Raw genomic sequence first — 140,715 nt, 5'->3', positions numbered from 1 at the left:
TGGCCATGACGGCTCGGAGTGCCTTTTACCAGCTTCAGCTGGTTCGCCAACTACGGCCTCTCCTGGACAGGGATAGCTTGGCCACAGTGGTACAGGCATTGGTAACCTCAAGATTGGATTACTGCAGAGTGCTCTATGTGGGGCTTGGGACCAGGAAACCTGAGAGAGCGCCTTCTCCCCTATCAACCTGCCTGGTCACTAAGGGCATACTCCTGGTGGCTCCACATAGACCCATCCTTCATTTGGAGTCCACCAAGGGAAGAGCCTTCAGTGTGGTGGCCCCCTCCTATGGAATTCCTTGCCTCTGGAAGTCAGCCAGGTGCCAACTTTGCATTCCTTTCGGCACCTCCTGAAAACTTCATTGTTCTAGGAAGCCTTTCCTTAATGACCAGCTATAGTTCATGGTTCACTTTTCATTTTGCTTCTTTTAAAAAATCTATTTTAAGGTGTTTTATTCTGTTTTTATTTTATCTTGTACACCGCTCCAAAATTTTGAATGTGGAGTGGTATGTTATAGTTCTCAGTTGTTGTTTTTAAAAACTAATAGCATTAACAAAAATACAGCATTTAGAACCCTTGTATAAAATAGTAAATGGTATTTGTTAAGCTGTAAATTATCATATCTGTACTGAAATGTTGGTACTATGGCGATTTATTTAAAGCAATAAATTAACAAGTCGATTGGCTCGTTAAAAAGGCAGGTGAATAATTGACTAAAACAAAGCAATAAGATCATATCAGGGCAAGGAACTTCCTACGACGTGCTGGGCTTGATGAATCCAAGGCTGGAGTTAAAATCGCAGGAAGAAACATTAACAATCTCAGATATGCAGATGACACCACTTTGATGGCTGAAAGCGAGGAGGAGCTGAGGAGCCTTATGACAAAGGTGAAAGAAGAAAGTGCAAAAGCTGGGTTGCAGTTAAACCTCAAAAAAACCAAGATTATGGCAACCAGCTTGATTGATAACTGGCAAATAGAGGGAGAAAACATGGAGGCAGTGACAGACTTTGTATTTCTGGGCGCAAAGATTACTGCAGACGCTGACTGCAGCCAGGAAATCAGAAGACGTTTACTTCTTGGGAGGAGAGCAATGACAAATCTTGATAAAATAGTTAAGAGCAGAGACACCACACTGACAACAAAGGTCCGCATAGTTAAAGCAATGGTATTCCCCGTAGTAACCTATGGCTGCGAGAGCTGGACCATAAGGAAAGCTGAGCGAAGGAAGATCGATGCTTTTGAACTGTGGTGTTGGAGGAAAATTCTGAGAGTGCCTTGGACTGCAAGAAGATCAAACCAGTCCATACTCCAGGAAATAAAGCCAGACTGCTCACTTGAGGGAATGGTATTAAAGGCAAAACTGAAGTACTTTGGCCACATAATGAGAAGACAGGATACCCTGGAGAAGATGCTGATGCTAGGGAAAGTGGAAGGCAAAAGGAAGAGGGGCCGACCAAGGGCAAGATGGATGGATGATATTCTGGAGGTGACAGACTTGACCTTGGGGGAGCTAGGGGTGGCGACGGCCGACAGAAAGCTCTGGCGTGGGCTGGTCCATGAAGTCACGAAGAGTCGGAAACGACTGAACGAATAAACAACAACAACATAGCTGGGCAGAGACAGTGTGCTGGACTAGATGGACCCAGAGTCAGCTCTTGCAGTGCAACTCCTATGTTCTTGAGAAGTATTTAATTGGTTGACATGCTTAGTTAAAAATATAATGCTTTCCCAAATGTGTGACCAATGGTGATGCAGAGGACAAAAAAAGAGAGAGATCCAAGTTCAAGTCCTCATTTGGACATGAGGGTTAATTGGATGGTGTTGGGCAAAGTAACTTCTCTTTCTCCCATTCATAGTCTTAACCTAGCATACTTCAAAGGGCCATTGCGAAGACAAAAAAGATCTGTGAGAGGCACCTACTGGAGACAGCAAAGGTGGGCTGTCCTGGTGTGTGGGAGCACTCCTTTCACTCTGCTACCTGATGCGGCCCCCTCACCTTGCTTCATGGGAGGGCTAGCCCTGCCCAAGGCAAAGGGAAGTGATGGGGGTGGGTGGGTAAGATGATGGGGAGGAGGAGATAGCTTGCTCGGGACATCTTGTTTTAGGCTCCCCAAAACCTGGCACTTAGCACTGACTAGCTGGTTTTGGTTGTAAACCCACCCACCTAAGGAAAGTTTCCTTTCCATACTCAGAGCTCCAACATATTTCAAACCAACCTGATAAAACTGCAGGAGGCCATTAAAGTCAGATTTTGTCCCCAAAGGCTCTTCCTACATTTTCAAGGCTTAAACATGCGATGAATGTGTCCCCTCTGAGATGACACTGATTGGCTACAGCTTCACTGAACTGTTTACCCAGGACTTATCATGGAGGCTCCACTGGCTGCTTTTATTTTATTTAATCATCAGTACCCTTTACATTTCTCTTACCAAAGTAAACAAGACCCATCTGGTCTTTATATGTTTTATGCAGGCAGCTGTGAGGCAGTCCGCAATGAATAAACACAGACCCACGGGTTCTCATTCTGTGATTTTCCTTTCCCTTATCAGTTCCTGGGTATACAAGGACTACTAATGTATTCATATCGTTATGCCTCGGGACTTCTGCTACATTCATCGTAGCAAAAGGACTCGCTTTAACTTACCCACCAGAGATGTATGTGTACTGGTGGGGATGCAGAGAACTGGTGCCCCAATTTTTAAAATTGTCACCTTTGACAATTGGCTCAACAGGTGCACATATTTACACAATCACTTGCATGGACGGGCAGCTATTATGCTGGGCTTTTGCATAAGGGTTGAAATGTGTCAATGCATCAATACCGTCTGCAAGTAATTGTCTCTAAGGTATGAACTCCGTTGTGGCACCCCGGTTGTGGAATGATCTCCCCAGAGAGGTCCGCCTGGCGCCTACACTGTACTCCTTTCGTCGCCAGCTGAAGACCTTTTTATTCACTCAGTATTTTAACACTTAATTTTAACTTAAATTTAAATTATACTGTTTTAACTCTGTATTTTAACCTTATATCAATTTTGCTGCGTGGTTTTATCCTGGTTGTGCTTTTTATATTGTATTTTGTATTTGTATTTTTAACTTGTTGGTTGTTTTATGATGGTTTTAATTTTTGTGAACCGCCCAGAGAGCTTCGGCTATTGGGCGGTATAAAAATGTAATAAATAAATAAATAAATAAAACTCTTGAATGCTTCCTTACCTACATTACATCTACCCAAAAACCTGTGATTTTTATCCTTGAGTAGAACAGCTGGTGCAGCTGGAGAAAATATTTTTTGCACTTCCTTTACCACTCACTCTCCAAGTGGTGAAAGGTTTTGTCCAGGATTTTACAATGTCTGTTCCTTATTAGATGAGATGTGTATGGTGCCATGTGAAATAAACTGCTGATTTATATACATATAGGTTAAATAGGTAGCAAGCACACACACACACACACACACACACACACACACATACACACACACACGAGAGCACGTCATTACACTGGGAAAAATCATGTTTGCTTACCATCGCTTCTCCTCCCGCACGTTTGTCCCTCATTACTTCCTCTTTTGAAAGAAGAAGTAAACAATGTGCACGTGGCCCATTCAGTGGGTTGTTTTGATCGCGCTGCTTCTCCTGCACAAAGCAGGAGATAGCGGCAACTTCTGTCTTTAAAAATAAGTTGGACTTACTGGGGTGTTTTTTTGTCATGCAAAGAAGGCTAGAAGGGATGGGAGGCACGTGGGAGGCAGACGATGTCATGAGAGGGATCCGCAATAATCTGTGAATGCCCAGTAATAAGATGGAGCTCATAGACAGGCAGTGTAGTGACTCCCCCAGAGCGATAGCAGCACTCCACAAGACTGTCCAGGCAGTCTTTCCCTTTAGCCCAAGGTTGGGGAACCTCTTTTAACCCAAGAAACAAATTCAAATTTGAATCTCTTGGTGGGATGGAGCCAAAGGCAGAAGGGATGGGACCAGGAACACCAAAAATACCAGCATATTTTAGTTTAAAGCTCTTACTGCCAGTAACTAAGCCTTAGAACAGCATTTCAACCTTTTTAAAAAAAAGAAAAGAAAAGAAAAGAAGAGGAGGGGGAACTAAGCAAAAGCCAGGAAACTACCAAGCAATTGATGGTCGGTAGAAAGTGGTAGGACCAGGGGAAGGGGGCATGGTCATCTGAGAAAAACTGGAGGGCCTGATTGAGATCACAAGAGGGCCAGATTTGGCCTGTGGGCCTGAGGTTCCCCATCCTTGCTCTAGTCAAATTTCAGCCTCTAGCCTTCAGGTAGGGGTGGCTTCTGTACCTTCTAAAGCAGATTAACTATGTTACAGTGAGTTGACAATCCTAGTCATATGTTGTGATTCTAAAAACAAAACAAAACAACAACTCAAGAAATATACCAGTGAATAGTGACAGGCACCCAGATGTGGTTGTCTATATTCAGTGATGTAAAAAATAATAATCCATTTTTGGAGATTAATAGAAATTCAACTGGGATTGTCAGCATTCACTCAAGAACGTCCACAATGTAGCAAGTACTGACAACCACTTGATCATCAACTGGAAGGCTACATAAGAACTAGAAAGATGGAGACTTTCTCTGCATTTGCCACTATAGAAGAGTGGGGCTGGAGCAACGTAAAAGAGCAGCTCCTACCATGGCACCCTGGAACCGAACTCAAGAAGACTTGTCACACTTTAACACTGCAACACAGAAACTGTTGTTGTTATGAGGAGAGGTTGCCAGGGGAATCTGGGCAAGATGAATTAATCTTCTGATTGCTCCAAGGCATGTCAACATGTGCAAGAGTAAAATTTGGTTCTAGTTCAAGATTTAGTATTTGTTTTAAAACAACCAACTTATGTAGCTCTTATGGCTGTGGGGATATGCCTGCAAATACATGGGCTCCAGTTGGATCCCAGAGCAGGGCACAAGTATTCAGAAGGTGGCATTTCAGTGTCCTACATTAACTTGCCCTGCTTCATTGCAGTAGAATAAATTATAGTATCCTAGAATTGGAAGGGATCTTGAGGGTCATCTAGTCCAACCCACTGCTCAATGCACGGTTGTGATGTTCAGCTGCTTTATATGTTTTAAATGTAAATATATTAACAGCTTTTAACAATGCAAAGTTTTTTTTTTTAACGGACCCCAGAACTTTTTTAATGGATACCGTTGTTGTTATACTGTTTATGTTTTTGATGGTTTTAAATTTTGTATGCTTTTTAATGTTCACTGTTTTTAGGGAAGCTCTCTGGGTGGTTTACAAAAGTTAAAAACAGTGAACATTAAAAAGCATACAAAATTTAAAACCGCGAAAAACTGTTAATACACACACACACACACACACACAAAGTTATTGTTTATATACATAAGGTATTTACAATTAGTAGAGGGGGGTTGAATGCCTGTGTGTTGATTGGATGGTTGAGGGGGAGTGCAGATTGGCTGAGTAAGAGTGGGAGGAGCTAGAGAAAAGTATCTAAATATAGTTAAGTGAGTGAGAGAAGTGTAAGAGTCTGTAGATAAGTCTGTGTAGCATGAGCAGACGAATTGGTAGAAGTGTCAGAGCGAGATGAGTCTGTGGGGTATGAGAACTTGAGTGTTACAAGAGAAGTAGATGATTTTAGTATTCTGCAGTAGAACCTTATATGAAAGAAGTGACTGAAACCAATTCGCTTTGAACCTTGTAACCATACGCATTTGAACTGAGGAAACCATTAAGCTTATACACGCATTTACTTGAGTTAATAAATTTCAATTCTAGTCACAAACAACTGGTGTGGTCTGTGAAGGGGTCTGAGGAGAAAACAACAAATCATGGCAGCAGAATGGGAAACTGAGGGCTAGGTTGCTGGGCTTGTGCAGCTGTGGGGCCTGAAGAAGAGGCGAGACAGGAGCAGCAGCAATAGGCCTAAACCCACAAACACATCATTAGCACAGGGGGGATTAAAGTGGTCCTGGGTGCTAGTGGCGTAGAGAGTCCTGTCGAGTGCTTGGTGTCTCAGGTGGAAGTTGAGACGACACGAGGGGGCAGGGCGTCACAACGATCTACAGGGCAGGATGCAATTAAATTGCCTCTACTTAAATGAGACTGCCACTTTCTGAGTCAAACAGCTCTTACTGTTATGGAGTTAATCCTAATGTTTAGCAGAAATCTGCTTCCATGGCTTAGCATGTAGAGTGAACCATGACTTAGTATGTCATGTGAACTATTTCTAACCATGGTGGCTACATAACCACCATTTAAACACACTCACTAAACATTTGCTGCAAAAGGCTTAGCGGCCTAACCATGGCTTAATGTGTTGTCTGAACAGGCCCAATAAGTCTGCTCCATCTTCTGCGTGACAGCCCTTCAGTCTGTTATCTGAGTGTTAAATGTTATTTGACTGTTAAATGAAAGGATTTTATTTATTTATTGCATTTCTGTACCGCCCAATAGCCGGAGCTCTCTGGGCGGTTCACAAAAATTAAAAACATTCAAAGTATAAAACATCAGTATAAAACCATAATATAAAATGCCCTAAACGGTTTGGGGCCAGGTTATTTGAAGGAACACCTCCTCCCATATGTACCTGCCCGGACCTTAAGATCATCTACAGGGGCCCTTCTCCGTGAGCCCCTGCCAAAGGAAGTGAGGCAGGTGGCTACTAGGAGGAGGGCTTTCTCCGCTGTGGCACCCCGATTGTGGAACGAGCTCCCCAGAGAGGTCCGCCTACACTGTACTGCTTTCGTCGCCAGCTGAAGACCTTTTTATTCACTCAGTATTTTAACACTTAATTTTAACTTAAATTTAAATTTTACAGTTCTAACTCTGTATTTTAATCTTATATCAATTTTGCTGTGTGGTTTTATCCACACTTTTTATACTGTATTTTGTAATTGTGTTTTTAACCTGTTGGTTGTTTTATTATGGTTTTAATTTTTGTGAACCGCCCAGAGAGCTTCAGCAATTGGGCGGTATAAAAATGTAATAAATAAAAAAATAAAATAAAATAAAATAAATAAAATACAATATAAAAGCTCAACCAGATAAAAACAGCAGCAATGCAAAATTACAAATTTAAAACACCAGTTAAAATTTATTTATAGACTGTTAAAACGCTGGGAGAATAAAAAGGTCTTCACCTGGCATCTAAAGGCATATAATGTAGGTGCCAAGTGAACCTCCTTAGGGAGCTCATTCCACAGCCGGAGTGCCACAGCAGAGAAGGCCCTCCTCCTGGTAGCCACCTGCCTTACTTCCTTTGGCAGGGGCTTGTGGAGAAGGACCCCTGAGGATGACCTTAGGGTCTGGGCAGGTACATATGGGAGGAGGCGTTCCTACAAATAACCTGGCCCCAAACCGTTTAGGGGTTTAAATGTTAGTACCAGCACTTTGAATCGTGCCCGGACCTGGACTGGCAGCCAATGAAGCTGGAAAAGGACTGGCGTGATGGATGTTGCTTGATTGCTACTGACTAATCATGCAAGATAAATTTATGCGATCTGAACAAATTATGTAATCACAGAATCTGGCTTTTCCTGGCACAGTATACAAACTACAAATACCCCAAAGAGACCCACGGCTAGGATTGTCAACAGTCAACTAGTTATTTAGCCAATAGATTTCCACAATCATTGAGATATTTCACCAGCTATATACATGGGATTCCCTGGCAGTTTCCCATCCACTGCTGATCGCGTCCACTTCTATTTAGCTTCAGAAGCCCAGCAAGCAACTTCAGACCATTCTCTGGCCTCCAGACAAATTTTATGTACCACCACTCACCTAGCCAAGCTTATGAACATAAAGACACCACGTGTACATAATAGTAGATTAGTACCTGTAGGAAAACCCAGAGAAGTTGTCAATGCTAATGGAGATGTGACCACAAGTGGTTAAACACACACACACATACAAGCATTTTAGCTCACCTTCTTGGTAGGTAAGCTGGAAAATGGAGTAGTTGTGAACAAGGAACCAACAGCACAAAGAGAGATTTTTCTTCCCAGGATTGCGAGATAAGTACTTTAAATAGGGATTACCTGAGACACTTCGCAAGCTGCCCTGAGACTGCCCTTATTACATTAAGCCTCCCCCTCCAATTCATCCTCCTTTCCACAACTTTTGACAATACCGATTATGCCAAACAAATTTTTACTCCTGCTCATAACAACCTTCTCTCCTGCCCAGGGTAGGAGTTCCAAAAAAAGGGGGGGGGCAAAAGTATTGGACCTAGTGACATAAATAATTATAACAGACACTTGTCAGGTGCTAAGACAAAGCCTCCTACTGGGATTCACTGTCTGTTCCCAAACCTACCATTCAGATAAGAAGGAGATGCTTACATATTAAGGATGTAGAACCCACAAGCCAAAATAAATGCCCACTAAACTTATTTTGGACTGCGATTCCTTCAAGTCTGACTTGAGAATGAGACATAAACATGGGACTCCCCTCACTCATCTTCTTGGAGCAATTTGATTAAAGCACACTTAGAAGTTGCATTTACTAAAACTACTAAGCATCTGATCATATGTGTAGTTGAGCCTAACATGCTATTGCCAGGAAAATTGGGAAGGCTCTTCATCCAGCTAAACCTTAAACCCAGTAACTTGGAACAAAAGGAATGCCTCTAACACAGTGGAGCAAAATGATCATTGCATTCAAGTCCTATGAGCCTCTAGTTGAGGACTTTTAACAACAAAGGGTTGGGAACATTTACTAAATGTATTATGAGTTACAGTAAATAATTAATATTGTACATGTTCAATACATAAGTGCAGATCGGTCTGTGATGCAGCAGCAGGAGCACCTGCCAACACAGCTGAAAGGTTTGCTTCCTTTCTCATTCAGAAAATGTGGGTCACATCTGCAATATGGGTCTCTCGGTCATTAGGACAAATTTGCAAGAAACACTTTGTAATGAAGCAAATGATTATTTGTTTTTAAAAGGAAGGATGAGGAGTAAGGGCAAGCTAAAGTTATACCTTGTTCAGGGATTGACCAGGCACCTCCTACCCAGAAGAGCTTGCCCAAATATAGCCAGGGTCCCATATAGCTGCTGTCCCCTATTACAGCCATACCCCACCCATTCTCCTGCTCATTTGCTACCCTACAAAGTTACCCTACACAACTGATTGTTAAAGGCTTACCTGAAGAATGACACACTGTCTGCAGTCTTAACCAGCCTGGTTTGGGATGAATTAATATTGGTGAAAAATCAGCACATTTCTGGATGGGTTTCTGCCATCAAGACTGACCAGAAACCTAGTTTTTTCCAACCTCCCAGCCTCTGTCTTTTCCCTTCCAAGAGGAAAGCTGACAGATCCTTGCCTCCCTGTGCGATTGCTTGCTTGCTTGCTCACACATACACACTCCCTCTCTGCTGCAGACTCTCTCTAGTATTGGCTTCCTCAGTGCTGTATCTCTGCTTCCTCAGTGCCAGAAGTAAGGGAACTGAGCAGCTCCAAGCCTGGCCTAATTAAAGGGCCAGGCTGTCTGCATGTCTAACAGCAATGTAGAGAGAGGGCGGCCAGTTCTCAGAAAGTACTGTCTTGTTTCCTCTCAGAATAATAAAGCCTGCCTGCCAGAGACAATTCAGGAACAGGAAGAAAGTGTCAGAAAGACATCTATACTGGAGATAAGACACTGAGTGTAGTCTGTACAAATAAAACAAAAAACAGAGACAACTCCACATTTGGGACCAAAAGACTCCATATCTTGTATCAAAGAAAAGCAAATCCAGTGTCCGGAATAATTATGCATAGTTTATTATATATAATTTATTCTTGTTGCAAATGTAAGGGTTTTAACAGGGTATTTTGCAAAAATCAGAATAGCAAAGGTCAGAGAAGGAGGCGTAGTGACAGCTACAGGGCACTGGGGACCGGCACCAGTGTCAGAGCCTTCAACAGACACTTTCAGTAGTTTGTCCATAAACACGAGGGCTAGAAACTCTATTAAAAGAAGTTTTGCAAAATTCTATTTCCTGTCTGAACAAGTGAACATATTCTCTACTGAGCAACTGTGGCACGCACACAAATTTGGGATACACCCTGGGGAGCTGCTGCCAGTCAGAATAGACGGACGGATAACTTGAACATGGGCCTGACCCATGACTTACCTCCTTCCCTCGGTTGCTTCTGTCTTCCTGGTTTCAGTACCAGAAATGAGCCAGGGACAAAGAAAAATGCCTGGAGCAGCCAAGGTAAGGCTAGAGAGTGAGTAAGAGTTTAGCACCTTCCTCTCGCACACTTCTCTTACTGTTCAAATAGAGACCACCCATGGAAAGAAACCTGTGACTTTTACTGTCCTGTGTAGGTTGGGCTTTCACTGTCTTCAATCAAGTGTGAAGAAATCAAGTGATGTACATGCACATGTGGACCACAGCGTAGCTGTACGGAAATGTATGTCTTGAGACAGATGTAACAGAAATCCTTCAATACAGCACACCTGAATGTCCACATGGAAACAACTCAATTTTTGATATATTCTCTATCTTACTACAAATCCGTTGCCCATGTGATGCAGAAGCCCTATCCTTATTTTCGTCTGCCAGTCATTGGAAGGTGCAGTGAACATCAGTTACTAAGGCTGAAATCATATGCACAGTTACTTTGGAGTAAACACTGAACTGAATGGGATTTTCTTTCAAGAAACATGTAGGGTGGGACCACACCTCCCCTTTTATTACACCAGTCCAGACATTTCACAGTTCATCCTTTCAGCCCAAAATATCAAATTTCAACAATTTCTTCAAAGAGTTAAAATATTAATTCAACTTCTTAATCATTTTTAAAGAAATTCGTTTTTTGCCCTCTCCAGTCCTAAATTAAGAGATTTTCCTACCTCGAAATATACTCCTCCTCAGCTCTACATATGAACTTAACCAAAAGTATTCCAACTTAACCTAATTTTTATTTCTTCCAGCTTCCACCAGCCTCTCCAAAGGGAAGCAAAAACTTGCAGGCTGGTCAGCAAGATCCTTTGAGTATCATTTTAACTGTAGCCCTTTCCCCTCTGAGCATGCTTTAAAATCCTTATCTCGCCCAATTGACTGTTTTGAGATCTTTCTGTTTGCCTCTCCTGTATCCTTGCTTGCCTTTCTTTTTTGCTCCTCACTTGCTCCTCCAGTTCAGTGTCTGTCAAAAGAAGGATCTGTCCTGATTCTGAAATGATTTTTGCAACATGATCCTAGGCATGTTTATTCAGAAGTAATTCCTACTGAGTCAATGGGATTTATTCCATAGTAACTGGGTTTAGGACTGTAGCCTTAATTTAACGTAGGCTGTGTTTGGACAACACAATAGTCAATGGTGAGTTAATAGTCAACACCACAATTGATTATCGAGGGGGTACTCCCCACACAACGTGATTATAATCAACCATGGTGTGGATTAAGGCCAATGTCAAGTTGAGTATTAGTCAATTGTGTGTTTGATGGACACATCCCATCTCTCCCTCCCCTCAGTCCTCCTGCTGGTATCCCATTAGCCATTGCGAATTCTGCCGGCTGGACTCGAGCACCAGCCACAGCTTTGGTCGCTCTTGCCAGGGGACTCTCTAGTCGCTGAAAATAACCAACTGTATGTGACAATATGGTCAACGGTGCCCAACACATGACACGATAACCAACGGTTATTCAAATAATCAACTCTGCACAGTGTTGGTTATTTCCGTTGGTTATTTCGGCTGAATAACCAACCGAGGTGTGAAAAAGGTCCCATCAGACTTTTGGGAGTCAGAAGACAGCATTGTCTTACCCCAGTTGTTGATTTGACTTTCTTCGGGCAACTGCCTTTGCCTGCCTACTCTAATTTGCATTGTAGTATCTGTATGCAAGTTCTTAATTAGGATCAGTAAGGCCTTATCCATCCCATTGGTCTATGGTAGATGACACAATAAGCAACCATTAACTATTTAACCCAGGTTCCCCATGCTATGGCAGATCCCCCTAAATGATGTTGCCTTGATCCACCCAATCCTCAGCCTTATACAATAGGTAACAGATATATAGTTTGGAGAAAACAACTAGAAGACTGATTACGTCCAGATGGAATTCTATAATGCCCCATACATCAGAATTGTAATGTTTGGAACCTGATTACATGTCCATACAGATTAATTCCCTTTGAACTTGACAACTGAATAATTTGTAGGTAATATGACTCTGAGCTCCATCAGATGAGCATATTGCACACTCTTTACTGGGCACTCACGGATTTTCACGGGTCCTCTCACAATGTTGTCTGCCTCCTGAGCTAATCCCATCCCTTCTAGCCTTCTTTGCGCAAAAAAAAAAAACAGCCCAGTAAGTCTGACTTATTTTAAAAGACAGAAGTTGCTGCTATCTCCTGCTGTGTGCAGGAGAAGCAGGGGGATCAAAATAGCCCACTAAATGGGCCATGTGCAAGCTGTTTACTTCCTCTTTCAAAAGCGAAAGTAATGAGGGACAAATGTGCGGGTGGAGAAGCGATGGTAAGCAAACACAATTTCCCCCTGTGTGATGATGCTCTTAGCTCCAAGTAGCTGAAACTATATTGGAAGACATCCCAAAAGTGAGGCCATTTCTCCTTCCTTCTTTGCTGGCCTTGAAAATGTTCTACATTCCTGCACCTCAATTTTTTTTTGGTGCCAGGTCTCTTCGTAGTACAAATAACTGAAATTGAGTGGGGTACTCAAAGTTGTTCTGATCCCACAGTTTTATTTCCCTAATCTGAGATATTCCAGGACAGAAATTTATCCGGAGCTTCTAAGACTTCAGGGTATATGTTCCATAACAGATGTGGCAGTGAATAATTTGTATTACGTATCTCACAGCAATCTCTTTGTCAGTTCTTTATAAGACAGAGTTCCCATGGTTTACCTGACTATACTTTACACATGTTGGAGTGGGGGGGGGGAGCTTCACCTTCCAAGCACAGCTCACACTCAAAAATAGCAGGATTTGTCATTGATTTACAACATTTCCTGCTTATGTAAACATGGCCTCCTTAAAAAGAAAGATTTCTATTTTTCCTCTTTTCCATTTTCTCCCAGGCTGCTGTTTTTGCATGATGTTTTTGCATGATGTTTTTGCATCACCTTTTGCCAATGTTAATTTCTGGATACAGAGTGCCTGGTTGTATGACACCTCCTCAAATGGACTGCCGATCTTGTCAGGCTGGTTTTGCCAGCAATTCAAAGTTAACTTTGACTGGTCCTAGACCAACTTCTTGTGCTCCAAGGCTAAATTTTCCTTTCCTTTGGAAGCCTGTTAATTCTGCTGCTGAGTAGAAAAGGAGTACTTCAACTCACATCACAAATTGGCAAAAAAGCCTACCTGTATAGTATTCAATTCATCAATGATTTCTCTTCAGTAGATAGTTGCTCTAAAGCAGCCTTCCTCAACCTGGGGCGCTCCAGATGTGTTGGACTGCAACTCCCAGAATGCCCCAGCCAGCTGGCTGGGGCATTCTGGGAGTTGCAGTCCAACACATCTGGAGCGCCCCAGGTTGAGGAAGGCTGCTCTAAAGGGACAGTAGCTGCTCCTTTTTTATCTAGCCCTGGAAAGTTTCTGTAACAACAGAAACTTTGCCTATCAAGGGCCTCCTGGGGGGGATCTACACTACTGCTTTTAAAGCGCTTTAAAGCAGTAGTGTACATCCTGCCCAAGTTACTTCCAGAGCCAAAGATAGTCCTTGCTTCATGGCAACTCTCCTTGGCTGGTGATGCTGCTGGTGATGATGCAATACCTCTCATTGGAGGCATTCAGGGGGAGGGGCATTTTGTTCAAAGCTAGAGCATGCTGCCTGGGTGTTCCTGCCTTTCCATCAAAATCAATCAAATGGCCTATCAAGCATTTGCAAATTTCTGTCTTACTCTGAGATTCCAAATCCTGACATATTTCGTAAGGCAGCGATGCTCCCTGCTCAAGGTGCTGAGGCATAGGACAAACAGAAAATGGATGCAATGGTTTGAAGTGGCATTTCATTCCAATGTCCATTTTAGTTAGGAAAACTCTGGCTCTAGAAAGAGTGCCTGCTACATGCTGATTAGCATGTTATTATGCTCTAGGATTTTGATAACCGCAGAATAGATAGCCCACACTCTCAACATCTGCTGGGACAACAGAACCCACCTCTGTCTGCTTCACAATTTGTAACAAACTGATCTTCCACTTGGTCTGTGTTAGTAGTCCTTTTGGTTTAGGATAACTACATAAAACCATTTGATGATTCATTAAAATGAGAGAAGGATTGCATTGCATTCATCTGCTCCTTCTTTGTGGAATTATAATTTTGTGAGAATAAGGGTATCATCAGATGAGCATTTTATTGCACATTGTTACTGCTCAGTCACGTTTTTTTCGCGTGTCCTTTTGACGCCATCTACCTCCCCTTCTGGTCTTTTTTTGGTGACAAAATAGACCCTGGTAAATCTGACTTATTTTTTTCAAAGTGAAATTTGCCGCCATTTCCTGCTGTGTGCAGGAAAAGCAGCACAATAAAAACACCCACTGAACGGGCCACGTGGCTGTGGCTGCTTTATCTTTCTTTCCCCGTTATTGTGAGACAGCAGCAGGAGGCCACAGCGACACTAGGGAAACACCATCTAATATACATTAGGTAAAACATTAGGTACAGGGATCAGAGAATACTTTTGTGATATAAGAACTTGTATAGGGGACGCAAGGCTGTGGGTGAGGAGACTGGGAAGATTATACCCTACCTCAGCCCCCGTCTTGACAGCAGTGGGTTGGGGCTGCGATGCCTCGGGCTCCCGCATTTGCGCTCCTTCCCAGCTTCTGCATGGGAAGGAGTGCCAATGCGGAGTTGCTGCTGCTGGCGGGCCAAACACTGGGGCGAGGGGAGGAACAGGCCAGGTGTCTCTCTGACCTTCCTCTGGCTGCCCCGATCCTCTCCCTCCTTTTTTTAATCTGTAGATGCAAACCTTTGCATCTACAGATTAAAAAATAAAATAAAAAACGGGATGGGGAAGAGGAGCAGGGCAGCCAGAGGGAGGTCAGAGGCAGAAGAGCCGGTATGGGCTCCGCACGTCCTTCTCTTCCTCCCCCTCCGGCTGCCCCATTCCTTTTCCTCCCCTGTAAGAGGAGGAGAACTCAAACACTTACATACTCTTTTGTGACATTTTCATTGGTTCCAGTAAAGACATTGCCCAACTATGATTTTTTCCCCTCATGGACCAAAATGGCTATCTTTGCTTTTTCATTTTGGAAAAATATGATACTTTCATCATTGCACTACCAAAATGTTTCCTCTTTCTTTTCTGGATGCATTGAGGAAAGTGGCCAATTGTTGTCAGGTAGGTTGGTGCTAGCATTGTGGTTGTCCTGATGACCCTCCCCTCACTCTTTTGGGTTTTGTTTGCTGCCTAGAGGCAATTACCCAGTTCACACGCAATAGGAAACCATGGTTTCCTGTTATGAAAATAAAGCTGCACGAGCATCCAGCTTGCACATTCTTCTCCCATTGTACACATGAGGAAAAGCACAAGGCTTTGGGTTTTATCATGTTCTGGTCCTGATTTATGTAACTTTGGGGGCTGTAATAATTTTATGAATACTTTCTATTTTATGCTTTTAATGTCTACACTGCCCAGAAAACTTCGGCTATTGAGTGGTTTAAAAATGAAATAAATAAATAACCAAACTTTGGAAACTGTGGTTAGGATTGGGAAAGACTCCTGTCCAAAATCCTGTAGAGCTTCTGTCACTCTTTATGTAGATCATACCAAATTCTATGCATCAATGGTTTGACTCAGTATAAGGCAGCTTCCTATGTTCCTATAATCCTTCCCATGGAGATAGACACTACAGGACTGTCAGCACTTTACAGCACTATTTGGGCATCCAGCTAATAGCAGTAGAGTAATACCTCAGGTGTGCTCAGGGTCCACCCAGGATATTTTGATGCTCGAGGCAAAGGATGAAATGGCCTCCCCCCACCCCAGAAATTACACTTACAGAAGCTGACTGGATAAGCAGTTATATCTTATTTCAACCCTGGAAATGAGATGGGATGCCCCAGCACACCTGAGGGTAGCAGTTAGCTTAGGGTTTGTAGCACAGGATGTGTGGCACAAGCAGCTTTTTCTGCCAATACCTTGTCGCTACTTATCACCACCACCACCACCTCCACCCTCCAGCATCTGCTGCCTGAGGTGACCAATTCAGTGCACAACGCCAGCACTAAAGAGTTGTAATTCAACTCTCCATGCAGCACTGGCTGATCAGGGGCCAATCACTATCTCTCAGCCTAACCTACCTGACAGCATTATTTTGAGGATTAAAAAAAAAGAACATGAAAAATCCCATGTGGTCAATCTTGGGGCTCCATCATACCAACGTTTTAGCACACTTTTGTCCTGCCTTGTTTACCATCCCGCCCCCTCCTGCGACTGACACATGACATCATTCCTGTCCTGCAGTCATCTTGCCTCTTCATCTCCATTTTCCGTGTTTTTCTGGAGCAGGGAAAGTACAGTATTTTTTCTCTATGCAGGATAAAACCGCCCTTCTATCTCCGTGTATTGCCGTCCTCGTGCTATGTCGCAGAGCATCCCTTCTTGCGTGTGCACTGAAGGGCAGTCTTGCAGATGAAAAAGGAGGGTGGGGTGGTTCTCCTCCAGTCAGTAGAACTGCTCAACCACTCAACTGGGAAGGGGGAGGGAGGGTGAGAGGGCGTACAAAGTATCATCTCACTTCTAAAGGCAGAAATGGTGTCCAGCTGATGAAATGCTAAATCGCTAAAATGCTAGACAACAAAACCGGGGTGGGGAAGGTGCCCACACCCATTACAATGTCCATCAACTACAAGAACCAATGAACTGGAGGGGGGAGTTGAAGGGATGAGGTGGGGCAGGCGCAATAATGGAAGAGCGAACAAGTGAAAGATTTTGCAGATACAATGGCGATACCAGAAAGGCATGTGAAAGGGACCAGCGCTTGATGCACTAATGAAACGGAGGTGGAAACTGCGGATCATACCTGGAAAAAAAGTAGGTGAGATGGGACACCTTGAAGAATTGGTTAAATCAGCTTTCTTTAACGAGGTGCCCCCAGATGTTTTGGACTGCAACTGCCATTATTTCTCATCAATAAGGGAGTTGCAGTCCATGGTCATGCTGGCTGAGAATGATGGGACTTGCAGTGCAACACATGTGGAGGGCACCAAGTTGGGGAAGGCTGGAATAAATGAACAAATAATACAAGGCCAACTGTCAATCCAGCAGAGGGCAAGCTAAATGTGATGCTTACAATTCTGGAACTGTCCCAATCACATAGAACAAGAGTAATGCTAACAGCAAAACGGGCACAGGTGAGGGGCACTAAACCTTTTCCACTTATTTCCTTGCAGTCTCTCTCCCCATGAACTTTCCTCTTGGTCTGGGTTCCAGGATCAGAACCTGGCCCGGAGAAAAATGCCTAGGACTATTAAGAGAGGTAAACCATGGATGGGAGGAGGGTTCTGCACCCCTTACTCAGATATTCCTTTTGCCACCCACACTGATCCCCACCCCTTCTTCCTACATTTTGGCACAGTTCTGTGTTTAAATACATGGAACTCCTGCCACACCATGCCTGGTTTGTCCCTATGCTGTAGCTTCAAGATGAACATGGCTTGCTGAACTCCTGCATTATCCACCTGTACACTGATGAATAAACAGATTTTTAAAAAAATCATAAATGTATTTTTAGCCTCTGGTGGGAGGTGGGCAGGAACTTACCACCTGCTGACCAGTTTCTTTGCACGATGTAGCCACACAATTCATCCTCCTGGCTCTGAGATGAGAAAAATTCTGCTGACTATGGCAAAAGGAGTAGCTTCTTATTTGGCTACATCCCTGAAGAATATGCATTTAGTCTGTGCATGCAGCCCAGCAGCACACACAGCAATCTCATTAGAGTAGCACACATTAGCAAGCCAATTCTTCTTGATATACTGCAGGACTCTCCTGCATCTGCTGTAAGAGGTGTGGCACACAGAGGAAGCTCTACGCAGATGTTCCTTCTTCCATGCTTTAAAGACGAAGTTAAGACCCTACAGAAAATATATTGCAGCATTTTGTTTCTTGGGACATGAAGTATTATATACAGACTATTTCTCCCTCCACTGGATACTAATGTCAATGCAAAGTATTATTGTAGTATGCCTGCTGCAAAACGTACATGAAATCTTCACTACTGTACTAATCAGTTGGTCACTGAATACTGTAATGAAGTATATTTTACCTGCAATTAGGATTGCCATGCAGCAACCGAGATATTTCTGTTAAATGTAGCACTGAGTAGAAAAACACGTCGGCCATGTTTTGTTATAGCAGGCAGTGGAGTGGGTAGATGGAAAAACTGGGGTGGGGGAGCATGTAGGAGGAACTACAGCTGTTTCATTTTAGGAGATGAGGAAACTCTGAGTTGTGACCCTGCAGCTGTACTCGGTATACATACATATTTCAATATAACATAATAGCAATATGAACACCTTTTGGAGAGCTTTACCTTTTTAAATATAAAAAAACATTGGCCCTTTCAACTCACAACTGATGGGATTTGCCAATCCCCCAAAGTTTAATTTTAAAACAAATTTGTATTCCACTAAAAACAACTGGGGACTTTTCAAACCATTGCTTTATTGTACAGTAAATATACAGTCATTATACAAGCTGGAATGAGACATGATGGCCATTGTGTAGCTCCTACCAAATGCAGCAGCTCCATATCCCCACCTCTTCTTAACCCTGATAAGCAGTTACATTTAGTAAGGAAAAATGATCCCTGCCCCCCATCCATTTAGCAAAGTGAGAACCAATAATGTGAGAAAACATGACAACATCATATACAAGGGGAATGAAGGAGATTCTGGGCTGCTGATTTCAGTGGCAGCCATAGCAATGAGTTCTTGCCCAGTGGCTGTGCACTCAAAATGTCGTTCCAGTTGGTTATTCCATCTGTTGCTGAGAAAGAACATTTTCCTAGCACTCAAACTCCAGTGAGTCAGTTTGAACAATCACTGCAGTCCACCATGACTTATTTAAGCCACAATTAAATTGCAGTGGCTTAAATTTGCAGTGTGTGCCAGAGACCATTTTGAATACTCAGTCTTCACAGTGGATTGCAATGTCTTCCGCGCCTAGGCGGCAGGGTTTGTTTGAGGGTTCAACCAGTGCTGGAGGTTGAATATTCAAAATGGCTGCTGGCATGTGTTGCAACCCACCATGGCTTAAGCCACAGTGGGCTGCAATCATCACATGAATCAGAGAGCTTCAGCTATTGGGCGGTATAAAAATGTAATAAATAAAAAAATAAAAATTTGGAATTTGTGATACCTCCATCCCACCCAGCCAGAGGATCCTTTGTTGTTTGCAGTTCCATTAGTACTGTGGTTGTGGAAGTGTCAGACATTCATCCATAACAATAAGCCAGAATTCCAGCTTATCGTTCAAAAGCATCATGATCATGAATACTGCCTGATTGTTGCAGGTTGGTTTCTCCTGTAAGTGTCTGCATCTAAATTATCCAGGAACTTACAAGGGAGGAAAAGATTAGTGTTATGTCTGAACCTGGATCCTAGGCTGCTGCTCTAGTTCTGTAAATCAGCTTCAAAGCCTGTCTTGATCTTAATGTATTATTGTGGTGGTTGTTGCTAACCAGACTAGTGAGTCTCTGTTTTTTTTTTTTTTTTTTGTATATTTGCAATGCTAATTGTATTTTAAATGTTTTTAACTACTTGGAGCACTTTAAAGAGAACGGTGATATAGATATTTTATTAATGTAATAAGGGAGAAGTCCTTATCTTTTTGGGAAAGCCCTAACAATGCCCAAACCTGAAAAACTTCCAGAAGTGATGGAAACACATTGCTATTCAAAGCAAGGGTTTTTGCATGGCTGGAAATAAGCAAGTGGTTCTTTCAATGACTCCCATTGTCCACTCAGAGTTTTATGGGATTTACTACCAAGTAAATGTGTGTAGGACTGCATTCAGGAAATGCTTTCAAAAGTTATGTGTATCAACTACTCTTTTCTGAGGCCATTCCTACATCCTACATGGCACAGTCAGAGCATTTCTACACGAGGCTTTCATTGCATGGAAGTTTGTGGGTCCTTTACATAACATCATCAACCTCCAGGGCATCTCCTGCATATTCTGACCTTTATCCTGCTTTTAAAAGATTAGTGGTAATGCAGCAAGGAGAGTTAATCCTTTGGAAACCGTAGTACTATAACATCTCAAACAGACAATTTTTAGTACACTCACCACAATTCCCAATCTTCTTTGTGGGAAGATATAACTATTGAACTGGCAAAAACCCAATTATGTGGTATACATATTCCATGTACGTTATAACTCATTCTGAATTGTTGAGGAAGATTGGCTAAATCTGGGATGGACAGAAGGTATATTGGGAGATTTGCAGTAGATTGGCAAGAGCTACTGACTCCCAGTAGTTTAACAATGAGAAATGAAATTGAAAGTTAGTAAATTATGGTTTTCTTTTTTCTCAAATTATGATTAAATTTGAGAGCTCTGGCTATTGGGCGGTATAGAAATGTAATAAATAAATAAATAAATAAATAAAACTTCCATGACTGACCTAATCACTAAGTGGTGAGTGCAATGGGAGTATTAATTGGTCATCACTCTGTTGTAATGGTTAGAATGCTGGACCAGGACAATGAGATCGGGACTCTAGTTCCCACTCTGCCGTAAAACTCACTGGGTGACTTTGAGCCAGTCAAGGACTCTCAGACTAATCTACTTCACTGGTTGTTGTGAGGATAACATAGATAGGAGGAGGATCATGTATGTCACCCTGGGCTCCTTGGAGGAAAGATAGGATATAAATGTAATATATAAAATGAATAAATACACACATAATCATTGACCATGTCTTTGTGCAGCTCTACTAGTCACTTCCAGAGTTTTGTATAGGAACCTGATCTATAGCAACCCAGATGTAGGTGTATAATTGTATATACAGTGATAGTTCATAGGGTGCAATAGGTAATTGATTCCACTGTGTTCTTCACTCTAATTTGCACCTGGCTCTGATTAGTGGACATTGGAATTCTAGCAAAAAAACAAGATAGATCCCACAAGCCTTAAAGTCTTTCCACCCCTGGGCTAAATGACCAAATAAAATTATTTTTACAAAAATGGGAGAAGAAATACATGGAGAAAAAGCAAGATCAGAAATATTCAGCAATGTTAAAATTTGATTCTGACATTACCATTTTCAGTCCTGGGCCCAGTGCTCTTCAACATTTTTATTAATGATTTGGATGAGGAGGTGCAGGGAACGCTGATCAAATTTGCAGATGACACAAAATTGGGTGGGATAGCTAATACCCTGGAAGACAGAAACAAACTTCAAAGTGATCTTGATAGGCTGGAGTGCTGGGCTGAAAACAACAGAATGAAATTTAATAGGGATAAATGCCAAGTTCTACATTTAGGGAATAGAAACCAAATGCACAGTTACAAGATGGGGGACACTTGGCTCAGCAATACTACAAACGAGAAAGATCTTGGAATTGTTGTAGATCACAAGCTGAATATGAGCCAACAGTGCGATATGGCTGCAAGAAAGGCAAATGCTATTTTGGGCTGCATTAATAGAAGTATAGCTTCCAAATCACGTGAGGTACTGGTTCCTCTCTATTCGGCCCTGGTTAGGCCTCATCTAGAGTATTGTGTCCAGTTCTGGGCTCCACAATTCAAGAAGGACGCAGACAAGCTGGAGCGTGTTCAGAAGAGGGCAACCAGGATGATCAGAGGTCTAGAAACAAAGCCCTATGAAGAGAGACTGAAAGAACTGGGCATGTTTAGCCTGGAGAAGAGAAGATTGAGGGGAGACATGATAGCACTCTTCAAATACTTAAAAGGTTGTCACACACAGGAGGGCCAGGATCTCTTCTCGATCCTCCCAGAGTGCAGGACACGGAATAACGGGCTCAAGTTAAAGGAAGCCAGATTCCGGCTGGACATCAGGAAAAAATTCCTGACTGTTAGAGCAGTGCGACGGTGGAATCAGCTACCTAGGGAGGTTGTGGGCTCTCCCACACTAGAGGCCTTCAAGAGGCAGCTGGACAACCATCTGTGAGGGATGCTTTAGGGTGGATTCCTGCATTGAGCAGGGGGTTGGACTCGATGGCCTTGTAGGCCCCTTCCAACTCTGCTACTCTATGATTCTATGAAAGAAAACCACTGGAAACATATACATAGAGGAAACCTATTATAATGGACACTGGCCTATGTTATCTCCTTCTGGAGATAAACAAATTAGAACAGGATGATCACTCCCAATCTAGGTCATATCAGCATTGTATTCCCCTTCCTCCAAATGGATTAAGTTGGATCTTCCCATCACAACGAGGCCAAAGTTGTAATGGTATGTACTTATCTGACAGAACAGGGACACAACCTCTTTTACACCAGGCCATGGATCAGCTCCATGGTCTTTTAATTAAGGAAAAGTAAAACATATGCAGATGGGCTTACACAGCTATTGTGAGGTTGCCCTAGCAACTGTGACCTTGCCTTTGGATATTAAGCAGTAGAAGGTGAAAACTGACAGGGATCTGTTAATCCTCAGCCTACCCAAAGGGAATAAGGTGTTCTGCAGGGATCACATGATTTCCTGGGATGAAAACTCCAGGGACATCGTTTTAAGTACAAAGTGACCCTGTTGTATCTGTGGGCTAGAAAACCATCTTTACTCAACTCAAACAATGGGATTAAAAACACACACACTTCAACATTGCCAGGCAGTTCTGCTCCCCTCAAGGAACACGGACAGTCTAAAGAAAACACACGATTTTTTTTTTAAAGCAAGGATATTCTTTATTCTGAATTCGTAAATTGAGTAGCATAAGTTTTGACAAAGAGTACCTTTCTTCACCTTTTCCATCTGCGTTGGCTAATGGAACAACTATTTCTAAATTGTGAAATGTGGGTTAATGTTGTTAGAATTTTCTCTTTCTGTGCATTCAAATACAACCATGTCCTATTGTCCTAATGTGTCAATGTTTGTACCACTGTGATCCTTCTAATATTTGTGGTCACTGAAGATTAACTTCAATGCAACTCCATCCACCTAATATATTGTATACCAGTAAGCTGGTATAATGGAATCTCAGTTGACAAATACACAGAAGGATGGACTTGCTGTAGAGAGTCCCTCCTTTTATTTTCTAATTCCACCTGAAAGCTTTAAATCCATTTCTATAAATCCTAATCCATCTTTGCAAAAAGACTCTTTGTCACAATGTTTATTCAAAACGTGGTTACAAAAACAACACTCACCAAATATACCCCAAAATCTGAAATTTTTCTTTTTAAAAAAGTCGCAAAAGCATTATCCTAAGATGTACCTTCCCCAAACTACAAAACAAAAACAAAACTCAATTTAGAAGCAATAGATGAACCTGTTCTAGTAATTCCTTGAACTGCATGTCTGCCACTACACAGGAGCACTGCCAATTTTGGTGAAGGTCATTGCGAATGGATATATGGAATTGAAGCTCAGTGGGAATGTACTCCTTTTTCAACTGAGTCCACATAATGACTGGGTTCAGACAACATGATAACCCACACTCAAGTGTTGAATATGGGTTGAGTGTGGGTTGCTGTTGCACTGAGGGCTGTTGTTGAAATTTGGGTTATTGCATTGTCTGAACCCAGCTGCGATTACAAACCATGGTTTGTTAACCACAAACAATTCACAGTTCACAACCCGACAATAAGTCATGGGTTTTCTTCACGGGTAGTCTGTGGTTAACAAACCACTGTTTGTTAGCATGGCTGAGTTTAGACAAAACGAGAACCCATGTTTCAACAACAATCTGTGATTAAACAATAAACCACACTCAGTCCTTCAGTGTGGGTTATTGTGTTGTCTGAACCCAGCCAATGAGTGGCAGCTCCAGACCTCTCAAGCAGTCTACTATGTGGACAAAATGCAAATTTTAAAAATAAAAAAGGACTCCAAGAAAAATACAGCACTTGTCCTTTTTAAAGTCTATTTTGCTCTTTACTTGCAACAGCTTTCTAATTCTATTAAAAGCAAGAAAAATTCTAAGATGTCCAAGACAACGTGCATTCAGTGTGCAATGCTCACCATATCACTTTTTTTAATTGCTTTTCCACATTAATTAAACATACAATAAAACATTACAATAAAAGATTACATCCAAACAACCACTACATACATGCTAAATAAATGTTGAATACATATATGTTGAATAGATGTTAACTATAAAATATCATACCATACATAATCATTTTTAACATAAAAGTGCATCCCCCACCTCGGGATCTATTCCTGATTCCAAAATCTTATCGTTTCTTCTGCTGGCGGTTTCCCACTTCCCCTAGTAAACACAAATATTAGGAACTGTTTCCAGATTCCTTCAAACTCATTTATTTTGGTTATACCTTTTCTCCACTTAATATTACAAGTCAGTTTATCATTAATAGCTATATATGCAGGTTGCTTACCTGTAACTGTAGTTCTTCGAGTGGTCATCTATGCATTCACACATATGGGCTTTGCGCCTGCGCAGAGACCAGACCGGAACCTACTATAGCTGAGTGGAACGTTTTTGGCGGGAACCCCTCCCCCCACGCTACCGCGCATGTCCATGGGGTTCCCGCCCTTACCTCAGTTTACAGGAGTCCGACGTTGTGCCCCCATAAACATGAGTGTAAATAAAGTAAAGTACATTCCACAATAAAACAGTGTCATTTATAAGTCTCACACCACCAAGTGGGGATGGTGGGTGGGTTGTGTGAATGCATAGATGACCACTCGAAGAACTACAGTTACAGGTAAGCAACCTGCATTTCTTCTTCGTGGTCTCTATGCATCACACATATGGGCGAGTAGCAAGCTGACATACCTTTGGAGGTGGGTTGGTGCATCATCTGAAGATCTCCGAAAGCACTGTCCTCCCAAATGAGCAGTCCTGCCTCGCACGGGTGTCCAAACTGTAGTGCTTGACAAACGTGGATGGAGTGGACCACGTTGCGGCTCTACAGACTTCAGTCAGTGGAACACCTCTGGTGAAAGCCACCGATGTTGAAACAGCTCTGGTGGAATGAGCTGTCACAGGTTTCACTAACTCTAATTTAGAGATAGAGTAGGCCAATTCAATCGTCTCCACTATCCAGCGTGACAACCGCTGGCAAGAGACAGGGAGTCCCTTAGAAGGCTCACCATAACAAATAAACAATTGCTTTGTTTTTCTAAATGTCTCTGTCCTGTCTTTGTAAAAAGCAAGAGCCCTTCTTACATCGAGAGTGTGCAAGGAAGACTCAAGAGGTGTAGTTGGATTAGGGAAGAAGGCAGGCAAAGTAATATGCTGAGACAGATGAAAAGTAGACACTACCTTAGGTAGGAAGGCTGGATCTGTGCGTAGCACAACCTTATCCTTATGAAAGATAGTGTACGGGACATCTATCCTAAGAGCTCTAAGCTCACTTGCCCGTCTTGCCGATGTAATGGCTACTAGAAAGACAGTCTTTAAAGTAAGTAGCCTAAGGTCTGTCGACGCCATAGGCTCGAAGGGTTTGCGTGTCAGTGCTTGCAGCACAACTGACAGGCTCCATGGAGGTACAATACTTTTCACAGTTGGTATTGTGTTCTTAAGCCCTCTCAAAAATTTCTTAGTTGTTGGGTGGGTAAAGGGTGTAAACCCATCTATGCCTTGGTGAAAAGATGTAATTGCAGCTAAGTGCACTCTGATGGATGTAAGCTTAAGTCCCTGCTGAAAAAGCATCAGTAAATAATTGAGGATAAAGGCTAAGTGGCAAGATTCTGGTGTTTGATCTTGTTCTGAAGCAAAGTTCCGAAATCTCTGCCACTTTGCTGCATAAGTTTTCCTAGTGGAAGGCTTTAGTGCTGCCAATATAATGTGATCCACAGTCAAAGTTCTAGTTCCAGAGGAGGAGTGGTTGTTATCCTCCATGCAGTCATCTTGAGGGTCGACAGATCTGCGTGTCGAACCCTGCCCTGGTGTCGAGACAGTAGCTTCGGTGTCGACGGGAGCCTGATGTAATCCCCTCTCGATAGCCGAAGGGCGTGAACGAACCACGTCTGACGAGGCCACCACGGAGTGATGAGGATGCAATTGGAGTTGTCCATTTGGATCTTGGCTATCACCCTTGTCAATAAAGGGAAGGGAGGAAACATGTACAGGAGATTTCCCCTCCAAGTCCTGGTGAAAGCGTCTCCTAAAGATTGCTCTCCTCTTCCTGCCCTGCTGCAATACTTGGCACAAATTGCGTTGTTTTCGGTAGCGAAGACATCGACAACAGGACGGCCCCAGTACCGAAAAAGGCTTTCCCGCACTTCGACATCGAGCTCCCACTCGTGGTCGACATGGAAGGACCTGCTGAGAGAGTCCGCAATGACGTTTTCCTTGCCGGCTACATGGATCGCAGTCAGGTAAGTCCTTCTCTTTATGCACCAGTTCCATATCCTGAGTGCAGAACGGTTCAGGGGGTGTGATCTTGTTCCACCCTGTCTGTTGATGTATGCCACTACAGTAGTATTGTCTGTCGCGATCAAGACATTCTTGCCCTCGATCATCTGTGCAAATGCTTTTACTGCATTTTCTACTGCCAGGAGTTCGAGATGGTTGATGTGATGCTCCCTCTGTGATCGAGGCCAACGACCCTGAGAGGTTAAAGAGCTGCAATGGGCTCCCCATCCTTCTAAGGATGCATCCGTCGTGATCGTTACCGAAGGCGCGTCTTGTTGGAATGGAACGCCTTCGAGAAGAGTCGACATCGAGAACCACCATCTCAGGGATGCCCTCACTTGCTTCGGTATCGAAAGGTAAGTTCGTCGAGCATTGTGTCTGAGGTCGAAAGTCCTCAAAAACCAGGCCTGCAAGATCCTCATTCTGAGTCTTGCAAATCTGATGACTGCCGTAGTAGCTGCCATCAATCCTAACAGTCTCTGAATTGTCCATGCCGAAACCTTTCGGCGGCTCTCGGTATCGATGGCTAACTGCTGCAAGGTGTTCGCCCTGGTTGACGGTAAGTATGCCCTCCCGTCTCGAGAGGATAGGGTTACCCCTATGAAGTCCAATCTCTGCTGTGGAGTCAAAATGGACTTTTCGTGGTTGACCCACAGCCCCAACGAGTCCAACAGGTTGAGGGTGGTTAATATGTCTAACTGGAGCGCCTCGCTGTTGTCCGCTACGAGGAGCCAATCGTCCAGGTATGGATAAACGTAAATGCCTTTCTGCCTTAGGTGGGCGCACACCACCGCCATGACCTTCGTAAAGACCCTCGGTGCCGTGGCCAACCCAAACGGGAGAACGGTGAATTGGTACTGGGATGTGCCGATCGAAAACCGAAGGTAAGCTTGATGCGACTTCCTGATGGATATGTGGAAATACGCATCCTTCAGATCCACCACTGCGAACCAAACTCCTTTCTGTAGAAGCTGTAAAATTGAAGTAACCGTTGTCATACGGAACTTCCTCGGGGTGATGAACTTGTTCAGTTGTCTTAAGTCCATGATCGGTCGAAGACCTCCATCTTTCTTCGGGACCGTGAAGTAACGGGAGAAAAACCCCTGGTTGAGTTCCTCTGCAGGTACAGAAGAGATGGCTCCCTTCGATAGTAAGGTCTGTACCTCGAGCAGCAGAGGAGGGGATGGAGTCGTTACTTTCACGCCGGAAAAAGGAGGAAGGGCATCGAACTCGATGGCATAGCCCGAGTTGATGATAGTGAGCACCCAGGAGTCTGTTGTTATTGACTCCCATAGATGGTAATGGGGTGCTAGGCGGTCCGCAAAAGGGGGTGGATCTGGGGCCGAAGAGTCAAACACGCTGCTTCTTAGAGAAGTCAGGTTGCCTCTTATCTTGTTGATATCGAGCTTGGTATGGTCTCTTCCTCTGCAACTGTTGTTGTTGCTGCCGAGGTTGAGGTTGGTACTGAGGCCGGTATTGCTGGTGTTGTTGCGTTGGCGGCCTCACCCATCTCTTTGGCCTATACTGCACAGGAGGAGCAGTGAACCCCATCTTCTTAGCCGTTGTTCTCGCTTTGTAGATGGAGTCCAGCGTTTCATCAGTGTTAGTATTAAAGAGTCCTTCGCCATCGAATGGCATACTCTCAATCCTCCACTTGGTTTCATGGGTCAAATTAGCCGATCTGAGCCACGCGTGTCTCCTCAGAGATATTGCGCCCATCATCGATTTCGAATGGCAATCCACTTGGTGTCGGGCCGTGGATAATTGCTGCCTGGCGATTGCAGAGGCCTCATTTTGAAACACTCTCGCCAGCTCCTTCTTGTCCTCCGGGAGGTGTTCACATAACGACCCCATCTTTTCCCACAGGAAAAGCTGGTACCTCGCCATCGTCGCTTCGTATGCTGACGCTCTAATACCTAGAGAAGAAGAGGAGTAAATCCTTCTACCAGTCTGGTCCAATTTCCTCCCTTCCCTATCCACCGGTGCCGAATGTGCCTTCTGCGATTGGCCTTGGGCTGACTCAACCACGATGGAGTTAGGCTTTGGATGCTGTACCAAAAATTTGACGCCTTCCTCCTGGATTCGATAAAGAGTCTCTAATCTTTTAGACGTAGCCTGAGTCACAGCAGGTGTCTTCCAAGACAGCTGAGCTGTTTGCTTCAATGCATGTGGAACGGGAATAGCAAGTCTTTGATTAGTGGTAGTCTGGAATACATCATAAATGGGGTCCACAACCGATTCGTCCGTTTGTTGGATATCTAATCCCAATGCCTGTGACATCCTAAGCATATGGTCAGAAAACCTGACCATATCGTCCGAAGGAGAGGAAGGGTCGTCATCGTGGACCTCATCCTCCGGCGAAGGCATCGTTGGAGTCGCAGACACCCTCGATTCCGAATCTGAAGGGTAGTCTTGTTCAGGAGAAGACAGCGTAACCACCTGCAATTGAAGTTGGTCTGTTGGTACCGTGGGAACTGCCCCGGTCGACGCCGAAGGTTGCATACATTGTCGAGGAGTAGACACCCTCGAAGCCTGATGGTCAGGTGGTGAAGATAGTGGTAACCGGCACACTCTTGTCATAGGTGGCGGGTGCGCATAGTAACCTTCCCGGGGACTCTGTCGATCCGGAAAGTAGCGCTGGGGACGATATCGGTCCCATTCATAGTCTTCATATCTTGGCTGAGGATCGGAGTATCTAGAAGCTCCGTCCCATTCACGACGAGGTGTAAGTCTTGGAGATGGTTGTAGTGGGATTAATCCCTGCAACGTTTGAGGCCTTGTAGGCTGTTGGAAAGAAGCCGCTGACGCGGAATCTCTTAGTTCGCCCTCCGAAAGGCTGAGTGGGCGTGTCGGTACCGTGGCCATCGGTACCGACTGAGATCTCGATGCCGAGGGAGGCCTCGACATCGACGCGGTCGGAGCAATGGGAGGCGTGGAATGACTCCTAACCGGCTCCGCCGCTCGAGGTGACGCTAAGGTGGATTTTTCAGCGTCCCTCTTTTTCTTCTTCTTCTTCTTCTTCTCCAGCTCCGAAGAAGGTTTAGGAGTTCTGGCTTTCTTTGAAATCTTCTTAGCCATAGAACTCGTCAAAGACCGGCCAGGCGTGAGGGGTATCTGTGCCCTATGAGCTCTGGCTTGCACCTCAGTGCCGCGGTCTGCTGGTTTGTCGATAACGGGCTTACGGATTGCCGTTTTTTCAGTAACGGACTTACCAACTGCCGTTTTTTCCATACTGGGAGCCTCAGTAGCCTTGAGAGCTTTTTCCCACAATATAGAGCGAAGTCTATCGGCTCTATGTTTCCTAGTTTGTTTTGTAAACGACATACAGTGGTGGCAGGCCTCCACAACGTGTCCTTCTCCCAAACAAACGAGACAAAGAGAGTGTCCGTCCGTCGGCGGAAGTTTCGCCCCACACCTTACACACTTCCTAAATGGGGCTTTCGTTGCCATACGGGCCTCAGGCGACCGAAGTCGCTGAGGGAAAAACTATCTACAATAATAATTTTTTTTTTTTTTTTTTATATAGATAAGAAAGAAGTAAGAAGAATTAGGAAAGATTGAAGAATGAACAGGTTTAAAGAAAAGATTAAGTAAGTTAACTAGAAAAACGCTAGAGGTTCGGTTAAGCTGGTCTATGCACAACGGCGGACGACGAAGAACTGAGGTAAGGGCGGGAACCCCATGGACATGCGCGGTAGCGTGGGGGGAGGGGTTCCCGCCAAAAACGTTCCACTCAGCTATAGTAGGTTCCGGTCTGGTCTCTGCGCAGGCGCAAAGCCCATATGTGTGATGCATAGAGACCACGAAGAAGAACCCATACTTCTTTGTACCATTCTCCAATAGAATATTCCCCTTGAATCTTCCAGTTCCTAGCTCCCATCAATCGTGCTGCAGTCAGCAAACTCGATATCAGCTCTTTAATTTCTTTTCCACATTTTAAATCTTCAAATAGTGACAGTAATGCAATCTTTGGTGTTTGTTCTATTTTCATTCCAACTATTTCTTCAATTTCAAAAAACACCATCTTCCATAATCTTTGCACATATTTGCATTCCCACCACATATGTAAATACGTTCCTTTCTCCCCACAACCTCTCCAACAATTTGCTGAGTGCTGCTCATTTATCTTATTCAATCTTATCGGGGTTAGGTACCACCTCCACATAATTTTAAAATAATTCTCTTTTATTCTTACTGACATACTTCTCAACACTCTTTGTTTCCATAGTCCCTCCCAGCTCTGTCGCCCTATTTGTACCTTCAAATCTGTTTCCCATACCATTTCCCCTGAGCTATCCCTTAACTCCTTTTCTAACAATATTTTATATATTTCGCTCATTAACCCTTTTAAGACTATACTACCTCCTTTACCTTTTTCCTTATTTACTATTAACTCTTCAAACTTCGTCATTTCTCTACAAACTCTATTATCTTTAATCCACTTTTTATTCCATTGTTCTAATTGCGCATACTCTAACCAAGATAATTTTTTCTCTTTTAACAAATTTTCCATATCTTCTCTTGTTTTTATGTCTCTTAGCCAATCCTTTAATTTCATTTTATTTTTCTCTTTTAATATTTTACATAATCTACCCTTCAGATCCTCTGGGAAATTTTTCAACATTATCACCGGTGATAAGGGAGAGTTGCTCGGAAGCAACTTCCCTTTAAATTTACTCTAAATTTCCCATTGAGTCCTCAGGAGTGGATTATCTATACTTCCAACCCACTTTCTCCCTCCTTCCTTAAAAAAGACATTTTCCAAACTCATCTCTACATTACTTGTAATTTTATCCTCCATCCAATGTAAATCTCCTACTCCTATTATTGCTTCTACAATATGTCTTAATCTATTTGCTACATAGTATAATTTTATATTTGGGAGACCCAATCCACCCTTTTTTTGGCTTAAATACCAATTATTCTTATTTACCCTCGCTTTCTTTTCTCCGTTACAAAATTTATTAATAATATTTTGCCAACTTTTTATCTCATTTTCAGAGATTTTTATTGGTAACATCCTAAACACAAAATTAATTTTAGCTAAAATCTTCATTTTTATTAGTGCTATTCTTCCAAACCAAGATAAATTTAATCTTTTATATTTTTCCAATTTTTCTAATACCTCTTTCTTTAACCTCATTAAATTCACCTTTTCTAAATTCTCTAAGATTTTTGTGAGTTTAATTCCCAAGTATTTAATTTCCTCAACTCTCATTTCTATTCCCTTATGCTCCCATTCCTTTTCTTCCTTCTTAGTATAATTAATCAACATCATCTCTGATTTAGACCAATTTATTCTTAACCCTGTAACTTCTTCAAATTCTCTCAATTGATATTCAATTCTATCCATTTTTCTTATTGGGTTCTTAATAGTCAATAAGGTATCGTCTGCAAACATATTCAACTTTATTTCCCTTACCTCTCCAATTCCTTCTATCTCTCCATCATCCCTTAATGCATTCGCCAATACTTCCATAACCATTACAAACAGGACCGGCGAGAGCGGACATCCTTGTCTTGTACCTCTGGCTAGTCGTATCTTTTCAGTGAGTCCGTCGTTTACCACCACTACAGCTGTATTTTGGGAATATAACTGTTCTATTATATTTTTAAATTTATTTCCAAATCCCATTTTATCTACAATAATCTTTAATGCCTGCCAGCTCACACAATCAAAAGCCTTAAAAATATCCAGTGCCAAAATACCTGCCTTGGTATTTGACTTTTTTATTGCATTTATTGCATTTAAAACTCTCCCCACTAAACTATGCATCTGCCTTCCTGCCACAAATCCACATTGATCCTCTCCTATATATTCTGATATAAATTTATTTAACCGTTTAGCCATAATCGATGAACATTTTTTGGCATCCTGATTTATTAATGAGATAGGTCTATATGAATCAGGGATAGTCAAATCTTTATCTGGTTTTGGAATTAATATTATCAATGAATGTTCCCATGATTCTGGTATCTTATCTAATAATATATCATTATAAAGTTTCACTAATTTCAGAACTAAAAACTCTTTAAAAACTTTATAGTATTCTGATCCTAGCCCATCTGCTCCCAGTGATTTACCCACTTTCAAATTATCAATTACATCCTCAACTTCTCTTTGAGTTATTACCTTCTCCATTTGCTCTTTATGTACTGTTTTTATTCCCTTCTTTATATACCTTCCAATATATTCCTCCACCTTCTCTTGTTGAATTTCTTTACCCTTATATTATTGGGATATGTTGGTTTTATATTTACAACCTTATTTAGTTATTGCCAGACTGGGCTTCTGGCCAATAACCATATAGCAGAGTTTTTGCAACGGTTTCCAGCAAAGTCAGCACAGACACAGATTAAGACTGAGACTTTCAGTAGGTTTAAACAAACCTTTACTGGCATATAAAAATATAATTTAGTTATGGCAATCACAAATACAAATACTTACATACCGTCAGTCAATACAGCTCTGATAGAGTGATCATTACTGAGTGATCATTTCTGATACATGTACATGGGAATACATTCCTTTTTATAGGCTAACTGTACAGTGATGCAACTGCTTGCATTCCCTTAATTGAAACAATCAAGTTACCAATTATTCAATCATGACATCAATGTCCAGGTGCAACGTTGACCTTTAAGTTTTCTGCTGAGTCTTCTGATTCCTCCAGCTCCTCAGCAATTAGTAAATCCATGGAAACATAACCAGGATCCATTCCAGGATCCAACATATATAATTCCTGATAAAATTTCTGAAAGATTTTTATTTTATCTTTCATTGTATAACAATAATTCCTCCTATTATCCTTCAATGCTTCTATCCCATTCCTCCCTTTTTCTTTTTGTGTGAGCCTGGCAAGCAATCTAGAATTCCTATTACTGTTTTCAAAGTATTCCCTTTTCATATATATTAAATTTTTTTGAACCTCCTCCAAATTTAAATTTTCTAATTGTTTCTTCTTAGCTTGTATTTCCACTAATTTATATTTATTTTTACCTTGCCAATATTCTTCCTCCAAACTTCTAATTTCTGTCTCTAGCTTCTCCTGCTCTGCATGTTGTTGTCTTTTTAAGCTACACATTTCTCTAATACAAATTCCTCTTACTACAGCCTTCATGGTGTCCCAAACGACTGACCCCGCTGTTCCTCCCTTTTCATTAATTTCCCATGACTCTGACAATTCCTTCTGAATTTTTTCTACCACTTTATTATATTTCAATATTTTTGCGTTCAGTTTCCATCTGTACGCCTCTTTGTAATTCTTCTTGACTGCAAATTCTAAACTTAACAAAGCGTGATCAGTTACCTTTATTACCCCCATTTCCATTTTACAAATCTTCATTGCCAAATCTTTTGAAACAAAGATATAATCTATCCTGGAGTATGTATGATGAACTGGGGAAAAATATGAAAACCCAGGCTTAACCCCGTTGAGTAAACGCCAAGAATCCAAATAATCATTTTCTTTTACTAATTTAGTCAATATAGTTATATTATTCCTCTTTTCAACATTAGTGGGGATCAACCTGTCCCATCTGTTATCCATAACCATATTAAAGTCCCCAGCTAAAATAGCATACCCCTCCTTAAAATCTTCTATTTCTTTAAATAATTTTATAAAAAACTCTCTATGTCTCTCATTTGGGGCATAAACATTAATTAACATATATGTCTTTCCTTCAATTTTACCTTTTATCATAAGATATCTACCACTATCATCCTTTTTTATATCTTCTAATATAAATCCACTCTTTTTTGAAATCAAAGTGGCCACTCCATTTTTTTGAAGTCCCCAATGACTTTTCATAATAAGCTAGCCACTTTAATTTTATCATATTCACATTATCAAAGCCTTGATGTGTTTCTTGGATCATCATAATATCAGATCCTTCTCTATTAAACATTTGTTCTATTCTCCTCCTTTTCATGACTGCCCCCAAACCTTTAACATTGAGTGTTGATACTTTTATCTTTTTATCCATATTCACCCTTTTGGAGTCTCTTTCGATCCCTTGTGCTCTGAAACTCAAATTTACATACAGACAAAAAACACAAACACCAAAATATAACCCTCATTCCCCTTACTCTACCCCCTACCATCCTCCCTTCCCCCCTCCCCTCCCCCCAACTCTTCCCCCCCCACATCCCTGTGAGTCTAATACTCCAGCCATCTACTTTAAGGGGAGGGGGGGGAGGCAGTGCTGCGCCAGGCCGGCAAGGTTTCTATGCTTAACATTTCTGACTACAATTATCTCATAATACAATTAACAATTCTGTTACATCCCAGCCTCATCCCCCCCACCTGTTCCAATCCCACTTGCTTCCCCAAACAGACCCAAGCTCTTCAACAACTCTTTACCCTGATCCAGAGAGGTTACTTTGTGCTCCCCCCCTCCATATGTAAATCTTAGAAAAACAGGATAACCCCACGAATATGTGATTTTTTTCTTCACTAATATTTCAGTTATTGGCTTAACACTACGCCTCCAATTCAATGTATGCTGAGAAAGATCATTGTAAATTTGCACTGATTTGCCTTTATACTGTATCTGGGCCATAGACCTCAATTTCTTCATGACTTGCTCTTTTTTATAATAATTACCAAATTTCACCAAAATGTCTCTAATAGCCCCTTTGTAATTTTGCCTGCCCACTCTGTGAACTCTATCAATTTCAAATCCATCAATTTGCAAATCAGGCATCAACTCTTTGAACCAATTCAGGATTATTTCTCTGAGATCCTCTCCTTGTATTTGCTTTAAATGTTTTATTCGAATTGATGAACGGCGAGATTGATCCTCCAAAGCTATCAGCCTTAATTCGTGTTCATTAAATCGCACATTTGTTGATTTTTCAAAAGCCTCTTGCTTCTTCTGGGTCAGGTCTGCTCCTGCCTCCAAATCCTTGATTGCGTTGGAATTCTGCATAATTTTATCCGCCAGGACACGCATCTGTTGTTTAAGACTGTCCGTTTGCTGGTCCATTTTTTAAAAAATGACTGCGTTATTTCCTGCAACAACAGCTTGGATTTCAGCTATGGAGGCTGGCTGAGTGCCAGTTTCTTTTCCCCCTTCAGCCATGTTTTCTTCTCTAACTGGATTTGTATCTAGAAGAGCTGGGTTTGTGTCTTCCTTTTCTCCTTCTAAAGCTGATTCTTCCAGGTGGGCAAGGTTATGATTACTTGGTCGTTTTTTCTGAACACTTAACTTTTGAAATTCTTTCTTAATCCTCTTTTTGATGTTAGACATAGGGTATAAATCTCATCCAGCCCCAGCTCCCTTCTAGCAAACTGTTTTTTTTTTCTTTCTCTCTGCTCCAATACTTAATCACTCTTTCTTCTTTGGGGGGGGGGGGGGAATTCCACCACACATCAAAACAGCATTCACCGGGGGAGACCGATACAAACACAAAGTCCCGAATCAACAGACGACTGTCTCCCCTCAAAACGCTGCTGACAGTCCACAACTGCAAAGCACCACCCCCCGACTCAATTAGCAACCGTCATTCAGTCAATTTGTGTCTGAGTTACTTTTACTCTAAATAGCAAGTTTTCACAGTTCTTCACTTTCCAGTACAAGTGAGATTCGCCATAAATCAAGTCCTAACAAATCAAATCTAACAAAAACAAACCATTAACTGCCTGCGTCTAGCAGTTAGTTTCGCTTTCCACTGAGACGGACGAAATAGCTAGGCATAGACAGAGACGTTCCTCCATTCGCTTTTAAAAAAATCTCACTTCAAACGTCCTTTAAACTTTAACCATATCAGCAACTTCAACACCTAATATTCATAGTCCTTTTCCATCGTGTTGCTTTGAGATTTATGCCCTTTTAAAAAGAGATAATTGATTTTCCCGGCACGGCCAGTTAGAGAATTACAAAAACCTTACCAGCACCATGGCCGTCAAGCTCCGCCCCCCCCCATATCACTTCTTTTGCCACTGTGGTCACCTCTGGTGGAACTTAAAGCTGCAAATGAGATGGACCAAGTCCACTCCAGTGCAGCAAAACAGTGCATAAGGGAACAGTATGGCATATTTATTTATTTATTACATTTCTATACTGCCCAATAGTTTCTGCAAACTTCTGAAGTGTGGCTTTGTATTAGCAAATAAAAAGAGCTAGTGGGAAAGCAGTTATCAGAATACTATACCTAAACATATAACCCAAATGCTGCTGTCCTCTGGCTCTTGGACAAGTGTGAGTACATGCCTAAACACACATACCAGACATTCAGTGATCAACTTCAAACATTTTTGTTGTGAAGTGGAAATATGAACGCACATTTACAAGCTGAATTAGACTGGGATGCCACAAGGCCTGCCATTTTAATGGTAACCAAGTTCTTGAAGAAGAGTTCCTTCAAGAGATTTTACTACATAGGTTCCACTTCATGTGCCAAGAGAAACCATAGTGGAGTGTTACTGAAAACTTCATAACATAGACACTCACTGTGGCTGCTAACTGCAGTAGTTCCTCTGTCCTCGTCTTGACTTTGTAGCAACACTCAATTTACAATGTATGGTTGCCAAATGTTGCTATTTCCTAAGAGATAAGTGTTCAATTCTGTTGTCATGCCATATTGTTGCATTTGTTTAACCATAAAGTGAACATTGGGGAACACAAACGCTACAGACCATGGATGTACAACCAGCAATAAGACAAAGGTTATTTATTTATTTATTTATTTATTTATTTTTTAAACACAAAAAACTGTCAAGGAGACAAAATAATGTGCTTTGTGAACACCAAGTTAGGTCAAAGTACAGAAATATGATTTCTGTTATCCTTCAATTATCCTCACATTGACTGGATAAGCATATTCCAGTCATGACAAAGAGGTTACATTTCTTGATGTCCTAAATGAATGTGCCCTAGAACAGTTGGTCATGGAATTGACCAGAGGGGAGGCAACCCTGGACTTAGTCCTAAGTGGTGTTGCCCAGGACTTAATACAAGTTATAAATTATGGGCTCATCTACAGGACTGGGGGAAGGGGGGGAGGATCTTTGGCTTTACTGCTTCTGGGCTCCTCCCCTTAGGAACATATGCCAGCTGTCATCCTGGAAGCAACAGGGACGTTCCGGAGCAGTTTTTTTTATTTTTAAGGAGAGCCATTGCGATCCTGCGCAACAGAAAGTAAAACAAACAAACAAACAAAAATGGGGAACTTAGCGCTGCCATCCAAGGGATGGTGATAATGCTCACACCCCTCTCATTTGAGGACCTGGGAGCCAATGCCACACCACCCGCATTCTGCGGGGTTGTCCCGGGATTGCGGGGGGAAACCGCGGTTGCAGTTATCTCGGGGAAAGTGAGTGGTCGTCCCCGGGATCCCCCGTGCATCATTTGGATGATGTAGAGACAATGCCAGGAAAAATGGATGGTGTAGACATGCCCATTGTTGAACCAATCGGTAACAGTGACCACATTGCTATCAGATTCAATATACACTTAAGTGGGAAACTGCCCAGGAAGTCCAACACAGTCACATTTTACTTCAAAAGAAGAAACTTCTCTAAAATGAGGGAACTGGTGAAAGGAGAGTTGAAAGGAAGAATCAAAAGGATTAAATCCTTGCAAAATGCATGGAGCTTATTCAAAAGCACAATAACAGAGCAGGTTAGGAAAGGTAGCACCAAGTCCAAGAGGTCATCAGCATGGTTAACAAGCAGTGTCAAGGAAGCTATTGCAGAAAAGAAGGCTTCCTTCAGAAAATGGAAGTCTTCTCCAAGTGAGGAAAATAAATGGGAGCACAAGCTAGCACAAAGGAGATGCAAGCAAACAATGAGATGCAAAAAAAAAAAATTTTTTTTTTGAAGAGCACATCACTAATAAAATCAAGTCCAACAATAAAGAATTCTTTAAATATATCAGAAGCAGGAAACCATCCAGGGAAGCAGTTGGACTGTTGGATGACAATAGAGTTAAGGGAATACTAAAGGAGGATAGGGAGACTGCAGAAAAACTGAATGAATTCTTTGCATTGGTGTTCACTGCAGAAAATACAGGACAGATGCCTGTTCTCAACCTTATTGACAAATTGAAAGCAAATAAATCACTAGGCCCGGATGGTATCCATCCTAGAAATTTCATATGAAATTGTGGACCTTCTCACAAAAATATGCAACATGTCCCTAAGCTCAGCCTCTTTACCTGAGGACTGGAAGAAGGCCAATGTAATACCAATTTTTTAAAAAGGGATCCTTAACAAAGTAAGCATATAGAAGGGCATGCCCTACTGAAGAATCAACACAACTTCCACAAAGGCAAGTCCTGTCTCACTAATCTTCTAGAATTTTTTGAGAGTGTCAACAAACATGTAGACAGAAGTGATCTGGTGGACACTGTTTACTTGGACTTCCAAAAGGCTTTTGATAAAGTCCCTCAACAAAGATTACTGAACAAACTTACCAGTCATGGAATAAGAGGAGAGGTCATCTTATGGATCAGTAACTAGTTAAAGAATAGAAAGCAGAGAGATAGGCAGAAGTAAATAGTGGGGTTCCACAGGGATCAGGCATTGGGACCAATTCTTTTCAACTTGTTCATAAATGATCTGGAATTAGGAGTGAGCAGGGAAGTGGCCTGGGGTTCATCTACACAGGCGCTTTGCCTCTGGATTGCTTTGGAGTGGTGGCAGGTGATCTACATGATGCAGCTGCCACTCTGAATCAATCCAGGGGTAAAGCCCCAAAGCTCTGCACTAAAGAAGTCGGGGACTTATCTGACTTTTTTAGATTTGAGCAAGGCTCCACGCCCCTGCGGAGCCTTGTTAAGGAAAAATACATAAAATTTAAAGAGGGGGTTGGAAATCCCACCAGGGAGGTAACATCCCATTCCTCCCCCCCTTGTCCGCCCCATTAGCTGTAAATACAATCCCAACCCCACCCAGTCAGCTCCATTTTTCCAGTAAAAAACCCACCAACCAGAGAAGAGGTGGCATGGATTCTCCCAGCCACCCCCGGACCGGCCTTGTGAGTGCTCGGATAGGTGGACCCGGTGGCGTCTGGAAACCCTCAACTGCGCTCCTTCCCATGTAGAGGCTGGGAAGGAATATCAATGTAGCTGTGTGGTGGCTCACCCCTCTGGGCACAGCATTATTGAAGTCATATAGATGAGGACCAAGTTTGCCGATGACACCACATTATTTAAGGTTGTTAAAATACAAAGGTTTGTGAAGGAATCTAAAGGGATCTCTCCAAGCTGGGAGAGTGGGCATCCAAATGGCAGATGTGGTTCAATGTAAGCAAGTATAAGGTGATGCATGCTGGGGCAAAAAAACCCAACTTCAAGTAGAACCTAATGGGATCTGAGCTGGCAGTGACCAAACAAGAAAGATCTTGGGGTTGTGGTAGATAGCTCAATGAAAGAAGGCAAACACCATGTTAGGCATTTTAAGAAAAGGAATTGAGAATAAAACTGCCAGTATATTATAGAGCTAAAATGATTAAGGGGCTGGAGCATCTTCCCCATGAGGGAAGGTTGCAACAGCTGGGATTGTTTAGCTTGGAAAAAAGAAGGCTAAGGGGAGACATGATAGAGGTGTACAAAATGATTCATGATGTGGAGAATGTGGATAGGGAGACATTTTCTCCCTCTCTCAAAATACTAGAACACGGGGTAAGCCCTGGAAGCTGATTGGTGGGAGATTCAGGACAAATAAAAGGAAGTACTTATTCACACAGTGAATACTTATTCATACATGATTAAAAAGAACATAGATGGAGAAAAGAGCAGAAAAACATGACGAAATAAATGCGGAAACAGAGATATGCTCTGGTGCTAGTGAAAATTCTTATTTTTAATAAACTCTTCTTCAGTATGCTCTACGCATTTCAGATGCAAATCCTTCCTCATGTGCTAAAGGAAGACACCAGCTGCTGAAATATAAAACAATAACTAAAAGATCCTCTGCTCTGTTCGTTCTTTCGGGCATGAAAGAAAACAGGACACAGAGCCATTAAAAATCAAATACAATGCTACCCCTCCCAACCCAAACCTCCCCCCCCAAACAAAACCAATAGCTCAACAACACTATAAATGGCAATCATAATAACCACACAGAAAAAGTAGGGGGTGAATTGCATTTTCAGTGGAAGATATTATGAGTGCCTAGAAACCAGGATGTGTCAGCTATAGAAGCACTATAAAGAGAACAAATAGCAGGATCATTCTATATCTGGAAAAAATGGTGCCAAAACCCCCAACCATATCTGGAAATGCATCCCTTATGAGCCTGCCAGAGCTTTGAGATCTTCTGGGGAAGCCCATCTTTCAATCCCACCATTTTCACAGGAAGGCCTGGTGTGAACATGGGAGAGGGCCTTCTCGGTGGCTGCTCCAGTGCTCTGGAACTCTCTTCCAGGGGAAGACAGACTGGCTCCCTTCTTGATGTGCTTCTAGATGTGCTTTCGGAAGCAGGCAAAAACTTCTTTGTTCCAGCAGGCCCTTGGCGAATAATCTGGGCCTCCATCTATGTTAAGGACTTGTAAAATTGTCGTGTATTTTAAATGTTTAATGTTTTAATATTGTAATATATTTAATTTTTATTTAAACTTCCGTATATTTCTTTTCATAGGTTTAAAATGCATATGTTTTAAATTTTGTAAGGCTGCCTTGAGGCCCAATATTGGGCAAAAAATGGGATGATACAACAACAACAACAACAACAACAACAACAACAACAACAACAATAATAATAATAATAATACAACATTACTAACATTTTTTGGTAATGTTGTTTCTGTTAATAGAATAATTGAGTCAACAGCACCCTCTCATGGTTAAGTATCAGTGATTACCTACTGGGGAAGCAGAAATCAGCTCTTATGGTGAATTGTAATACTTGCTTTACATGAGTCAGAACACTGATCGTAATCAGCTCATTTAAAGACCCCATACAACTTCTACTTTATGATAAATTACTTCCTCACATGAATAAACGCCATATATTGAAAGGTACTATGATTCAGATAAAATGCAAACAGGCAATAAACACTACTGTGTCATAATTTGATGAGATAAATTTAAGTTATTCACAATTTCCTCAATCAAGTGCCATGCAGAAATGGGAAAAACTGAATCCAGTCAGGCTAACAATACTGAAAGGAAACTTAGTTTTCATGCATTAATAAAAACTTAACGACACAAAAAATAATAATCCAAATGTCAACAAAAAACATGGGTTCTCCATCTTAAGGGAATCAGCAAAACTCTGCACAAAGCAAATAGATAACGGATGTCGTAGAAAACAAAGAACAGGGACAGCAAAAAGCAAACATTGATACCAGGGGGGAAATGGCACCTCTACAAAGAAAGGGCATTACGTTGGGTTAAAGGGTCAGTACCCACAGCAAAACTGAAGCAGCAGCTGCACAGGAGGTCACGATGACTGAAGAGAGATGAAGAAATGGCAGCGCCATGAACAAAAGGAGCAAAAGCCTACAGCACAAGGTATTCCCAGGCGGTCTCCCATCCAGGTACTAACCAGGCCTGCCCCTGCTTAGCTTCCAAGATCAGACGAGATTGGGCGCGTTCAGGGTAGTATGGCCGTAGACGCTGCAATGGCCTGCGGCACTGATTTTAAGCAGCGTTACAGCAACACTGCTCCCTCCACTTCAAAAACAGAAGTCCACCTTTCCCTCCCTGCCCCTGGCTTTGCATGCTTCCCTGTACGGGTCTCTACCTCCTGCTCCACTTCCTCCTTCTGCCTGCACCTTGGCTTCTCCACCTTTTAACCCATTCAGACATAGGCATGCAAAACATGGGCAGAGGCAGCTCCAGAATCCGCGATGCATCTGAAGCCTCCTGAGCGATGCATGTGAAAGAGGTGACAACTTGGAGGGAGTCCAAGCAGACCGGGGACGGGCCTAGGAGCTCCAGAGACAGCCAGCACCTGCAGTAAAACCGAAGCAGCAGCTGCACAGGAGGTCACGATGGCTGAAGAGAGATAAAAGAAGGGCACCACCAAAAGAAAAAGCAGCAAAAGCCTACAGCACCCGGTATTCCCAGGCGGTCTCCCATCCAAGTATTAACCAGGCCTCCCCCTGCTTAGCTTCCGAGATCAGACGAAATCGGGCGCATTCAGGGTAGTATGGCCGTAGACGCTACAGCAGCCTGCACCACTGCTTTTAAGCAGCGTCAAAGCAACACTGCCCCCTCCACTTCAAAAACTGAAGTCCACCGTTCTCTCCCTGCCCCTGGCTTCGCATGATTCCCTGCACGGGTCTCTACCTCCTGCTCCTCTTCCTCCTTCTGCCTGCACCTTGGCTTCTCCACCTTTTAACCCATTAAGACACAGACATGCAAAACATGGGCAGAGGCAGCCCAAGAATCCGCGACGCATCAGAAGAATCCTGAGCAGTGCATGTGAAAGAGGTGACAGCTTGGAGGGAGTCCAAGCAGACTGTCGCCGCTACGGGCAGCCTCACTCCACCACCGAGGAAGGGCCTAGGAGCTCCAGAGGCAGCCAGCACCTGCAGTAAAACCGAAGCAGCAGCTGCACAGGAGGTCACGATGGCCGAAGAGAGATGAAGGAATGGCAGCGCCATGAACAAAAGGAGCAAAAGCCTACAGCACCCGGTATTCCCAGGCGGTCTCCCATCCAGGTACTAACCAGGCCTGGCCCTGCTTAGCTTCCGAGATCAGACGAGATCGGGCGCGTTCAGGGTAGTATGGCCGTAGACGTTTCAATAGCCTGCGCCACTGCTTTTAAGCAGCGGCACAGCAACACTACCCCCTCCACTTCAAAAACTGAAGTCCACCTTTCTCTCCCTGCCCCTGGCTTCGCATGATTCCCTTCACAGGTCTCTACCTCCTGCTCCTCTTCCTCCTTCTGCCTGCACCTTGGCTTCTCCACCTTTTAACCCATTCAGACACAGGCATGCAAAACATGGCCAGAGGCAGCCCAAGAATCCGCGACGCATCTGAAGCCTCCTGAGCGGTCCATGTGAAAGAGGTGACAGCTTGGAGGGAGTCCAAGCAGACCGTCGCCGTTACGGGCAGCCTCACCCCACCACCGAGGACGGGCCTAGGAGCTCCAGAGGCAGCCAGCAACGGCAGCAAAACCGAAGCAGCAGCTGCACAGGAGGTCACGATGGCTGAAGAGAGATGAAGGAATGGCAGCGCCATGAACAAAAGGAGCAAAAGCCTACAGCACCCGGTATTCCCAGGCGGTCTTCTATCCAGGTACTAACCAGGCCTGCCGCTGCATAGCTTCCGAGATCAGGCCGTTCAGGGTAGTATGGCCGTAGACGCTGCAGCAGCCTTCGCCACTGCTTTTAAGCAGCGTCACAGCAACACTACCCCCTCCACTTCAAAAACTGAAGTCCACCTTTCTCTCCCTGCCCCTGGCTTCGCATGATTCCCTGAATGGGTCTCTACCTCCTGCTCCTCTTCCTCCTTCTGCCTTCACCTTGGCTTCTCCACCTTTTAACCCATTCAGACACAGGCATGCAAAACATGGGCAGAGGCAGGCCAAGAATCCGCGACGCATCAGAAGCCTCCTGAGCGGTGCATGTGAAAGAGGTGACAGCTTGGAGGGAGTCCAAGCAGACCGTCGCCGCTACGGGCAGCCTCACCCCACCACTGACGACGGGCCTAGGAGCTCCAGAGGCAGCCAGCAACGGCAGCAAAACCGAAGCAGCAGCTGCACAAGAGGTCACGATGGCTGAAGAGAGATGAAGGAATGGCAGCGCCATGAACAAAAAGAGCAAAATCCTACAGCACACGGTATTCCCAGGCGGTCTCCCATCCAGGTACTAACCAGGCCTGGCCCTGCTTAGCTTCCGAGATCAGACGAGATCGGGCACGTTCAGGGTAGTATGGCCGTAGACGCTGCAGCAGCCTTCGCCACTGCTTTTAAGCAGCGTCACAGCAACACTACCCCCTCCATTTCAAAAACTGAAGTCCACCTTTCTCTCCCTGCCCCTGGCTTCGCATGATTCCCTGAATGGGTCTCTACCTCCTGCTCCTCTTCCTCCTTCTGCCTGCACCTTGGCTTCTCCACCTTTTAACCCATTCAGACACAGGCATGCAAAACATGGGCAGAGGCAGCCCAAGAATCCGCGACGCATCAGAAGCCTCCTGAGCGGTGCATGTGAAAGAGGTGACAGCTTGGAGGGAGTCCAAGCAGACCGTCGCCGCTACGGGCAGCCTCACCCCACCACTGACGACGGGCCTAGGAGCTCCAGAGGCAGCCAGCAACGGCAGCAAAACCGAAGCAGCAGCTGCACAAGAGGTCACGATGGCTGAAGAGAGATGAAGGAATGGCAGCGCCATGAACAAAAAGAGCAAAATCCTACAGCACACGGTATTCCCAGGCGGTCTCCCATCCAGGTACTAACCAGGCCTGGCCCTGCTTAGCTTCCGAGATCAGACGAGATCGGGCACGTTCAGGGTAGTATGGCCGTAGACGCTGCAGCAGCCTTCGCCACTGCTTTTAAGCAGCGTCACAGCAACACTACCCCCTCCATTTCAAAAACTGAAGTCCACCTTTCTCTCCCTGCCCCTGGCTTCGCATGATTCCCTGAATGGGTCTCTACCTCCTGCTCCTCTTCCTCCTTCTGCCTGCACCTTGGCTTCTCCACCTTTTAACCCATTCAGACACAGGCATGCAAAACATGGGCAGAGGCAGCCCAAGAATCCGCGACGCATCAGAAGCCTCCTGAGCGGTGCATGTGAAAGAGGTGACAGCTTGGAGGGAGTCCAAGCAGACTGTCGCCGCTACGGGCAGCCTCACCCCACCACCGAGGACGGGCCTAGGAGCTCCAGAGACAGCCAGCACCTGCAGCAAAACCGAAGCAGCAGCTGCACAGGAGGTCACGATGGCTGAAGAGAGATGAAGGAATGGCAGCGCCATGAACAAAAGGAGCAAAAGCCTACAGCACCCGGTATTCCCAGGCGGTCTCCCATCCAGGTACTAACCAGGCCTGCCCCTGCTTAGCTTCCGAGATCAGACGAGATCGGGCGTGTTCAGGGTAGTATGGCCGTAGACGCTGCAGCAGCCTGCACCACTGCTTTTAAGCATTGTCAAAGCAACACTGCTCCCTCCACTTCAAAAACTGAAGTCCACCTTTCTCTCCCTGCCCCTGGCTTCGCATGATTCCCTTCACAGGTCTCTACCTCCTGCTCCTCTTCCTCCTTCTACCTGCACCTTGGCTTCTCCACCTTTTAACCCATTCAGACACAGGCATGCAAAACATGGGCAGAGACAGCCCAAGAATCCGCGACGCATCTGAAGCCTCCTGAGCGGTGCACGTGAAAGAGGTGACAGGTTGGAGGGAGTCCAAGCAGACCGTCGCCGTTACGGGCAGCCTCACCCCACCACCGAGGACGGGCCTAGGAGCTCCAGAGGCAGCCAGCAACGGCAGCAAAACCGAAGCAGCAGCTGCACAGGAGGTCACGATGGCTGAAGAGAGATGAAGGAATGGCAGCGCCATGAGCAAAAGCCTACAGCACCCGGTATTCCCAGGCGGTCTTCTATCCAGGTACTAACCAGGCCTGCCCCTGCATAGCTTCCGAGATCAGGCCGTTCAGGGTAGTATGGCCGTAGACGCTACAGCAGCCTGCACCACTGCTTTTAAGCAGCGTCACAGCAACACTTCTCCTTCCACTTCAAAAACTGAAGTCCACCTTTCTCTCCCTGCCCCTGGCTTCGCATGATTCCCTTCACAGGTCTCTACCTCCTGCTCCTCTTCCTCCTTCTGCCTGCACCTTGGCTTCTCCACCTTTTAACCCATTCAGACACAGGCATGCAAACCATGGGCAGAGGCAGCCCAAGAATCCGCGACGCATCAGAAGCCTCCTGAGCGGTGCATGTGAAAGAGGTGACAGCTTGGAGGGAGTCCAAGCAGACTGTCGCCGCTACGGGCAGCCTCACCCCACCACCGAGGACGGGCCTAGGAGCTCCAGAGGCAGCCAGCAACGGCAGCAAAACCGAAGCAGCAGCTGCACAGGAGGTCACGATGGCCGAAGAGAGATGAAGGAATGGCAGCGCCATGAACAAAAGGAGCAAAAGCCTACAGCACCCGGTATTCCCAGGCGGTCTCCCATCCAGGTACTAACCAGGCCTGGCCCTGCTTAGCTTCCGAGATCAGACGAGATCGGGCGCGTTCAGGGTAGTATGGCCGTAGACACTACAGCAGCCTGTGCCACTGCTTTTAAGCAGCATCACAGCAACACTACCCCCTCCACTTCAAAAACTGAAGTCCACCTTTCACTCCCTGCCCCTGGCTTCGCATGATTCCCTTCACAGGTCTCTACCTCCTGCTCCTCTTCCTCCTTCTACCTGCACCTTGGCTTCTCCACCTTTTAACCCATTCAGACACAGGCATGCAAAACATGGGCAGAGACAGCCCAAGAATCCGCGACGCATCTGAAGCCTCCTGAGCGGTGCACGTGAAAGAGGTGACAGGTTGGAGGGAGTCCAAGCAGACCGTCGCCGTTACGGGCAGCCTCACCCCACCACCGAGGACGGGCCTAGGAGCTCCAGAGGCAGCCAGCAACGGCAGCAAAACCGAAGCAGCAGCTGCACAGGAGGTCACGATGGCTGAAGAGAGATGAAGGAATGGCAGCGCCATGAACAAAAGGAGCAAAAGCCTACAGCACCCGGTATTCCCAGGCGGTCTTCTATCCAGGTACTAACCAGGCCTGCCCCTGCATAGCTTCCGAGATCAGGCCGTTCAGGGTAGTATGGCCGTAGACGCTACAGCAGCCTGCACCACTGCTTTTAAGCAGCGTCACAGCAACACTTCTCCCTCCACTTCAAAAACTGAAGTCCACCTTTCTCTCCCTGCCCCTGGCTTCGCATGATTCCCTTCACAGGTCTCTACCTCCTGCTCCTCTTCCTCCTTCTGCCTGCACCTTGGCTTCTCCACCTTTTAACCCATTCAGACACAGGCATGCAAAACATGGGCAGAGGCAGCCCAAGAATCCGCGACGCATCTGAAGCCTCCTGAGCGGTGCACGTGAAAGAGGTGACAGGTTGGAGGGAGTCCAAGCAGACCGTCGCCGTTACGGGCAGCCTCACCCCACCACCGAGGACGGGCCTAGGAGCTCCAGAGGCAGCCAGCAACGGCAGCAAAACCGAAGCAGCAGCTGCACAGGAGGTCACGATGGCCGAAGAGAGATGAAGGAATGGCAGCGCCATGAACAAAAGGAGCAAAAGCCTACAGCACCCGGTATTCCCAGGCGGTCTCCCATCCAGGTACTAACCAGGCCTGGCCCTGCTTAGCTTCCGAGATCAGACGAGATCGGGCGCGTTCAGGGTAGTATCGCCGTAGACACTACAGCAGCCTGTGCCACTGCTTTTAAGCAGCATCACAGCAACACTACCCCCTCCACTTCAAAAACTGAAGTCCACCTTTCACTCCCTGCCCCTGGCTTCGCATGATTCCCTTCACAGGTCTCTACCTCCTGCTCCTCTTCCTCCTTCTACCTGCACCTTGGCTTCTCCACCTTTTAACCCATTCAGACACAGGCATGCAAAACATGGGCAGAGACAGCCCAAGAATCCGCGACGCATCTGAAGCCTCCTGAGCGGTGCACGTGAAAGAGGTGACAGGTTGGAGGGAGTCCAAGCAGACCGTCGCCGTTACGGGCAGCCTCACCCCACCACCGAGGACGGGCCTAGGAGCTCCAGAGGCAGCCAGCAACGGCAGCAAAACCGAAGCAGCAGCTGCACAGGAGGTCACGATGGCTGAAGAGAGATGAAGGAATGGCAGCGCCATGAACAAAAGGAGCAAAAGCCTACAGCACCCGGTATTCCCAGGCGGTCTTCTATCCAGGTACTAACCAGGCCTGCCCCTGCATAGCTTCCGAGATCAGGCCGTTCAGGGTAGTATGGCCGTAGACGCTACAGCAGCCTGCACCACTGCTTTTAAGCAGCGTCACAGCAACACTTCTCCTTCCACTTCAAAAACTGAAGTCCACCTTTCTCTCCCTGCCCCTGGCTTCGCATGATTCCCTTCACAGGTCTCTACCTCCTGCTCCTCTTCCTCCTTCTGCCTGCACCTTGGCTTCTCCACCTTTTAACCCATTCAGACACAGGCATGCAAAACATGGGCAGAGGCAGCCCAAGAATCCGCGACGCATCTGAAGCCTCCTGAGCGGTGCATGTGAAAGAGGTGACAGCTTGGAGGGAGTCCAAGCAGACTGTCGCCGCTACGGGCAGCCTCACCCCACCACCGAGGACGGGCCTAGGAGCTCCAGAGACAGCCAGCACCTGCAGCAAAACCGAAGCAGCAGCTGCACAGGAGGTCACGATGGCTGAAGAGAGATGAAGGAATGGCAGCGCCATGAACAAAAGGAGCAAAAGCCTACAGCACCCGGTATTCCCAGGCGGTCTCCCATCCAGGTACTAACCAGGCCTGCCCCTGCTTAGCTTCCGAGATCAGACGAGATCGGGCGCATTCAGGGTAGTATGGCCGTAGACGCTGCAGCAGCCTGCACCACTGCTTTTAAGCATTGTCAAAGCAACACTGCTCCCTCCACTTCAAAAACTGAAGTCCACCTTTCACTCCCTGCCCCTGGCTTCGCATGATTCCCTTCACAGGTCTCTACCTCCTGCTCCTCTTCCTCCTTCTACCTGCACCTTGGCTTCTCCACCTTTTAACCCATTCAGACACAGGCATGCAAAACATGGGCAGAGACAGCCCAAGAATCCGCGACGCATCTGAAGCCTCCTGAGCGGTGCACGTGAAAGAGGTGACAGGTTGGAGGGAGTCCAAGCAGACCGTCGCCGTTACGGGCAGCCTCACCCCACCACCGAGGACGGGCCTAGGAGCTCCAGAGGCAGCCAGCAACGGCAGCAAAACCGAAGCAGCAGCTGCACAGGAGGTCACGATGGCTGAAGAGAGATGAAGGAATGGCAGCACCATGAACAAAAGGAGCAAAAGCCTACAGCACCCGGTATTCCCAGGCGGTCTTCTATCCAGGTACTAACCAGGCCTGCCCCTGCATAGCTTCCGAGATCAGGCCGTTCAGGGTAGTATGGCCGTAGACGCTACAGCAGCCTGCACCACTGCTTTTAAGCAGCGTCACAGCAACACTTCTCCCTCCACTTCAAAAACTGAAGTCCACCTTTCTCTCCCTGCCCCTGGCTTCGCATGATTCCCTTCACAGGTCTCTACCTCCTGCTCCTCTTCCTCCTTCTGCCTGCACCTTGTCTTCTCCACCTTTTAACCCATTCAGACACAGGCATGCAAAACATGGGCAGAGGCAGCCCAAGAATCCGCGACGCATCTGAAGCCTCCTGATGCACAGGAGGTCACGATGGCTGAAGAGAGATGAAGGAATGGCAGCGCCATGAACAAAAGGAGCAAAAGCCTACAGCACCCGGTATTCCCAGGCGGTCTTCTATCCAGGTACTAACCAGGCCGGGGGGCGGAGCTTGGCAGCCATGGCGGTGGCAGGTTTCTTCTGAGGCTCTGAGCGGCGTTGCCGGAAAAAGCAATTATCTATTTTTTAATGGGCATAAATCTTTGAGCAAACGACAGGAAATGATTATAAAAGCTATCGGAGCTGGAAAGTGTTGAGAAGAGCTGATGGGATGAGGTGAGCTTGACGGAATGTCTTTATAAACTGCAGAGGCAAAACCGAAAGTAAAGTAACATGATTGATGTCGCAGTTTGAAAAGAAAGAACTTATGCTTGTTAGACGTTGATCTGATTTACAGCGATCCTCACTTCTCATCCTTTATCTTAAGTTGGAAAGATTGAAATACTGGCTTTGAAGTTGTTTGCTGTAATCTTTGTAAAGTGGAAAGTGGAAGCTGTTTGCGGTGTGCCGAGAAGGGGGGGTGAAGGGGAAGAAACAGCATTCTGTGAGGGAGATGTGGGATTTTGAGAAACTGTGAATGATTGGATCTGATCCCCTCTAGTGAATGCTGTTGTGAACTGAATATATTTCCTCCCCCTCGGGAAGAAGTGGTGTGTTTGGCACATAGAAGAGAAGCCAGTAAAAGTTGCTAAGGAAGTGGGGGCTCTAAGATTTATGCCCTACTCAGAAGGGTCCTATGTCCAACATTAAAAAAAAGATTAAGAAGTGGGAAAAGTTGAATATACAAAAAAAGAAACCTTCAAATCATAATTTAACCCACCTCTCCCACCTGGAAGATACAGCCCTTGGAACAGACCAGGAAGACGAAGTTATAGACCCAGTTTCTTTGGATACAGTACCAAATAAAGAAAAGAATATGGCTGAAGGGGGAAAAGCAATGGACAGCAACTTTCCCTCCCTAGCAGAAATTAAGGCAGTTATTGTAGAGAATAATATCATCATTTTTAAAAAAATGGATCTGCAAATGAATGAATTTAGACAACAAATGCGTGTTCTTTCGGATAAGACCGCAGAAAACTCGGATAAGATCAAAGAGATAGAGGCAAAAGCGGAATTGGACCAGAAGAAGCAAGAGGCTTTTGAAAAATCAACAAATATTCAATTTAAGGAATGGGAATTACGTCTGATCGCCTTGGAAGACCAATCTCGTAGATCTTCAATTCGAATAAAGCAGCTGAAGCAGATACAAGGAGAAGATCTTAGAGAAATCATTCTGAACTGGTTCAAAGAGCTGATGCCTGACATACCAATAGATGGATCGGATCTGGACCGAGTCCACCGCGTGGGGGGGCAAAACTACAAAGGGACGAGAGATATTTTGGTGAAATTTGGTAACTATTATAAAAAAGAGCAAATCATGAAAAAATTGAGATCTTTGACCCAGTTACAATATAAAGGCAAAGCAGTGCAAATTTATAATGATCTTTCTCAACATACATTAAATTGGAGACGGAGTATTAAACCAATAACTGGAATGTTAATGCAGAACAAAATTCCATACGCATGGGGTTACCCGGTTTTCTTAAGATTTACATATGGGAGGAGGGAACACAGAGTAACCTCATTGGATCAAGGTAAAGAATTGCTGAAGAGGCTGGGTCTGGATGGGGAAGCAAATGGGGCTGGAGTGGGTGGGGGAGGGAATGAGGCTGGGACATCTGGAGAGTAAGAGAATTGTTAATTATGTTTGGAGATAATTGCAAATAGAAATGCTAATATAGAAACCTGCCGGCCAGGCGCAGCACTGCCTCCCCCCCCCCTTTAAAGTAGATGGCTGGAGTACTAGACTCACGGGGATATGGGGGGGGGATTAGAGTGGGGGGGTGGGGAGGGGGGGAAGGTAGGAGAGGAGGGATTGGGGTAGGAGGGTGGGGGTTTTATGTATGGAGTTTGTTTTTTTATGTAAGCAAGTTTGAACTGCTGAGCACAAGGGATCGGAAGAGATTTCAAAAGGGTGATTATGGATAAAAAGATAAAGGTATCAACACTCAATGTTAAAGGTTTGGGGGCAGTCGTGAAAAGGAAGAGAATAGAACAAATGCTTAATAAAGAGGGATCAGATATTATAATGATCCAAGAGACACACCAAGGCTCCGAGAATTCGAATATGATAAAATTAAAGTGGTTAGCCTATTATGAAAAGTCATTAGGGACATCGAAAAAAAATGGAGTGGCCACTTTGATTTCAAAAAAAAGTGGGTTTATATTAGAAGAAGTAAAAAAGGATGATAAGGGCAGATATCTTATGTTAAAAGGTAAAATTGAGGGAAAGGTCTATACTTTGATTAATGTTTATGCCCCAAATGAGAGGCATAGAGAGTTTTTTATAAAGTTGTTTAAAGAAATAGAAGAATTTAAGGAGGGGTATGCTATATTAGCGGGGGATTTTAATATGGTTATGGATAATAAACGGGACAGGTCAAATCCCACTAATGCTGAAAAGAGGAACAATATGACTATATTGAATAAATTAGTAAAAGAAAATGATTATTTAGATTCGTGGCGTTTACTTAACGGGAATAGGCCTGGATTTTCATACTTTTCCCCAGTTCATCATACATACTCCAGGATAGATTATATATTTGTTTCAAAAGATTTTGCAACGAGGATCTGTAAAATGGAAATGGGGGTAATAAAAGTAACTGATCATGCCTTGTTAAGTCTAGAATTTACAGTTAAGAAAGATTATAAAGAGGCATATAGATGGAAGCTGAATACAAAGATATTGAAATATAATAAAATAGTAGATAAAATTCGGAAGGAACTGTCGGAGTCATGGGAAATTAATGAAAAAGGAGGAACAGCTGGGTCAGTCATTTGGGACACCATGAAGGCTGTAGCAAGAGGAATCTGTATTAGAGAAACATGTAGTTTAAAAAGACAACAACGTGCAGAACAGGAAAAGTTAGAGATAGAAATTAAAAACTTGGAGGAAAGATATTGGCGAGTTAAAGATAAATATAAATTAGTGGAAATACAAGCTAAGAAGAAACAATTAGAAAATTTAAATATAGAAGAGATTCAAAAGAATTTAATGTATATGAAAAGGGAATATTTTGAAAACAGTGATAAGAACTCGAGGTTGCTTGCCAAGCTCACACAAAAAGAAAAAGGGAGGAATGGGATAGAAACGTTGAAAGATAGCCGAGGGAATTATTGTCATGCAATGAAAGCTAAAATAAAAATTTTTCAGGAATTCTATCAGGAATTGTATAAGGGTAAAGAAAGTCAACAAGAAAAGGTGGAGGAGTATATTGGAAGGTTTATAAAGAAGGGAATAAAATTAGAATATAAGGAGTTAATGGAGTCAGTAATAACTCAAAGAGAAGTTGAAGAGGTTATTGATAAGTTAAAAGTTGGTAAATCACCGGGAGCAGATGGTTTGGGTCCAGAATATTATAAGGTCTTCAAAGACTGTTTAGTTCCAAAATTAATGGAACTTTATAATAGGATATTATCAGGAGAGAAGATACCTGAATCATGGGAACATTCAGTGATAATTCTGATCCCAAAACCAGATAAAGATTTGACTAATCCCGATTCTTATAGACCTATTTCTTTAATAAATCAGGATGCTAAAATTTTTACATCTATTATGGCCAAACGGCTAAATAAATTTTTGGCAGAATATATAGGAGCAGATCAATGTGGGTTTGTGGTAGGAAGGCATATGCATAATTTAGTGGGTAGAGTTTTAAATGTAATAAATGTAATTAAAAAAGCAAATATTAAGGCAGGTATTATGGCATTAGATATTTTTAAAGCTTTTGATTGTGTGAGCTGGCAGGCACTAAAGAGTATTATAGATAAATTGGGATTTGGAAATAAATTTAAAAATGTAATAGAACAGCTATATTCCCAAAATACGGCGGTAGTGGTGGTAAATGACGGACTTACTGAAAAGATACGACTAGCCAGAGGAACAAGACAAGGATGTCCGCTCTCGCCGGTCCTGTTTGTAATGGTTATGGAAGTTTTGGCGAAGGCACTAAGGGAGGATGAAGAGTTAGAAGGAATTGGAGAGGTAAGGGAAATAAAGTTAAACATGTTTGCGGATGACACTTTATTGACCATTAAGAATCCATTAAGAAAGTTAGAAAGAATTAAATATCAGTTGAGGGAATTTGAGGAAATTACAGGGTTAAAAATAAATTGGTCTAAATCAGAGATGATGTTGTTTAACTATACCAAGAACGAAGAAAAGGATTGGGAATTTAAGGGAATGGAATTGAAAGTTAAGAATGAGATTAAATATTTGGGAATTAAAATTACAAAAAATTTAGAGAATCTTGAAAAGGAAAATTTAACGAGGTTAAAGAAAGAGGTATTAGAGAAATTGGAGAAATATAAAAGATTAAATTTATCTTGGTTCGGAAGAATAGCCTTAATAAAAATGAAGATATTAGCTAAAATTAATTTTGTATTTAGAATGTTACCTATAAAAATATCAGAAACCGAGATAAAAAGTTGGCAAAATATTATTAATAAATATTGTAATGGAGAAAAGAGAGCAAGAGTGAATAAAAATAATTGGTACCTAAGCCAAAAAAAGGGGGGAATGGGTCTCCCAAACATAAAATTATACTACGTAGCAAATAGATTAAGACATGTTGTAGAAGCAATTATGGGAGTAGGAGATTTATATTGGATGGAAGAAAAAACCATAAATAAGGTAGAGATGAATTTGGAGAATGTTTTTTTTAAAGACGGAGGAAGAAAGTGGGTTGGAAGTATAGATAATCCACTCCTGAGGACTCAATGGGAAATTTGGAGTAAATTTAAAGGGAAGCTGCTTCCGAGCAACTCTCCCTTAGCACCGATAATAATGTTAAAGAATTTCCCAGAGGATCTAAAGGGTAGATTATGTAAAATATTAAAAGAGAAAAATAAAATAAGATTAAAGGATTGGCTAAGAGATATTAAAACAAGAGAGGATATGGAAAATTTGTTAAAGGAGAAGAAGCTATCTTGGCTAGAATATGGTCAATTAGAGCAATGGAATAAAAAGTGGATTAAAGATAATAGAATGTGCAGAAAGATGACGAGGTTTGAAGAATTAGTAGCAAGTAAGGAGGAAGGGAAAGGAGGGAGTATAGTTTCAAAAGGATTAATGAGTGAAATATATAAAATATTGTTAGAGAAGGAGTTTAGAGAGAATACAGAGAAAATGGTTTGGGAATCAGATTTGAAGATACAAATAGGGCGACAGAGCTGGGAGGGACTATGGAAACAAAGAGTGTTGAGAAGTTTATCAGTAAGAATAAAGGAGAATTATTTTAAAATCCTATGGAGGTGGTACCTAACCCCGGTTAGATTGAATAAGATAAGTGATCAACATTCAGCAAATTGTTGGAGAGGTTGTGGGGAAAAAGGAACGTATTTACATATGTGGTGGCAATGCAAATATGTACAAAGATTATGGAAGATGGTGTTCTCAGAAATTGAAGAAATAGTGGGAATGAAAATAGAACAAACACCAAAAATAGCATTGCTGTCACTATTTGAAGATATAAAGTGTGGAAAAGGAACTATAGAGCTGATATCGAGTTTGTTGGTTGCAGCACGACTGATGGTAGCTAGGAACTGGAAGATCCAAGGGGAATATTCTATTGAGGAATGGTATAAAGAAGTATGGGACATAGCCATTAATGATAAACTGACATGTAATATTAAGTGGAGAAAAGGCGTAACTAAAATAAATGAGTTCGAAGGAATCTGGAAACAGTTCCTAGTGTTTGTGTTTACTAAGGGAAGTGGGAAACCACCAGCAGAAGAAACGATTAGATTTTGGACTCAAGAATGATCCCGAGGTGGGGGGTGCACTTTTATGTTAAGTACGAAGATGTTGTAGTATGATAAGGTATATGTAATAGTTTTTGATATTTGTACTCAACAATTATTCAATATGTATGCAGTAGATATTTGATGTTTTTTTTCTTATTGTGTTTTGTTTCAGTTATATTTTGGTAATGTTTATCTATGTTTATATAGTGTTGAAAATGAATAAAAATTATTAAAAAAAAAAAAAAGGTACTAACCAGGCCTGCCCCTGCATAGCTTCCGAGATCAGGCCGTTCAGGGTAGTATGGCCGTAGACGCTACAGCAGCCTGCACCACTGCTTTTAAGCATTGTCAAAGCAACACTGCTCCCTCCACTTCAAAAACTGAAGTCCACCTTTCTCTCCCTGCACCTGGCTTCGCATGATTCCCTTCACAGGTCTCTACCTCCTGCTCCTCTTCCTCCTTCTGCCTGCACCTTGGCTTCTCCACCTTTTAACCCATTCAGACACAGGCATGCAAAACATGGGCAGAGGCAGCCCAAGAATCCGCGACGCATCTGAAGCCTCCTGAGCGGTGCACGTGAAAGAGGTGACAGGTTGGAGGGAGTCCAAGCAGACCGTCGCCGTTACGGGCAGCCTCACCCCACCACCGAGGACGGGCCTAGGAGCTCCAGAGGCAGCCAGCAACGGCAGCAAAACCGAAGCAGCAGCTGCACAGGAGGTCACGATGGCCGAAGAGAGATGAAGGAATGGCAGCGCCATGAACAAAAGGAGCAAAAGCCTACAGCACCCGGTATTCCCAGGCGGTCTCCCATCCAGGTACTAACCAGGCCTGGCCCTGCTTAGCTTCCGAGATCAGACGAGATCGGGCGCGTTCAGGGTAGTATGGCCGTAGACACTACAGCAGCCTGTGCCACTGCTTTTAAGCAGCATCACAGCAACACTACCCCCTCCACTTCAAAAACTGAAGTCCACCTTTCACTCCCTGCCCCTGGCTTCGCATGATTCCCTTCACAGGTCTCTACCTCCTGCTCCTCTTCCTCCTTCTACCTGCACCTTGGCTTCTCCACCTTTTAACCCATTCAGACACAGGCATGCAAAACATGGGCAGAGGCAGCCCAAGAATCCGCGACGCATCTGAAGCCTCCTGAGCGGTGCACGTGAAAGAGGTGACAGGTTGGAGGGAGTCCAAGCAGACCGTCGCCGTTACGGGCAGCCTCACCCCACCACCGAGGACGGGCCTAGGAGCTCCAGAGGCAGCCAGCAACGGCAGCAAAACCGAAGCAGCAGCTGCACAGGAGGTCACGATGGCTGAAGAGAGATGAAGGAATGGCAGCGCCATGAACAAAAGGAGCAAAAGCCTACAGCACCCGGTATTCCCAGGCGGTCTTCTATCCAGGTACTAACCAGGCCTGCCCCTGCATAGCTTCCGAGATCAGGCCGTTCAGGGTAGTATGGCCGTAGACGCTACAGCAGCCTGCACCACTGCTTTTAAGCAGCGTCACAGCAACACTTCTCCTTCCACTTCAAAAACTGAAGTCCACCTTTCTCTCCCTGCCCCTGGCTTCGCATGATTCCCTTCACAGGTCTCTACCTCCTGCTCCTCTTCCTCCTTCTGCCTGCACCTTGGCTTCTCCACCTTTTAACCCATTCAGACACAGGCATGCAAAACATGGGCAGAGGCAGCCCAAGAATCCGCGACGCATCTGAAGCCTCCTGAGCGGTGCATGTGAAAGAGGTGACAGTTTGGAGGGAGTCCAAGCAGACCGTCGCCGCTACGGGCAGCCTCACCCCACCACCGAGGACGGGCCTAGGAGCTCCAGAGGCAGCCAGCAACGGCAGCAAAACCGAAGCAGCAGCTGCACAGGAGGTCACGATGGCCGAAGAGAGATGAAGGAATGGCAGCGCCATGAACAAAAGGAGCAAAAGCCTACAGCACCCGGTATTCCCAGGCGGTCTCCCATCCAGGTACTAACCAGGCCTGGCCCTGCTTAGCTTCCGAGATCAGACGAGATCGGGCGCGTTCAGGGTAGTATGGCCGTAGACACTACAGCAGCCTGTGCCACTGCTTTTAAGCAGCATCACAGCAACACTACCCCCTCCACTTCAAAAACTGAAGTCCACCTTTCACTCCCTGCCCCTGGCTTCGCATGATTCCCTTCACAGGTCTCTACCTCCTGCTCCTCTTCCTCCTTCTACCTGCACCTTGGCTTCTCCACCTTTTAACCCATTCAGACACAGGCATGCAAAACATGGGCAGAGACAGCCCAAGAATCCGCGACGCATCTGAAGCCTCCTGAGCGGTGCACGTGAAAGAGGTGACAGGTTGGAGGGAGTCCAAGCAGACCGTCGCCGTTACGGGCAGCCTCACCCCACCACCGAGGACGGGCCTAGGAGCTCCAGAGGCAGCCAGCAACGGCAGCAAAACCGAAGCAGCAGCTGCACAGGAGGTCACGATGGCTGAAGAGAGATGAAGGAATGGCAGCGCCATGAACAAAAGGAGCAAAAGCCTACAGCACCCGGTATTCCCAGGCGGTCTTCTATCCAGGTACTAACCAGGCCTGCCCCTGCATAGCTTCCGAGATCAGGCCGTTCAGGGTAGTATGGCCGTAGACGCTACAGCAGCCTGCACCACTGCTTTTAAGCAGCGTCACAGCAACACTTCTCCTTCCACTTCAAAAACTGAAGTCCACCTTTCTCTCCCTGCCCCTGGCTTCGCATGATTCCCTTCACAGGTCTCTACCTCCTGCTCCTCTTCCTCCTTCTGCCTGCACCTTGGCTTCTCCACCTTTTAACCCATTCAGACACAGGCATGCAAAACATGGGCAGAGGCAGCCCAAGAATCCGCGACGCATCTGAAGCCTCCTGAGCGGTGCATGTGAAAGAGGTGACAGCTTGGAGGGAGTCCAAGCAGACCGTCGCCGCTACGGGCAGCCTCACCCCACCAACGAGGACGGGCCTAGGAGCTCCAGAGGCAGCCAGCAACGGCAGCAAAACCGAAGCAGCAGCTGCACAGGAGGTCACGATGGCTGAAGAGAGATGAAGGAATGGCAGCGCCATGAACAAAAGGAGCAAAAGCCTACAGCACCCGGTATTCCCAGGCGGTCTTCTATCCAGGTACTAACCAGGCCTGCCCCTGCATAGCTTCCGAGATCAGGCCGTTCAGGGTAGTATGGCCGTAGACGCTACAGCAGCCTGCACCACTGCTTTTAAGCATTGTCAAAGCAACACTGCTCCCTCCACTTCAAAAACTGAAGTCCACCTTTCTCTCCCTGCACCTGGCTTCGCATGATTCCCTTCACAGGTCTCTACCTCCTGCTCCTCTTCCTCCTTCTGCCTGCACCTTGGCTTCTCCACCTTTTAATCCATTCAGACACAGGCATGCAAAACATGGGCAGAGGCAGCCCAAGAATCCGCGACGCATCTGAAGCCTCCTGAGCGGTGCACGTGAAAGAGGTGACAGGTTGGAGGGAGTCCAAGCAGACCGTCGCCGTTACGGGCAGCCTCACCCCACCACCGAGGACGGGCCTAGGAGCTCCAGAGGTAGCCAGCAACGGCAGCAAAACCGAAGCAGCAGCTGCACAGGAGGTCACGATGGCCGAAGAGAGATGAAGGAATGGCAGCGCCATGAACAAAAGGAGCAAAAGCCTACAGAACCCGGTATTCCCAGGCGGTCTCCCATCCAGGTACTAACCAGGCCTGGCCCTGCTTAGCTTCCGAGATCAGACGAGATCGGGCGCGTTCAGGGTAGTATGGCCGTAGACGCTACAGCAGCCTGCACCACTGCTTTTAAGCATTGTCAAAGCAACACTGCTCCCTCCACTTCAAAAACTGAAGTCCACCTTTCTCTCCCTGCACCTGGCTTCGCATGATTCCCTTCACAGGTCTCTACCTCCTGCTCCTCTTCCTCCTTCTGCCTGCACCTTGGCTTCTCCACCTTTTAACCCATTCAGACACAGGCATGCAAAACATGGGCAGAGGCAGCCCAAGAATCCGCGACGCATCTGAAGCCTCCTGAGCGGTGCACGTGAAAGAGGTGACAGGTTGGAGGGAGTCCAAGCAGACCGTCGCCGTTACGGGCAGCCTCACCCCACCACCGAGGACGGGCCTAGGAGCTCCAGAGGCAGCCAGCAACGGCAGCAAAACCGAAGCAGCAGCTGCACAGGAGGTCACGATGGCCGAAGAGAGATGAAGGAATGGCAGCGCCATGAACAAAAGGAGCAAAAGCCTACAGCACCCGGTATTCCCAGGCGGTCTCCCATCCAGGTACTAACCAGGCCTGGCCCTGCTTAGCTTCCGAGATCAGACGAGATCGGGCGCGTTCAGGGTAGTATGGCCGTAGACACTACAGCAGCCTGTGCCACTGCTTTTAAGCAGCATCACAGCAACACTACCCCCTCCACTTCAAAAACTGAAGTCCACCTTTCACTCCCTGCCCCTGGCTTCGCATGATTCCCTTCACAGGTCTCTACCTCCTGCTCCTCTTCCTCCTTCTACCTGCACCTTGGCTTCTCCACCTTTTAACCCATTCAGACACAGGCATGCAAAACATGGGCAGAGGCAGCCCAAGAATCCGCGACGCATCTGAAGCCTCCTGAGCGGTGCACGTGAAAGAGGTGACAGGTTGGAGGGAGTCCAAGCAGACCGTCGCCGTTACGGGCAGCCTCACCCCACCACCGAGGACGGGCCTAGGAGCTCCAGAGGCAGCCAGCAACGGCAGCAAAACCGAAGCAGCAGCTGCACAGGAGGTCACGATGGCTGAAGAGAGATGAAGGAATGGCAGCGCCATGAACAAAAGGAGCAAAAGCCTACAGCACCCGGTATTCCCAGGCGGTCTTCTATCCAGGTACTAACCAGGCCTGCCCCTGCATAGCTTCCGAGATCAGGCCGTTCAGGGTAGTATGGCCGTAGACGCTACAGCAGCCTGCACCACTGCTTTTAAGCAGCGTCACAGCAACACTTCTCCTTCCACTTCAAAAACTGAAGTCCACCTTTCTCTCCCTGCCCCTGGCTTCGCATGATTCCCTTCACAGGTCTCTACCTCCTGCTCCTCTTCCTCCTTCTGCCTGCACCTTGGCTTCTCCACCTTTTAACCCATTCAGACACAGGCATGCAAAACATGGGCAGAGGCAGCCCAAGAATCCGCGACGCATCTGAAGCCTCCTGAGCGGTGCATGTGAAAGAGGTGACAGTTTGGAGGGAGTCCAAGCAGACCGTCGCCGCTACGGGCAGCCTCACCCCACCACCGAGGACGGGCCTAGGAGCTCCAGAGGCAGCCAGCAACGGCAGCAAAACCGAAGCAGCAGCTGCACAGGAGGTCACGATGGCCGAAGAGAGATGAAGGAATGGCAGCGCCATGAACAAAAGGAGCAAAAGCCTACAGCACCCGGTATTCCCAGGCGGTCTCCCATCCAGGTACTAACCAGGCCTGGCCCTGCTTAGCTTCCGAGATCAGACGAGATCGGGCGCGTTCAGGGTAGTATGGCCGTAGACACTACAGCAGCCTGTGCCACTGCTTTTAAGCAGCATCACAGCAACACTACCCCCTCCACTTCAAAAACTGAAGTCCACCTTTCACTCCCTGCCCCTGGCTTCGCATGATTCCCTTCACAGGTCTCTACCTCCTGCTCCTCTTCCTCCTTCTACCTGCACCTTGGCTTCTCCACCTTTTAACCCATTCAGACACAGGCATGCAAAACATGGGCAGAGACAGCCCAAGAATCCGCGACGCATCTGAAGCCTCCTGAGCGGTGCACGTGAAAGAGGTGACAGGTTGGAGGGAGTCCAAGCAGACCGTCGCCGTTACGGGCAGCCTCACCCCACCACCGAGGACGGGCCTAGGAGCTCCAGAGGCAGCCAGCAACGGCAGCAAAACCGAAGCAGCAGCTGCACAGGAGGTCACGATGGCTGAAGAGAGATGAAGGAATGGCAGCGCCATGAACAAAAGGAGCAAAAGCCTACAGCACCCGGTATTCCCAGGCGGTCTTCTATCCAGGTACTAACCAGGCCTGCCCCTGCATAGCTTCCGAGATCAGGCCGTTCAGGGTAGTATGGCCGTAGACGCTACAGCAGCCTGCACCACTGCTTTTAAGCAGCGTCACAGCAACACTTCTCCTTCCACTTCAAAAACTGAAGTCCACCTTTCTCTCCCTGCCCCTGGCTTCGCATGATTCCCTTCACAGGTCTCTACCTCCTGCTCCTCTTCCTCCTTCTGCCTGCACCTTGGCTTCTCCACCTTTTAACCCATTCAGACACAGGCATGCAAAACATGGGCAGAGGCAGCCCAAGAATCCGCGACGCATCTGAAGCCTCCTGAGCGGTGCATGTGAAAGAGGTGACAGCTTGGAGGGAGTCCAAGCAGACCGTCGCCGCTACGGGCAGCCTCACCCCACCAACGAGGACGGGCCTAGGAGCTCCAGAGGCAGCCAGCAACGGCAGCAAAACCGAAGCAGCAGCTGCACAGGAGGTCACGATGGCTGAAGAGAGATGAAGGAATGGCAGCGCCATGAACAAAAGGAGCAAAAGCCTACAGCACCCGGTATTCCCAGGCGGTCTTCTATCCAGGTACTAACCAGGCCTGCCCCTGCATAGCTTCCGAGATCAGGCCGTTCAGGGTAGTATGGCCGTAGACGCTACAGCAGCCTGCACCACTGCTTTTAAGCATTGTCAAAGCAACACTGCTCCCTCCACTTCAAAAACTGAAGTCCACCTTTCTCTCCCTGCACCTGGCTTCGCATGATTCCCTTCACAGGTCTCTACCTCCTGCTCCTCTTCCTCCTTCTGCCTGCACCTTGGCTTCTCCACCTTTTAATCCATTCAGACACAGGCATGCAAAACATGGGCAGAGGCAGCCCAAGAATCCGCGACGCATCTGAAGCCTCCTGAGCGGTGCACGTGAAAGAGGTGACAGGTTGGAGGGAGTCCAAGCAGACCGTCGCCGTTACGGGCAGCCTCACCCCACCACCGAGGACGGGCCTAGGAGCTCCAGAGGCAGCCAGCAACGGCAGCAAAACCGAAGCAGCAGCTGCACAGGAGGTCACGATGGCCGAAGAGAGATGAAGGAATGGCAGCGCCATGAACAAAAGGAGCAAAAGCCTACAGAACCCGGTATTCCCAGGCGGTCTCCCATCCAGGTACTAACCAGGCCTGGCCCTGCTTAGCTTCCGAGATCAGACGAGATTGGGCGCGTTCAGGGTAGTATGGCCGTAGACACTACAGCAGCCTGTGCCACTGCTTTTAAGCAGCATCACAGCAACACTACCCCCTCCACTTCAAAAACTGAAGTCCACCTTTCACTCCCTGCCCCTGGCTTCGCATGATTCCCTTCACAGGTCTCTACCTCCTGCTCCTCTTCCTCCTTCTACCTGCACCTTGGCTTCTCCACCTTTTAACCCATTCAGACACAGGCATGCAAAACATGGGCAGAGACAGCCCAAGAATCCGCGACGCATCTGAAGCCTCCTGAGCGGTGCACGTGAAAGAGGTGACAGCTTGGAGGGAGTCCAAGCAGACCGTCGCCGCTACGGGCAGCCTCACCCCACCACCGAGGACGGGCCTAGGAGCTCCAGAGGCAGCCAGCAACGGCAGCAAAACCGAAGCAGCAGCTGCACAGGAGGTCACGATGGCTGAAGAGAGGTGAAGGAATGGCAGCGCCATGAACAAAAGGAGCAAAAGCCTACAGCACCCGGTATTCCCAGGCGGTCTTCTATCCAGGTACTAACCAGGCCTGCCCCTGCATAGCTTCCGAGATCAGGCCGTTCAGGGTAGTATGGCCGTAGACGCTACAGCAGCCTGCACCACTGCTTTTAAGCAGCGTCACAGCAACACTTCTCCTTCCACTTCAAAAACTGAAGTCCACCTTTCTCTCCCTGCCCCTGGCTTCGCATGATTCCCTTCACAGGTCTCTACCTCCTGCTCCTCTTCCTCCTTCTGCCTGCACCTTGGCTTCTCCACCTTTTAACCCATTCAGACACAGGCATGCAAAACATGGGCAGAGGCAGCCCAAGAATCCGCAACGCATCTGAAGCCTCCTGAGCGGTGCATGTGAAAGAGGTGACAGCTTGGAGGGAGTCCAAGCAGACCGTCGCCGCTACGGGCAGCCTCAACCCACCACCGAGGACGGGCCTAGGAGCTCCAGAGGCAGCCAGCAACGGCAGCAAAACCGAAGCAGCAGCTGCACAGGAGGTCACGATGGCTGAAGAGAGATGAAGGAATGGCAGCGCCATGAACAAAAGGAGCAAAAGCCTACAGAACCCGGTATTCCCAGGCGGTCTCCCATCCAGGTACTAACCAGGCCTGCCCCTGCTTAGCTTCCGAGATCAGACGAGATCGGGCGCGTTCAGGGTAGTATGGCCGTAGACACTGCAGCAGCCTGCACCACTGCTTTTAAGCATTGTCAAAGCAACACTGCTCCCTCCACTTCAAAAACTGAAGTCCACCTTTCTCTCCCTGCCCCTGGCTTTGCATGATTCCCTTCACAGGTCTCTACCTCCTGCTCCTCTTCCTCCTTCTGCCTGCACCTTGGCTTCTCCACCTTTTAACCCATTCAGACACAGGCATGCAAAACATGGGCAGAGGCAGCCCAAGAATCCGCGACGCATCAGAAGCCTCCTGAGCGGTGCATGTGAAAGAGGTGACAGCTTGGAGGGAGTCCAAGCAGACCGTCGCCGCTACGGGCAGCCTCACCCCACCACCGAGGACGGGCCTAGGAGCTCCAGAGACAGCCAGCACCTGCAGCAAAACCGAAGCAGCAGCTGCACAGGAGGTCACGATGGCTGAAGAGAGATGAAGGAATGGCAGCGCCATGAACAAAAGGAGCAAAAGCCTACAGCACCCGGTATTCCCAGGCGGTCTCCCATCCAGGTACTAACCAGGCCTGCCCCTGCTTAGCTTCCGAGATCAGACGAGATCGGGCGCGTTCAGGGTAGTATGGCCGTAGACGCTGCAGCAGCCTGCACCACTGCTTTTAAGCATTGTCAAAGCAACACTGCTCCCTCCACTTCAAAAACTGAAGTCCACCTTTCTCTCCCTGCACCTGGCTTCGCATGATTCCCTTCACAGGTCTCTACCTCCTGCTCCTCTTCCTCCTTCTGCCTGCACCTTGGCTTCTCCACCTTTTAACCCATTCAGACACAGGCATGCAAAACATGGGCAGAGGCAGCCCAAGAATCTGCGACGCATCTGAAGCCTCCTGAGCGGTGCACGTGAAAGAGGTGACAGGTTGGAGGGAGTCCAAGCAGACCGTCGCCGTTACGGGCAGCCTCACCCCACCACCGAGGACGGGCCTAGGAGCTCCAGAGGCAGCCAGCAACGGCAGCAAAACCGAAGCAGCAGCTGCACAGGAGGTCACGATGGCCGAAGAGAGATGAAGGAATGGCAGCGCCATGAACAAAAGGAGCAAAAGCCTACAGCACCCGGTATTCCCAGGCGGTCTCCCATCCAGGTACTAACCAGGCCTGGCCCTGCTTAGCTTCCGAGATCAGACGAGATCGGGCGCGTTCAGGGTAGTATGGCCGTAGACACTACAGCAGCCTGTGCCACTGCTTTTAAGCAGCATCACAGCAACACTACCCCCTCCACTTCAAAAACTGAAGTCCACCTTTCACTCCCTGCCCCTGGCTTCGCATGATTCCCTTCACAGGTCTCTACCTCCTGCTCCTCTTCCTCCTTCTACCTGCACCTTGGCTTCTCCACCTTTTAACCCATTCAGACACAGGCATGCAAAACATGGGCAGAGACAGCCCAAGAATCCGCGACGCATCTGAAGCCTCCTGAGCGGTGCACGTGAAAGAGGTGACAGCTTGGAGGGAGTCCAAGCAGACCGTCGCCGTTACGGGCAGCCTCACCCCACCACCGAGGACGGGCCTAGGAGCTCCAGAGGCAGCCAGCAACGGCAGCAAAACCGAAGCAGCAGCTGCACAGGAGGTCACGATGGCTGAAGAGAGATGAAGGAATGGCAGCGCTATGAACAAAAGGAGCAAAAGCCTACAGCACCCGGTATTCCCAGGCGGTCTTCTATCCAGGTACTAACCAGGCCTGCCCCTGCATAGCTTCCGAGATCAGGCCGTTCAGGGTAGTATGGCCGTAGACGCTACAGCAGCCTGCACCACTGCTTTTAAGCAGCGTCACAGCAACACTTCTCCTTCCACTTCAAAAACTGAAGTCCACCTTTCTCTCCCTGCCCCTGGCTTCGCATGATTCCCTTCACAGGTCTCTACCTCCTGCTCCTCTTCCTCCTTCTGCCTGCACCTTGGCTTCTCCACCTTTTAACCCATTCAGACACAGGCATGCAAAACATGGGCAGAGGCAGCCCAAGAATCCGCGACGCATCTGAAGCCTCCTGAGCGGTGCATGTGAAAGAGGTGACAGCTTGGAGGGAGTCCAAGCAGACCGTCGCCGTTACGGGCAGCCTCACCCCACCACCGAGGACGGGCCTAGGAGCTCCAGAGGCAGCCAGCAACGGCAGCAAAACCGAAGCAGCAGCTGCACAGGAGGTCACGATGGCTGAAGAGAGATGAAGGAATGGCAGCGCCATGAACAAAAGGAGCAAAAGCCTACAGCACCCGGTATTCCCAGGCGGTCTTCTATCCAGGTACTAACCAGGCCTGCCCCTGCTTAGCTTCCGAGATCAGACGAGATCGGGCGCGTTCAGGGTAGTATGGCCGTAGACACTACAGCAGCCTGTGCCACTGCTTTTAAGCAGCATCACAGCAACACTACCCCCTCCACTTCAAAAACTGAAGTCCACCTTTCACTCCCTGCCCCTGGCTTCGCATGATTCCCTTCACAGGTCTCTACCTCCTGCTCCTCTTCCTCCTTCTACCTGCACCTTGGCTTCTCCACCTTTTAACCCATTCAGACACAGGCATGCAAAACATGGGCAGAGGCAGCCCAAGAATCCGCGACGCATCAGAAGCCTCCTGAGCGGTGCATGTGAAAGAGGTGACAGCTTGGAGGGAGTCCAAGCAGACTGTCGCCGCTACGGGCAGCCTCACCCCACCACCGAGGACGGGCCTAGGAGCTCCAGAGACAGCCAGCACCTGCAGCAAAACCGAAGCAGCAGCTGCACAGGAGGTCACGATGGCTGAAGAGAGATGAAGGAATGGCAGCGCCATGAACAAAAGGAGCAAAAGCCTACAGCACCCGGTATTCCCAGGCGGTCTCCCATCCAGGTACTAACCAGGCCTGCCCCTGCTTAGCTTCCGAGATCAGACGAGATCGGGCGCGTTCAGGGTAGTATGGCCGTAGACGCTGCAGCAGCCTGCACCACTGCTTTTAAGCATTGTCAAAGCAACACTGCTCCCTCCACTTCAAAAACTGAAGTCCACCTTTCTCTCCCTGCACCTGGCTTCGCATGATTCCCTTCACAGGTCTCTACCTCCTGCTCCTCTTCCTCCTTCTGCCTGCACCTTGGCTTCTCCACCTTTTAACCCATTCAGACACAGGCATGCAAAACATGGGCAGAGGCAGCCCAAGAATCCGCGACGCATCTGAAGCCTCCTGAGCGGTGCACGTGAAAGAGGTGACAGGTTGGAGGGAGTCCAAGCAGACCGTCGCCGTTACGGGCAGCCTCACCCCACCACCGAGGACGGGCCTAGGAGCTCCAGAGGCAGCCAGCAACGGCAGCAAAACCGAAGCAGCAGCTGCACAGGAGGTCACGATGGCCGAAGAGAGATGAAGGAATGGCAGCGCCATGAACAAAAGGAGCAAAAGCCTACAGCACCCGGTATTCCCAGGCGGTCTCCCATCCAGGTACTAACCAGGCCTGCCCCTGCTTAACTTCCGAGATCAGACGAGATCGGGCGCGTTCAGGGTAGTATGGCCGTAGACGCTGCAGCAGCCTGCACCACTGCTTTTAAGCAGCATCACAGCAACACTACCCCCTCCACTTCAAAAACTGAAGTCCACCTTTCACTCCCTGCCCCTGGCTTCGCATGATTCCCTTCACAGGTCTCTACCTCCTGCTCCTCTTCCTCCTTCTGCCTGCACCTTGGCTTCTCCACCTTTTAACCCATTCAGACACAGGCATGCAAAACATGGGCAGAGGCAGCCCAAGAATCCGCGACGCATCAGAAGCCTCCTGAGCGGTGCATGTGAAAGAGGTGACAGCTTGGAGGGAGTCCAAGCAGACTGTCGCCGCTACGGGCAGCCTCACCCCACCACCGAGGACGGGCCTAGGAGCTCCAGAGACAGCCAGCACCTGCAGCAAAACCGAAGCAGCAGCTGCACAGGAGGTCACGATGGCTGAAGAGAGATGAAGGAATGGCAGCGCCATGAACAAAAGGAGCAAAAGCCTACAGCACCCGGTATTCCCAGGCGGTCTCCCATCCAGGTACTAACCAGGCCTGGCCCTGCTTAGCTTCCGAGATCAGACGAGATCGGGCGCGTTCAGGGTAGTATGGCCGTAGACACTACAGCAGCCTGTGCCACTGCTTTTAAGCAGGATCACAGCAACACTACCCCCTCCACTTCAAAAACTGAAGTCCACCTTTCACTCCCTGCCCCTGGCTTCGCATGATTCCCTTCACAGGTCTCTACCTCCTGCTCCTCTTCCTCCTTCTACCTGCACCTTGGCTTCTCCACCTTTTAACCCATTCAGACACAGGCATGCAAAACATGGGCAGAGACAGCCCAAGAATCCGCGACGCATCTGAAGCCTCCTGAGCGGTGCACGTGAAAGAGGTGACAGGTTGGAGGGAGTCCAAGCAGACCGTCGCCGTTACGGGCAGCCTCACCCCACCACCGAGGACGGGCCTAGGAGCTCCAGAGGCAGCCAGCAACGGCAGCAAAACCGAAGCAGCAGCTGCACAGGAGGTCACGATGGCTGAAGAGAGATGAAGGAATGGCAGCGCCATGAACAAAAGGAGCAAAAGCCTACAGCACCCGGTATTCCCAGGCGGTCTTCTATCCAGGTACTAACCAGGCCTGCCCCTGCATAGCTTCCGAGATCAGGCCGTTCAGGGTAGTATGGCCGTAGACGCTACAGCAGCCTGCACCACTGCTTTTAAGCAGCGTCACAGCAACACTTCTCCTTCCACTTCAAAAACTGAAGTCCACCTTTCTCTCCCTGCCCCTGGCTTCGCATGATTCCCTTCACAGGTCTCTACCTCCTGCTCCTCTTCCTCCTTCTGCCTGCACCTTGGCTTCTCCACCTTTTAACCCATTCAGACACAGGCATGCAAAACATGGGCAGAGGCAGCCCAAGAATCCGCGACGCATCTGAAGCCTCCTGAGCGGTGCATGTGAAAGAGGTGACAGCTTGGAGGGAGTCCAAGCAGACCGTCGCCGCTACGGGCAGCCTCACCCCACCACCGAGGACGGGCTTAGGAGCTCCAGAGGCAGCCAGCAACGGCAGCAAAACCGAAGCAGCAGCTGCACAGGAGGTCACGATGGCTGAAGAGAGATGAAGGAATGGCAGCGCCATGAACAAAAGGAGCAAAAGCCTACAGCACCCGGTATTCCCAGGCGGTCTCCCATCCAGGTACTAACCAGGCCTGCCCCTGCTTAGCTTCCGAGATCAGACGAGATCGGGCGCGTTCAGGGTAGTATGGCCGTAGACGTTACAGGAGCCTGCACCACTGCTTTTAAGCAGCGTCACAGCAACACTACCCCCTCCACTTCAAAAACTGAAGTCCACCTTTCTCTCCCTGCCCCTGGCTTCGCATGATTCCCTTCACAGGTCTCTACCTCCTGCTCCTCTTCCTCCTTCTGCCTGCACCTTGGCTTCTCCACCTTTTAACCCATTCAGACACAGGCATGCAAAACATGGGCAGAGGCAGTGGCTGCACTGAACCGCAGCCCAAGGACCTGGGACACATCTGAAACCTTCTGAACTGTGCCTGTGAATGAGGTGGGACTGTAGGAGGGGAGAGCAGGGGCAGCTGGCTCCCATTATTGGCACCCTCCCCCATCACTAGGTCGGAATGGCTGGACACATTCAGCAAGTGTGGTGGTGAAGCACTGATTCCAATCTCTAACTCCTTGTATGTATCAGACAGCCATGCACGCTAGATCATAATGAAACTTGTTGGACTTTTGTCTGTGTGCAGATTCGTATGTTATCACCCATTCTTTTGTAAGATGTAGGCTGATTTATATTCATTTTGATGAGTTTATACTGAAGATTTCTTTTTTTTTTTGTAGAATCTATAAAAAAGTTAGCACAAAAAGAATTGTCTAGTAAGCTCATCATAATGACAATAATTCCAGAATACTGTACTTTTAGGTCACAGAGGATAACTAAACTGTTTCTTGTATTTAGTTTATTTCAAGTCTTTTATATTTTAAATACTATTTACCAAATGTTTTTCCTCTATTCCCTACTCACCTATCAACATTTAAGGAATTAATAGTTCCTTTACATGCTACTTACAAGGAAATTTCATTAAATTCAGTGGAGCTTACTCCTTAAAGGAAAATGCTAGCACATATTCAGCACTAATATTTATAATATTATCAAGTTCTCCAAAAAGCACAATGTAACCTTGAATGTAACCTCTTGGCAGTCTGCTGCAAAATTCAGTCTGATTTTCTTACTGTACATTCAAGCTGCTTCATATTTTCCATTTTGCCACACTTATATAGAAGCAAAACCCCCAAAAGGGTTTCAATCACAGGTATGACCTTTCAATTCCAATAGGTTTGAGTAGGTACCAAGCTTCACAGGCAATTAAGCAAGTAAGTGCTAAAATATAGGTAAATGACACAATTTCACTTCGTACAACACAACAGCACTCCTGATGCCTCGTTATTGCATTGACTATAATTAGTTTTTTATCCGTGTTAAATTGTCAATCTGGTATTAATATAGATTTACCTTGAATCTCTTCTTAAGCAATAGGCAACTACAGAATTACTGGCTAATTTCCAACCACTTTCAGGTTCACATTTATTTCTAAGTTTCTTAAATCCTACTTAACAAGGCAAAGTGCATTACTTTGAGTGCTTTAATATTTGACTTTCATGAATGTGCTGTAGTTGGACTCTAAGACAGCTGCTGAAACAAATAGAAATAACATATAAACTTACCATCCTAAAGTCCTGTCCTGTCTTACAGTTTTTATGCATATTGGCCTTGTACAATCAGGTGTTTCACACTGAGGAGCAGCATTAATTCTTGAGTGGTGCAATTGATTCCTCTTGTTTATGATGGATTGCCTCCAAAGCACCATAGAGGGGTACTGGCCTTCAAAAGAATTGATAATAAATATGAACTTTGAAAATGGAATAGTTTCTCTGCCCATTTTTCTGAATGGAAACATGTGTCTCCCGATGTAATCAAATTGATTGCCTGACTGCGGTTTTGGTAAAAGAGAAAGATCCATAGGCTTGATTTCTACTCTGACATCTCAGTCTCTCCATAGCCCTTAAGTTGGAAATGAGGATTACATTTGGCAGTGTGGGAGAGGAAAGAGGGCTGAGATTTGCTCATGCTCAGATGCTTAAATAGTTGTGTACACCAGTTTGTTCATACTGCATTTTGTCTAGCGACACTGTTCAATATGTATTTTATTGTGCAACCTTTTCAGTATCCCCTTTCCCTTCCAAACAATTCTTCCTTGTCTTTAATCAACTTCTTCCTTGGTTACTATGACTGAACATGAAGTGTTGTGGTCAGGTAAGGTGGGGCACTAAGGTTAGTTTTGGAATACTGACTTTATGAAAGCAGTTATACTCCAGGCTTTACATTTCATGGCCTATTGGCCCAAGTGATTACAATACTTCCCCATTTACACAGCATTCACCTGTCCCTCATTTTAAATAGTTTTAAGCTAGTATCTGTAGCAAGCAGGAAAAAACATGTCTTAGATTATCAGACTTTTTAAGTAACAAGACATGTATTGGCATGGGGATATTTCAAAAAGTACTGAAGAGAGTAATTGTAATTGGAGAAGAGGAGACCAACATACCCAATTTAACAGAACATATATAGCTGCCTTATACCAAGACAAGCTGATCCATCTAGTCGGTACCGTGTGCTCCAAATGGCAAAGGCCTTCCATGGTCTCCAGTAAGGTTTTTCTTCCCAGTCTTGCAGTCTGAGTACCTTTTCCATCAGGAATACTAGGGTTCTTCCACAAGCAAAACACGTATTTCCCCAATAAACTACAGTCCTTCCATGTAGACAAAAAAGCTTGGTAATAATTCATTATAGTATTTTTATAATATTAGTTAGTGCATTTCTTAAGGCAGAAACCTATACATTAGACAGAACTGGGAAATGCTGGGAGTTGTAGGGTGTTTCTCTCTCTTAAACATACATAGGATTGTATCCTTAGTCACCTTTCTCTTAAAAAAGACCTAAGGCAACTTACAACAAAATTGTAGATATACAAAATACATACAGTTGTACCTATACAAAACTATATAAAACTACCAATCCTTTGAGACAACTTATGAAATCAAAATAAAACTATTAACAACAAAATTCAAATGAAGCTTTGGCTATTGGTATAAAAATGTAATACATAATAGTAATAAAAACCAATCACAACATAAAATCCAATTTAAAGGAAATAGCTGTGGAAATAAGAGCTATAAGGGTGGGAAAAGTGACTTCCAAAAGGCCAGGAGGCCTAAATCACTCACCTACCTGTTCTAGGGAGAATGTACCTTTCTCAAGTCTTGGCCATACCAGATTAACATTAACAATACTTCAAGGAACATAAATGTTCTGAGTAAGTCTGTGGCTGTGTTCAGAAGACACCTTAAACCATGGCTTTAACCACAGTGAAAAAGGCCTTATTCACTGTGGTTAAAGCCATGGTTTAAGTTGGCAGACTGACCTCTTGGAAAATCTGACGCCAAAAAATTAGGAAAGTAAGAGGACAACAAAGTGAAGATAAATTTGAGGGGGTATGGTGGAAATTTATAAATTATGTGAATTTGGTGGGAGAACACCCCTACTGGCATACTTAGAAATATGGAAAAAAAATAGGTGGATCATAGAATCATAGAATAGCAGAGTTGGAAGGGGCCTACAAGGCCATCGAGTCCAACCCCCTGCTCAATGCAGGAATCCACCCTAAAGCATCCCTGACAGATGGTTGTCCAGCTGCCTCTTGAAGGCCTCTAGTGTGGGAGCGCCCACAACCTCCCTAGGTAACTGATTCCACCATCGCACTGCTCTAACAGTTAGGAATTTTTTCCTGATGTCCAGCCGGAATCTGGCTTCCTTTAACTTGAGCCCGTTATTCCGTGTCCTGCACTCTGGGAGGATCGAGAAGAGATCCTGGCCCTCCTCTGTGTGACAACCTTTTAAGTATTTGAAGAGTGCTATCATGTCTCCCCTCCATCTTCTCTTCTCCAAGCTAAACATGCCCAGTTGTTTCAGTCTCTCTTCATAGGGCTTTGTTTCTAGACCTCTGATCATCCTGGTTGCCCTCTTCTGAACACGCTCCAGCTTGTCTGAGTCCTTCTTGAATTGTGGAGCCCAGAACTGGACACAATACTCTAGATGAGGCCTAACCAGGGCCGAATAGAGAGGAACCAGTACCTCACGTGATTTGGAAGCTCTACTTCTATTAATGCAGCCCAAAATAGCATTTGCCTTTCTTGCAGCCATATCGCACTGTTGGCTCATATTCAGCTTGTGATCTACAACAATTCCAAGATCTTTCTCGTTTGTAGTATTGCTGAGCCAAGTGTCCCCCATCTTGTAACTGTGCCTTTGGTTTCTATTCCCTAAATGTAGAACTTGGCATTTATCCCTATTAAATTTCATTCTGTTGTTTTCAGCCCAGCACTCCAGCCTATCAAGATCACTTTGAAGTTTGTTTCTGTCTTCCAGGGTATTAGCTATCCCACCCAATTTTGTGTCATCTGCAAATTTGATCAGCGTTCCCTGCACCTCCTCGTCCAAATCATTAATAAAAATGAAGAGTAAAGAGTAAATGTGGAAGGGTAAAGAGAGTTAGTCTCTAAGTTGAACTGTATTGAATGGAATTTAAATTAAATCAAATTAACTAATCAATGTTAAATATTTTATATCCAGGCTTGATTAATTAAGTAATTAAGTATATATATATTTGTATTTACTCCGAATGTACATATGCGACGCAAGTAGTTGACTCTTGTAACCAGAACTACACAATAATGTTAATTTTTAAGTCATGGTTTAAGGTGTCTTCTGAATGAGGAACACAGATTACCCTGGTTACCACAATCTTATAGACAAGTAGGCAGAGTTCGGACGACATGCTAAGCAACGTTTGTTTCCCATTCTGTTCCTATTACCACCACCACCCTCCAGTTGCTTAGCGTGTCATCCGAACTCAGCCGTATACTCACGAGGATATTCCTATTTCAATAGGCTCTTCTCTCAGGTAAGTTGGCAGCCCTAATCTCAAACAGTGCCATTTTATGAATGCTTACTTGGGTTGCATGATCACAATCCTTTATTTATTACATTTTTATACCGCCCAATAGCCGAAGCTCTCTGGGCGGTCCACAATACAAGTAGGTTGGCCGCCCCATATCCCCCTCTTTCTTCCTTTTTTTGCTGGACTTCTGTACTTAATTGAAGGCATTTTTTTAAACGTTCAAATCATGGAAACTGAAATGAGGCTGCAACCAACCGAGCCATGGAATGAATTGGAAGTCAGCTCCGTCAAAGAACTGCCCAGAGGGCTTTGGCTATGGGGCGGTATATATATATATACCCGTATTTCTTCGATTGTAAGACGCCATCGATTGTAAGACGCACACTAATTTCAGTACCACCAACAGAAAAAAACACACACCACCCCTAAGACAGTGTACAGCACCATGTACACTGATGGTGCTATATTAATAATAACAACAACAATAATAAGACACGCTCGCAATTCTAAGACGCACCCCATTTTTAGGGATGTTTATATGAGGAAAAACGTGTGTCTTAGAATCGAAGATAATGTAATAAATAAATAAATAAATAAATAAAAACCAAACACAGGGCGTATGTCGGAGAAAATACATTTAGGTTGATTGCTGATCAAGGCAGGTGAGGAGATACTTTCCCACCTGTTAGGATTTCTGACAGGGAAAAAAACAACCCAGAGTGTTCCACATTATTGCGCCCCACCGCAATTTTCTTTCCTTCTGTTTTTCCTCAACTGATGCCTGAAGAGGAGCCACACTTCGAAGCGTGTAAAAAGAAAGAAGGTCAAATCCAGTCAGGCTAAACCACGGGCCTGAGGTCGCTCGCTGGGCCTACTTGTGGCTTCTCGAACAATCCTCTCAGGCGACCGGCGGCGACTGCCGCCGTTTCCCGCCCAAAAACGCCTCAACGTTCTGACGCAGGAGGGAGGAGTGGGGAAAAAAAAAAAAAAAAAAAAAGACGAGCAGCTGCTGTGGCGGCTCTCCCCCTCTGCGCATGTGCAGCTTCTCCACACTTCCCCCCCTCCCCTGCGTTCGAGGAGGAGCCAATAGGGGGTGGGGTTCCTCTCCTGCGCTGGCTCTGCGCGCGCTGCTCGGGTCTTACCATTCTCGCTGTCGGGTTGGAGCGCGCTGGGCTTGCGCGTGGGAAGAGGTGAGTTTACGGCGCGCGCGTTGTGCCTTGCATAGGGGTAGGCGCGCCGCTCCCACCCACCCCTCTCCATCTTCGCGTTTGTGCTTCGTAGCCCCGGCTGCAAAACTGTCTCCTCGCAGAGGAGTAAAGACTTCAGTTGCACGCGCGCGGGAGTAGTGCTTTTCTGGGTTTTTTCCCTGCACTTCTGGGCAACTTTTTTGGGGTGCGGGGGTGGGGGAGAAGAGTGACCGAGACCTGCGAGCGGCCCCGAACAAAAGGCATTCCCGCCCCCCCCCCCCAGCTGTGCGCTTAGTCCTACGAACACGAGATGTGATGGCCACCAATTTGGATGGCTTTAAGAGGGGGTTGGATAAATTCCTGGAGGAGAAGGCTATCAATGGCCACTAGCCCGGATGGTTGTGTGCAACCTCTAGTATAAGAGGCAGTAAGTCTATAAACACCAGTTGCTGGGGAACATGGGTGGGAGGGTGCTGTTGCACTCATGTCTTGTGGGTTCCCCATGGAGCCTTGTTGGCTCAGACCAAGGCTTCATCTAGTCCAGAATTTATTTATTTATTTAAAATATTTATATCCCGCCCTATATCACTAAGATCTCAGGGCGGCGTACAGATAAAAACATACAGTGTAAAACAACAAATATACACAGTTAAAAACAAATTCTCTTTGTCCAGTTGCGTTAATGCTACACATCATTCTAAGGCACAGCTGCATTTTTTTTAAATATGGGGAAAGTTCTGGTCTCCCTATTCTCCCCCCCCCCCCCCCCCGGTGTTTTATTTTTAGAAGGGTATTGTCTAGCTGGAAAAGGTGCAGAAAAGAGCACTTGCAATACTAAGAATTTGGACAGTCTTCTGTATGAGGAGGCACTAACATGTTTGGGGGCTTTGGGGTTTGGAGAGAAAAAGATGTCAGCTGGTAACAACACAATAATGGTTTATAACATATAGACGTGGAGAGTGAGGGTTACTCTTGCTCAAAATTTTAGAACTGGGAGGGATCACCCAGGAACACTGAATGACCAAAATAAGTACTTATTCACACAACCCACTTAGCTTAGTTATTTATTGATACTCTCTCATTTGAAACAAATTCATTGCCACAACATGGAGTGATGCCCACGATCTTAGATGGCTTTACCTTGCCCTCCAAAGTTAGACCAGCTTTCTCCAATCTGGTTTTCTCCAGAAGTGTTGGACTGTAACTCCCAGAGCTAGCTGGGGAGGCTATGGGAGTTGTAGTCTGGAGGGCTCCAGGTTGGAGAAGGCTGAGTTAATCAGATTAATGGAGGATAAAGCTACTAACATCTGCTGGCTATGATGACTGAATGAACTCTACATGTTCAAGAATAGTCTGCCCCAGAATTCTTATTCCTATTTCTTCAATTCTAAGACACACTTTCCCCCCATATAAACATCTCTAAAAATGAGGTGCGTCTTAGAATCACAGGTGTGTCTTAGGGTGTTTTTTTCTGTTGGTGGTACTGAAATTAGTGTGCATCTTACAATCGATGGCGTCTTACAATCAAAGAAATGTAGTTGGGGAAGGCAACAGTGAGGGGAGGCCTTAATGCCCAGATTGGCCTAGTTTGTACTAACAACAACCCAGAGTATGGGTTGTTGAATTGTGGATTGTTACATCTGAACTCTACAATATGGTTTAATTATGGGAAGTTAAACCCAGGAAGAGAAGCCATGGTTTGTTGTTGGGTTGTGAACTTTGGGTTATTTATGGCTACCAACCCATAGTTAAACCACAGTGCGGGGTTCGCAACAACAACACTTGATTCAACAACAACCCATACTCAGTTCATACTCTTGTTTTGTGTGAACCAGGTCATTGTGTGGGCTTTCAAGAGGCATTTGGCTGACCACTGTTGGAAACAGCAGGGCTCTTACATCATTGCCTTCTAAACACCAAAGTCCTAGCCCACTTTTTCCTGCGTTACATTTATATAATATTTGTCATACTCCAAGCTATTTCATAGAATGTTTCCTTTAATCAAATCACTTCCACCTACCGAGCTAGAACAGTTCTGTATACAACTTAAAAGCTCCAAATGGTGATTTGCTGTGTACGGTAGTAGGGCCACTGAAAGAAGAACTTATAAAAGTGTTATGCCCTGGCATGCCTCCTCAGCAGCGTTATTACTCACCCTGACGATCCAGGCACTGAGCACAGTTTCGATTTCCATTTGCTGTTTTGTGTTCAGTCACAGCTAGAAAACGAAGGCTGTTCTCAGCCAAGATCTATTTAGTACCAAGTTTCTTCTTTGGCACAGTAAAAGTGTTCATGAATATCTGAGAAAGGCATCCTGTTTTGGGAGTGGGGAAGGCTGTCTTACACATAAATAGGCTTAGGCTGCAATACTTACATACCCAACTGTGAGAAGGCCCAGCTGAAAACAGTGGGGCTTACTTTTGAGTAAATCTGGATAGGATTGTGTTACATGGATTGCAGCCAGGGAGAGATTCCACAGTAGGAGAATGAATATTTGTGTCAAATTCACAAAAACAAATTGCTAATATAACTTTTAAATTGCAGTTATTTTATGAAAGCTGATGGGAGTCCTGGGGAGATAAGAGTGAAACATGAATGAATAAATAGATTGTGAGAGATGGCATAAAGGAGCATAGTCAAATCTTTTAAATTATCTCAATTTGGCTTTTAGTGAAACTCACTTTTGAAATTAATCTTCAGTTTAGCTAAGATAAGAATGAATTCCTTCTTCTCTTTTATCTCCCCGGCTTTTTCTGCCTTCCAAGAAAATGTTAAATTTATCAAGTTCAAGATGCCAGGGAACTTTATGTCAGGTATAAGTCTTCAGCAAGGCCGGAGAATGTAGGTAGATCTATTAGGAATGGTTTTGGAAAGGCTTAATGGTTACACACTTCAAAAACACTTAAAGTTGAATGATGGTCAGAAAGCTTTAGGCTCCATGCTTCAGGCAACAAAGGGAATTCTTGACAGGCTTCACAAACCATCCCAAAGGAGCTAGTCCAAATGCAGGCACACGGGGGTAACTCAGGGAACATGGTGAAAGCCTAAACAAGATCACAGGTAGGGTAAAATCTCAGACACAGGAGCCCCATGCTTTCCGCTTTAGCACTAGCAACTCTCTGCCACCTGAGTCTGGCAGAGAGGAAGATCAAAACCAGCCTGCTGAGCGCTGAGCTTGACCCAGTAAGCATGATCACAGGGAAGGGTAAAATCTCAGGCACAAGAACATTAACTCTGTTATGGGGAGGTCTCTGCCACCTGAGCCTGACAAGGAAGAAAACCTAGAGTCAATCCCAGCCTGCTGACCAAGGAAGGTAAAATCTCAGGCACAGGAGTCCTATGCTTCTGCTTTAGCACTGGCAACTCCCTGCCACCTGAGTCTGGCCACAAATACACAATCCACAGCAAATGCAAGTTCAAGTCTATGTAAAGCCTCAGAGTACTTTTCATGGCACAGTCCTTAGCAATCCAAAGTCCAAATAGGAGCGAGTCCATGTGCAGAGTGCTTTCAAATTCCCAAACAGAGATGGAGCTAAAGAGAGGGGTGGTTTCAGGCCTTGCATTGAAAGATGAAACCTAGCAAAAGCTTTTGCTCCAGCTTATAAAGGCTTGTTCAAAGCCACTTGACAGACAGGTTCTCTCGGCACTGTTCAGCCCACCAAGATGATGCTACTATCTGAGTAACTCCTTCAACAAGAGGGCCCCCACCTTTGTAAAACACTGTATCAGTTCCCAGAGAACCAGTAGTTTCAAGGCTGAGACAGGGAGTGAGCAAGCTACTCCCGTGGGAACCTGACGGAGACCAGCTTGCACAGACATTCCAAAACTATTCCTAATAAATCTACCTACAGTCACACTTCATAGATTTTTGGGGGGGTACATTTTGAAGGAGGGAATGTTGGTTTTTATTTTCTGTCTGTTAACAGGAAGCTTCCTGTTGACAAACAGAAGTACATGTGAGAATACTAGTGCAAATGGTGCTTGTCTTGCTACTGGCAATGGCAATTTGAAAATAATTCTTAGCTTTTTCATGTGCATATATAGTTTCAGATTTGACCACTGAAGAAGACCTCTGTTGGGTCGAAACGCATATGGTCTTTAAGTGTTTTGTTCTTTCAGTGTTTTCTAAATGGTCTTTGAGTACTTGTCTGTGCTTTTTTAATGATATACCGTATTTCTTCAATTCTAAGACACACTCCCCCCCCCATATAAACATCTTTAAAAACGGGGTGCATCTTAGAATCGCAGGCGTGTCTTAGGGTGTTTTTTTCTGTTGGTGGTACTGAAATTAGTGTGCGTCTTACAATCGATGGCATCTTACAATCGAAGAAATATGGTAATATACAGCTTTACAGTGGAAGTACACCTGAACTTTGGGAACTAGTGTAACTTATCAGTATATTAAAACGTTTTTACAATATCTCACTTACCTCTGCAGTACATGTGAGTACAGATAATGACATGATCCGCCCCTTTCCCTCACTTCACTGCTTTTATTTTCTTTCTACAGCTGAGGGGATGATGAGGACCGTTGTGTAACTTGAAACCTCTCCATATTGTTAATAAGGCTGCAGTTGCATTGGCACTTAATTGATGAGAGTAAGCGCCATTGGATTTGGTGGGACTTACTGCTGAGTAAACAGGTGTAGGATTGGGTTGTAAATCTCAATTTTCCTTCCTTTTTTTAAGATGGAAAATGTCTGCAGTGTGGTAAGCCAGGTATAACTAAAGCAAGATGAAGGGGAGTCCTCATTAACAAGCACCAAACAAATCGACAGACCCACAATTATGGCAAAAAGCAGATAAAAATCAAGATAATCTGTTTGATATGTATTAAAAATGTAGGTACATGTACGCCAAACAATCTTGTGGAGCAAATAGAAGCACAAGGGCTCAAGTAGTCATTGGACCATTGGTGTCTGAAAAGTACAAGCAGGTATGGTAACAATACACTTATTGCAAGAAACTTGCTGCATAGATTGTGGGTCTGTTGATTCATTTTATTTATACCTGGCTTACCGCACTGCATAAGAACATAAAAAGAGCCATGCTGGATCAGACCAAAGGTCCATCTAGCCCAACACTCTGTTCACACAGTGGCCAACCAGCTGTCGACCAGGAACCCACAAACAGGACATGGGTGCAACAGCACCCTCCTAACTACCTTCACCAGCAACTGGTGTATATGGTTCCTCTCTATTCAGCCCTGGTTAGGCCCCATCTTGAGTACTGCGTCCAGTTCTGGGCACCACACTTCAAGAAGGATGCAGACAAGCTGGAGTGTGTTCAGAGGAGGGCAACCAGGATGATCAGGGGTCTGGAAAAAATGTCCTGTGAAGAGAGTGAAAGAACTGGGCCTGTTTAGCCTGGAGAAGAGAAGATTGAGGGGAGACATGATAGCACTCTTCAAATACTTAAAAGGTTGTCACACAGAGGAGGGCCAGGATCTCTTCTCGATCATCCCATAGTGCAGGACACGGAATAATGGGCTCAAGTTACAGGAAGCCAGATTCTGGCTGGACATCAGGAAAAACTTTCTCAATGTTAGAGCAGTACAACAATGGAACCAGTTGCCTAGGGAGGTGGTGGGCTCTCCCACACTAGAGGCATTCAAGAGGCAGCTGGACAACCATCTGTCAGGGATGCTTTAGGGTGGATTCCTTCATTGAGCTGGGGGTTGGACTTGATGGCCATATAGGCCCCTTCCAACTCTACTATTCTATAATATGACTCTATGATAGGCTTACTGGTTTTAAAATTAACGGAGGATGTTTGAGATTTAAAGCCCAATCCAATGCCTGTTTACTCAGCAGTAAGTCCCACTGAATTTTGTTTGGCGTACAAGCCAGATATACCAAACAAAATTTGGGCCTGGGAGCTTCAATGTCCATCCCTTCCCCCTTCCTTTTGAATTTCTTGAATTTGGAGCCTGAGGAAAAGTTCCATGTAACTCAAGCTCACAGACTTCAGCTTGAACACTAGGTGAAGGCTCAACTGAGATGTGAGTTTGTGGATGTATATTGCAAGGATGGGGAACATGTAGCCCTTCATATATTGTTGGAGTGCAACTCCCCTCACAATTGGCTAGGCTGGCAAGGGCTGATAGGACTTGTAGTCCACCAGCATCTCAAAGGCGACATGTTCCTCATCCTGGACATGCATACCACTCACATACCAGCTGTATCCCAGTATATTGGCTGTTCTGGGTCAGGTTGCACTCTCCTAACGGATCAAATGGACAGTTTGGGGGTGCTTCTGGATTCAGGGGTGCTTCTGGATTCGGGGGTGCCTCTGGAACCTCCGGTGGCAGCTGTGGCTAGGAGTGCATTTTAACAACCCCTGCACTGCTTCCTAATCTGGCTACTGAGTGCAACTCAAAATGCTGTTTTTAACCTTTAAAGCCCTAAGTGGCCATTGTAAAGGACCAGAGTGACTCCATGTTCTTCTTTGCATTTTATGTTGTGTAGGTTAGTAATTGCTGGTCTGTGAGGGGCCTGGGAAGGGAGAGTGCTGGCGCAAAGACCTTGTTACCCCGAAGGAGAGGATGAGGCTGTGCTATCTCAAAGTATATTGCTCTGCTGTCTCCGGGCGTGTTATCTCCGGTCTCAAGATTATAAATCACTCAGGAGCAAAGGCAGGAGAGAATGCCTATGGCTGGATCGGTGTGAATCACGCCACCTCGACCCTCCTTCCCTGAAGGGAGTGGGGGGAGCGCACCAGAGTCAGGCCTGCGTATAGTATAAATCTGGGGAGGGCTTTTTGGCCATGGTCTTTTTGTTCTCCTCCTGACTCGAGAAGGAGGTGTCAGGCTTGGTGCGGTTTACGACTGAGGACCCTTAAAGCCAGTAAGTAGCATAGGCCAGTTAGTGTGTTTTTATTTTGTCAGTACTTGAGTTTACAACTGTTTAGTGTATTGTAGATCCTTGTAATTCACTTGTTATTGTACCCTCTCATACCTTTTCCCTTCTCTTTTAAACAAACTATCTACCTCTAGGAATTGTTATTCCCGGCTGGGTCAGTGCTGAATCCAGTGTGGTTTTGGCGGTTGGCACTGTTCATCTTTGTTAAGTCTAGACTCAAGGAATTGGGAGAACCAGTTTGGTCTCTACTCCTTGTGCCCAGGGGCAGGTCTGCCTGGGGATTCCCTCCATCCACAGGTGAGGTGCCAAGTGGAGGTCATGGCAGCAGACCAAGAGCAGTTCAGTTGAATTACATTGCCCTTTGCCCTCCTTTATGGGGTGGGAGCAGTGGGATCTGACACTACCCTACCTTCCAGCCCAGCACTTAAAGTCCTAGGAAGGTTATCTCCCGCAGATACCTAAGGTGAGATTGGCAGTCGCACATCAGAGGACCCTTTCTTTTATCACCCCTCACCTGTGAAATGACCTGCTGGATGAAATGTGCCTGCTGACTTCTTTGAGTGTCTTTAAGCAGGCTGACTTTCCCTTTTTAATATCTAATTGCTGACTATTATATATTGTTTTTATACTATATTGTTTATGTATTGTTTTATCTTTTAATTGTTTTCAACACTTTTATGTTGCCACTGGTGTTTAACTTGTTTTAACTTTGCCATCTAGGGCATTTTCTATATAGGATAATAATAATAATAATAATAATAATAATAATAATAATAATAATAATAATAATAGTAATAATAATAGTAGTAGTAGTAATAATAATAGGGAAACCAGTCGGGGAGGTTGGGGAGTGTGGATAGGTGCTACTACATTTGTATGGGGGGTTTGTTATTTTGGTTAGCTAGGCCATAGAGGGAGAAAACGTGGAGGCAGTGATAGACTTTGTATTTCTGGGCGCAAAGATTGCTGCAGACGCTGACTGCAGCCAGGAAATCAGAAGACGTTTACTTCTTGGGAGGAGAGCAATGACAAATCTTGATAAAATAGTTAAGAGCAGAGACACCACACTGACAACAAAGGTCCGCATAGTTAAAGCAATGGTATTCCCCATAGTAACCTATGGCTGCGAGAGTTGGACCATAAGGAAAGCTGAGCGAAGGAAGATAGATGCTTTTGAACTGTGGTGTTGGAGGAAAATTCTGAGAGTGCCTTGGACTGCAAGAAGATCAAACCAGTCCATACTCCAGGAAATAAAGCCAGACTGCTCACTTGAGGGAATGATACTAAAGGCAAAACTGAAGTACTTTGGCCACATAATGAGAAGACAGGACACCCTGGAGAAGAGGCTGATGCTAGGGAAAGTGGAAGGCAAAAGGAAGAGGGGCCGACCAAGGGCAAGATGGATGGATGATATTCTGGAGGTGACGGACTCGACTTTGGGGGAGCTAGGGGTGGCGACAGCCGACAGAAAGCTCTGGTATGGGCTGGTCCATGAAGTCACGAAGAGTCGGAAGCGACTGAACGAATAAACAACAAGGCCAGTCTGCAGACAGGGACAGAGGCCACACCGAAGCAAGAATGAGGACTGCTAGCCCAAATGGATAGGAAAGGCACACCTGGGGTGGCAGATCTAACTTCCATTGAATGGGAGGCTGAGGCTGATTCAGCTCAGAGTGTGTTAAAAGAGGAAGATGTCCTGAGACCAGGAAAAGAGGAAACTTTGTCACAAGTGATGGCACAGCAGCTAGAACTCCTGTGTGCCTTTAAACAGTAGCAATAGTCAAGAGGAAAGTTCTGGATTTAGTATGCTGGCTTAGTTAGAATAAAGCACACACATTCAATGATAATGGGCCTGTTTAGACAACACTTCAGGCTCTGTGGACAGCGAAACTGTGGTTTTCTGGGGTTAGCACTAACCACAAGCTGTACTGTTCCATGCAACACTTTAAGCCACACTTTAGAGCCGCTAACCCTGCCGCAGACGGTCCAACGGTGATTAGCGAGTGAGTAGGGTTTAGCAAAACTTAACCAAAGGCCTTAACCAGCAGGGTTTAAGGTGTCTCGTGAACAGGCCCAAATTTATTTACACTGGGGAAATAGAATAACTTACAGGAAAACAGAGCAATATTTGGAAATTATACTTATAAGGCAAATAAAACCAAGCTGACTAGATCTGAAACAGTCTTAGGCTTTCTGGGGGATGGAGGGGGTGGGGGAGAAAGTTCCCACAAACATTCATTCAGCCGAATTACTGTTGTGCTGTTGTGGCCTTGAAACCCCAGATGGTGTGAGATAGCATGCCTAGATGGTGTAAGGAATACGCTCAGGCTTACAAAATTCAACTTTACAGACTGCTAAGACACAGAAGGGGAATGGCTTTCTTGACATCCCCTTTAAAGCCATCTGTATTGGTAGCAAATTCCATAATCTCTGTCCTGAATTTCCTACTGTTTAGCTTCATGGGATGACCTCTGGTTCTAGGGTGATGAGAAAGGGAGAAAAATGTCACCCATACCCAGTCTACCCTATAGAATGCTTCCTCCCCCATGGGACTCACACACAAGCTCTGATGTCATTGTACATTTAGAGGCTAGATTGGTGACAATAAGGAGCAGGGCCTCTTCCGTAATGGAACTAATAAGAGGCCTGCCAGACCGACCTGACTCTTATTTTGTGACGACCCTTTTTGTTTTCTTTTGGGAATGAGAATTCGTTGGCAAATGACTTGTGTTTTTTCCTTCTGTTTTTGAATAGATGGGACTTCAATGTTTTGCTCTTCTGCCAGTGGCTTCTACTCTGTAATATCTGTAGCTTAAAGTGCTATTCGCCCTAGCAGATGGCCCAAGCCATGTTGGCAGGCTACAAAAGTTAAAATAAAGTTCTTTGTAACTGTAAGAGAGAGATCATTGTTGCTTCTCCACCTCTTTTTGCTTATGAAAACTGAAATTCTGAAGAAGTTGAATTCTGAACCTGGTGCCCAATCTTACTGAGGGATGGGGTTTGTGCTCATGTAGAACTGTATTGTGTACACACACACACACACACACACACACCTGTATTTGTCCAACCCCTTAGTTGGTGTGTCTGTCCTTTGCTTCTTGCAGTTTGTCATTGAGCTGGTTGAATTTTTTGATGAAAATCGTGTTACCTTTGTGCCATGTTCACCAAACCCAGCTTCTCAAATGGTTGGCACTCACGTAACACCCAGTTTGCATGAAGTGCCAGGGCTGACCGTGGTTTAAGCCCCGGTGAGCCATGACACATGCTCGGCCCGATTTTTATGTGCAACCCACAATTGGTGGTTATTGTGTCATGTGAACATGGCCATCAGGTTTTAACAATCCTTGCATAACCCCCAATGGCTGAGTTCAGACGATACAGCAACCCACCCACCCCACCACCATTGAGGGTTGCATATTCAAAATAGTTGCCGGCAAGCACTGCAGCTCATCAGGGGTTAAATAACCCATGATGGGCTGTTTTGTTAACCAGACCATTGAGTGGCTTCATTTTGTGCCTTTATGCATTCTTCTGGGTTATAATTCCTGCATTGGGTAAAAGACGGAGAGAGAAATGTTGGTGCAAATGTATTTTTTTTATTAATAAAGTATTAGAAGGAAGAGGTCCCCATGTAGATCCTAAAGATATTCTAATTTCCAGAAGGGTGCCAATGTTAATCAGCTGCAGCAAAACCAATAAAGAGTCTTGTGGCTCCTTAAAGATTAACAAATGCAATATGGCATAAGTTTTCATGGATTGCTCCATCGGAAGGGCACTACTTATGCCATGATGTTAGACTCTAAGGTGCTACAAGACTCTTTGCTTCTGTTCTAATTATCTTGAGTCAAACCTGAGCGTCCTTGGGGGGATTTAAACCCAAAGAAAGACATTACAACTAAGGAGAGAACAACTGATGAAATTGAATGGCTTTTGTTAAGGCAGCCTTCCTCAACCTAGAATCATAGAATAGCAGAGTTGGAAGGGACCTACAAGGCCATCGAGTCCAACCCCCTGCTCAGTGCAGGAATCCACCTTAAAGCATCCCTGACAGATGCTTGTCCAGCTGCCTCTTGAAGGCCTCTAGTGTGGGAGAGCCCACAATCTCCCTAGGTAACTGGTTCCATTGTCGTACTGCTCTAACAGTCAGGAAGTTTTTCCTGATGTCCAGTTGGAATCTGGCTTCCTGTAACTGGAGCCCGTCATTCCGTGTCCTGCACTCTGGGAGAATCGAGAAGAGATCCTGGCCCTCCTCTGTGTGACAACCTTTTAAGTATTTGAAGAGTTCTATCATGTCTCCCCTCAATCTTCTCTTCTCCAAGCTAAACATGCCCTGGTACCGTCCAGATATATTGGACCAGACGTGGGCAATTTGTGGCCCTCCAAATGTTTTGTCCTGCAGTTCCTATCACTCCTAGCCAGCATAGCCAATGGTGAGGGATCGTGGGAGTTGTAGGCTAAAACATCTGGAGGCCGGCAGGTTTCTCATCCATGGTTTAGCAATATGCTGTCAGGTGTTCATATTTTTTTAAAGGTGTGAGAGAAAAGGGCGAAAGGGAAGACTGTCATATGGAAATAGTTGCGTGGGAGAGAAGATCTTTCATTTTGTTTTTAAACTTTTTTAATTGAAACCATTTTTTATTTCTTTACAGGGGAAAAGAAAACTAGAAAAACACACACCACCATATTGAACTGGAGCATTACTGATAGGACATTTTGGCATAAGAGAAGAGTTTGCAAAGATTTGTCCATAACAATGTAAGTTGAACAGACTAGGATGGGATTAGTTGATGTGTCATTTCCCTCCCATCACACAATTGATTCCTCTCCCCACACCACCCTAGTACAGAAAAACTGCCCTTGCATCCCTCCAGGGGATGCTTAGAGGTCCCCTGGAACACTTAATTACTCAGTAAAGTAATCAATTTCCTCCCTTTTGTTACAAGTGTCTTGAGCCCCTGCCTGCTGGTTGGAGGCAAGCGGCAAAATGCTGCTTGTGCTGTGCTTGGGGTTTTGTGGGGGATGGTCAAGGCAGCCTGCCCCAAATGGGTATCCTTAGAGTGTTTTAGATTACAATCCCAGAATTCCTGACCCTTAGCTATTCTGGTTAGGGTTGATGGGAGTTGAAGTCCAAAAGGTTGGGGAAGGCTGGGTTAAGGTGCATAGTCCTCCTGGTGACTTCTCCTTCCCTGCTCTGGCCAGCTTATCTTGTGTTTTATGCAATCATAAGATGCACTTTGGGCTGAGTAGCTTAAATTTGAAAGGTGGTGGAGATACAAGAACGTTGGAAGCTGCCGTTTCCCAGGTCAGGCAATTTCTCCACCTGGCCCAGACTTGTCTATTCCACAGGTAGGCAACCCAATGTCCTCCAGATGATTTGGACCATAGCTCCTGACCATGCTGAGTAGGGTTGATGAGACTTGGAGTCCGAAACATTTGTTGGGCACCAGCTTGCCTAGTTCTGAGTGTCCGTGGCTTTCCAGGGTCTCAGGTAGGCCAGGAAAAACTCCTGTCTGAAAGCAGCTGACACTCAGCGTTGACAATACTAGACCAGAAAGACTCATGGTCTATTCAGTAGAACGCAGGTCTCTACTTAATGTTGCCCCATTCAGACCTTCTCCTTCACACAGACACTGATCTTACCTCTGACTTTACAACCCTACCAGTTGCAGAGAGGCCCATACCTCAAACTTGGAAGGATAAACACCCACTGTCTATCATACTGAAGACCTTCCCTCTCTTGCTGTATTTCAGCGTCTCCTACAGCTGTCAGTTTCATTAGGATGCTTATTTAGATATATGGACTGCTGATATTAACGTATATATTTGAAACAAGTGTTGGTCCATTTTTTAAATTAATCCTGTTGTGAATAGGTATTGTGAATGGAGCTTTATTGTGGGGTGGGGGGAGGTTATGTTCTTTTTGTTGTTCCCCTCTTCCTTTTTTGTTGACGATGCGGCACACTACTATCTTGCCATTCCTTCTGCTTGGTTGCAGGTACGCTGCTCCACCTGCTTGTCCTCATTTTAATGGGCCAGGCAGCGGGGATAACATAACAGCAGGTGTGTTACGGGGGACGCATGAAATTGCTACTCACCCCAGACAACTCGCAGTTGCACCACTGACTTAATAATTGCAAAAAATAAAAGAAAGAGAGCTCTGACTTCATAGAATCATAGAACATAGAATAGCAGAGTTGGAAGGGGCCTACAAGTCCATCGAGTCCAACCCCCTGTTCAATGCAGGAATCCACCCTAAAGCATCCCTGACAGATGGTTGTCCAGCTGCCTCTTGAAGGCCTCTAGTGTGGGAGAGCCCACAACCCCCCTAGGTAACTGGTTCCATTGTCGTACTGCTCTAACAGTCAGGAAGTTTTTCCTGATGTCCAGCTGGAATCTGGCTTCCTTTAACTTGAGCATGTTATTCCGTGTCCTGCACTCTGGGAGGATCGAGAAGAGATCCTGGCCCTCCTCTGTGTGGCAACCTTTTAAGTATCTGAAGAGTGCTCTCATGTCTCCCCTCAATCTTCTCTTCTCCAGGCTAAACATGCCCAGTTCTTTCAGTCTCTCTTCATAGGGCTTTGTTTCCAGACCCCTGATCATCCTGGTTGCCCTCCTCTGAACACGCTCCAGCTTCTCTGCATCCTTCTTTGGCATGTTTCATGGAATGTTTGAAAGGGGACCCACCCATGTGGACCCACCCATGCAGGCTCCTTTTCAAAGCTCCTGCTGCACACACACAGGTCATGGGGTAGGGTGAGTGGACACGATTCTGCTCACGTATTTACAGAATAAGCGTGCCTACTACTTGGCTGGCATAAGAAAACCAAAACAAGAGTGCGGAGCATAGAAGTAGACTCTGAAGCTAGCAGGCTGCGACCCATCTTGAGGGAGGGAAACTGCCTTGCAGGTGTGTCTTTTCAAGCTGTTTGTCTCTTCCTCCTATATCCACAGATCACAAATTCTTCAAATCTGAACCATGGGCAGGCCCAGGAAAACCCCTGACTATGTGTCATCGCCTCGACCTGCCGCTGCAGCGCCCAAAGCCGCCCCGGCAGCCCCTCAGTCTTCTGCCTCCTCCAAGACCCTTCCTGCAAAGAGTAGAACCGCGAGTGCTCCCACGCCTAAGAGTGAAGGTGGCAAGCCAGGACGGGCAGAAAAGCCTGCCTGCACCGCGAGTGCCCAGGGAACAAGTCAGAGTTACCCAGTGAGGTCCGCGGCGGCATATGGCGGTGAGCAAGGAGACACCAGGAGCAGCCGTGGAGCGAGATCCAAGACCGTCGCAGCAGCTGGAGGAGTCCAGTCTCATACCGAAGCCTTTGCAAGCGCCGGTGCTTCCAAAACCCCAGGCAAAGCCGCCACATCCCAAGGCAAAGCAAATCATCTTCCCTCCCCCTTTCCCACTACAAAAGTGGCTGAAATAGAGAAAGAGACGCGGGGTCAGCGAATGAACCCTGAATGGCACAAGTGGCGGGAAAATCGCATCACAGCCTCCATAGCTCCCAAGATCGCCAACAGCAAGTTCGTGAATGGCCGGAGCTCCGAGGTGCCTCAGTCGTACCTTAAAGCTGTTGTAGAATCTGGCTCCGGTGTACAGACCCCGGCCATGTCTTGGGGCGTCCGTAACGAGCAGAAAGCAGTGCAGGCCTACGAAGTGCTCAAGTCCAGCAAGGCTAGCAAGCCGGTGAAGGTTGATCATTGCGGCCTCTTCGTTGACAAAGGGAAGGCCTGGCTAGCCGCCAGCCCTGACGGGATTGTCAAAGAAGCAGATACGGGCAAGGAACTTGGGGTTTTGGAGGTCAAGTGTCCCTATAAACACCGAGACAAGACGGTGACGGAAGCTTGTAAAGACAAAGCCTTCTGCCTGGAGAAAGAGGGCAATTCCTTCTCGTTGAAAAAAACCCACCCCTATTACACGCAAGTGCAGTGCCAGATGGGAGTCACTGGCCTTGAAAAGGCAGACTTCGTGGTTCACACCAACAAAGAGACTGTGATTGCCCCGGTAGATTTTGATCCAGCTTTCTGGGAGAAAACGGTGCCTAAGCTGGAGAAGTTCTACACTGATGCCGTAGTCCCTTTTCTGGAGAAGAAGGAAAGTGCTGCAGTCTGGGCTAAAGAAGAATGAGGCTGCTGAGAGATCCTTAACTTTCTCCTTCACTGGAAGATGTGCCTTTAACCCGTTACCTATACTCACTCCTTTCTGGTTGCTCACCCAGCCCTTCTGTGCCTTAACAAAATTTTGCAAATAGTTAGGGAACAACCTAGTGTTGTCTGCCATGTTGCCTGCCCTCTCCACTTTCCTGGGCATTAGTGTTGCAGAATAGCAGAGATTCAACAGCTATGTTCATCCTCTGTCCATGATGGATAATAAGTATGCTATGCATTCTCTTGTTGCTTGCAGAGCAGATAAGGCTGCACACTACTGTCCTGCCATTTCTTCTGCTTGGTTGCAGGTATGCTGCCCCACCTGCCTGTCCTCACTTTAATGGGCCATGCAGCAAGGATAACATAACAGCAGGTGTGTCACAGGGCATACATGGAATTGCTACTCACCCCAGGCAACTGGCGGTTGCACCACTGACTTCACAATTCCAGCTTCGTTCCTATATAATTTCGACATGGGCGTTTAAGCTTTTTGAGAATCTGGTGGTGGTCCGACTTCTCTCTTGCAAGGCAGAGCACATTCTTTATGGTACATTTATAGTATTTCCTTGAAGCTGTGCAGAAGGCTTTGCTTTTCGAAGAAATGGCTCTTGTGATGATGATACTTACTGAGTTAGAAGAAGAAGAAGGAGAAGAAAAAGAAGGAGGATGGATGTATGGATAGTTGAGAGTCAAGCGGGCTTGAGCATAAATCGAGACCAAATTGGAATCTGCAATTCACCTCTATCTCATCAATATATCCCAGTGAATTATGTGGAGGTTCTCTCTTGAGAAAGTGTGCATAAAGACAGGTTACCAGTTACCTTTTGAGTTAAGTTTCTTGCTGATATCAAAGACGAAAAAATGCATAACCTTAAATAGTAAGATGCACTGTGTTCTCCAGTGAGTCAGATAGGAGGCGCCTTTCCCCCCGCTCTCATCTCACTTAAATGGGTTTTCTATGCTGCTATGTTAAGAGACTGCCTTTCACTGCAGGAGAACCAATATCTTTGCTTTTGAAGGCACCTGTATCTTAGGAAGTCAAAATATCTGTTTCATTTATGTTTAGAAAATTATCTTTGGATTATTGCAACTTTGTTTAGAACATAAACTTACCTAATAAGACATAGCAAGCTAGTCCAATTGTAGAGTGTGATTGCTTTCGTTTGCCCATGGCTTCTCTTATGTAAAATGAAGCATTATATCCAAATAAAAACATTAACTTCAGGTAATTTTGTCTTATGGTGTAGGCACAGCTGGAGTAGGGAGGACAAAGCTGGGATAAGGACTTGCTCATTGTAACTCTTGCTTTTGTGGCATTCCTGCCCTCTGTCAGTGAGAATTCCCTTTCTCTAAGGCCTTTCTCACTGCAAGCAGGAACCACCTTCTCTCAGGCACGTTGGGTTTCGCTGCCACCAGGACCTTTAAGGCTCAAGCCTAATCTTTTAGTCCATCCTCTCTCTGTGAGGACACACAGACTTTATATCCTTGTAACTCTTCCTTTATTACCTCCTTATGTAGCCAAGAACAGCAGGTGTACGATTTTATACACAAAGAAAGCTTTATTAATTACAGTTAATAAGTTGTTGTTGGATAATAAACCATTCTTCAATGGCTTTATCAATACAGGTTCTCTCATACATAATACTCCAAAATCACTCTCTCAATCACTACAGACTTCCCAGTTCTCAGTCCTAAAATCCTAACTCTGATCTAAACCCTCGTACATTAATTCTGTCTGTTCTAAACCTTGCAACAAATCCTTGTCACTAACTCTACGTCTGTTCTAAACTATCTCACATAATATCCTGTCTGCCTCACACAGGCACTTCTCACACTCTCAGCCAATCAGTTCACTCATGAAAATCCACCATTCTCTTCTTAGAGATACTTATCAAACCACAGATCAGTTGTAAACATAAATACAGTACATATGGATGTATAATGTCACACTTTCACCAGCAAAGAGCCAGTGTGGGTGAGAGCCAGTGTGGTGTAGTGGCTAAGGTGTTGGACTGGGAGTCGGGAGATCCGGGTTCTAGTCCCAACTCGGCCATGGAAAACCAATGGGTGACTTTGGGCCAGTCACAGACTCTCAGCCCAACCCACCTCACAGTGTGGTGGTTGTGAGGATGAAATGGAGAGGAGGATTATATACACTGCCTTGGGTTCCTTGGAGGAAAAAAGGTGGGATATAAATGTAATAAATAAATAAAGCCTCCTTCAGGTGCTCTTACCATGTTGAAAGAACGTGGGAAGAAGATCCCTTCACTCTGTATGCATGGAGGGGGAAAGCCTGGTCGGGAAAGCCTCCCATATCTATGAAGGCTTCCCATGCAATTTACAAATGTAACAGTGCTGGAGCATTCCTCTCCTTCCATGCCGGAAGAGGGCTTAAATCTTGCAGGTAACAAAATTTGAGAGTCCTAATGCTTCTCTGCAAATGTGGAGGGACAAGAGCAGATTCATTTCCTGTCTTCTGGAATCTCAGCCTGCTTTATCCCTAAGGCTTAAGTCTGATTACAATATATAATACCTATTCAAATGCCTCATCAGCAATCCAGAAAAAAGTAACAGTTACATACTAATTAAAGCTGAAGTCTAAATCATTTAATACCAGGTTTAGCTTAGGAGTGTTGACATGACACAATAGCAAGTGTGTTTATTCTATTGCTCACCTAACGCCAACATTTCACAAAATTACAGACCACTTAGCATGTGCATTTCCAGGCAAATAAATGGAAAGTGTTATTAAAGGTAAATTATCAAACATTATACAAGAACAAGTGGTGTTGAAGAATCAACATGGTTTTTGCGAAGGCAAGTCCTCCACCAATCTTATGGAGTGTCAGCAGACATATGAATGGTCCAGTACTGTGTATTTGGGCTTTCAACACAAAAAAAAGTCTGACAATGTGTGAGTATTGAGTCCTTCTGTCTTCAAGGAGCTTTAAATCTATCCCTATAACATTGGGAATGATTATGCACTGACCACATCTGCAGCATGAGGCTTCAAACTTATCCAACAACTATGGAAGGACGGACGTGCATTACCTGATCCAACCAAGAGTTCTCTTCGTTAGCTAAGGTAGTAATAACTCCGCTAAGTGGGTGCAACCATTTGTAGGGGCTCATAGGATGACTGAAGTTGCTAAAAAAAAATTGGAGTCAGGAGTAAGTAATAAGGTGGTGAAGTTTGCAAAAAAAACCTCACAAATTACAATCCTGTGCATGACTACTCAGAAGTGAGACCCATTTACTTCAGTGATCCTTACTCCCGTTCAGTATGCTAAACACTGTGAAGCTGGCTGTGAAGTACTCTAAACTAGACAACAAAAGAGGCAGGTAGACTCAATCAGTTGTATAATATTGCCATCTTTTTCCAAAGCTCACCTGATCCTGGAGCAATGGTCCTGTTTGTACACGACATAGATTATTCCTGGCATTATTTGTTACATGGTCACAATTCCACCACTAAACTTCCTCCTTTATTACGGAGAAAATTTCACTTTGTGAGAATATCGTGCTATGTAAGCAGGTCTTTATTTGCTTACAAGATCCATTCCTGTTCATAGCTTTACACAGTACCAAACTCATTGCTATTTTGGGGCTTCACCCTGATTTCATGAGTTTATCAAAAGGCCAGTTTTACCATTGCCCACTCATTACCACAAAAAAGTCTGAGAAATTGCATCTTTTCCACGCTGGTTATTAGATTCATTCTTAACAAGCCAGGGGTACGTAAGACTTTCCACTCCCCATGCCTGCTCTAGCAATGCTGGAAACTTCTGTTTACCCATTTTGAATCAATGCATAAAAGTATGTTAGGGGATAGAAAAATATATTAGAAAGTGACATTTTACTTTCAACTGTATTATTATTATTATTTATATAGCACCATCAACGTACATGGTGCTGTACAAAAGTATTTATTTATTGTTTGGGTAATAAATTCCAAACAAAAAGCTGGGGAGTAAGATTCAATGTATCAATATGAAAGAAAATGATTACAATTGGTATTAGTATGCAAGTGTTGGACAGTGTTTGTAGATATTTGAACGTTTGATCAGAATTGTAATCCTGTCAGATTGAACAGCAGATCAACCATTGTCCTAAAATGATCTAACCAACAAGGTGTTGTGAGTGGGGGGAAAAAAGTTGCTTCAGTGTACTGGAAAGGAAATTCTAGGGTAAAATTCTTTACCCTGCACTTGACTACACATACTGCTGTCAGGAAAGGTGGTATGAAGCTCAGACCACGTGTATTTAAGATCAAGAAAAGGCAACCTCCCCTTTTCACAAGCATTAACTGTACTTGAACAAGCAGAACAGTAACAACTGATTAAAAGTATTTTTTATTCTATACATATCACTCCAGACACTCAGCATAGGGCAAGGACTAGAATATACTACTTTACATCTGTAATAGAAAGTGACTATCTATAAAAGTGTAAACACTTTAAGGGGGCAGAGGGCTATTGATTGAATCATGGGGTCACCCCCTAAATTCTTTCTATAGCATGAGGACTGAGCAGTCTTAAATAGGGCAAGACCCATCTCAAGCCACTGCAGACCCCCTTGTACAATGAAAATAGGGTTGTAGGTACAAGCACGGCCAAAGATGTGGTGGTGTGTGTATCAGATGAGATAAAGGCACATGGGTCAAATGGAAGAGGCTCTGCAGACTAGGTATAGAGTGCAAATAGACCAGTCTTCTCTCCAAAAACAATCATCAGTTTGCTGGCATGATTTACCCCCCAAGAACAAAAAGAAGTATTTTGCATAGTGGGCAGATCACTTTCCTTTAGCATCCCCCAAATTCCACCCATGGCAACCTAGGTGAAATATCCTTAGCAATGAGAGAGCAGCTTGAAAATAAAAGCAGGACCCAATCTGCTTCTTCAGCGCAGCTCTAGTTCTCTCTTATTTCCGATTAGAGGCTGGGGATACCCCTGTGCCACTTGGCCAGCAGCCGGCTTCTGCAAGCACTTGCGGAGTCATTTCCCTCACCGTTTGCACCCCAACCAGGACATGAGCGGTGCAGGAAGGAGCAGCCTGGCTCAGCCAGAGCTTGCAGGACCAGACTCCTGCAGGGGCTGATCAAGTTCCTCTCTCGGTGCCTCTCTCTGCAGGAGGGTTTTTTAAAAATGAGATGGGTGGGGCTTCAGGGTGGGGTGCACCGCCTTGACATAATGCGGCTTCCTGGGTTGGTCCAAGGGTATAATCCAGCCCCTGGATCAAAAGTGGTTACCTTCCCCTGTAAGCCGTCACCATCACCTCTACCATCAGCAAGTTTGAGGCACAATCCTATGCATGTTTAGACAGAAGGGAAAACTGAGTTGTAGGACTTTTTTTTCCTGTCTAAACTTGTGTAGGATGTCCCCCTCTTCCCACAACTCCTGCATTCCCTTCAAAAAAGATACTAGTGCAACTGGAAGTCTTCGGTGGGTGAGTGTGGAATAAGTACAGCCAGACATTTTCTAGTAATCAGTATACAAAATATTTACATTAACTGAATATTGCCACCACTTCCCCAATTAGTGACTAGCCTGACTAAAGACTGGAATAGCACAGTCTCATTACAAGAACTGGGAGCCGTGACCACAGTACAGGGGTTTTGCCCCACGTTGCTCTTCACGCTAACGAAGAATGCCGCCTTGCTATTATAGCTGTAAGACAGATTGTGCACAGGAGGATAACTGCCCTGTTTAATATGTGCTTTACTGTACTGAAAGGGTTCCAGAAGTTTCCCAGCTAATTTCCTAAGGGGTAGTTCAGGTTTAGGGCAAAGGAAAAACAAAAATACCACTGGGGGCATAACTTTACGAATTTAAGGGAGCAGCTGTTGTAGCACAAAAGGAGTTTGGGCCAACTCCCACTAGGTTGCTGAGGAAAGGCACCGATCCCTATCCTGCACAAGGCAAAGAGACTTCTGGCTGACTTAGTGCATTGTGCCCTGGAATTCATCAAACCAGTCACTCGTGTCTGCCAGGCACCTTTGCATTTGCTGCTCTAGTGTAACCCTGAGATCTCAACAGCACAGTTTACAGGCCCTTTGGAGAAGACATGTCCCCCTCCATCCCGCAAACTCTTGAGTAAGACACACATTTCAGTCTTGGAAGCATAGTGGGTCCTCATGTATTTCCCAGGGAAGTTCTTGCATTTTGATTGTCTTGCCAACAGGGATCCAGTCCAAGTTTAAAGGGAACCCATCCATTCGCCAAGCCATAGTCAGTCACAGAAACGCTTGCGGGGGATGGTCCGGGCTCTGTTTGAGCGGCGAATCTCCTGCTTTGCATCACGGCATCGTTGGCAGATAAAGATGTCAGGCACATTGGATTTACGTATCTTGGCACAGGAGAGGTGGATCCAAGTGGCACATTCATTGCACTCTATCATAGGTCTCCCAGCAAATGGCTTTAAGCAGAAGCAAGTGATGAGATCCCAGGCATCATCATCTGCATGACAAGACACAGTGTTAAAAGCGCTGCCCAAATTGTTTTTACACAAGCATGTTACACGGGTTTCAGTACTAGCCCTTACAGATGAGAGATTCTGTATTACCTTAGTCTAGTCCCACACACCCGAAAGCAACCTGGCCAAAATGCATTTGATTCCCTTAATGGAAACTAGTACCATCATACACCATGATCTACTCACCATCTGATTTGGTGTCTGAAGCTGCAGAAAAGTCCTCACCTAAAGCTGCAAGAGGGAGAGAAAAACGTCCACATAAATAAGGGTGCCCTCATGTGTTGATATTCTGGACTCTGACTTTACTACTTACTCTGTGTCAACAGAGTGTCCTGAAATAACTGCTTGCTGCTCACCAGAACCATATATTATGCTAAACTATAAAATAATCTTAATATTCCCTTCCTGCCTCTATATACACTCAAAGCCCATTGATAGTGGAAAAATGGAAGATTAGCACGAAGATCACAATACTGACTGAACAGGGACAGACATAGCTCACTAACGAAGCACAAGCCAGGTTACTGGCATCTCTAGCAACAAGGATGTCAGGTAGCAAGTGATGGGGGGACGGGACACACGACCAGCTGGAAACCCGTGAGATCTGCTGTGCCAGACTAAACAGTACTGACCTAGATGGACCCATACTCTGAATCTGCAGAAGGCAGGTTTGAATGTCCATGTGACCTTTTTTTAAAGCTGTATTATTTGCACACTTACTACTGAGCCGGGAGTCCTCTCTATTGAGTTCTTCCTCACTGCTCTGCTCTAAGGTGTTCCAACAGGAAGGGCTGACTTTTTCATCGTTGCACATGTCCTGCTCCTCAGGCTTCTCAGCTGCTTGCACCCCATGGATCCAGTCTTTATCCTTTATGTATTGCTCAAGGAGAGATTTGGACTGGAGCTCTTCCCTTGGCAGACAGGATTCAAGCACCTTTGCTTTCCCATGAATCTCTTCTCCTGGTTCGATCCTTTCCTGCTTAATGTCCTTTGTGCTCATTGATATCACCCTTTTGTCCAGCTCTGGGTCTAAGATGAGTTTCTTTGCCGCCTGCTTCCTCCTCTTTATTTGCTGGGGGCGGCTTGTGCAGAAGCTGCTGGACATGTCGGAGTGGTTGAGGAGCAGGCCTCCAGCCCCCTTGCATGTAGCGTTCCTTCTCTCTCCATCATCTGACAGCACCTGGGAGTCACAGGACTGGGAGGAGGGCCAGCTGTCACTGTCTTGAGTGCTGCCTGTGCTGTTCTGGGGACTCATGTTGCCTCTATGGAGCCAAGGCTCATTCTACAAAGGGTAAAAGATAAAAAGCAAGAGATGTGAACCATTTCATAGTCTTCAGATTGGAAGAGAATGGAAGTCACCGGCACCGAGGACATAAAGTGAGAGTACCCCGATGGACTGCAAACTATCTTACCTCCTTTGGGTATGGGATGTAGCCAGCGTAGGCCAGCACAAAGGTACAGAATTGATTGAAGTCTTCTACAGTTCTTTGTCTTTTTTGTGGTGGCTACAAGAAGATACAATGATGTATGGATCAGAATCTTAGCTTCATCATATTTATACATTTCGCAAAACAAAACAGCCGTGCCTAATTTATTTGCATGGAAGCCTGGAATAGAAAGATTTTCTTTTAAGCCCCCATAGTTAATACCATATAATATATAAAATGGGACAACTTAAGAAACCAACCCCAAAGACGGCTGACCCCATGTAGGTCCACAAATCCAGGGCTCACACCCTCTTAACCAATATGTGCAATCTTATCAGCATATCTTTGGTCAGTGTTTGCCTAACAATAACTCAAAACACACAGAAGGAACATAAGAAGCCGCCTTATCTCAAGTTAGACCATTAGGCCAGTATTTGTATCTGACAGCAATTCTCTAGAGTTTCAGGCAGGACGTTTCTCTAGCCCTAACAGGAGTTGCCAGGGATTGAACCTGGGGCCTTCTGCATGCAAAACATGTGCTCCACCACTAAGACACACTCCTTGCCCCAAGGGCCATAGACTGCCTTAACACAACACAGGAAAAGGGCACTGAAACAAGGCTTTAATTATCAAGATTCCTGAGTTACCCTGAAGAGAATACAGAGCTGCTGAAATCTCTATTTCCCACAACCATAGAAAAAGGCTAATTTTGTCTTCAGAGTTTTTGATTGAAAGCCCAAAGGGAAGAAGAGCAGGTTTCACTACTACATTTCAGAACAGCAGGAAACAGATCTCCAGGGAAAAGAACTCTCCTGCTAATTGATGAGGATAATAATAACAGTAGTGTGGAAATGCCAAGGTATTTCCCGGTGGATACCCTAACAGAGCAAACAAAACAAAACGTCGCAGACAAAGGGAAGCTGCGAACGACAACACTGCCATCCTTCCCCATCACCTGGACTATGGCTTCCCTTTGCAATGGTCTGGCTTCCCTTTGCAATGGTCGTCGAGAGGGGTCTGTTGCCTCTCCATGCCCTCCCAGGATTATGGAAAGCAGAGCTGGCAAACAGTAATTTCCCCCCAAACAGCTTCAGGAGAGGGAAACAAGTACTTAAATAAACACCTCTCCTGAAATGCTTCCCAGCCTCAGCAACAAATAAAGGATACTTATCCTTTTCTTCCTCTCTCCATACTGACAAGCAACTATAGACCAACATTACTAGTGTAAAGAAAAAAAGGGAAAAAGGACAGAAGCTACTCCTAGAGATTAAATTTGGGGAGGGGGGTCATCAGACCTAGCCTTCGTCAGGAGCTAAATCCCCAAAGTGAGTTTATGATAGATCCAGAGATTTGAAGAAAAAATTAAAAACTGAACCGGGAAAAGGCTGCAACTAACTGGGCTGCTTTTTCCTTTGAGCAGCCCACCTTCACCCTTCCAGGACGGGGCAGGAGAAGCAGCATGAAACCCTCAGAGGATCCCCATTCGTGAATCCCACATCAGCTTAGTCCCCACCACCCCAACTTACTTCCGAACACCGACCCAGACTCCAAGTTGCGGACAATCCCTATTTCACCACATATAGCGGCACTGAATGAGTGACACAAGAGCCACCATCAGGGTAGGGAGGATAAGGGAGGGGGAAATAACTAATTCTGGTCATATTTTGCAGCCCAAAAACCTCAGGAAAATCGGGGGGGGGGTGTTGAGCGACGGAGCAACGTGCTTAGGAAAGGGATGCATTAAAGGGTTGCCCAAATCGGGAGACACCAAGCAGGCTCATCCTTTCTTTCTTCCCCGCCACACTTCCCCCCCCACCCCGAAAAAAGAGCTTATGGCTGTCTGACCTTTACAGCGCCTGCATCTCTCTCCAAGAAGCCCCTTCAGTCCCCCGGAGACCAGCAAAAGAGGGCGAAAGGGTCGCGCTTCAAACGCTCACACACCTGATCGCTCCCAAGATGGCGCCTGCGCTGCCGCGGCCGTCCCGGGAGAAGACCGCGGGGGGGGGGAGGGGGCGAGAGAGACCCAGCCCCTCCCCCCTCCCCCGCGCGGACCGGGGGGAGCTGCGCAAAGCCTTCGCCGGCGGGAATCTCCCCCTTGCAAACCCCCCCCCGCCCCACTCAGCCACAAGGGCTCCTGCAAAGAGACGGACACCCGTCCCAGAAAACGCGGGATGGCGCTGCTGGTCCCTCCCCTCCCCTCCCCCGACCTCCAGAGCCCGGGAGGGGGGCGGGGCGGAGCCGCCGTCGCGCCAAAGGCACCGAGAGCCCCCGCCGAGCACACGGAGGGGCAACTCGCCCCCCCCTCCGCCCACACACGACTCGGGGCTTCTCCGCCCTCGCCGGTATTTCCCCCTCAGGAATCCAGTCGCCACACAGTAGGCAAAGCACTCAACCCGAGCGGCCCCCGCCACCCCCCACCCCCACAACAAGATCTTTCTATGCCTCTCGACCCATCGATCCCCAACCGCCCCCCACGGTCAGGGAGTTCTTACAACCCCCCCCCCCCCGCCTCACGTTCAACCTGGTTTTGTGTGTGTGTGTGTGTGTGTGTGTGTGTCCCGTCCTGGAGAAGAGCCCGCCAACGCGCCCCCGCTAGAAGTAAGCGGGACCAAGAGGCGGGACACACGACTCCCCCCCAAGAGACACGGAACCCCCCCCACACACACATACAGTCGCCCCCCCCCCTCCACGGTGCTCTTTGCTCCATCCCAGCCTAGTCACTGACAGCCCCCCCCTCCCACCCCACCCGGCTCGTGGAACGGGGAAGGGAAGCGAGGCACAGGCGTCGAAGGAGCTGAGGGGAGAAAGAAGCGCGCTGGACTCACCTCGTCAAAGCCGGGGGAGCCCGGACTGGGCACGGGGCTCGCACCTGGGGGGGGGGGAGAAAGGAGACACGCCATTAGCCCTCGTCCAAGTGGGATCCCCGTCCTCCCCCGCCCCACACCACCCCGGGCACAAACCCCCGCCCGCCCTCTTCTTCTGCCAAGCGTGAGCCCTCACCCCACCCCCGACCAGGCCACCATCTCCCCACCACCACCACCCGGCTGCTACCCCTCCGCCCCCTTCATGGCTTCCCTCCCAGGCCGTTTACAGCCATACTAAGGCGCTCCCTCCCCCCTCTCTCCCTCCCTCCCTCCCCTTTCATACATGTCGCCCTTCGCCTTCCCTGCGCACCGCCCGCCATCCCCTGCTCTAACCAGCAGGCGATACTCCCCCCAAACTCCCCCCCACCCAGCCCCAACCACGCACAACACACCTGCGTACTCCTCGGGGCCGCTCATCCCCGTCTCCATGAGGGCGCTTGGCCCCTCCCTGCCCGGCCGGAAAGCCTACCCGCGCTTGGTGCCCCCCAACCCAGGGGCGCGAGCGGAGCGAGGAGGGGGGCGGTCGGCGGCGCGGCAAGGGCGGCAGGCGGAGCAGTCACTGGGCCGGCGGCGGCGGCGGCTGCCTCTTCTCCGGCTTCTCCACCACCCGCACCAGGCAAGGTGGGCACCGGCCGGCGATCGGGTGTGCCCGGCAGCGATACGGGCGGGGCCGACCTGGGCCGCTGCCTTCTTCTCTCTCTCTCTCTCTCTCTCTCGGGAGGGCAAAGGGAGGCTCCCGCTCGGCGATGGTGGCGACGAAGATGGTAGCCGCTGCGCCCCTTTGCAGCTCCCCCCGCGTAACCGGCGCCGGCTCTTGAGCGGCAACTCCTCCTCCTCCTCCTCCTCCTCCTTCCCTCCCTCCTCCTCCTGGCCGGCCCCGCCCCGCCTCGCCTTCCCGCCCCCTTCCAGGCAGGGCGGGCCGGAGGCGGAACCACCTGAGCCAGGGGAAGGGGCGGCAGGCAAGAAGAAAGGGGTGGCGGGGAGGCGGAGGGAGCTTCGGAACAGAAGAATAACGCCCGAACTCCCCCCCCTCCCCGCCACTTGGGCTCGCCCGTCAGCTGAGAGGCGCGGGGGTAACTGTTGTTCTGTCCCGCGTATTCTCCGCCCGCTGCTTCCTCCCCACGCGGAAGATTCCCGCCGCCAAGGTTGGGAAGGCGGGGAGGAGGAGGGGGTGGTGGTGGTGGTTTCCTTAAGCGAGATAAATTCCTGGAGGCGAAGGCGATCCATGGCTACTAGCCCTGATGGTTATGTGCTGCCTCCAGTATCCGAGGCTGTAAGCCTGTGTGCACCAGTTGCTGGGGAACATGGGTAGGAGGGTGCTGCTGCGCCGTGTCCTGCATTGTTGGTCGGCCACTGTGTGGACAGAGTGCTGGACTAGGTGGACCCACGGCCTGATCCAGCAGGGCTCCTCTTATGTGAAGGATCTGCGCTTTTGGCCACCGTTGCAACGACGGGCGGGGGTTTCCCAGACTCGGCGTGGTACTTTCGGCAGATGCTGGATCTCTCCCATAGCCGCGGGATGACGGCTTTGCTGGCCAGGGGTGCACCTGGAACGCTCGCCAAGGAGGGAACCGGCTCCGATCTGGGTTGGTAACACCGAGCTGTGCAAAAATGCATGCCGTCCTTCTGGTGACACCCTTCTCTCTCCCCCCGCCCCCCCCCCGGTATTAAAGCCCCGTAGTGCAGAATCACATCTCTTATCCACTGCACTCTCGTTTTATGTATTTTATTGTTGTAAGCCGCCTTGTGAGGGACTCTGCCCAGAAAGGCGGCCAAGAAACGTTTTAATAAAAACGAAGTCTAGCAAGTCCTAGAGGCATAGCTCTTCCTTGCAGGGAAGCTGGTCCAATACTTTGGTCATTTTGCGTGCTCGTGTGTATACCTTGTTCAGCTCTATGCTCACTTTTTTGAGATCAGCAAAAACAAAACATGGTAGGCAGTTGTCCACAATGTGGCTTAGGTGCATTAGGATACTGCAGGGAGTTTCAGTTTCAACACTTTCCCTAAAAATCTCTAGTATGAGTTTCGCCTTCTGTACAGTACGATTCTATACATTGTCTGCCCAGAAGTCCCGTTGGGTTTAGTGGAACTTGCTCCTACAGAAGTGTGTGTAGGATTTCAGCTTTAGACATAACCATACATTGTTGCTTTTCACCTTTATCCCATGACTCTTCCATTTCTTTCCTGGTTAGCTGCTGCCAGTTCTGTCTCACTCATTGTATATGCAAAGTTAGGAGCTTGGGGGCCTACATGCGTTACTTTATTTACACTGAATTTCACTTGCCATTTTCCTGATTTCTTCCCCAACCTGGCAAAATCCTTTTAAAGTTCTTCCCAGTCTACTTGGTTTTCACTGTCAGGAGCTTGGGTGTGGGGAGAGGATAAAGCTGCAATCCTATAACCACCTATGTGGAAGCTATTGAATATGTGTAAGTGATAGAAACAACATTTTCTATGGGATTGAATTGTGAAAGGAAAACAATTTGCAGTAGCATCTTTGTGTCTGAGGCCAGGAGCCATAAATCAGAGGTAACTGTTTGTCTGTCACCCTTTTACTACCGTGCACAGAGACCCTGTTCAGATATGACAGTGTCTAGCAGCAATTCATGGTTTAATAACTCACACTATGGGGACATACATGAGCCACTTCCACTTTCCCGGAACAACCTATATAGGATCTGTAAGTTGTTTCTGTGACATTTGAACCTGGGCATTTGGATTGTCCATGGGTTAAACAACCCTAAGTTAACCCATGGCTTGTTCTTGGGTCAACTTAAGGTGTTTTAATCCATGAACAACCCCAAGTACCCAGGTTCAGATTTAATGAACCAATGAATGACTCATTTATAGGTTGTTCCAGGAAACCAGGAGCAGCTTGTGCACAATGCCCACCCCCATAATTGCGATTAACTCAAGAATTGCAGCTGTTAATATCTCCGAGCATTTTGATTTTTGGGTTCAATCGCTTTCTCACAGTAAGAATGACATAGAAATTTAAATGACAGCTCCCTCTTTAAATCATGGAAAGCAATAAATTAGTTTGCACCCTTGTACAGAGATTGTGGGGTATAATCTTGCACTTGCTACTCCTAAAGAGGGTTCTCTTTGGCTGTTCTACCATTACTGCGCAGTGCATACATGAAAATATCAAACTCAGCCTTGAATTCTAGTCACAGTATGGGGTTTTCCTGCCTCCCCATTCCCTCTGCAACCTTCTAAAATATGCTGCTAAAGGATTGGGGGATCTTTGGGTATGGTGTGGGATAGGATTGTGGGGGTTGGCCAAAATTCTCCCCTTCTTGTATCAGCAGAATACAGGGTCTGAGCCGGTGTTGTTCTGATCAAATGGAAAGGGTGGTATCACAAGAGTGGCCATTTCTACGGATTGAGGCAAAGCCAAATTGTTCCATGTTTTAGGATTCAGCGAAAACTAGGCTGACAACCACATTACCAGAGGACCTTCTCTTCTGCCTCTCCCAGATTGTGGAATGGCTTGCCGGGAGAGATTCACCAACTTAACAGTCTTTCTGAATTTAATAAAGCTATAAAGAATGATCTCTTTATAGAGCAGCGGCCCAGGCCTACCCAGTCAAATTTTAAGATGTCTGGCTATTATTTTAATAATGTATTAGTTTTATATGTTTTTTATCAGTTTTATTTATTTTTATAGTATTTTTGTATTTGATGTTGTTCCCTGCCTCGATCCAGAGGGAGAGGCGGGTAAGAAATTAATAAATAAATAAATTATTATTATTAATCAGTTCATTCATGTATGTATATACCCATTCAAAACATTATGTTCAGACTCATTCCCTGAAACCACAATATATATGCACCTCCCTACATGCAAACATACATCTAAACATCCAACTAAAATGTGGATTTTTACTACAGTATCTTTTCAAGCTTTCCTCATTCTCTGAGAGCAAGACATCAACTTTTTGCTGTTCGGCCCCGACTCCTCAGAAGAAATGTTCTGCTCACAACAGATTCCACTACGTGGCGTGAAATTAGCTCACCTCAGCAGTGCACTTTGTGAGCAGAGGGTGCGATCAGCGCCCTGGGCCATTTTCTTTTTTATCGTCTGCAGAAATAAAGTTACATTTGCTGAAAAAAGAGGAAAATGAACTCCGAAGCCAGAGAGATTCCATTTTATTTACACAGCAACCTCAATGCTGATGAACAGGGAGTTGAAAGTTTACCTTGCAACATCAAACCATGTTTATTACCAAGACATGGTGCGTTAGCTGGGACAGAACTTAGTCCTGCATGGAATTTAGATCTTTAGAAGCTCAGAGATGTGTGGACCATTCTTTGACACAAGCCCCAAGCACAGAAGAGCCAAGATCGCCACCTTCTGAGAGACGGTGGGGCTGGCTGCTCCATTTCTACCATCGCCAGAGGACCCCGGGCTCATACAATGCCTACCCTTTCAAGATTGCAGCCAAGAGTGAAGGGGGGACCCTTTCTATCACGCAAAAGCATCACCTTCTGAGCAGGAAAGAAAGGGAAACTTAAGGCTAAGCCATGAAGAGAGAAGTGCATTCCAAAGAGGATCTGGCTTGTATGGTTGATAGTTCACAGGGGGCAGGGTGGAAGGGTGGCAGGAGAGAAGGAAAATTCCTCACCCTGGCCATTTCAAAGGCGAGTTCTGCCCCGTTTCCTGGAAAAGCTCCTCAATGTACAACATCGAGCAGCATTTACACCCAGAAACCTTCCTTTGCTCATTGAACACGACAGCAGGAGGTTCAATTCCACAAACAAGACAGGTGGAAAGAGAGAAGGGACTGCTTGCAGCAGATTCCCTCCCTCCCCCACTCAAGCAGCACTGGACACTCCCCGCCTCTCTCTTAGCTGTCCTTTGGTCCCTGCCCAGCAGAGACTTGGCACAGATCCCGCAGCAGAACGAGCAACTCTGTTCCTCCTTTCCTCCTCCTCCTCTCTGCTGCAATCCCCAGCAGGTGCCGGCTTACAGGGGAGGAAGGGTTAACCCGACAGGAGATCGCACAGCTAATGTTCACACGATGTAGGTGAAATCCCTGCTGCACCATCAGGCAGAATGAGGGCTGCTGCGCGGCCTACTCCGCTCCCAACCAGCTCACGCACGCAGTCTGGGGAACCCACTTTATAGGAAACCCTCCTTCCGGAACTGCTCCTGCAGGATGTCTCTGTATTCGTCGAAGCCTCCCTCGATGCGCTGCACGGTGCCGTTGCCGCACACCCACAGCTCGTGGCACACCAGGCGGATGAAACGCTCGTCGTGGGAAACCAGGATCAAACCGCCCTAGAAGAAAACGGATGAAGAGTGCCTCAAACCAGTGTGGGGGGGTAATCTCTGGTTCACCAACCATACCAGCCCCCTCCTCCGCCCCAGCGTTCCTACAGTCTCGGCACTCCTGTCCATGTGGCAGCACCCGTCTTTCTTACCGCAGGACCTGCTTTGCATTATGTAACCTGATCTTCAATGTAAAGTCCTGGGAAACGTTACATTGGCCATAGCTGAATGCAAAACTGACTGGCTGGGGGATTCTGGGAGTTGTAGTCAAACATCTCAAAGGTGATAGATCGGGGAAGGCTTATAAAGAGGGTCTGTGATTAAGCAGTTGGTTACTAGAGACAGGACCACTCCTTTTGTGGTTTTCAGGTTGTGGGATTCCCTCCCCAGAGGGGTCTGGCCAGCCCCCTCTCCTCCCTTTTAAAAGACCAGTTAAGGCTATCCTACTCAGAAGAGGGTATCCGTCTTAAATTTCTGCTTATGTGTGGCATCTTTTGTTTGCCCCCTCCTCTTCTGACGGGCGTTCAACGTTTATGTATGCTTATAAGAATTAATGGCTAAATTTGCTTGTTTTCCTGTTCCCACCCCCAGCCCTTTATCTTTCTGTATCGTTTCTATTATATTGTAAGCCTGCAGTCAGGGCTTGGTTTGTTTTTCAATCTTTATACAGAGCCAACCCCAACCCCCATTACGATTATTATAAATCTAAACCAACAATGCATCATTTAAGTTTGAGAAAAACATGTTCTGTTTCTAACTGTAATTCGGTACCTTACTTTTGCACCACTGAGAAGAAAAAAAAGCTGGGGGCCAATTCTATCTGGACTCAGGTAAAGGACGCTCCATCACCAGGAAATAAACACCTTCATGCCGACAGGCCCGACTTAGCAAAGCATTTCTGAGGGAACGGAAATTGGCACTGTGGCTGTCCTGTGCAGCAATTTGGATGGCTTTTAAAAGGGGGTTGGATAAATTCCTGGAGGCGAAGGCTATCCATGGCTACCAGCCCTGATGGTTGAGTGCCATCTCCAATATTCGAGGCAGTAAGCCTGTGTGCACCAGTTACTGGGGAACATGGGTGGGAGGGTGCTGTTGCACCATGTCCTGCTTGTTCATCCCTGGCCGATGGCTGGATAGCCACTGGACTAAATGGACCCTTGGTCTGATCCAGCATGGCTCTTCTTAGGTTCTTAATTACTACTGCTGCATTCTCACCAAAGGAAGGGGAAGTCATTCCTCCCAGAATAGAATGAGGGCAAGGGTGCTTTACCCATCATGCCTTTTATGGGAGGGTGAGGGCAAACCTGGGTTACTGTAACCTTCTGGTGAGAGGATCTGGTTGGGAGTTTTATGTTCCAGTAAGAGCGAGAGGCACCCATGTTATGGTTTTGTTTTTTAAAAAATACTTTGAGAAATGGATGGTTTAGCCTATTTTTATTGTTTGCTGTAGTCTCAACTGACCTCTCTGTATTTTGTGGATATTGGCTTGTTGCTCCTATAAGCCCCTTTAAGAGCCAGTTTGGGATGAAATGTGGGGAATAAATCTATGATAAGAGAAGATGTGTGCGCGTGTGCATATCTGTCCATGCTGTAGTGCCAAGAGGTGAAACTTAGATACCTGAAACTTGCTATGCATATTAAGGGGACACTAGGGCTATCTGGTTTTCAAAACACATTTATTTATTTATTTATTACATTTCTATACCACCCCATAGCCGAAGCTCTCTGGTCGGTTTACAAAAGTGATGGAATTAATTGTAATCAATTTTAATTATCCATGTGGTTGAAGTCTGCAGTACCATCTTCAGCCACTAGGGGCAGATTTCCCTAACCAGCACATAGCTTTGCAGTGCATACAATTAGAAGCCAGGGGAAATCACTAGGCTGAGGGTCAGAGTTATACACCTGCCCCGACATCCTGCTGTGGGGCATTCTCGCCCTCAAGGGAATGGAGGAGACAGACCCCTCCATCAGGGGCGTGCCTTGGCAGGGGCCATGCCTTGGGGCTTCCAGGAGGCATGGCTTTACTCAGACAGCTGTGTAAGTTGGGACAAAGGGCTCTTCCATGTTGTGTGAAATCGGGTCTGCTTTATAGAAATAGACATTTCCTGGGAGCAGTGTAACTGCTCAGCATTGCTGATAATGGGAAGAAACAGGAGAGAGAGGCTGCAGACTGGGTGTGTGTCCAGATACAGACTAAACGGCCACGTGGATGAAGACTCACCCGGAAATTGTTGAGTGCCTTCGCCAGGGACTCAATGGTCTCCATGTCAAGGTGGTTTGTCGGCTCATCCAAAATGTAGAAGTTGGGGCTGGAAGGAGAAGGAAATGTAATTAATCCGACACTGACCTGGTAGGATCCCAAAGCAAGCCTTAAACGTACATCCCTGCTGTCCTGTAACATTAACAAGGCCAGAAACCCCAGAGGTTGCCCAACAGTTTTTACACAGGGCTCCCTTTGGCCATGAGTCCAGCACTGCACAAGAATGGGACCCTCCCAAGGTGCTCCGGGAGGTGTTTGCATGGCCCAATGCTAGGCAAGGGCACCTGCCTTGGGTGGAGAGGCCATAACTCAGGGGCAGAGCAAACGCTTTGGATGTGGAAAGCTTCAGGTTCAACACCTGACGTGGCCAGCATAAACAGGGCTGGGAGAAAGCTCTGCCTGAGACCCTAAGGGATCACTGGTCTGACTGGTAGCTCACTAGATCTTGGGTTCAAAACATGCTACTACACAGTAGCACATCAGCAAAGTGCAAGTGCTTAGCACATGGCACGATGTTCTGAAAGAAAACACGAGGCTTACCAAGGCATGGTCATTTGGGCAAAAGCCACTCTGCTTTTCTGACCTCCAGACAGGCTGGCAACAGGGCGGACTGCGAGCTCTCCAGAGACTCCATAGCACCCCAGCTGATGGCGGTACTCCTCTTCTGTCTTCCCTGGAACCCACACACAGAAAGAAGGTGTCAAACTCCTGGAGCACAGGCCTAGCAATAGCTATTAGGCATGATAGCTAAACAGCATGGGATTACAGAGATGCTGCAGCATCCAAAACAAAGCAGGAAGGAAATTCACATAAATGATTGCACACGAACTGGAGTTAAGAGCTAGGAAAGAAGACCCTAAGCTATTAGGGTCTGGGGGGAAAATGAGCCAGACAGTGTCTTTTTGGTTATCACGTTCCTGTGCATCTGACCTCAGGTGGAGGAAGGTAGGAAGAAGCAGGCACTTGGGGCTTCCTGATAATTAACTGGAAAATCGAACAATTCACACGTGAACAAAAGACGCCAACTAGGTGCAGTATCAAAAATATGTTTATCTCTTTTTGAAATGCTGTAAACCACTATACACCTTAAAAGGATTGAGGGGGAGGGAGAGCAAAGGATTAACTGCCTCCATGCATGAGGTTTGCTAGAAGTAGGGGTCGCTGAAAGCCAATGAGATACATTTATCCCTTCCACAAACCCATCCTGATTTTCATCATGTACCTAAGCAGCCACATAGGAAAGCCTAAAGCTTACCTGGGAACCGCTTTGCTAGTAACTCTGTGGCGCTGATGTCCAGATCCAGCTGATCCACATGGTGCTGACTGAAATAGCCAATCTTAAGATTCCTGCCAAGCCAGAAAAGTGAATTAGGGAGAAAGCACAATTATAGTCAGCAATTTTCCTGGGGAGAACCTCCTGTTACTGAAAAGGCCAAAGAAAAGGAATGTTTTCCTTCCTTCCCTCCCTGTGTTGTCTCCTGCCCCTGAGGGACTATAAAATACAAATTGCTACTCCTCCACCTGCTTAAGGTAACCAGTTGCCCACAACATTTCCATGCCAGGGGTAACAAAGCAGGCGCTGCCGGCAATCCGAGGTCGACTCCCATTTTTTCTACTCTAGTCACGACTTTTAATTCTTCCCCTTTGTCTTTATCTATAATCAGGGGTAGAACAAGCTTTGGCTTGACTTAACAACCAGCCCTTATTTCTGATCACCACCAATTTCCCCTGACAAGTCTTCTGGACTGCAGAGAACTGGGGAGGGGTGGGTATAGCAAAAGATTAACTTTTATTGAGAACGAAGAACCAGGGAGGGGTGGATAAAGCAAAGGATTAAAGATTATCCTTTCGTGTTTCAATATCTTAGGTGTTTTTTCAAAGCAAAGAAAAAAAAAGTCCATTCATGGCTGTTTGCAGAAATAACATAAAACAATTAGAAGGTATAATACAAACATAAAACCTGAATTGAGACTAGCAATCCCCAAAAGATAATATAAAATAATAAGCAGAGACAGTTTAAAAAACCAGCCCAACATTAAGTAAAAGCAAACTAACTAAAGAGGGGACCAAACATCTATCTCGTGGGAGGGAGTTCCATAAAGATGGGGCCACCACGGAAAAGGCCCCATCTCTTGTGCCAATCTAATTGACCTAGACGCTGGGCCTGAGAGCAGGATCACCGCAGCTAATCTTAGGTCCTGGGCAGGTTCACACAAGTCTAGATAGTCCTTCGTATAACTTGGCCCCAACCTGTTTAAGGCAGGGGTGGAGAAACCGTTATCAGAGAGCTCCGGCTATTGGGCGGTATAGAAATGTAATAAATAAATAAATAAATAAATAAATAAATAAATAAATAAATATCAGCCTGAAGACTGAATTCCAATCTCGGACAGATCTTGGGACACATTCAGCAGGTGGGGCCAAAGGCAAAGTGGACATTGCCAAAACATCATTATTCCTGATTTTAAGCCTACTCGGAAGTAAGCAGAACAAGGCTTCTGCAGGTCTACTCAGACATCAGGAAAAACTTCCTGACTGTTAGAGCAGTACGACAATGGAACCCATGACCTAGGGAGGTTGTGGGCTCTCCCAAACTAGAGACATTCAAGAGGCAGCTGGACAACCATCTGTCAGGGATGCTTTAAGGTGGATTCCTGCATTGAGCAGGGGGTTGGACTCGATGGCCTTAGAGGCCCCTTCTAACTCCTCTATTCTATGATTCTATGAAATAAGCAGGCCTAAATCAACTCAGCAGCACTTTCAAAAGCATCCCAAGTACCAAGCCTTTGCATGTGTATTCAGATGCAAGTATGAGCAACATGTCTACCCACAAATAACCAGGACAAGCCTCAGAAGTAGGCAGGTCTAAATTACTCAGCAAGTTCCTCCCCAAATTCTGCCTCCCTCCCCTGTAGGGAAAAGCTCAAATGTCCGACCAGCAGCTGATAGGCCATCAGAGCTTTTCCCTATTAGAAGAAGGGCCGGAGTGTAGAGAAAGAGTTGATGGGTTGGATGTATTTCGTGTATTTCACATACCACACTCCAGTTCCAATAAGATCTGAATTTTAAAAAAATTCAATAAGGGGCCATGGAAGTTTATGTTAATGAATCTAAAAGAGAAACAGTACAAGCCATTTGAGAAGAAAGACAGGTGTTTGGAGGACATGAAGAGGAGCTTTGCCAAATGCAGAAAGACTGACACTTGGGCCATCTCTAGACCTCAGGTTTATCCCTGGATCGTCCAGGAGTCAAACCTGTTCATCTAGGTGACACACAGGGGATCCAGTGCTCAGGCAGGGGCAAACCCTGGATGATCCAAGGATAAACCTTAGGTCTAGCTGTGGCCTTGGTCTCTGGCAGCTCCTGTAATGTCCCGAGATTTTAGCCGGAACTATCTACAACATTTTCAGAGGCCTTTCCCCCCTCTGCAACCATAAGGACTAGAAACTTGGTTTCGTAGTTATCTAAAAAGCCTGAACGTTCCCAGGATTCATATTTCAGGGTTTGAAGCAGCTAAATTGTAATTCATACTATCGCTGGAACCCCGCTGGAGGCTTCTCCTGGGCAGACAGCAACACAAAGCACATAACCCAAATGCCTATTGGGAACTCAGGTTGTTTTCAGAGCTCAGCAACGAATCAGCAGCTTTCTGTAGTTTCACCTCTCCAACCGACTCCCCCATAACTCTGCCAAGCCCCCTTATTCGTGCGGAAGCTACCTGTGAGCGTGCCTAATCCCTTGCACAGGTGCCAGGTCTCCCATCAGGATCTTCAACATAGTCGACTTGCCAGCTCCATTTTCTCCTACCTAAAGGAAAGGACGAAAGAATGAATGGAGACATCTTCCAGAGCTCTGTTCTTGGGTCTGAGGGTTTGGAGAGCAGGGAACAGGCAATGCATTGCACGCTGAAAAGCCCTGGTCAACTATCATCTCAGCCTAGGCCTGCTTAGCGCTATGCAATCCTACACTTTTCTTTTTAAGATAACATGAACTAAAGCTAAGTAGGCCAAAGCAGGGCCCAAAATGCAAGAGTATATGAAGCATGTCAGAGACGCTACACCCAAGTGGCAGCCAGGCAAATACACCAGCCAATTAGAGAATCAAACCAAGCTAGCTGCGGTTAAATTACAGCAAGAGCAGTAAACATTTAATCCCAGCATCTCATGCTTTTTGTGAAAAATATAGATATTAGCGATCTGGCTGCAAGGTGGCAGCCAAATGCAAGCAGAGTTCTTGAGATATTTATAGACACACCAGTGATGCTTCCCCTTCTGCAGAGGGGCCTGAATGTCACCGGCTTGTTAAGTATCTTCCTTTCGAACTTCATTTTTGAACATGGTTATTATTGTCTGAATCATTTAGAAACCCTCTGGACTGAATTAGCATCCCCGATGCCCAATTCCTTGGGCATATGGTTCTGCTGGGCCATATGGCACATTGGTTTTTTCCACCAATGACATTCCCCACCTCCTGGACCTGTCAGAAATATTTTAAGGTGGTTTCCTGCGTTGAGCAGGGGGTTGGACTGGATGTCCTTATAGGATCCTTCTACTATTCTATGAGCCCCAACTCACAAAGAATGGATGTCTAAAGCATGGCATGTTATGATCACACAAAAGCCGACTTGTCAGGTTCATGAGGCTAAAATGCAGGGGAACTTCTCTTCTTCTCTGCATTTGCCAGCCTTACCCAATATGGTGGCCATTACACGTGCTGGACTACAACTCCTAAAATTCCTGATCATTAGCTATGCTGGCTGGGGCATATAGGAATTGTGTCCCAAAATATGTGGCGGTCACTAGGCTGCCTACCCAGACATTTTGTGAAATCAATTCCACCTGATTTCTGAGTGGCCGGATTTTACTTTGTAAAATTTATTGTTCTGTTGCGCCTATTTAATTTTGGTCATCTTTCTGCCGGAGTCTGAAATTAAAGACAAAGCGAATCCCCCTTCCTTACCACACAGATGCGGGAGTCCAGGTCGGCAGAGACCGAGAGGGAGCGGAAGATGTGGTTATTGGGCTCATAGTAAAAGTCCACTTCATCCAGCTGCAAGATGGGAGGAGAAAACTTTTCAAAGCCATCTGGGAACCTGCGGCAAGGAGGACAAGGGAACGGAGTGCAAAAGGCAGTTAGCAAAGGGCCAGGCCCCCGCAAGGCAGAGAAACAACCCCTGTGTTATTTAGTGCTCCTAGCACAGGGTTGGCCCTACGTAAAGGGAGACAGGAGCAGGCAGAGGGAACATCAGGGCCTGCTCCTGTTGGACTCGTCCCCCTCCTCCTCCTGGGCTAATTGATATCCTGACCCTGCGGGGAAGAAGGAGAGAAGGAGGCGGGAGCAGGCAGAGGGAACAGCAGGGCCTTCTCTCCGTTGGTCTGCCCCTTCTTCGGGATATGAGAGGTGGGAGCAGGGCCATCCTACCAGCCCTACCGATAGTCTCATTAATTTCCCCTTCCCCTCTCCTTCCCTTCCCTTCTCCTCGTCTTGTTTAGATTGTAAGCCTGAGGGCAGGGACTGACTCCTTTGCTTACTGATTCTAAGCCGCTCCGGGAGCCTTTTTTGGCTAAGGACGGGATAAAAATGCAATGAACACTAATATAAAATAGTTGGTGGTAGTAATACTTTGCAAGGTATGTTTACCGTTTAGACTGCTTCTGTGCTCAAGGCACTTTGCATGTATTGGTAGGGTATAGCAGGGACGAAAATCCTCTTTCAGGCCAGGGGCCAACCGTAATGTTGGAGAAGCTCTCAGGGGGCCACGTTCCAGGGGTGGGCGGGGCTGAAGACAAATGGGGCGGGGCCAAACTCACTGGGGTATTTTAGCTTAAAGCTCTTCTTGCCAGGGACTAAGCCTTAAGAGAGGCATTTCCACCTCTCAGAATGGAGGAAAACTGCACAACAGCCAGAAAATTACCAACTGATTGGTGGTTAGGGAAAAGGGGCGGGACCTTCTGAAGAATTCTGGAAGGCTGCATTTGCCCCCGACACACACACCCCGGGCCTGAATCCAGCTTTGCAGAATCTGCACCCCTGTGGTCTAGTCGAAGGCACATGATGCAGCCACCCGGCTGATGCTAAGCAGGCCTGGCCAGTGCCTAGATCGGAGATTGCCTGAGAACGCTGCCTGGAGTTCCACTGAATAAAGGCTCTATATCTAAACTAAATAACTAAATAATGTTATCCTGTTGCAATCCTTACAATAAACTACTTAGGCAGCCGTTTTTTAATTATTTATTTCTGTCTTGTAAAATAGGGAAGTGAGTCCAAGAGTAAGAGAGGGCCTTGCCTAAGGCCACCTGGTGAGTTCATGACGGGGTTTAGATTTGAGCGAGATTTCCCGACTCCTAGGTCCATCTCTTTGGCTATTACATTGCACCAGTTCTCTAGGATACTTAGGGCGTGAGGAGGAGGAGGAGGAGGCGGAGGCTGTGTCTGGGGCCCAACACTGCAACACTGCAACATCTCAAGAAAGAACTTGCAGAAGGGCAGCGTGAACGAAATGATTGCTACACAGCTAGCACATACCTCTTGGGGCACTGGCAAAAGTAGCCCAAAGAGATGTCCCACTCCTTCGAAGTAGAGAAGGAGATGCAGACAATTTGCAGTCTGTCTGTGCACCCAAGAGCCCACAGTCAAGATTCTGCATTCGAGCTCTATGAAAAGTCCCTTTGACAGAACCTTCCACAGCTATTAACGAAAGAGGGGCGGAGGGGGGGAGGAAAATCAAACAATCCAGAGATAAGAACTTTTGGAAGAGTGGAAGAAGAGAAAGGATCATAGAATCATAGAACCGTAGAGTTGGAAGGGGCCTAAAAGGCCACCCCCACCCGCCCACCCACCCACCCACACACAGAAGCCCTGCTATTACCGTGAACATACCAAGGTGAGCAATTCCAACCAAGAATCTGACACCTTGCAGCCAAGTTTCAGCTTCCTCCCAAATTCCGCCAATGCAAGCATCTAACTCACTCATGTGCTGAGCGTAACACACTGTTGTCCAATGCAAGTTCCTAAACCAGCTGATTCACGGCTGACTTGAATTGATTGAACACAGGGTTTGCAAGATCAACCAACTCTCGAACCAGCAGCCGTGAAGTGAGTAGTGTTCTTGACTTTGAGAAGGCAGAGAGGGGAGTGGCTCTTGTTTGGGGGGGGGGGGGGGGAACGGACTGCTGCCTCTCCCCTTCCCCTGCAAGAAGAAAGAGCTATGCTGCCCCATTTCCATTAAGAGTCACTTACTTCATTATCACCTCAGATTCTTTGTCCACAGGCTTCAGTTTTGGCCTAACAAACAGACAAAAAAAGGTCAGGCCCATTACAATAAAGAGGGGTTAGGTATCAGGGGATGAGCCCACCTGCAGCAATTTAAAGGTAAAGAAGTCTGTATACAGTTGCTGGGGAACATGGGTAGAAGAAGGGTGCTATTGCACCATGTTCTATTTATTTATTTGTTGGTTGGTTGCATTTATATCCCGCCTTTTTTCCTCCAAGAAACCCAAGGCGGCGTACATAATCCTCCTCCTCTCCATTTTTATCCTCACAACAACCCTGTAAGGTAGGTTGGGCTGAGAGTCTGCGACTGGCCCAAACTCACCCAGTGGGTTTCCATGGCAGTGTGGGGACTAGAACCCGGATCTCCAGACTCCCAGTCCAACACTTTAGCCACTACACCACACTTGTGGGTCCCTGGTTGGCAGCTGGTTGGCCACTGTGCGAACAGAGTGCTGGACGAGACGGACCCTTGGCCTGATCCAGCAGGGCTCCTCTGATGTTCTTATGGGAAGTCCACAAGCAGAGCACCTCCCTTGGAAACAACCATCTCTACCCTAGATTCACTGGGCTGTTCCCTTCCCATGTCAAAGTTCTCCAACCCTGCCCCAGGAGTGGACCTCCAGATGTTTTGGCCTACAACTCCCTTGATCCCTCCCTTCTGGCTATGCTGGCTAGGGCTGATGGGAGTTGTAGGCCAAACTATCTGGAGGGCCACAGGTTGCCCAGCCCTGGTCCAGGCCTTCAAAAATCAAGGAGGTCGGCCAGCTTCCCTTCGCTCAGGATGGAAAGCACTATTTTCCATCTCTATTTCCCCCATTTATGGCAAGGCAGGAGGCTGGCCTGGTTTCCTGAAATTCAACCCAGTAACTGGCAGGTGGGGAATGAAGGGCGGAGGGGAGGGAGAGAAAGTGGGGCTCTCCAGCTGTGGAAATTCCAAAGAAGGAATCTTGTCCAAGAAGCTTCATTCCCTTTGCGGCTCCCCCTCCCCCCCTTTATAAACGGCCGCTGCCGTTTCCAGCTCTCCAGATCACCATCTGTAGATCCTGCACTTCTCCGCCCCCCAGCTAGAACTGGGCCATCCAAACACGTGCCAGTGATATCGTACTCTCTCCCCCCTGTCCAATGCATGCCCCAACTGGGACGGATACTTACAGCTTCTCCAGCAGTTTGAGTTTGCTCTGTACTTGAGACGCCCGATTGGCGTTGTAGCGAAACCGATCAATAAAGACCTGTAAGAGAAGAGAAGATCAGAGCCTCTCCAGCGGGAGAAGCCCCCCATGGCAGAGCCTGGGCCACCAAATCATGGATTTCCTCCTTGCTCCAAGCCATCTTTATTTACACAAGAACATCCTGGTGGTTTTAAATGGGATGCTGTGACGGCACCGACCTTATACCGAAGGCCTTGCCTAGCACACCCTTCTCAAGCCAAGCACTGCCACTTCAACAACCGGAGGGTAGGGTAAAACACAACCTTTTCCTCACATGAGAGGGTAAAGGCTAGAATCTGGAAAGGTTTTACTGTGTATGTAATAAGCTGATATTTATTTATTTAGTTTATGATAGTAACTGTAGAGCAGGTGATAAAGCCATGCAGACACATGTGGTTTGAGGTAACAAAACAAAATAAAATGTTTATTTTTGTTTAACAGATCTTGATTACTTTAAATGCAAGTTAACCTGCTTAATCTACTAGTTCTAATAAAAACAGTCATCTCAACTCTCTTAAAATCATATCTCCGTTCGCTCTCCACACCACTGGATATTCTAAACTAAACGAACCCTAACGCCTCAGCTCCCTTAACTCTCACTTAAACTAAAACTCACAATCTCCTCAAGCCAACCTATTTATACCCCTCCCTCCCCCTCTCTCACCGCATCATAAAATGCGGGCTGGATGAGGGCTAATGAACTGAGACTGAATCCTGGCAAGACGGAAGCCCTGTGGGTGAGTGGTTCCCGAGTCCGCGAGACAGGCTCATTGCCTGTTCTGGATGGGGTTGCTCTGCCTCTGAAAGAACAGGTTCGTAGTTTGGGGGTACTCTTAGACCCATTTCTGTCGCTGGAGGCTCAAGTAGCCGCCACGGCTCAGAGTGCCTTTTACCATCTTCGGTTGGTTCGCCAACTACGGCCTCTCCTGGACAGGGATAGCTTGACCACGGTGGTACAGGCATTGGTAACCTCAAGGTTGGATTACTGCAACGCGCTCTATGTGGGGCTGCCCTTGAAGCTGCTCTGGAAGCTGGAGCTAGTGCAGAATGCTGCAGCTCGGCTGTTGTCTGGAGCTGCCCCTTTCCAGCATGGAACTCCTCTGCTGAGGGAGCTGCACTGGCTGCCTATTCGCTACCGGGCCAGGTTTAAGGTTCTTGTACTTGTGTACAAAACCCTAAACAACTTGGGACCAGGATACCTGAGAGAGCGCCTTCTCCCTTACCAACCTGCCTGGTCACTGAGGTCATCCGAGGGCCTGCTCCTGGTGGTTCCACAGAGATCCATCCACTGATTGGAATCCACCAGAGGAAGAGCCTTCAGCGTGGTGGCCCCCCTCCTGTGGAATTCCATGCCTCTGGAGGTCAGGCAGGTGCCAACCTTGTACTCCTTTCAGCGCCTCCTGAAAACATCTTTATTCCAGGAAGCCTTTCCTTAATATGCAGCTTTGAGTCTCTGTATTTGCTTCTTTTAAAATTTGTTTTAAGTGTTTTATTCTGGTTTATTTATTTTCATTTTATCTTTTACACCGCTCCGAAATTTTTCAATGGGGAGCGGTATATAAATATTCTAAATAAATAAATAAATAAATAAATAATAAATCATCAGCCACACCCACTCAGTCAAATATTCCGCACTCACTAGACATACAAACCCCAGACATACCTAAGGGACAGAAAGGTGGTATCGCCACAGATGCCCTTTCAAAAAAGGGCCACCTTGGACTGCACCCTTAGCCATGTATGTAATGTTGCCTAAGAAGTAGGTCAGATGTCTTTCTCCCTCTGTTGCCCAAAGCAACATGCGTAGCAGGGTTTTGAGCCGGAGCAAAATATATTCTATATACCCATAGGTACAATTCTCTATCCTGATTTAAAAAAAAAAAAACAGTTCTCATCCTAGATTACACAGAAGGTTGTAAGCCAGTGAGCCATTCCTAGTGAAAACTCAAAAATATGGGCAAGTCGGGGTGGAAAAGAGTTCCAGTCGTCCCCTTCCATCTAGTCCTGATTTTCAAAGTTTTGTCAGCCCTCTGCTACCCCAACTTTTGCCCTCCCCACCCAAAGCTTAAAATTATTGGGGAGGGGGGGAAGAAAGAATTGATCTTTGAAGTTGAACTATGCAAAATATTTAGATGCAAAGGTTGTCTGCACTGCGTGTTTTGAACACAGGCTGTTAGCTTCCTTGGAAAAGGACTTCAATTTGTTGATTTTAGGGCTGCCGTCCAATTAAATAAATCCTAATTATAGAATCATAGAGTAGTAGAGTTGGAAGGGGCCTATAAGGCCATCGAGTCTAACCCCGCCCCCGCCCCCCGGCCCAATGCAGGAATCCACCCTAAAGAATAATTCTATAACTTCTAACCAATGACCAAATCTGCATTCGTTTGCATGCTAAAGGGGGGGGGGGGGAAATAAGATACTTCCTTTGCTTTTAGATGATGCACGCAGATGTTACAGCAGGCAACAACTGAAGAGAGACGTTCTCCCATGCAGGGCAGAGAATGGCCGCATTCGGACCATTGCAGTGGGGGAAGAAACCATCGTGGCTGCTCCCCACACGCGTGCGACCGCCATTTGAATTATTCCCCACACTTCAAGGCACGGCTTGTAAGGTGGGGGCGATGGCTCCCCCTCCCGACTTGTAGATGTCATGGCAACCCAAGCTGCAGGCCAATGGCAGAGGCAGCCCCCACAATGGTTGATTCCCCTGCTGCGATCAACCAAACCCAGGCAATGCCTCTTTGGCACCCGCCACCCGCCGTTACTCATAGGGCAGGGCTGGGTGTGCGCCGAGGCCCATCGCTAGCCCTTCGCACCTGGATGTGCTCCCGATACTGCTGCTGGGCCTCGTACTCGCGATGCTGGTTCTTCAGCCGCTCTTCTTTGATCTTGACGAAGTTCTCAAAATCACCGCGGTAGCTGTCCAGCCGCTGGGAGTGGAGGTGAATGACGTCGGTGGCCACGGCATTCAGGAAGTTCCGGTCGTGGGACACCACCAGGATGGTCGACTGCCACGTCTGGAAGGGCCAGCAAAACAAAAAGGGACCTTAGGCTCGCAGGCTGGAGCTCTCCCCCAGATCAGAGACCCAAACTAGTTCTCAAAGAGAGCCGCAAGCGCAGCCTCGAACCCATCAAAACACAAAGCAAAACCTCTCCACGGTTCTGAATACTATGACCTGGTTCACACAATCAAATGGCCCACCGCGGCGGGCTGCAATGCATGCAGGCGGCCATTTTGCATACTGAACGCCTGTTGTGTCATGCGAACCTGGGGACTGTGGGTTATGTGAGGTTTCTTTAGCCCTCACATAACCCACAATGCCCAGGTTCGCGTGACGCAACAAGCTGCATCCGAGTGTTGAATATTAAAAACGGTGGCATGCGCGCACTGCAATCCACCGTGGCTTAGCCCATGGTGAGCTGTTTGATTGTGTGAACCGGTCCTATGTCTTTTGCCATCAACTGCCACACGGACCTGCAGATAGCTCTCCAGCCAGATGATCGCCTTCACGTCCAGCATGTTGGTCGGCTCTGGAAGGAAACAACAAGGGACGCAGTTGTTAAGGGGTGATGGCAATTAAAAACATGGAACACTATCCATTTTCCAAACAGGAGCTGAGAGCCCTGGCCAACTGGGGCTATAGGTCTGTGGTAAAGCATAAGCAGTACACATACACGTCGTGGGTTCTGTCCTCCCAAATCCTCCTGTGTAGGCATCTTAACTACCACAAGCAGGGAAAGCCTACCTGGAGATCTACTACCAGTCAGTAACAAGCTAGCTGAGCCACTGAACTGAAGGTGTAGTTCCACTACATTTCCCTTGGGGAGACCCATCGCCACATGCAAACCACGACTTGGTCAGGCCACAGACAGCCTTAACGGGCGCTTGCCTGATTTGAATGTCGTGACAAACTGGAGAACAGAAGGTCGAGGGGAGACATGATAGCACTCTTCAAATACTTAGGAGGTTGTCACACAGAGGAGGAGGGCCAGGATCTCTTCTGGATCCTCCCAGAGTGCAGGACACGGAAGAATGGGCTGAAGTTACAGGAAGCCAGATTCCGGCTGGACATCAGGAAAATTTTTCTGACTATTAGAGCAGTATGACAATGGAACCAATGACCTAGGCAGGCAGTGGGCTCTCCCACACTGGAGGCCTTCAAGATGCAGCTGGACAGCCATCTGTCAGGGATGCTTTAAGGTAGAGTCTTGCAATGAGCAGGGGGTTGGACTCGATGGCCTTACAGGCCCCTTCCAACTCTGCTATTCTATGATTCTAACTGGGCATGTTTAGTCTGGAGAAGAGAAGACTGAGGGGAGACATGGTAGCACTCTTCAAATACTTAAAAGGTTGTCCCACAGAGGAGGGCCAGGATCTCTTCTCGATCATCCCAGAGTGCAGGACACGGAATAATGGACTCAAGTTAAAGGAAGCCAGATTCCAGCTGGACATCAGGAAAAACTTCCTGATTGTTAGAGCAGTATGACAATGGAACCAGTTACCTAGAGGGGTTGTGGGCTCTCCCACACTAGAGGCCTTCAAGAAGCAGCTGGACAACCATCTGTCAGGGATGCTTTGAGCAGGGGGTGGGACTCAATGGCCTCATAGGCCCCTTCCAACTCTACTATACTATGATTTTATTGTTAGAGCAACCTGGAGATGGATGAGGGAATCCACACAGGAGAGGGAAGGAAGATCATTCCAACTGAGTCTGAATTATGCACTACCTTCTTCCACCCTCCACATCTTTCCAGAAGAGACTTACCATCAAGCAGGAGGAGGTCAGGCCTGAAGATGTTGCAACAAGCAAGACAGGGGGAGCAGGCATGAAAGGGGGGCGGGGAGAGAAAGAAACAAACAGCGTCAATACTGTGGCTCAGTTTAAAGGTTACCGCGGTAATTTTGATGGTGTTATTTTTTTTACAGCGCCTTCTGTGGAACAGCGTGGCAATATCTGGAACACATCCCCAAACCAACGCTGGCTGCCCCCAACCATATTTAGTAGTTTTTGCAGGAAGGTCCTAGAATTCCTGCTCCACCTGGGCTGTTGTAAAATTCTGTATGACACACCTGGGAAGCCTACAACTTACTGCTCAGGTAATCCCAAATCCTATAACTGGAAGATTCAAATCTAGCAATAAAAAACAACAACAACCCTGCATAAAACTTAAATTTATATACTTCATTATAGCTGCACTTTTATTGGCTTTTTTTTAAAAAAACCCCCAAAAACACTGCATTTGAAGCTAGAAAAAATGAAGTTGGAATTCAAAGAAAAGGGAATTGGAGACAAGAAGTTTAGGGACCAGGACTGAAGATTCCTCTCTGATTCCACTGGAAGACCTACTCAGCCACTTTATGGTTTCTAAGCTTGCAGCACAAAATGACCAGTTTTTTGGGGGTGGGGGTCACCAAAACCATGAGATGTAAACTCTACCTTGTTCTTTAAACAATGGCTATGTTTGGAGGCATTCTGAGAAAGCCGGCAAGCTGTCGGTGTGCAAAATTGCTCTACCATCATTTCCTCCTTCACTTTCATGTTATTAAAATTGTGATCAGATGTCATTTTCTGGGTGCTCCTATCATCAAAAGTTTAGGCAGGTGGCAACTGGGGGAGAAAGGGGCATTCTCGAGGGGTGGGGTCCTAACTCTGGAACAGTCTCCCAAGGCCAAGTCACTTGGCACCTAAACTACAGACCTTTAGGCACAAGGCCAAGAACTTTTTATTTGCCCAAGCTTTTTATGATTAGTACATTTGATGTTGCTGTGTTATGGTGGTTATTATTATTATTATTACTACTACTGATGTTTTGCTCAGTGTTGGCTGGTGTTTTATTAGAGGCCAATTATTTAAAATGGCTGTTTTTAACTAAAGTTTGAAAATCATCTCAAAAAGAGTTTGTAAGGTAGGATATACATATTAAAATAAAACAACTCTATGAGGTTGATTATCATCAGATTGGTATCTCACCCTACTGCAAGGAACTAAGGATGGCATAGATGGTGCTATATAAATAAATAATAATAATAACATGGGCTGCGCAGAGTTTTGAACTTAGGTCTCCTGCAGCCCTGTATAATTCCAGAACGATCGTGCTACGTTACACTGACACATTCATGTTAGAATGAATGGCAGTGATTTGGCCAAAGCTGTCCAAAACACAAGTGCAGCCCCCCACCCCACCCCACCCCACCCCACCCCCACCTTTAAATGCAGGAATTTCCTTGCGTCAATATATACAGCTGCGCATATTGCTAGATCCGGAATGGGGAACCTCCGGCCCATTTGCCAGACACCCCACAGCAGCTGCCCATCGCGGACCGCCATTTTCTTTCCCAGGCCCTGGCCTTTCTCCCAGCAGGGAAAAGCAATTCCCTCCAATCAACAGCTGATGAGAGAGAATAGCGTTTTTGTTTTGTTTTTCCTGCTGAGGGCTGAGAAAGGGAGTGATTTGGTGCTGCTTACCCCTGAGAGGTTTGTCCTACTTACTTTGGAGTAGGTTTAAAATTGGTAAGAATCACAAGGGATGCTTTAGGGTGGATTCCTGCATTGAGCAGGGGGTTGGACTCGATGGCTTTGTAGGTCCCTTCCAACTCTGCTATTCTAAGATGCAGTGGTGGCCACCAATTTGGATGGCTTTAAAAGGGGGTTGTATAAATTCCTGGAGGAGAAGGCTATCAGTGGCTACTGGCCCTGATAGTTACGAGCTACCTCCAGTATCTGAGAAAGTAAGTCTGTGTGCACCAGTTGTTGGGGAACATGGGTGGGAGGGTGCTGTTGCACCATGTCCTGCTTGTGGGTTCCTGGTCGACAGCTGGTTGGCCACTGTGTGGACAGAGTGCTGGACTAGATGGACCCTTGGTCTGATCCTGCATGGCTCTTCTTATGTTCTGGCCCCACTCTCTCTGCCTTTGGCCCTGCCCACAGATAAAATGCACACCCCTAGACCGTTCCCAGATTGGAATTTGGCCCTTGGACTGAAAAATAATAATCCCCCACCCTTGTCCTATACTCTTCCTTTCTATGGGCCCAATTCTCTGAGATTATTGATTCAAGCTAGTTTGAAGTCCACCAGTACCACCATCAGTGCAGTTTCTGGATACGAGCCTGAATACAGCTGAATCAACAAGACATACTTGGCAAAGAGGGCACGAGCTAAAGCCAGCCTCATTCTCCAGCCTCCGGAAAATTCTCTGGGGAGAAGAACAAAGGAGTCGTCAGGTTCCCTGTGCCAAGGGGCCACCAGTCTGCCTACAGATACAGCCGGTACCTTCAAGATTCTCAAAGGTGCAAGAGTGTAGGTCAGAGATGCCTCAGTTCAATTTACTTTCTGCTCCCACCCCGGCTGTAACATGAGGCCACCAAGCTTCTTATCACCTGGTAGCCTCCTGCACCTAGTCACAGCCAAGGTGGAAGAACCCCCGCCCCTCCCCTGGACTCCAACAGGAAAAATCCAGTCTCGGATAGAGACCACTTACTTGGTTGTCTGTTGCTGCATCTTCGTGCTGAACCCCAGCCCAGCCAGAATAACAGATGCTCTGCAGAGGGGAGGAAGCAGAGATATCACTGAAAGAAGTCAATAGGTTGGGGGGGACAGAGGCAACAAGTCTTTCCCATGAAGAGAAGCGGTTACGAATCCTGCCGCATAATTTAAAGAACATTTTAAGAAACTAAAGGTGCAATCCTATGAATGTTTAGACAGAAAAAGTCCTACAACTTCTAGCATTTCCCAGATTTGTTGTTGGGTTAACTACTGGGATCTTTAGACCCTAAACAACCCAGCAGTCTGGATTTGCATAACATGGTCACAACCTCTGATTGGCCCAATTGGAGGTTGTGAGCATGGCATGTGAACCCAGACTCCTGGGTTGTTTAGGGGCTAAAGAACCCAGTAGTTAACCCAACAACAAATCTGGAAAATGCTAGAAGTTGTAGAGCTTTTTGGGGCCAATCGGAGGTTGTTTAAAGAAAGTGGAAGCAGGTCTTGCATGCATTCCCACAAATTGTGGGTTTATTAAGCCATGATTTGCCACTGAATGACCTGACCTGGTTTGCACATAACACTAACCCATGGCTCATTTAACCCATGTGTTGCTGAATTATGTGTTGCTGTGATGTGTCAACCCAGCCACGCTAACAAACCTGTTTGTTAACCATGAACACCTGAAAAGGAGGCCTGTTGCTGAGTTGAGAACCTGGATTGTTTAAACTATGGGATGTCATTACATGTGAGTCCAGAACCATGGGTTGTTTCATCAGGCTATAAAGGCAGTGGGCAAGAACTGTAAAACAAAACCAACTGCTCTACATGCCAGTGCTACAGTGCCATAACAAAGGCATTTTGGGGTACAGCAAGGGAGTGGGTGAAGGAGGAGTGAAACAAACAACCCAGGGGGAGAGAAAAAAACCCACCATTTGTTGTGTCATCTGCCAGACAAACCCTGGGTAAGGCAACAAAGGTAGGTGTGTGTGTGTGTGAGAGAGAGAGAGAGAGAGAGACACTCTCTCTCATATAATTATATTATGTGTCTGTGTGTATGTTGCTTGGAAACTGTTCTTTGTGGTAGAAAACAATGCATACATTTAGTAAATAAACACATACTCAGTGCCCTTTTGATCCAAGATGTTATACGTGCACCCTTTCTACACCTACGGGTGTAGATGGAGTGAGAGGGACGATCCCAGACTTACCTGCTTCTGGGATCGTCGCCCTCAGTCCACATGGGCCGCGCGACATCCCAAGCGTTGCGCCTGTCGCAGCAGCCATTTATTTTTTAAAAAAGAGGAAGAGCTGGAGCGCACTTGTGCTCCTCTGATGAGCCCCGCTACTCGCGGGAAGGAGGGAAGAAGCCGAGACGGGCGTCCTTGGGACCGTTCCGGGACCACAGGTAAAACTGGGATAACTGAGGTCTCAGTTATCCTGGGGAAATGGAGGGATCATCCTTCCCTGCTCCTGGGATTCCCTGTGCATCATTTGGATGCACGGGGATGATCCCTGGAAAAACAGACGGTGTAGAAAGGGCCATAGACTTAAACACATTGGACTCAGATATGAACACTTTCATTTATTATTATTATTATTATTATTATTATTTACCAGGGACAGAACTCCATTAGACAACTAAGCATGTGCCAAAAGGTGTGCATCTGCCGCTACTGAATGGAGCTTCCTCTTACCGTGCTGGGGCTTTGTCTGCCTCAATCTCTTCCAGCCCTGCATAGATTTCTGATAGCCTGGCGCCTTCAGTGCCTTCTCCCCTGAAACAGGATACAAAAACAGGGTGAATGGCAAGGGAAGCTCTGCTCCGCACCATAGGAGGCTGTACCTGGGCTAGGTGAGCTGGGCAGGGCACCTCAAGACCCCGTTTACCTTCCAGAATTGACCCGGGCTGTCAGCTCCTTCTCCTCCTTCAGCAGGCTCTCCCGGGTCGTGTCGCACTCCAGCACACTCTGCAGGGCCGGCGTATCGTCCCCCGCCACTTCCTGCTCCACGTGGAGGATGCTGATGTGCGAGGGGATGCGCAAGCTGCGGCTGGCCATCATCTTCAACAGTGTCGTCTTGCCCAGCCCATTCCGGCCCACCAGGCCGTACCGGCGCCCATACGCCAGGTTCAAGTCTGCGCCTGTGAGAAGGACGCTGGAACGAGAGAACATGCAGGCCTTAGGACAATCTGTGTCTCAGCTACCATCAGGACACCAGGACAAAACAGTGGGGAGATCTGAGGAAGACTGGCTGATGCCCCACTCACACCAGGAGCTGAAATGACATCGCAGCAGCTTGTGGGTGGAGCTCCAACCGGGCTAGAATGGAGCAGCAATGTTCAATAGACGCCCCAGCATCTATTGCCCTGCCTTCGATTTCTACTCACAAGCAGCAATGTAGTTACATGTTGAACCCTGACACTACCCTACACCAGGCTGCCTTCAACACTAACCCACAAGAAGAAGAAGGAGTTCTTTATTGCGTCTTAGCTAAGAACACCCCTGTGCACGGAAGACTCTGCATCTGTGAGTCAGGGGAAGTGGAGGACATTCAACATCATCAGTTGCGATGCCCTTTATATACATCCCCTAGACAAAAAGGTCTCGATTACATTCCTCGCTAACCTTTCTAACCGACCTCCCCTTGAGCAAATCTGCATCTTGCTGGATGGCAATAATGTATTTATTACTGCTCTGCTTGTAAAATTTGCCTTGGCTGCAAGTAAGCTGAGAGCGAGGCATCAAGACCATATTCAAGTATCGTAATGGGTAGCTGGAGATTTTGCCCTTTTTATATGTGCTGCTCTACTACCCCACTGGGGAGCTCTTAATTTATGTTAATGCGATTTTGTATTTTTATATTCTTGTATTTTTTGTCTATTTTTTTTAAAAAAATTATTTAATACTTCAATACAATACATACATCAATACAATAAAAAACCAATACTACATAATACATAAACTGTTACATATCATTTGATAACATATATTTTAACTTATTCTATTAACATAATAGAAGAAAGAGCAAGGGGACAGGAGCAGGCAGAAGAAACATCATGGCCTGCTCCTGTTGGACTCTTCCCCCACCCCCACAGGGCAAACTGTCATCTTGGCCCTGTGGGGAAGAAGAAAGAACAAGGGGACAGGAACAGGCAGAAGTAACATCGGGGCCTGCTCCTGTTGGACTCTTCCCCCACCCCCACAGGGCAAACTGTCATCTTGGCCCTGTGGGGAAGAAGAAAGAGCAAGGGGACAGGAGCAGGCAGAAGGAACATCATGGCCTGCTCCTGTTGGACTCTTCCCCCACCCCCACAGGGCAAACTGTCATCTTGGCCCTGTGGGGAAGAAGAAAGAGCAAGGGGACAGGAGCAGGCAGAAGGAACATCATGGCCTGCTCCTGTTGGACTCTTCCCCCACCCCCACAGGGCAAACTGTCATCTTGGCCCTGTGAGGAAGAAGAAAGAGCAAGGGGACAGGAGCAGGCAGAAGAAACATCATGGCCTGCTCCTGTTGGACTCTTCCCCCACCCCCACAGGGCAAACTGTCATCTTGGCCCTGTGGGGAAGAAGAAAGAGCAAGGGGACAGGAGCAGGCAGAAGAAACATCACGGCCTGCTCCTGTTGGACTCTCTCTCTCTCTCTCCTCCCCCCCTCCCTCCCTCCTGAACTCCTGTTCCTTGTGTGTCATGTCTTTATTGGACTGTGGGCCTGAGGGCAGGGACTGTCTTTTTTGCTAAGTGTAAGCCGCTCTGAGAGCCTTTTTTGGCTGAGGAGCGGGGTATAAATATGATAAATAAATAAAATAAATAAATAAATAATCATACTTAACATAAAAGTGCACACACACACACCACGGGATCTTATTCCTGTTTCCAAAATCTCATTGTTTCTTCTGGAGGTGCTTTCCCACTCCCATTAGATAAGACAAATTCTAGGAACTGTTTCCATATTCCCTCAAAATCATTTATTTTTATCATTCCTCGTCTAACTTTTATATTACATGTTAATTTATCATTAATAGCAATATCCCATATTCCTTTATACCAATCTTCTATATGATAATCCCCTTGAACCTTCCAATTCCTAGATATCATTAACCTTGCTGCAGTTAACAAATTCGTTATCAATTCTTTTGTCTCTTTGCTACAATTTAATTCTCCATATAATGATAACAATGCCACCATAGGTTTCTCTTCAATCTCCATTCCTAAAATTTCTTTTATCTCATTAAATACCATTTTCCACAATTTTTGTACAAATTCACATTCCCACCACATATGTAAATATGTTCCTTTTTTATTTTATTTTAAATTATCTATAATTATTCTATTTACTTTAGCTCATCTTTTTACTTGTATTTTATTTTTCTATGTCAAATTGTGATGGCTTATCGCTTTTAGCAATAAAGATTTCTTCATTCATTCATTCATTGTGTCTTAGTAAATTGCCATTATACATAAACTCACCCATAAGGGCAGCCCAAGACATTTTGCCGCCTGAGGCGAAGGACAAGACAGTGCCCCCACCTCCATCCATTCCACATACAGAAGCCGAATGGACATCAACACAGCACGGGATCCTCTACCACACATGAAATTAGCATGGGGGTACAGGGCCGACAGCCTGACGCTCTGTTCTTCAACTTCTTCCTGCTGCTCCATACACGGGGTGCCACAGCCAAGAAAACCTGCTCCCCAGTCCCTGCCTGTGTCCCTTTCCCAGATGCCTCCAGTTTCTAGAGAGCCCCAAAAGATTATCTGAGCACCGTGTGGTTTATTAAGAGACCAATGCTATTTATCTAGGCAAACAGCAGAGAAAATATTTCATAATGGATGTGCTGCAACAGGAGGTTTCTGGCCAGAAAGCCATTATTGGAACACTGGTTGGGTTAGTAGAGATCAGGATTTTGACAGTGGCAGCCCAGACGGGCTTGCTGACCCAGGATAGGGAGGAGGAAGATAGACTGGTGGACTACCATGTTAAGGGCAAGTCAGATAAGATCTCTACAGATTCAGTATTTAAAGAATTAAATATCTTTCAAGACTGGAAAACCAACTCAGAAACATGTCCTCACTCTAACTAAATTGAGCATGAGGCTAACTTTGATAGCTCCTTTTCTTTCCTTAATCTCACTCCCATCTGATCCAAGGCTGTTGCTAATTAATGAGTACTCTGACTTTGCCCCTGACATCGCCCAAGTGAAAGACAGCAGCACTGTTAAATGCTACACAATTAGGCTCTGATCTTATACCAATAGATCAATCATTGGGTATTTCACGGCAGTCCTGTCCCTTTCCAATTGAGAGTGCTGGGTGGTCAGTTGCATCCCAAACCATAGCGAAGGAAAGGAAAGGAAAGCAACTCAAGCACTTGAGTCATTGCTGACTCCTAGAGAGATGCCTGCTTTTGCTGATGTTTTCTTGGCAGATTCTGTAGCGGGGTGGTTTGCCATTGCCTTCCCCAGTCGCAGTTACCTTTCCCCCAGCTAGCTGGGTACTCATTTTACCGACCTCGGAAGGACGGAAGGCTGAGTCGACCTGAGCCGGCTGCCTGAGAACCAGCTTCCGCTGGGATCGAACTCAGGCTGTGGGGAGAGTTTCGGCTGCAGTAATTGACGCTTACCACCCTGCGCCACACGAGGCTCAAAACCATAGAGAACAGGGGGATAAAATCTATTTTGAAAACTGGCTCTCTTTGGGAGAGCCTCAAAAGATTATCTGAGCACGCAGCCAGGCTCAATTTGGAACAGGCTAGCCTTTCCCAACCGGGCGCCCTGCATCAATGGGAGTTGTAATCCCAGACAATTAGAAGGTGCTAGTCTGAGGAAGGCTAGGGTAGACCACCTTCCAAGTTCCCAGATCCCAAGCCACAAAGGACTTTAAAAGGTAAGCGCCAGCACTTTGAACTATGAACAGACCCAGACTGGGGAACAGCTGTTTTGGCACCAGCAAGACGCGCTCTCAGCCGCCAGCCCCAGCTGTGTTTTGAACTGGCAGAGGTTTCCGGGTGGCTTTCAAATGCAGCCCCACGGATAAGGCGTTGCAGTACTCTTAAGCTGGGCGAAGCATGACCAGCTGGGAGAGCCGCCTTGCAAAGCTGGCTGCCTGCAAGCCTCTCCTCCGCCAGTCTGCTAGGACTCACCGCTCACCGAAGGACACGTCGAAGTTTTCAATGCGCACGTCGTAGGACTTGTTCTTGCCAGATGTCTCCAGGCGGGTCTCCTTCTTGCTGGCAGCTTGGCTGGCAGATGCCTCTTCGAGTACCCTGCCGCAGGCATGGAACAAGAAGGCAGCATTCACGATGGGCAAAGGGAACACTTCTCCCCCTGCCCTTTTTGGGTCCCCCAGACGGCCACCCTGCCCTTTCCTTGGACTTTCCCTCTTCCCCCCGCCACTGCAAGTGGCTGATTGCTTAGCGGCTTCCCAGTTTTGGGGGAAATTTCCTCCCCCCCCCCATTCTAAAGAGGTTTACTTCTTTATTTATTTACAATATTTATAAATCAATCCCCACTCAAGAATTTCGGAGCGATGGACAAATAAATAAAAGCTGAATAAAAACACATTAAAAATACAACTGTGGCTGATTGTTAAGGGAAGGCTTCCTGGAACAACGACGTTTTCAGGAGGCGCCAGAAAGAATACGAAGTTTGCGCCTGCCTGACCTCTGGAGGCAGGGAATTCCAGAGGAAGGGAGGACCCCACACTCCCTATGGATGTGTGGTTGAGATGCTTCTCCTAAGGCTTAGTTAGGGGCAGTTAAGAGCTTTAAGCTCAATTACACCCTCTTGCCTTTGACCCGGCCCGGCCCTGCCCTGGGATGCATTCTCCAAGAGTTTCTCTGGAAGAGAATTCAACACCCCTGGATTAGATCGGCTGCATCTCCCTTCCCAAGCACTACAAAACCAGGGCTCACAGAGACGGTCTGCCAGTTTCACTTCAGGCGAGATCTCATGTGATAGAATGCTTCACCATGAAGAAAAGGGCCCCTGCTCACAGGTGAGAATCCGCCCCCCCCTCATCCCGCAAATCCTAATTTTCTATGTGCAGGAAACGGCTTTGTAGGGAAGGGCATTCCATCATCCGGTGAGCCTCCCTCCTCCTCCTCCTCCCCACAGTCTGAAGTGGTCCAGGTCCAGGTTGGCCACTTCATCAACCATTGGTCTGATTTGTACAGAAAATGTCACTGAAAAGGCCCCGGGCTAGGGCTAACTAGATGCTATCAGGCAGGAGGAGTAGGGGCAGGCTGGGACTCTGTGCTCGTCCCGCACACAGTTCGTGGGGAAGTGCAGGTCCTCTCTACACATCAGATAAGGGCTTGAAGCAACAGCCCGAAAGATGGCCTCTCTCCCTACAGCCTGCCATGGTATTCCTGCACTGAGCAGGGGGTTGGACTCGATGGCCTTATAGGCCCCTTCCAACTCTATGATTCTATTTATAGCTCACTGGATGAAGCCCCTTGATAGGGCTATCGAATGAACGCTGACACCCAGAGAAGCATTTTAAGCAGCCACATCCTGAAAACCCTCTGAAGGGGGCTACCAAGCCCCAAGAACAGAGGTGTTGTTGTTGTTGTTGTTTTAAAAAATCTGCTCCATCCAAAGGCTCCCAGTACACAAGGAAGGACACTGAGGAAAGATGGGTGCCAAGCTTTATGGGACTGAAGCAATGTAGGGCTTTCGTCAGTCTGAATTAGCTGCAAGAATTGTGCCCAGAACTTTCACAAGCAACATGAAATTGCTTTGTCTGGACAGGCCTTTTAAGCTATGGAGCAAGAAGCTGGGAGCAGGGAGGCTTTTAGTATATACACCGTGGCACTCTTACACTCGAGGTCACTTCACACATGCATGAGCATCAGTCCTTTTCCGCTCACTTGTGATGAATGTGCGAACCAACTGACCCCACCGTTAAGGATAAAGGGGATGAAAATTCTCTCTAACCTGGTCACACAGACGAGGCATCAAGCGATGAACCAGCTCTTGTGTGTGGATGTGCGAAGCAGCTCTTACGACCAACAGCTGTTCGTACCAGCTGAAAGGTGGCTGCCATTTGCCCACCAGCAACAAAAAGGCACAAGAATTGTACTATCAGGCGGTATCAATTTGCCCACATTGGTTTGGAATGGAAGGAGGGAGTAATATTTATATTGTTTTGTGCTGTGTTCAATGGGAAACCATGCTAAATACCAGGGTAAGGTACATTCACTTTAAAGAGACAGCAAAGCAATCCCATCTTCCCCAAGTATCTCCCATGGTCAGTATTCCTTCCACCACACACCCCAATATTTTTTAAAAAACAACAACAACAAAACCCCAAAATCCATAGAAAGCTAATCAGCATCAGCTCCAAGATTTCTGCACATGGCTTTAGTATTTTGTTCACTGATTTGAGTATTTCTTGCTGCCAGTCTCTCAGGAAGCCCCCTCCCCACTCAAAGCTGATATGTCCCCCACTCACAACGGGCTGCCAGACTTGAAGGAATCCCGCTCCTGCTTCTTGCTCTGCTTTGCTTTCAGGCGAGCCTCCGCTTTCTCCAGTTTCTTGGCATTCACAATCTGTAATACAGGAGATGGAGCAGAAGCAAACATCAGGACGCGGGCAACATCTCCAAAATAGCTGCTTTTTTTCCTTGTACTCTCCAGATCTGCTCGCTGTAATGGCACAGTTAGGCTACTCCCTCCCCCTGCATACACACACACACACACACACACACCCCTTCCATCCAACCAAAGCACATTGTAGAATGGAATGCATAGATTGAATGGGATGGGGATGATAAGAACTTAAGAAGAGCCCTGATGCTGGATCAGACCAAGGCTCCATCTAGCCCAGCACTCTGTTCACACAGTGGCCAAACAGCTATCGGCCAGGGATCAACAAAGCAGGACATGGTGCAGCAGCAACCTCCTACCCATGTTCCCCAGCAACTAGCGCACACAGGCTTACAGCCTTGAATACTGGAGGTAGCACACAACCATCAGGGCTAGTAGCCATTGATAGCCTTCTCCTCCAGGAATTTATCCAACCCCCTTTTAAAGCCGTCCAAATGGGTGGCCATCACTAGTGAATTCCAGAGTTTCATAGAATCATAGAACAGTAGAGTTGGAAGGGACCTATAAGACATCGAGTCCAACCCCCTGCTCAATGTTTAACTATGCACTTTGTGAAAAAGTCCTTCCTTTTATCTGTACTGAATCTTCCACCGATGAGTTTCATGGGATGACCCCCTTGGGTTCTAGTATTTTGAGACAGGGAGAAAAATGTCTCCACATTCTCCACACCAAGCATCATTTTGTACACCTCTATCGTGTCTCCCCTTAGCCTCCCTTTTTCCAAGCTACACAACCCCAGCTGTTGCCACTTTCCCTCATAGGGGAGATGCTCCAGAATAGAATAGGAGAGGTAGGTACCTAATCCTAGGTACACAGGATTGGCCATGAAGGCCGTTTTGCCCCCGCCCACCCTACGATTACAAGATACACCCGCATCTCTGAACCGTGTCTGAGGAAAGAAGCCGGGACACAGGTGAGTCTTAGCATCATGACAGCATAAGGCGAAGAAGCCGCAGGGCGTCAAGGCAGACAGGGTACAAGAAGCCTCTAGAGAGCCAGGAGCTGTTGCCACTCCAGTGCTCTTAACTGCAGCTGACTCAGCACTTGGGGGAGTCAACAGTAATGGGACCCACCAGCATTGGTGCCCTTACCGAGTTCTGGTCTCTCTTCAGCAGCAGCCCCGGCAGCAGGTCCAAGCTAGAATCTGCAATCGGCAAGAGAGGCAGTGAAACATCTAGTTGTACAAATCTCAGCAGCCTCAACCTTGCCCCTCTTTCCCCATGCCCCCTCCTTAAGACAGCACCGCTCCATAGGCAATAAATATGGAAGTATTCATTCCCTGGTGTCCTAAACGTGCGCCAGTGCCACTGATCTTGTGGTGCTGGAGCATAATGGAAGGAGCTCTGGGAAGCATAGAGGCAACGAAACCCTCTGTCAGCGCTACTCACCGTAACTATCTGTGATCTGAGAAAGCTGAATCGGGGCATCCAGGAGCACCTGCCTGTTTCTCTGGGAGCTTTCGCTATCCCTGTCAGGTACAAGAGAATTAGTTAAGAGGCTTCGGGATGTATTCATTTACTCACCAGTGTTGATTTATTCATCATTTGGGCCGGGGTGGGGGAACGCGTGATCAGAACAGTCCTACAGCCCAGCATCCTGGCCTGCAACCCATGCAGGAAGCGTACAAAAGTACGGGGGCTGCAAAAGTTCTGCAATTCAACCCGCGTAAAAATCCTTGCAGAATCTGGATCCGCAGAAGTAGGGTTGGGAAATTTAAATGCGGGTGGGGGACAGATGATGTCAGGGGCGGGGGTGTGTGTGGCATGTTCCCAGACATCATCCAGTCCTTGGCCAAAGTGCCAGCTGGCACTCGTCCCACTGGGGCTTTGATCAAGGACCCAGCTTTGCCTGCTCTGCGCCTTTCTCCATTGGGGAGGGCACAGGGGAAGCAAAGCTCTTAACGTGCCACACACCCTCCCAATCGGAAGGGCCTGTAGCACACAGGGGAATCCAACTGGCAACAGCAGGAATCCTACTCCCCGCACGCCCTGAAGGAGCGTACTAAAGGGTGAAGCCTTGGCTGATGCCCCATCAGCTGGCTGTATTAAACTATCATCATTGGTTTAATCCCTTGTGCATGCTCACAACGCTTTCCAATGAGAACCTGAGATTCTCTTGTGCCCCCCCCCCCCAGCCAATATCACTTGGAGGGAACTTACAGGTGAAGGGTGTTGTACATCCGCTGGCAGATAGCACGGATGTCCTCGTCATCTTTGGAGTCCCTGGCCACATCCTGCAAGAGCTCCCCGACCGCTTCAAACAGATCATCCACTGACTCAAAGTCTGAACTGCCGCTATGTAGAACCCCTGCCAAGGGAATGCAAAACATGGTTGATGCATGGCTGAGTCCCCTGCCTTTTTTATAGGCTCAACCGGCAACTCATTTGGAAGAGGGACAAGAACTCAACCTGGCCCACTCACCATGAGCTTTGACCTCCCAATTCCCACAGCCTATCACAGCTCACACCCAACTCTGGGCTAAAGAGAGAGCCATCACCACAGAGAGCTGGAAGACCATCTGATCCTTCCTTCACCCTAGCTGGTCTTGCAAAACAAAAGCATCTGCCAAGTGGAGATGCTAGTTAAGGAAAGTTCCTTCTATGCCCTGTCAGATAAAAGGATGGTTACTTAAGATTTAAGAACTACTGCTTACCTATAGACTTGAGTCCTAGGATTTCTGCTCAGCATAAGTGGATCTCCAACAAAACCAGTTTAAGGAAAGCACTCTGTATTTCCCTTAACATCTGGTTATCCTTTTTCCCTGCCTCTTTCAAGCTACGAATAGAAGGTTCTGTGCTAATCAGGTCCATCTTAAACTTTACACATACCCGTCTCCCCTAATAACCAACTAGGAGCAGGTAAGCAATGCAACAGGCTACTAAGGAAGGATGGAGCACATCGGAGCAGGGACAGCTGGGAGAATGACAGTCCCCTTCCTCAGACATTGTCAGGGGAAGGCGGAAGAGGGAATTATCAGACATGTTTTCAAGGGAAGCGTTATTTACACCTCAAGAGAAATTTACCATTCTTATATACCACATGGCTAAAGAATGGTCAGGGATGTTTTCTCCTCTTCCTGTTATAGTGCAGACCTAAGTTACAGTACTGACTACAACAGTAGAAGGAACAGTTATATAATTCAGAGTAAAACAAGTGTGACCTTGTGCATGTCGCTTGTGAGGTGATTCAGCCACTATCTGGGATTTATTCTTTCCTAGTACAATGTTGCATATGTACCCCTCCTCCATTTGTGAAGCAGCCCCTCTCCCCCAGATACTGCAGCGGTTTTCAAAATAAGACCTTGGAAGGCCGGGGGTGGGGGTGGGGGTGGGAGGAGAGAAAGGGGGCAAAGAACAGAACATTCTGGAACTCTTGAGTAATTGCTGGGGGATGATGGGATCCAGGGCTTCAGAGAAGAAGCAACTTGTCAAGGCTGCATTTTTCTCCAGAAGCAAATCCAGTTAAAATCAATGGGACTTACTTCTAAACATCTTTAGGATCAGGGGTGCACATGATATAAATCAGAAAAGCGATGTGTCAGATATTCAGCTGAGAGTGGAAAAAATTAAAAGCAACTTCGAGTAATTTCATACTTGAAGTACAATCCCAAGGGCAAAATAAATGTCCCACTTACAGTGGTCTGGTTCAGACAACACGCTAAACCATGCTGCTTAACCACAAAATGGTTAAGGGAATGCATCCTCCACAAGTGGGAGGATGCTGTTGCACTTGTATCCTACTTGTGGGTTGCTCACAGGTAGTTGGCTGGCCAATGTGTGCACATAATGCTGGGCTGGATGGACCCTTGATCTGATCCTGCAGGGCTCTTCTGATGTTATGTTGGCAAAGAAAGAACTTTTCCTGAGGCCTTGGGCAGGCACTGCCTGTCGGACATACATGTCGAGTTAGATTCATCTGCTTCCTGTCTCAGTAGATATGGTTCATCAGGACATATTTTCACTCTTTTGACCCATGATAAGCACTTATACAAAATAAACATGTTTGAATGTACTGCAACTGTCAGAGTCTTTCCCAAATTCATCACCTCCCGCTGTTGAGTTTCTTCATATGTTGGCTGGGAATGGTGGAGATCATATTCCAGCGTATCTAGATAGGGCCAGGTTGGGAAAGTCTGTGACAGATGGTTAAACTAAGCATATACATGTATCTTAAGCACCCTAATTTCTTCATCCATTCATCCATCAATCAATAACAGATTAACAAAATTTAAACAGATTTATCTCCCATTAAAGGATTCTATGAATGACATAGCTTTGTCGTCTCTCTTCCTCTCCAAATACTCTGAGAAACAGTAACATGATTCCACTACTTAGCTTAAAACCTCTTCCTGAACATCACATCCATTAACTCACTACAATATTTTAAATCCATCATCATCATTTTTGAAGCCTTCAGTGGGTGACAGCCCCTAACCTGTACCACATCTATGGGGTCAGAAAGCCTATAAATATGAGGGAAGTTGCCTTCCCTCATATTAGACTTCAGCTGCAATCCTGCACCTACTTAACCTGGGAATGAGCCCCACTGACCTTAAAAGACTCGTACATGTGGACACAGATAAAGGTTTAAAAAGGGTTAAAGGGGATGCAGGTAAAGGTAAAAGGGGGGATGCAGGTAAAGGTTAAAAAGGGGTAAGGGTTAAAAAGGGGATGCAGGTAAAGGTTAAAAAGGAGTAAGGGTTAAAAAGGGGGTGCGGGTAAGGGTTAAAAAGGGGGTGCAGGTAAAGGTTAAAAAGGGGTAAAGGTAAAAGGGGGTATGCAGGTAAAGGTTAAAAAGGGGTAAGGGTTAAAAAGGGGGTGCAGGTAAAGGTTAAAAAGGGGGTATGAGGTAAAGGTTAAAAAAGGGTAAAGGTTAAAAAGGGGTAAAGGTTAAAAAGGGGGATGCAGGTAAAGGTTAAAAAGGGGGTGCAGGTAAAGGTTAAAAAATTGTATTTGTGTTTACCCAGAGAGCTTCAGCTATTGGGCGGTGTAGAAATGAAATAATAAATAAATAAATAAATAAATAAATAAATAAAGGGGGGGGAGAAATTCCATTACAACACATTTTGGCGTTTAGAAAATCTTGTGATTGTTTGAACCAAAGACGTCATTTTTACTTATTTCATGTCAGAGTCGCCTCCTCACCCCGACCACATGCCTTCGCCCAAGCAACCTGCCCAAGTCACCCGCCCCGCTGAGCTCTGTGGAGTCCGGGGTTCAACCAGGGACGCAGCAAGCGGCCGGTTGGTTCCCCTGCCCGGGCCGCTCTGCCCACCGCCGCCGCAGGCAGCACCCTTGGAGCTCTGTCTCTTCGCCCACCGACCCACCCTCGGCCACCGCCGCCTCAGGGGCAGCTGGAGACAGCCACGCTGGGAAGACCGGCCGGGCTCAGCTCGGGCGAGATGGCGGAACCCGGGCCTACCCGGCCGGCCTTCGTCTCCCTCAGCCTCACCGGTCACGTAATCGAACATCTCCCCATCGAGTTCCGGGAATTCCCTCCGCAAGATCTCCGCGCAGGAGGCCGCCATCATCGCCGCTGCCGCCCGGCCTCAGGGCCTTCCTCAGCCACCGGCAGCAGCCTCAGCCACCGCAGGGGTTGCCGGGAAATGTAGTCTCTCGAGAGGGAGGGGCGGGGCGGAAACGACGCAGCCGGCGTCTTTCCCTCTTCCTTTTGCCGAGCGCAAAGGATGCTGGGGGCGCGAGGCAAGATTTCCCTACTTAGGAAATGGCGTCCGGAAAGGGTGCGTGGGTGAAATCGGGACGCGCAAAAGCAACAGTCCCCAACCCGGCGCCCTCCGGATGTATTGGACTACAACAACTCCCATTGGACCCTGTTGGCTGGGGATGGTGGGAGTTGTAGCCTGACAGATCTGGAAGGCGCCGGCTTGGGAAAGGCTTGATTAGAGGGTTGGTCGTTTTACTAGAGGGATAGATTCGTGAGAGATGACGAGTGGAACCGCGGGCTCAATTGAAGACGGCGACGGACCACGGACGGAGGCAGGTAAGGCCCCCCGTCCTTACCGGGCTCTGCCGCCGTCGCCGCATGGGCGACGATGGCGGCAGGGCCCGTTAACCCCCCCTTTGGGGGGGGGGAACGGAGCTCCGATCCGGATCCGGAGCTCCGAGCGGAGCGGAGTGGGTACAGGCGGAGTGGGGGCGGGGCGGAGCGGGCCAATCCGAAAATGGCGGATCTTAAAATGAAGCGGAGAGGGGGGTCCGTGCACACCCCTAATACGGACAACTCCGCTAAGTAATAGTATATTTCTGGCATATTCAGTCTATGCCACCAGATGGCAGTATGGAGCTGCGCTAGATAATCCATTTACTTTCTCCGTGAGTGAACAAGGGCTGTGGATGTGCTAAATCTCTGCCTGGCTGCCACAATGAACTGGATGAGGGCTAAAAAACTGGAACTCAACCCAGACAAGACAGAGATGCAGTGGTTCGTCTGACCAGATTGAGGGTGCTCAACCTATTCTGGGTGGCATTGCACTCCCCTTGAATGAGTTTGTTCTCCTGGAGCCATCTCTATCATTTGAGGCACAGGTGACCTCGGTGGCAGAGTGCCTTCAACCAGCCCAGCTATGCCCTATCTGGGCAGGGATAACCTATGCTCTGGTAAACTCCAGGTTAAATTACTGTAATATACTGTAGTACCCTTGATGACTGATCAGAAGCTACAGCTGTGCAAAATGCAACAGCCAGTTTAATAACTGGGACCAGAAGCATATAAGACCAATTCTAGCCTGCCTGAATTGGCTGCCTGTATGTTTCCGACTGGATTCAACATGTTGGTTTTAACCTATAAAGCCTTATATGGCTCAGGGCTCAATACCTTACAGAATGCCTGTCCTGACCTGAACATACCTGGATACTACAATCAACATCTGAAGCTGCCTTCCAAATGCCACTTCCAAGGGAGGCTCAAAAGGTGGCAACAAGGAAGAGGGTCTTCTCAGTGGTGGCCCCCTGACTGTGAGCTTCCCCCTGAGGCCTGCCTGGCACTGTCATCTTTTCAGCATCACGTTAAGACTGCCCTGTGCTCCTAGGCATTTAATTGGCATATGATGGGACAGTTATGTTAGGTGTTTTGAACAGGTCTGTTATTGAAATTGTTTCTTGAAATTGTTTTTAGCTGTTCAAATTGTTTTTAATTTTGTAGGTTAAAATGTTGTAGACTATGTTTTATCATAACGTTCTATTATGTAATGTTACATAATGTTGTTGCTTGTATTTTTTGTGAATTGTTGTGAACCGCCCCGAGAGCTTCGGTCATTGGGCGGTATAGAAATGATATTATTATTATTATTATTATTATTAATAATAATAATAATAATAATAAACAGCAACAATTTTCCAGAGCTTCAAGAGATGGCAATAGCACAGCATTACATCCCGAGTCATTATAATATTTTTATCTCTATATATTATTTGTAATGCAGTTAAGAACATGTAATACAATTAATATACAGTGATCATATGAAAACAAGGACAGGGCTCTTGTATCTTTAACAGTTGAGGAGAAAAGGGAATTTCAGCAGTTGTCATTTGTATGCATGCAGCACCTGGTGAAATTCCCTCTTCTTCTCAATAGTTAAAGCTGCAGGAGCCCTGCCCTCTTGAACCAGATACAAAAGAGCGCAGGGGTCCTGGTTGTGTGGCTTACAATAACTGTGCAATTGGTTTTCTAGTAGAAGTGATGACACTCCACCATAGATAACTGCCCAAGTGCAT

General features: G+C 46.5%; 3 protein-coding genes and 23 non-coding genes across 28 annotated transcripts; 1 reads left to right on the top strand and 25 right to left on the bottom strand.

Annotated features, from left to right (window-relative positions):
* Positions 1-41,923: 41,923 nt before the first annotated feature.
* On the bottom strand, positions 41,924-42,042 carry LOC134403244 (5S ribosomal RNA). Its single transcript, XR_010025782.1, has one exon. It is a non-coding gene; the product is annotated as a 5S ribosomal RNA (ribosomal RNA).
* A 429-nt stretch (positions 42,043-42,471) lies between these two features.
* On the bottom strand, positions 42,472-42,590 carry LOC134403245 (5S ribosomal RNA). The gene has a single exon (XR_010025783.1). It is a non-coding gene; the product is annotated as a 5S ribosomal RNA (ribosomal RNA).
* Positions 42,591-43,051: 461 nt separating this feature from the next.
* LOC134403230 (5S ribosomal RNA) lies at positions 43,052-43,170 on the bottom strand. The gene has a single exon (XR_010025769.1). It is a non-coding gene; the product is annotated as a 5S ribosomal RNA (ribosomal RNA).
* Positions 43,171-44,200: 1,030 nt separating this feature from the next.
* On the bottom strand, positions 44,201-44,319 carry LOC134403250 (5S ribosomal RNA). The gene has a single exon (XR_010025788.1). It is a non-coding gene; the product is annotated as a 5S ribosomal RNA (ribosomal RNA).
* Positions 44,320-44,780: 461 nt separating this feature from the next.
* LOC134403249 (5S ribosomal RNA) lies at positions 44,781-44,899 on the bottom strand. The gene has a single exon (XR_010025787.1). It is a non-coding gene; the product is annotated as a 5S ribosomal RNA (ribosomal RNA).
* Positions 44,900-45,360: 461 nt separating this feature from the next.
* On the bottom strand, positions 45,361-45,479 carry LOC134403241 (5S ribosomal RNA). Its single transcript, XR_010025779.1, has one exon. It is a non-coding gene; the product is annotated as a 5S ribosomal RNA (ribosomal RNA).
* Positions 45,480-46,500: 1,021 nt separating this feature from the next.
* On the bottom strand, positions 46,501-46,619 carry LOC134403229 (5S ribosomal RNA). The gene has a single exon (XR_010025768.1). It is a non-coding gene; the product is annotated as a 5S ribosomal RNA (ribosomal RNA).
* A 1,030-nt stretch (positions 46,620-47,649) lies between these two features.
* Positions 47,650-47,768, bottom strand: LOC134403240 (5S ribosomal RNA). Its single transcript, XR_010025778.1, has one exon. It is a non-coding gene; the product is annotated as a 5S ribosomal RNA (ribosomal RNA).
* A 1,030-nt stretch (positions 47,769-48,798) lies between these two features.
* Positions 48,799-48,917, bottom strand: LOC134403232 (5S ribosomal RNA). Its single transcript, XR_010025771.1, has one exon. It is a non-coding gene; the product is annotated as a 5S ribosomal RNA (ribosomal RNA).
* Positions 48,918-56,380: 7,463 nt separating this feature from the next.
* Positions 56,381-56,499, bottom strand: LOC134403225 (5S ribosomal RNA). The gene has a single exon (XR_010025764.1). It is a non-coding gene; the product is annotated as a 5S ribosomal RNA (ribosomal RNA).
* A 1,030-nt stretch (positions 56,500-57,529) lies between these two features.
* Positions 57,530-57,648, bottom strand: LOC134403214 (5S ribosomal RNA). Its single transcript, XR_010025753.1, has one exon. It is a non-coding gene; the product is annotated as a 5S ribosomal RNA (ribosomal RNA).
* A 1,599-nt stretch (positions 57,649-59,247) lies between these two features.
* Positions 59,248-59,366, bottom strand: LOC134403242 (5S ribosomal RNA). Its single transcript, XR_010025780.1, has one exon. It is a non-coding gene; the product is annotated as a 5S ribosomal RNA (ribosomal RNA).
* A 461-nt stretch (positions 59,367-59,827) lies between these two features.
* On the bottom strand, positions 59,828-59,946 carry LOC134403203 (5S ribosomal RNA). The gene has a single exon (XR_010025744.1). It is a non-coding gene; the product is annotated as a 5S ribosomal RNA (ribosomal RNA).
* Positions 59,947-60,976: 1,030 nt separating this feature from the next.
* Positions 60,977-61,095, bottom strand: LOC134403254 (5S ribosomal RNA). Its single transcript, XR_010025790.1, has one exon. It is a non-coding gene; the product is annotated as a 5S ribosomal RNA (ribosomal RNA).
* Positions 61,096-62,694: 1,599 nt separating this feature from the next.
* Positions 62,695-62,813, bottom strand: LOC134403247 (5S ribosomal RNA). The gene has a single exon (XR_010025785.1). It is a non-coding gene; the product is annotated as a 5S ribosomal RNA (ribosomal RNA).
* A 1,030-nt stretch (positions 62,814-63,843) lies between these two features.
* On the bottom strand, positions 63,844-63,962 carry LOC134403243 (5S ribosomal RNA). The gene has a single exon (XR_010025781.1). It is a non-coding gene; the product is annotated as a 5S ribosomal RNA (ribosomal RNA).
* A 461-nt stretch (positions 63,963-64,423) lies between these two features.
* On the bottom strand, positions 64,424-64,542 carry LOC134403237 (5S ribosomal RNA). Its single transcript, XR_010025776.1, has one exon. It is a non-coding gene; the product is annotated as a 5S ribosomal RNA (ribosomal RNA).
* A 461-nt stretch (positions 64,543-65,003) lies between these two features.
* LOC134403253 (5S ribosomal RNA) lies at positions 65,004-65,122 on the bottom strand. Its single transcript, XR_010025789.1, has one exon. It is a non-coding gene; the product is annotated as a 5S ribosomal RNA (ribosomal RNA).
* Positions 65,123-66,152: 1,030 nt separating this feature from the next.
* LOC134403246 (5S ribosomal RNA) lies at positions 66,153-66,271 on the bottom strand. Its single transcript, XR_010025784.1, has one exon. It is a non-coding gene; the product is annotated as a 5S ribosomal RNA (ribosomal RNA).
* Positions 66,272-66,732: 461 nt separating this feature from the next.
* LOC134403235 (5S ribosomal RNA) lies at positions 66,733-66,851 on the bottom strand. The gene has a single exon (XR_010025774.1). It is a non-coding gene; the product is annotated as a 5S ribosomal RNA (ribosomal RNA).
* A 461-nt stretch (positions 66,852-67,312) lies between these two features.
* On the bottom strand, positions 67,313-67,431 carry LOC134403231 (5S ribosomal RNA). Its single transcript, XR_010025770.1, has one exon. It is a non-coding gene; the product is annotated as a 5S ribosomal RNA (ribosomal RNA).
* A 461-nt stretch (positions 67,432-67,892) lies between these two features.
* LOC134403248 (5S ribosomal RNA) lies at positions 67,893-68,011 on the bottom strand. The gene has a single exon (XR_010025786.1). It is a non-coding gene; the product is annotated as a 5S ribosomal RNA (ribosomal RNA).
* A 1,030-nt stretch (positions 68,012-69,041) lies between these two features.
* LOC134403234 (5S ribosomal RNA) lies at positions 69,042-69,160 on the bottom strand. The gene has a single exon (XR_010025773.1). It is a non-coding gene; the product is annotated as a 5S ribosomal RNA (ribosomal RNA).
* A 5,903-nt stretch (positions 69,161-75,063) lies between these two features.
* On the top strand, positions 75,064-91,335 carry LOC134402098 (uncharacterized). 2 transcript variants are annotated; one of them, XM_063131429.1, is made up of 3 exons: positions 75,064-75,112; positions 86,619-86,724; positions 88,921-91,335. In XM_063131429.1, the coding sequence occupies exon 3, from the start codon at positions 88,946-88,948 to the stop codon at positions 90,089-90,091; it is 1,146 nt and encodes a 381-aa protein (XP_062987499.1). In that variant the 5' UTR covers positions 75,064-75,112; positions 86,619-86,724; positions 88,921-88,945; the 3' UTR covers positions 90,092-91,335. The 2 variants fall into 2 exon arrangements, with proteins under 2 accessions (XP_062987499.1, XP_062987498.1); XM_063131428.1 differs by lacking the exon at positions 75,064-75,112 and adding an exon at positions 84,832-84,967.
* Positions 91,336-94,450: 3,115 nt separating this feature from the next.
* LOC134402420 (PHD finger protein 23A-like) lies at positions 94,451-101,348 on the bottom strand. Of its 2 annotated transcripts, XM_063131847.1 has the most exons (6): positions 101,266-101,348; positions 100,835-100,878; positions 97,995-98,087; positions 97,303-97,864; positions 96,769-96,813; positions 94,451-96,566 (listed from the first exon to the last, which is right to left on the bottom strand). In XM_063131847.1, exons 1-6 carry the CDS (start codon positions 101,300-101,302, stop codon positions 96,340-96,342), a joined length of 1,008 nt encoding a protein of 335 aa, XP_062987917.1. In that variant the 5' UTR covers positions 101,303-101,348; the 3' UTR covers positions 94,451-96,339. The 2 variants fall into 2 exon arrangements, with proteins under 2 accessions (XP_062987917.1, XP_062987918.1); XM_063131848.1 differs by lacking the exons at positions 100,835-100,878; positions 101,266-101,348 and adding an exon at positions 99,855-99,942.
* Positions 101,349-105,002: 3,654 nt separating this feature from the next.
* Positions 105,003-138,547, bottom strand: ABCF3 (ATP binding cassette subfamily F member 3). Its single transcript, XM_063131846.1, has 21 exons — positions 138,434-138,547; positions 135,142-135,289; positions 134,371-134,450; positions 134,074-134,126; positions 132,828-132,925; positions 130,516-130,638; positions 126,264-126,530; positions 126,071-126,151; positions 124,372-124,431; positions 124,030-124,086; positions 121,658-121,680; positions 120,367-120,422; positions 119,708-119,908; positions 116,836-116,912; positions 115,651-115,695; positions 113,371-113,503; positions 112,130-112,218; positions 109,667-109,758; positions 108,952-109,084; positions 108,373-108,460; positions 105,003-106,157 (listed from the first exon to the last, which is right to left on the bottom strand). The coding sequence occupies exons 1-21, from the start codon at positions 138,510-138,512 to the stop codon at positions 105,999-106,001; spliced, it is 2,142 nt and encodes a 713-aa protein (XP_062987916.1). The 5' UTR covers positions 138,513-138,547; the 3' UTR covers positions 105,003-105,998.
* Between the last annotated feature and the right edge of the window lie 2,168 nt (positions 138,548-140,715).

This window comes from Elgaria multicarinata, chromosome 8 (assembly GCF_023053635.1).
Source record: "Elgaria multicarinata webbii isolate HBS135686 ecotype San Diego chromosome 8, rElgMul1.1.pri, whole genome shotgun sequence".
Lineage (NCBI taxonomy): Eukaryota > Metazoa > Chordata > Lepidosauria > Squamata > Anguidae > Elgaria > Elgaria multicarinata.
This window is presented reverse-complemented; position numbering and strand designations above follow the sequence as displayed.

Bases quoted from the DNA above. Each gene is read 5' to 3' on its own strand.
- LOC134402098 (XM_063131429.1), top strand. From the start codon at position 88,946: ATGGGCAGGCCCAGGAAAACCCCTGACTATGTGTCATCGCCTCGACCT.
- LOC134402420 (XM_063131847.1), bottom strand. From the start codon at position 101,302: ATGGAGACGGGGATGAGCGGCCCCGAGGAGTACGCAG. The intron at 96,814-97,302 runs GTAAGTGTGCAA...TCCCTCTTGCAG, and splicing joins AGAGGACTCCCGGCTCAGTA to CTTTAGGTGAGGACTTTTCT. The intron at 96,567-96,768 runs GTGAGTAGATCA...CTTGTCATGCAG, and splicing joins TTCAGACACCAAATCAGATG to ATGATGATGCCTGGGATCTC.
- ABCF3 (XM_063131846.1), bottom strand. From the start codon at position 138,512: ATGATGGCGGCCTCCTGCGCGGAGATCTTGCGGAGGGAATTCCCGGAA. The intron at 126,531-130,515 runs GTGAGTCCTAGC...CTCTCGTTCCAG, and splicing joins GACGTGTCCTTCGGTGAGCG to CGTCCTTCTCACAGGCGCAG. The intron at 126,152-126,263 runs GTAAACGGGGTC...ATCCTGTTTCAG, and splicing joins GCCCGGGTCAATTCTGGAAG to GGGAGAAGGCACTGAAGGCG.